We start from the raw sequence: 139,930 nt of genomic DNA, 5'->3' as shown, positions 1-139,930 counted from the left end.
ATAGATATCATAAAACATATAATGTAATGCCAGGTAACAGGAAGCGCCATGAAGGAGGAATAGAGCAGGTGAGTGACTAAAGAACGATGAGGGATGCTAACTCCCAGGAACGTAGGTAGGAGCCCAGGTAAGTGAGGGAAAGGCTTTTATCTGGGAAAAGGCAGAGGGTGGGTTGCACGGGGCTGCGAAGGGGAGATTCTGGGTGCCCTGGAGGATGTGACGGAGAGCAATGCTGGGGAGAGAGTGAGTTCAGGGATGGAGATTGCTCCCGTTCTTACTGTGGGGGCAAAAAACAACTTCCCTCCCGCCTTCTACGTTCTTCTACTGAGCTAATAACCAAGTTAACATGAGATAGGTTAGCAGTAGAAAACTGTCCGTTTTTTATAAATCATTTTCAATAAAGCATCCGGCACACAAAGAGAACCAAATCCAACACATATTATGGATGTACCTACCAGCGTTGCTATAAGACTGAAGAGGCATCAGGCATCGGGCAGGTAAGGTTTATGCCATTTTGGACAAAGGAGAAGGGATGGGGCCTGGGACTTCATAGGGAACACAGGCAATTCACAGGGAGCAGAGAGAGTGCAAGTGTGAACGTGGGTAAACAAATTCTTGCTGGGCCATCCAGAAACAAGGGGCCCAGCGGGATGTCCAGCCCCCAGGCCTTGCTGCTTTCTCCCAGTCTGTCTGCAACGTGTCGTTCACATCAGGGTGCTGAGGGCATGCTCCCTTCCTTAAGCAGGTTGTTCTGGCTCAGTGGTCGGCAAACTGCGGCTCGCGACCCACATGTGGCTCTTTGGCCCCTTGAGTGTGGCTCTTCCACAAAATACCACGTGTGGGTGCGCATGTACAGTGCGATTGAAACTTCATGGCACATGCGCAGACGTCGGTTTTCGGCTCTCAAAAGAAATTTCAGTCATTGTACTGTTGATATCTGGCTCTGTTGATTAATGAGTTGCTGGCCACTGCTCTAGCTGAATTTATATGGGGGCAGGGGGTAAAGTTCCTTTCAGGGATACAACATAGTGATTCGATATTGCTATAACTTACAAGTGATTACTCCAGTAATCTGGTACCTGTCTGACACTATCTTTTTAAAAAACTATATATTTTATTGATTTTTTACATAGAGGAAGGGAGAGGGATAGAGAATTAGGAACATCAATGAGAGAGAAGCATTCATCAGCTGCCTCCAACACACTTCCTACTGGGGATGTGCCTGCAACCAAGGTACATGCCCTTGACCGGAATCGAACCCGGGACCCTTCAGTCCCCAGGCCGATGCTCTATCCACTGAGCCAAACCAGCCAGGGCCTTTTGTTTCTTAACGACAAGCTTAAAATCAATACCCCAGAGGCATTATTTTAGGGTGGCAAACGTTGGGCCCCTTCATTGCTATTGTGGCCCCTGTAGAAGGGAGAGTCGGTCCGTGGCTGAGAAGTCCTGCTCAGAATGCCAGCACATTAACATCCACTAACAAGTCCTGAGCCTGCTGGGCCAGGGATTTCACAGCCTGAGAGGCGGGTGTTCCTGGCACGACTGCCATTGTGCAGAGGAGGGGACTGGGGCAGTGAAGGGGGGAGGTATGTGGTTTGCCCAAGGACAGATAGGTAAAGTCACAGAGCAGGGACGCAAATCTGGGTTTGTCTGACTTCAGAATCCAGACTTTTCATCACGAATTGTGCGCTTGGAGCGGGGAAAGAGGCAGGACATAAAACAGTACGCAGAGGGTGGCAACAAATCAGAAGGGGCTGCTCTCCAGGGATGAATGATGCCCTCTTTCCACTGCGGGCCAGAGCCTGAGGGGGAACTTATTTACTCCCGGAAGGCGGCGGAGAACGCCCTTAGTATTTACAACCGCCACGCCTGGCACCCACACACTCCCTTCCCTTCCCTGTCCTGCGCTGAGCCCTCCTGACTGCTCTCTCCCCGGGGTGGGGGGTGGGGGGTGTTGGGACTCAGATCGCTTGCAGGAGAGCTGGGACCAGAACCGACACCTGCACACATGCACTGCGAGTCTCCAGGAGTCAGGCCGAGGAAAGCAGGAGGGTCGCAGCCCAAAAAGCCAAGGAAGGTCTGAAACCAGGGCAGCCAAGCGGGCCGGGCCACGACGCGACGACAGCATGAAGCAGTTCGCGAGTCTGCCCAGCAGAGGGCGACACCTCCCCAGAGCGCCGCAGCCCTGTCCGGAGGCCCTGGAAGCCCGAGGAGCGTGGGGTTCCCAGCCCTGTTCTGAAAGTCGGGGCGTGGGGCCGTGGTGGGGCGAGGGAGGGAGGGAGGGCGGGCCCGTGGTGTCGGCGTCCGGCGTGGTGTCTGTGCGGGCGGAGAGGGAGGCCAGAGCTGCAGGCGCTGGAGGTGCGGGCGCGGAGCCGGTGCCCGCGGGGGCGGCGGGGGCGCAGATGTCTGTGGGGCTTCCTGAAGCGGCGGGATCTGCTGCTGCGGAGAGGCGGTTACTCACTCGGGCTTCGCCACCTGCTTCCCTCCTGGCTCCCAATCACCGCCCAGCGTCCTCCTTTCCACCCCCAGCTACAGGCAGCGGCCCCGGGCTGGAGCTGCCTCTGCCGTCCGCCCTCAGGCTCCCACCGGGCGGGGGTGGGAGCGGGTGCCCAGCTGACTCCAGCACCATCCCTCTGACCCCCAAATCCTGGTCTGGACAGGAACCCCTGCTCAGCTCAGCCCCCTCTCCCCTCGACTCCCCCTAGAGCATCAGCTACAGCGCAAGTCCTGGATGGGATGCCTAGGTGTGTGCTGACCCCTGACTCCAGCCAAGGTGGGGGCGTGGCTGTGTCTGATGGGCTCTCCTTGTCCTTCAGGAGCTCCCAGTCTGTGGGGGTGATGGCCACCACCCATCCCAACACTTACACCGCAGCCCCAAGAGTGGTTCTGTGTCAGTGTGGGGCACCCATCCTCAGCTCCAGAGGACGGGGGTGACAAGGATACGGATGTCAGCCTCAGCAGGGCCCGAATTCTGGCAGTATTTGGAGTCCAGAGCTCTCTAGAATAATCTCCATTCCACATCCAGTCCACAAGTCCTTATTGAGCAACTGGGGTATTTTTATTTTACTTGTTTTTTTAATGTTTATTTGATTTTAGAGAGAGAGGAAGGCAGAGGGGAAGGGAAAGAGAGAAAAACATTGATTGGTTGCCTCCCACTCACATCCAGACCAGAGATCGAACCCATAACCCAGGTATGTGCCCTGACTGGGAATCGAACCTGCAACCTTACAGAGCACGGGACCACGTTCCAAATAACTGAACCACACTGGCCAGGCCTGGGGTGTTTCTTTTAAATACTAATGCTCCAACCCACCTCCAAACGCCCCAATCAATCTTAGGGGGGTGGGGGTGTGTTTATAGTTGGTAATCACACGTCTTGCAGTCATTAACCAGAGACCAGCTTCCCCACAATAGTAGGGTCGGAGCCAGGCCCTGATCGGAGTGAGGTTAGAGAGCGCTCTAAGTGGGCCGTTGGGGAGGTTGCTGAATGGGCCTGGCCAGCAGTGAGGGGAGCTGCTAAGTCGCTCTGTAGAGTAGCTGCAGGGAAAGCCAGGCCCGGAGGGGCAGGATTTGCATAATTTTCACTTTTGACATAGATTTGTTTGTTCTCTACTGAAAGTCTGAACTCCAAGAATAGAAAACTCACTGAGGTGTGGGGGGCGGGGTCTTCTGCTTACAGCAAACATGTTTGTCTTGCAGTTTTGCAAGCGTGCTTGCTTCCTCCCTTTCCCTGCGCCCCAGTCCACGAGACTTCAGACCCTATGGGGTCCCACAGGAGAAGGGTAAAATGAATGACGTTTGATCAGGGAAGTTCTTTTATATATATATATATTATTGATTTTTTACAGAGAGGGAGGGAGAGAGCTAGAAACGCCAATGAGAGAGAAACATTGATCAGCTGCCTCTTGCACACCCCCTACTGGGGATATGCCCACAACCAATGTACATGCCCCTGACCGGAATCGAACCCGGGACCTTTCAGTCTGCAGACCGACGCTCTACCACTGAGCCAAACCGGCTTCGGCTGATCAGGGAAGTTCTGAACTCAGTTCCTTCAGACGTAACTGCCTCAAGTAAGTGTTTGCCCACTCCATGCGGGGCACGGCCAGGTGTCAGAGTGGGATTCGGAGGAGGCTCCACTTTCGGAGGGTGGGGCAGGGCTAAGGAAGGCGGAGGAGGTGGGCTCTGGTAGAGAGCGCTGCCTTCCCAGTACCCTGCTGGTCGCCTGTCTGTGAGGTCCGAGCTGAGAGAGGTGCAGTGTTCTGGGGTCACCACCAGGGGTCAGGCCACCTGCTCTATTGACCGAGTCTGTCTCAGTTCCTGGCTATTTTACTCTATTGAGAAAGCCGCTGGGTCACCCGCTCCCTCAGAGCCCCGTGTCCCTTTCTCTCTCACTCCTCGTAGCCCATCATTCCCTCCTTCAGGTCATCCTGTCCCCCCGTCAGTGCAGGGCCAGGCAGCCTTCCAACGACACAGCCTGACGTTCCTCTTGACCCGTGAGGAGTCCCACAGCCTCTCAGTTCCCCAATCTCACCCGTGACAGACTGACTGGTGAGCAGAAAGGCCGTGTGCTGTCTCACCTCTTCTCCTCCTGCTGCTCTTCAGCTCAAGTCCCCAGTTCTGTCTATGGGTTCGCTCCTAACAGGTTTTCTTGGGTGGGTCAACAAGTCTCCTGGCCAAGCCCAAGCCCCGTGTGTGGCCCCGCCCAAGAGCTCACCCCAGCATAGCACCCACATCTGTGGAACCTCGATCCCTCTGGACCTGATCTCCTTTTGCTATCTGGCACGTCTCAGACCCTGCTCCTCCGGGTCCCACCTTTTATACACTCTCCATACTCCCACCCTCCCTCCCAAAATCGAATCCCACAGCTTTCAAGATTAAGCTCCTCTCAGTAGTTCTTTCCCACTTTGACCCTGTCCTCACACTCCCTCCCAGAAGCCTTCTTCCCAATGCAGGGTCTAGCGACAAACCGATGAGAGAGGATGCGGCTCTGCCAGGCACCGCTGTGCTGCCTTAACCTCTCTACGTCTGTTCCTTCGTCTGTCAAACGGGGCCCTGGGACGAGGCTCAGCCATGCTGTGCGGCTGAGTGGGGTGATGGCTGTGGAGGTGCTTGGTGCAGTGCTGGGTCCATAGCGGGTGCTGGGGAGATACTCCCCGGTCCCCCCCCCCGTCCCCCCCCCGTCCCCTCTGGCCTGCTGCTGGGACGCCTTGTCTCGGTGCACTGGCTGCCTCTGATCCCACCACTGCCCCGGGCAGGGGGGCAGCCACCGTGCTGAGGAGGTGGGGCCGGTGGGAGCTGTGTGGGGACCTCACACCAGAACTCCGTCTGCAGGGCTGTGACCTCACTCCACCAGGCCCAGGCCGGGGAGTGGTGTCCCCTCTCCTCCTCCTCCTCTCTGGCATTATTGGGGCTCCCTTTGGCTTTGGTGGGAAAGGGCTCCCCTAGAGTCCTCCGAGGTTTTGGGGGGACCAGAAGGAGGGTAGGAGGTGAAAGAGGGGAGGCAGGGCAGGGGGAATACCGACCACACGATATAAGAGTCCCTGCTCCTTTCCCACTCACACCCACCCCTCCACCCAACGCCATTCCTGGGTTAATTTTTAGCATCGCAGCTCACACATTAGTCACTCCCTGTCACCCACCTACACGGCAGGAGGCTGCTGTGCGGGTGCCGTCATCCCATCCACTGAGGGTTGGATCCAGCCCCGCCCGCCCTGGGTACCCTCTCCCCCTCCTCTGCGTGCACAGGGCTAGTCAGGAGCCCCTGTCAGCCTGGGCGAGGAGTCCCGACATCACTCCGGATAAGCTGCATGGGGAGGGGAAGAACCAGCTGGGAGGAGAGCGGCTGGGCATCTACTCTGGGAGCAGGAAGGTGGCAGCCGTGCCCAGGCAAACGGTCTCCCAGCAGCGCTGGGCCTGGAAACAAGGTGAGAGGCCCCTCCCGAGGCCTGAGGCCCAGGAGCCTCTTTGTCGGCACAGCAGAGCAGCTGTTCAAACAGGGAGCCTGGGGCAGCTCCATTTTCCTAACCAAATGCCCTCCCCCTCTTGGACCAGGGAGGGGAGGCCACCAGGTGCAGGGGCCTCGTCTGGAGCTGACACCCAGCCCCCGGGGATTGCGTGAAAGGCCCACAGATGTCCGTTACAGGTGGAGCGGGGAGGGCCCCTCCCCATTCCCAGGGCTGTGAGGTGGGAGGCAGTGGCCAGCTCTATAAGGGTTGGCCCTCAGGAGGCATTCCCACTGATCGACCATCTACTGTGAGAGGGCTGTGTTAGGCCTGGAGGGACAGGTAAAGGAGGCAGTTTCCCGCCTTCGGAAGGAAGTCAGTGAAATTACCAATCGGTAGTCCTGGCCGATGTGGCTGAGTAGGCTGAGCTTCGTCCTGTGCACCAAAGGCTCGCCGTTCAATTCCTGGTCAGACACACACCCAGGTTGTGGGTTCAATCCTCTGTTGGGGTGTGTGTATCTGAGGCAGCCAATCGATGTTTCTCTCTCCCCCTCACTCCCTCCCTCTCTAAAATCAATAAAAACATATTTTTAAAGAATTACCAATTGGTAGTAAATGCTATAAAGAAAATGGGGGAGGGGCCTCAAAATAAGAATAATGGGGACAGGTCAGGGAAGCCAGTCTGAGGAGGTGATGTTTAAGCGGAGCGCTGAGGAGGAATCAGCCTTGGAGAGAAGAGGACGCCAGGCAGAGAGAAGGGCATGGATTAAGGCCAGAGGCAGGAAAGAAGCTGGCACATTTGAGGAAGAGGACTAGAAAGAACAGGGGGCTTACATGTGACACGGAAGGAGAAACAACTTCAGTTTGGAGAGGCAGGCGGGGGCCAGATCCTGGAGGACTTCACAACGGCTCGAGCTGTGAGGTGGTTGGGCCTGTGGCTGCTGTCACCCCAGAGGGCGGGAGGCCTTTTGTACCGTGTCTGCCCAGAGGGATGTACGTGTTATGGACAACAGTTTAGGTCTCCTTTTATTCCAGGGGAAGCCATAACGAGTTTTAAGCCGAGAAGGGTTATGATCCGACTTCCTTTTTGGAAAGCTCTTCCCCCAACGGCTTGCTGTGTGAAGGATGGTCCAGGGATAAGGAAGTTAGGAGGAAGGCCGTCCGGAGCCAAGGGCAGTGGCACAGGAAGGAGGGCGGCCAGGCAGAACCCAAACCCTATAAAATCCAGGCCATTTCAGGTGGTGACGAGTAAGATGTTGGACTCCTTCTCGCCGAAGGCTGTAGTTCAGAGGGGCGGCAAGACCTCCGGGAGGCAGCGGCTGAGGGCTGAAGGGGCCAGCTCTGGCAGGGACAAGTGCAGAGGCCCCTAAGGGGAGGGGTCTGCCGTGTGCCCGTAAAACCAGCTGGCCAGGGCAGGGACCCAGAGGGGGACACAAGCCGGACGGGGATTCGAGCTAGAAATCTTGTTTTGGGGACACTGGAAACCCACGGAGGAGACCCCTGACGGGGCCGTCATAGGTTGGCTGGATGATGGCTAAGGTGTTCTGGGAAGTGGAGGTGCCCCGCACAGCCATCTACACAAGGACAGCTCAGGACTTTAGGGGGCGTGGCCGCCATCTGTTGTGGGTATTTGGGGAGGGAGACTCAAGATGCATTGAAACAAGAAGCTAAGTTCTGAAGAGGGCGTGGGCCTCCGGTTCAGGCCCAGACACGCTCGTTAGAAATCCCCCGACTACTTCCCTGGCTGCGGGCTCCGGGTAAACAAGGCATAAAACACAGCGTTTGTGCGTACACGTGTGTGCGCGCGCGCGCGTGCGTGTGCACGTGCGTACGGTGGAGTCAGAGCGTGCCTGAGCCCCCTCCCTCCGGCAGGCAGTCACCACGCCGACACAGATAAAAAACCGTACATTTTATACAGTTTGTGGTTCAGAAGCAACAATATGCAACACGGTGGAACCGCCAGTCCTGCCCTCACCCCACCCGGACATGCTCCTTCTGACCCCCCACCAAGGGGCAGAGACCCCAACTTGGTTACAGGCCCCTGGGCACTGCGGAGCCCTCCAGCTGAGGCCGGAGTGAGGGGGCCCTTCAGCTGGAACTGTGTGTGTGGAGAGGGGGGGGGGCCACAGGCCATAGCCTCTTCTCCCCAAGACCAGGGGCCGAGTAAAGCTGAGGGGAGGCTTCGTGGGCTGGGCCCCCATCAGGAGGAGCTTTCCGGGACACCCCACAAGGCACTGTGACCAGATGGAGGATGGCCCCCGAACCTCTCCCAGCCTGGAGCCCGGCTGGTTCTCCCTGTGCCAGCTCCCACGGTGGCTGGGGGGGAAGGGGGGCGGGCAGAAGGAGGAAAGGCATCTGGGTCGGGGTCCCCCGCTGGGCAAACAAGCCAGGCGCCCCGCTGAGCTGGCAGGGACCCTCTTCCGCTGCTCTGGGCTCCTGGGGTCCCCCATCTCCCTCGCCAGCGCCCCCTAGCTTTCCGCACGGGCAGGAACGAATAAATAAATAAATACCACCCCGCCCGCCCCCCCTACAGCTGGCTCTCCTCCTCCTCCAGGGAGCGGTTGAGTCCGGGGATGAACTTGAGCAGCCGCCGGCGGAAGCTGCGGTACTTGGCCTTGCGCAGGCCGGGCCCGCACAGCGCCTGCTCGCGGGCCTCAGTCCAGAGCGCGCCGGGCGCGCCGCCGCCGCCGCCGCCGCCGGGGCCCGGGCACCGCACGCTGGCGCTGCGGCTCAGCCCGGCCCGCAGCCCCGGGGCCGGCGCCTCGATGGGGCCGGGGCCCGGGCCCGGCGCGCGGGCGGGGGGCGGCGGCGGCGGCGGGGGCGGCGGGACGCCCTCGAAGAAGCACGTGTGGTAGACGGCGTCCTCGGGGTCGCCCCCAGCCGGCCGCGAGCCCCCGCGGGGGGCCCCGGGCGCGGCCAGCAGCGGTCCGAAGGGCAGGGAGCCGGGGAGCAGGCCGGCCCCGTACAGGCACGAGCGCACCGACTCCAACGTGTCGTAGATGCTGGGGTCCTTCACCACGAGGCCTGCTGGGGCCAAAGACGGGGGAGGGAGGGAGTCAGAGGGCACAGCTGGGGGGTCATAGGGGGATAGGGGGGGGGGGGGACACAGCAACTTCCTATTAACCATCTAAGTGGCCCTGGGCAAGTCCCAACGCCCAGTCCCACTTCCCTGCCTGTCAAATGAATGATGCACTCCCATCCTTATGGGGACCGCCTAGGTGTGGCACATGAGCCACGTGGGGGACTGTAAAACCTGCTCTCTGAGCCTTGGTGTTCCCATCTGTAACATGGAGAGACTTTCCAACACTGCCTTCAGAGGACTATTGAGAACAGAGTAGCCACCAGTCCAGGGCGGTTTTGTACCCAAAGTCGTAGCTCAACAGACCGCTCTTCACTTTGGAAGGAGCCCGCTCACCAGTTCTGGGGGGGCCACGTGGCTGAGGGCGTGAGGGTATCAGTAGGGGCACAGATTGCCCTTCACCGCGGCCCCAAGGTACTCACCGTGCACCAGCCGCTGCTCCTGCACCATCAGGGACCTGTATTCTCCCCACTTCTCATACAGGGTTTGCTGCAAGACACGCCCCCGCCTCCCGGTCAGGAGCCAGCCGGAGACCGGCCGGAGGTGGGTCCAGACTGAGGGATCAATCGCTTGGGGGGAGAGGGGGTTCACAGGGGAAACCTTACGGTGAAACGGAGGTTCGGATAACTGACCCCCTGAAGAAACGTGAGGCTGCAGGGGCGGGGCCGGGGAGAGGGCGGCGGGAGCCGGCCATTATCCGGGCTGCGTTACCTTCAGGTACTGCAGGCGAGCCTCCAGTTCCGCCTTCCGAATGGAAGTTCCATACAGAGTTTCCAGCCTGAGGGGGTTGGGGAACCGAAGGCTGAGTGAGTGCCCGCCCAGGATGCAGAAACACCAAGACAGGCTGAGCTCAGCTCAGGGCTCCCAGGGACCCTGGCGCCTGCACGCACCTGAGAATGTTGCCGGATGCCTTGATGATGTCCACGATCTCTCGGTGACGGATGCCTTCCACGTTCAGGCCGTTGACACTGGCGATGGTGTCCCCTGCCGGGCAGAGAGGGGGATCAGGTCAGCATCTGCTCAGTGCGAGGGAGGATCCCAGGCAGAAAGGGTAGGGGCAATGACCCCACAGAACCATCCTGAACTCCCCCTCCCACCACCCCATGGCTGTGGGAAGAACCTGTCCAGGCCCAGACCCCAGCCTAGGGGACAGCCCCTCTTCGACCCAGCCCCACACTCTACCCTCAGGAAGCTCTGACCCCAAGGGCCGAGCCCGCCCAGCAACTTCGGGCTGCCCCCGGAGAAGGTTGTTTCAGTCTAGCCCAAAGGCTGTCATGAGACCCAGACAGACAGGGAGGGGGCAGGGTGAGCAGCACCGAGCTGAGAACTAACACCGGCCCTGGGCAGGAGTGTGGCTCATCCCCTGTGCCACTGCATAGCCTCCTGACCCCGGGCAGGGCAAACCGCCCTGGGCATGACCCCAGCTGTGCCCACCTCGGGGATCTGGAAGGAGAGTGGGGTGAACCTGTTTTGCAAAGTTGCAATATACCACTTGGCCATGAGGGGCTGCTGGTGAGTGGGCAAGCAGGTGAGGGCTTCGGGAAGAAAATGGTAGCAGAATTGGGAGGGGCCCGTTCGTGCAGTTTCATGCTGCTCCTTCCTGGGACTTGGGACTCTAGACTTGGCCAATCCCCAGGGTCGTCTCCTGGAGGCATCATTTCCCTGTTAGAGGAAGTCACACAGGTACCCCAGAGCTGGGCCAGGTCAGGGGCAGGATAGGCCCTGACCCCTAAGATCAGGCAGATCGAAGGGAAGGCTGCTCCTTGCCCAGCTCCTGCAGCCGCTGGGTTGCCCAATTGCCAGGAGGAGGCAAAACATCATCAGGCAGCCCTGACCGGTTTGGCTCAGTGGATAGAGTGTCGGCCTGCAGACTGAAGGGTCCCAGGTTCGATTCTGGTCACGGGCATGTACCTGGGTTGCGGGCACATCCCCAGGAGGGGGTGTGCAGGAGGCAGCTGATCAATGTTTCTCTCTCATCAATGTTTCTAACTCTCTATCCCTCTCCCTTCCTCTCTGTAAAAAAAATCAATAAAATATATTTTAAAAAATCATCAGGCATTTACCCGGCCCTGGCTCCTCTCCAACTATAATGTGAGGGCATGTCATTGCCCCCATTTATTGAGGAGACTGCTAGATCACATGGTAAATGGCAAATGTGCCTGGACCAAAGCCTGGAATCTACCCATTCTTTCCGGCCTTCCTAAACCAGGGCAAGGGAGGGGAACTGTTTTAGAGAGAGTTCTTGCCCCCTCTGTTGGGAGTAAGGGTATACCCCTTCCCAGAGCCCTGCGTCTGAGCTCAGGCCCCACCTGGCGTGAGCCCAGCCAGCTGGGCAGGGCTCGCCTCATGAACCCGGCAGACAAAAGTCACCATCTCCACTCGCTGCTCCTCCCGGTGGTGAAGGCCGTAGGTCTGTAACAGACGAGGGGACCCCTTAGTCCTGGGTTGGGGCAGAGCCCCCACATTCCTCAGACTGGCCTCCCAACCCCTCACTTGCTCTGCACCCAGCGTCTCCCACCTGGATCTCAAAGCCGAAGGTCTGGTTTTCCTCCTTCTTCAGAGTCAGCACTTTCCTGCAGGAGACACAAGGGCCATCTCATCAAGGCTGTCAGCATTGAAAGGAGCTTGGCAGTCCCGCAGCGTGGCCTGCCACTGCCGCCGGAGCCGGCTCGGGAACAGCCCGTCAGAGCTCCCTGTCTCCAGGGACAGCTCATTCGCAGCACAGGTTGCTGGAATGTCCTCCCCGTGCCCAGCCGAAATCAGCTTCCTCCCGCCGCCCAGAGTCCATCCAGCCTCCGGTGGGGGGGGCACTGGGAAGGTCCAGCTCCCAGAGCTGGTGGAGGAGCTGGATCATTTCTTAGTCAGTTCCTCCTTCCTCTGAGCCCCAGAGTGGCACTTACTGAGTTAGCGAAGGCTCTAAATTCAGCCCCAGCCTGGAGCCTCCTCTGATCCACAGCCTTGGGAAGAGGGCTGGCCCTGCGCCCTGCCCCCGCCCTCCCCCTCCGCCCCCCCAGAGGCCAGTCACGAGGCTGAGCCCAGACCACAGCTGCTCCTCCCAGCTTCGGTGGGGCCGGCCCACCAGATGTGAGCGCTGGGGGGAGGGGAGCCTCAAGGCCGCCCCTTCCCGCACGCTCGGAGGGCCTGCCCACTGGACACAATGGTCTGGAGCGGCTCCAGGTCCTCGCCTGCTGGGGGAGCCTAGAGTTTCCTCTGCCCACTCCGCCCCCTTCCTTCCCTCCCCGCCAGAGGCAGAGTGAGAGCAGCTGCCAAAGGCCCCTTCGCGGCTCCTCGCCTAGGAGAGGCCCTGGAGACCCGGGTCCCCGGCTCGCAGCCTGACCCAGATACTACTCCCCAAGTGCTGAGTGGCAATTCCCAGCCGGAGCCCTCGGAGGGGTTCGGGAAGGGAGCAGGGCGGCTGAGGAGTCTGTGTTTATCCCAGGGCGCTCGGGTTTTCTGGAAGGGCTAGCAAACTTTTTCGGCAAAGGGTCAGGCAGTAAATAGTTTAGGCTTTCTTTTCGGAGTTCATTCAGCCTCTCATACACGGTTCTTTGTTTTTATTTTAACAACCTTTTAGACGTATAAAAACAGCTCTTCGCTCAGGCACCGAGCAGGCCCATCTGGCCAGCTGGTCCGTTTTAGAAGAAGCCAGGCCCAGACCGGGACCCGGCTGAGTGGGGCCCGGAGCAGCACTGAGGTCTGCGCTCCCTCAGACCCTTCCTGGCAGGGCTGCCACGGGATGGGGCGGGTTCTGGAAGCCGGGGCAGCGAGACTGAAGCAGCTGGACACAGCTCGGCTACGGTCTGGGCCCTCTGGATTGGCTGGGGCTGGGAGGGCTCAGGACCCTGGAAACTTCTCTTACCTTCCTCACCTCCCAGGTCCAGGCCTCCCGAGGGAGGGGACATTGGCAGGGACCAGAGGTGGGTTGAGGAGCATCTGATGACTCAAAAATAGGGACTCTTTCTGTGCCACCCCCTTCACACAGCCCACACCCACACCCACACCCACACCCACACCTGCCCCTTACTTCACAGGAGGGAGCCACGCTGAAAGGGTGGGAGAATGACTCCCCCGGGCTGGGCGAGATACTGTCAGGCTGCCCCCCACCTCCCCCAGGTGCCTCCCCGCTTTGAGCCAGGGCAGGGGCAGGGGTGGTGGTTACTCACCGCTGCTGCTCAGGACTCTGGCTGAGATTCTTCCAGCGGAATCCTGAACCCTGGGCAGGAAGATGTTAGAGTCAGGAAGGGGCAGGTGAGAAGAGGGCTGTCCCTGAGCAGATGCTGAGGGCATGGCTCTGGGAGGTTCCCCGGCCCCAGCACTCCCTGCAGGCTGGTCCCAGTTGCACATCTGCTTAACTACTTGCTAAGTCCACTATCAGCGTCACCCCTCGGCATCCTCCCCGTAGGGGGACTGCAGAGACACACAGTCCCGGGTTCCAGACACACGGACCTCTAGGCTCGCACTGGGGGTGGGTGTTGCACTCATCTCGGCAGAACAGTCTCCACCCCGGGGTGCGAGGGCCCGGGCCTCGCAGACGCCCGTCAGGGCGCTCCAGAGACCGCCCGCCAGGCAGGCCTCTCCTAATCTCTCAGCCGCAGACAGTGGCTTGGAGCGCTGGGCTCCGGGCCCAGGTCTGAGGGCGGGCAATCCCAGCCCAACTGCGGGGAGGCAGGGGCCAGAGGGGCCAGAGTATTTCAGGGACCTGGGCATTGGATGCTTTCTGGGACAAGAACAAACAAACAAACAAAATCCTTAGGCCTCCAACGTGTCCTTAAGTCTCATCATATTTAGGAGAGAGATTGGGAGTTCTTTTTGTTTGTTTATTTTTGGGGGGATGAAAGAGCAGAGGGTTCCTGACTCTTTAGGGCCCTTGAGAAACTAAAACAGTCCTTCCCTACCCCCTACCCCTTCTCTCCCCCTAAAGTATTGATCCTCGGAAGATAAGTCCCAGACCAGCCACTGTCCCATGAGCCCAAGGCGCCCTGGGCCTTCCTGGTTGGTGCCCTGGTTAGCTCTCCTCACCAGCCTCCCCAAGGCTCGGAAGATAAGGGGACTAAGGGGACCCTCTTTCTCCAGAGCCAGAGACTGACCTCAGGGGTGGGGACACTTCCCAAGGGGCCGGGGAGGAAGCACGGGGCAGCCCAGAGAGAGACCCCTTTGTCTTTCCACCCTATTTTCATAAAATGCAAATCCTCAACAAGCTGTTCATTGTGTGGGGGGAGCCGAGGGCCAGGGGAGGAGGAGGAGGAGGAGGGGGACCGAGCAAGGAAAGACCGCCAGCCCCCTCTCCTAACCTGGGTCTGTACCCCCACCCCGGCCCCCTGCTCAGAGCTCGGGCTTCCCTGGGGCCAGAGGAAGAGCCCGCGGAGGAGGGGAGACGCGGAGGGCAGGCGAGGCCCGCATCCTTCCTGCCCCGCGGGCGCCTGGGACCCCTCCCACCGCGTCCGGTCCGGCCGGTCCGGCCCGGCCAGGTCCCGGAGCCGTGACCTCGCCCCCCGCAGGGCGGCAGCCCCGGCCCAGGCGCCCAGAGCCCGCTCCGAGGGGGGAGCGCCCCGGACCGTCCTCTCCACCGGGACCCCAGCCCGGCCCCGCTCCCCTGCAGGAGCCCGCGAGGGGCCCTCGGGCTCCGGGAGGCAAGGCGCGGAGGTGCCGGCCAGCTGGATGAGGAGGAAAAGGGGGTGCAGGGGGGTCAGGAGGGAGAGCCCCGAGATGGGGCGGCGGCGAGGCGGGGGCCAGGGGCGGGCAGCTCCAGGGACGGGGCCGAGGGAACTCGGCTGGTCTGGCCCTGGCCGTGGGGGGTCGGGCTGGGGAGCATAGCGGCGGACTGGGGGGCCCTGGGCGGGATGCTGGGAGGGTCGCGGGGGGCACAGGTGGGGGTGCTGCGGGCTGGAGGTCCGGGTAAGGGACTCCGGGGCGGGGTAGCGGCCCGGAGGGTCCGTGAGGCCGGCGGGGAGGACGCACCTTCCGGCGGGGCAGGGTGCCCCCCGACACGGCGAGCGCGCGGTACAGCTCGGCGGGGTGGACGTCCTCCAGCGCCGCGTACAGCGCGTCCCCCGCGGGCCCGGCGCCGGCGGCGGCTGCGGGGGCGCCCGAGGCCGGGGGCCGCGCCGGGGCCCCTCCGGGGGCGGGCGCCCGGGCGGCGGGGCCGGGGGCGGCGGCCGCCTCCTCCTTCGGCGGCGGCTTCCGGAGCCGGCGGAGGGTCATCGCTGCGGCCGCGGCCGGCGCCCCTCGGAGGCGCTGGCTCCGCCGCAGGCGACGGGCTGCAGCTCGGGGTGCCGCCGGGCGGGCGGCGCCTCCCTTTATAGGCTCCGCGGGCGGGCCGGGCGGGGCGGGGCGGCCTCCCGGCGGCCAAGCCCCCAGCGCAGGCCCCGCCCCCGGGGGCGCCCGGAGCCCGGAGCCCGGAGCCCGGAGCCCGGAGCCCGGAGCCCGGAGCCCGGCGCGGCGCGCGGGGAAAGTCGGGGAGCGGAGCGCTCAGTGGGGGGACCTGGCCACGGACGGGGAGAAAAGGAGGGGGGGAAAGCCGGGCGTCCTGGGCGGCCCCGGGTCTCCGTGGCCCCTGGGGGAGGGGGGCTGGGGAGGGGTTCGCTGGAAGAGGTGAACCTCTGAGGGAGGATGCTCTGGGGACTCGGGGACCCCTGGCGGTGGAGGAGCGGGAAGGGGTCCGGTGAGGAGGGGTGCACCCAGGGGAGCTCCGGGAGACCTGGGAGCTGCGGAGGACGGTGGGCCAGCGGAGAGGCCCGGGGCTGTGCAGGGCTCACGGAGGGCGAGGCCAGGCTCCCCAGCGGAGGTCAGAGAGGCCTCCTCCGCCCCCCAAGTCAGGGGAAGGAAAGGGGTGGGAACCCTGGAGACGGTGGGCTTATCCCGGCCGGCCCCTCGGAGGGGAAGAAGTGGCCCCTCCTGGGGAAACCTGTCCTCAGCCCCTGACGTCAGAGCTCACCACCCCCTCCCCAGCACACTGAGGAGCTGACTCATGGGGAGGCGGTGTGCCTCCCTCCGCTGCTCCGGAGTTCAAGCTTGGGGTGTGCTCAGCCCCGCTCTGACCCAGGCTGAGGGCCCCAGGCCACAGAGAGGTGGGCGGCCCAGCTGAAGGCGCTGCCGTCAGAGGTGCCCGAATAAGAAGTGAGAGGAGGAAGGGGAAGGCCAGGTCTGGCGTCTGAGGAGCGGGGAACTCCCGCAGGGTGGTAACCCCCACAGGGGGCCCAGCACCACCTCAGCCACTGCACAGAGGCCAAGGCCGGGGAGCGCTGTCCCTGTGTCAGCCTTGATGCTAGCATTCACGCACACGGACCATGTGCTGTGCACCCTGCTCTGCATATGCTTTGCATACACAAATTAACTCACTTGGTTCTCATGACAACCCTGTGACACAGGTGTGATCACCCTCCCTTACACACAGGAAGCCCAGGCCCAGCTAGGCTCAGTAACTTGCTCTAGGCCAGTGGTCGGCAAACTGCGGCTCTCGAGCCACATGCGGCTTTTTGGCCCCTTGAGTTTTTAGCAAAGGCCAGCTTAGGAGTACTCTAATTAGGTTAATAACAACGTACCTACCTATATAGTTTAAGTTTAAAAAATGTGGCTCTCAAAAGAAATGTCAATCGTTGTACTGTTGATATTTGGCTCCGTTGACTAAGGAGTTTGCCGACCATTGCCCTAGGCTACTGAGTGGCAGAGCTGAGATTCAACCCCTGGCAGCCCGATTCCAGAGCCTGCAAGCCACCGCACTCATGCTGTCACCTTCAGCTCTTCCTTCTCCCCGCAGGGAAGCCCGGCTGCAGGCCAGGTCCTGGCGGGCACTGGGGTGACAAAGGCTCCGGGGCTTGCGGGGAGTGTGCCCACACAGGTGCGGTGTCGGACACCTGGCATGAGGCGTTCGGAGGGACAAGTGGCCACGTCCACCCGGGGCAGCCAGGACAGGCTGTCTCCCGTTCATCTCACTCAGGGGTCTGTCACACAGTCGCCTTGCTTCCTTGTCTCCTTGACTTTCTGTGTCTGTCTCTTCCCGGGCCCCAGGCCCCGGGCCCCGGGGCCCTGCCCTGCAGGTGGTGTGGGTGGGAGGGGGGTACTCTGCCCCTCGGTGACCACACAAGTCCAGATGGCAGCATGCCTGTTGGGTGGGGGGCAGGGGTGCAGGGGGGACTGCCAGGAGCCGAGCGCTAACTCCCAGGGTGCCTTCATCCTCCTCCTCCCACTTCTCCCCTTGGCACCACCAAGTGGCCATCGAAGGAGGGGCTGAGGGGGTGTCGGTGGGGAAACACGCGGCTCTATTGTGAAGCATTAGCACAGATGGACCCCTGGACCGTCTGCTGCCTGCTCCTGACAGACGGCATCTGCGCTGGGGGTGGGGTGAGGGTGGGAGGCGAGCGAAGGCGGCAGAGGCAATGGTTTCTATTCTCTGTATTCCTGTGCTTATCCCCGCAGAGACCTGCGAAAGGGCCGCCATCCTGCCTCTCCCGGAGGGGCGGCCTCATTCACTCACCGACACCTCCCTGCCGGGGGCTGGGGGCGTGGACACGTGGGCAGCGCAGCACCGAGGCGACAGCCCTGCGGAGACCGTCCTCCAGGCCGTGGCGGAGGCAGACCCCCCTCAGCATGCAGGCCCGTCTGCCTCCCTGCTCCAAGCAGAGGCCCCCCCTCCTGCCAGGCAGAGAGCCCCAGAGGGAGGGTGGGCATGGGGGATGCAGTTCTGTCAGGGTCATTGCACGATTCCCCAAACCCAGGAATTTCAGAGCTGGAAAGGGCCTTATGGTCCGAAGGGTTACCATGTGGAAAGCCCTGGTCTATCAGAGGAGGCAACCCGAGGCCAAGAGGGTGGCCGAACAGGTGCTTTCACCACGAGATCCCGGGCTCTTGACCCCGGGGCTGTTTTGTTCGTTGCTGGTAGCTCCCCTGAGAGCGCAGAGCCCTGACTGCTTGCTCCCACCTCCACCCTCCCCTCCCCAGCTTCTCCAGGGAAAAGGCGGTGATGATACCACACTGTGGGGTGGTGATGCCCTCTGGTGGTCACGAGTCTCCTGGTGGAAAACCTTCAAATCAGACCGCAGGGCTGGTTCCAGGACTCCACGGGGAACCCCAGCTGGTGGTGTGGGTCCCCCCAACTCTCCCACCCCAGGGCCTGTGTTCCCCGGAGGAGCCCCGCTCCACGTTAGCCACCGAGAGGAAGCTGCGTTGGACCTCAGCTGGCGCTGCCCCGCTGCAGGAGGAACTCACCGGGAAGACAGAGGGCTGGCGGGCGGCCTGGTGTGTAACCTCCGCCGACCGCACAGAGGCCCTGACCTCTGCCTTTGCCGAGCCTCCAGCACTGCCTCCGAGGCCGAGGTCCGGCATCTCCTCCTCATCCGGCTCCTGCAGCTCCTTGACGCTGGGGGGTGGGGAGGCGGGGGGAGCGTGCTGCACTCTGCAGCACCCCAAACCAGGGCCAGTCTCCCCTCTCCTCTCTCTGGGAAGCCCCTTGCAAAAGCCCCGTCACTCTGGCTCCTCGCACTCCACTGGTACTTCATTCCCAAGGGCAAGCCCCCTGCCTTTCAGGAGGAGCTCCCCGCCTCTGGCTTCCTTTTGCCCCAGCCGCCCGAGCTCCCAGCTCGCAGGACAGGGCTTGGCTTGTGCTGGGGGCACAGACAGCAGGGCCTCAGCTCCTGGACAAGGCCAAGGTAGGACTCCCTTCTCTTCGGCACAAGCCCTTGCCCGGACACTCAACAGCCCCCAAGAGGAAGTGGGAGAGCTGGATCTCACCCCAGAACCTCAGGCCCCTCTGGAGTCTCAGTGGCAGAGCTGGAGGGATGACTGTCTGCCCCCGGGGCTCCTCTCTGGGTGTTGCAGGGGGTTGGGGGGAGGGAGGGAAGGAGGCCTGGGACTCAGCTGGCTCTCCGGTCAGGAATGAGGGGCTGGGCCCCAGTTGCATGGCACTGAGGGAGGCATGGACAGCCGGTGGGCAGCTGACAGGGAAGGAGTGGTTGTGTTTCGGAATGACTCCTATTGCTCAGCAGTTCCCACAGGTTAGTGTGAGTGTGGTGCTGTGGCTCGGGGGACCCCAGCGGCAGGGGGATCCAGCCCAACCCAGACGTGATTCTAGGGGGTTTGCATGTTGGGGCGAGGCAGATAGGACCGTTTATTTCCTTGGATATGGGTGGCCTCTGAGTTTGGTCCCACCCAGAGGTCAGAGATTCTCTTGTGCTGGGATGGCAAGGTGTCTCCAGCCTGAACAAGTCAGACTGGTGGAAAAAAGGAGGGTCACTTTCCTGCTCTCCGTACAGCACCCTCCAGGACAGAGGTATGCATGGTTTACCTGCTTCAGTTAGGACAGAAAGCGGCAGCTCTTAGGGACCCAGGTTCCCCGGGTCTCCACCCTCTTGGCTAACACAGCTGCTCTGGTGGTTCATTCCCTCTCAGAGGGGGCGGGGGAGGGGGGGAGCAGCGGGCACCAGGCTAAGACTCTCCTGTTTACACTGCCCAGCACGCCTCTTTCTCTCACTGTTTGCTTTTGCTCACGCCCCAAACCCATGCATTCTACCAGTTGTCTCCCCCTTTCCTGCAGCTGATCCTGCTCCCACCACTGCAGTTGCTTCCTGGAGTCAGTGCTGTGATTGTCCCCAAACACCTACAGGGTCACATCCCGCCCTTGCGTAAAGCCTTGCTTTAACGTGCCCGTTCCCTGCATTGGGAACGACCGAGAGGCGTTATGGGACAACTCCACATAAGCATGCTGCTGAGAAAAATGTGGAGGCCACGTCCAGACTCAAGAGGGGGAAAAATGACTGATAGGTTAGCACCTTCGGGGTAGCTGCACGGGAAGTGATGGCATTGGTGGCCCCTGAATGAATGCTTTTTCAGCACATGACGGCTCCGTTGCAGCCCTGGCTCCCCTGCACCAGCCGTACTGACTTACGTGGTTCTTGGGACACACTCATTTTGACCAAAACTCCCTCCTCTCCTCAATCAGCAGGCCAATGTCTGCTCCAGAAAAGATGAGATGTCACCTCTTTTGACCCCAACTATAGGAATCTCTTCACAACCCACGTGGAAAGAGTTCCAATTCAGGGTTCGGGTTCTGGAGAAGGGCCGCACACAAATGAAGAGACTTGAGACTTTGAAGAAATTCAACTTGGCAATATGGGGGGCCAGGCAGTAGTCCAACTCTAGTGGGAGAACTACTCCTGCTCTGGCCCTGTCATCCCTTTTATTGAAGCTTTGGGGAAAACATCTTAGGCAACATCAACAGAAATTACATGTAGCCCTTAGGCAGGAAATAACAGAGACTTACATGGGACAAACAAGGTGGAGGCTGCTTCAGCTAACAATATCTCAACTAAAGGTTAGAGCAATTAAGGTTGTTGACCAGCCTTCCTGTCAAGATCTCTTTTTTAGTGAAACAGATGTTTTCCAGCACCCAACCTCTTGTTTGTCCTCAGTTCCCAGAGCATTCAGTGTCTGTCCTTATCACAGCCCTTATCTCAGTTCCTTGTAGTTACCAATTTACTAGTCTGTTCGGCCAGTGAGGAGCCCGGAGGGCAGTCCCGTGGTTCTCTAGGCCCGGCATCTGTGCTTCCATCACTCCGTAGTGGGACTTGCTTCATCATTCCCTCCCTACAGGTCCTCTCTCTCTGATGATTGTTCATTCTGCCTTCTGCTTTACACACTACAGTTGCTCGACAAATGCTTATTTAATAACAATCTACTTATTATTAATATTCATTAATTGTTCCTTAAACCTTCCTACCCCATGAGCCCTATCCTTGGCTTCCAAAGAGCATTCCCAGACAGATCCAGGGCTCTCTGTCATATTCCTTATGCCATCCTGTCTGACCATGGAGTGCCCATCAACTAACTCTCTGTTGGGTGTGCTGCCAGGTGCTTGGTCAAACACCAGCTTAGACATTGTTGTGAAGGCATGTTTGAGGTATGATTAACCTTTAAATCAGTAGAATTTCAGCAAAGCAGATTGCCTTGCAAATGTGGTTGGGCTTCATCACTCCGCTGAAAGCCTTAAAACACTGAGGCCCCTGAGGAAAAAGGAATTCTGCCTCCAGGCTGCCTTCGGACACAAGACTGCGCCGTCAATTCTTCCCTGGCTCTCTAGCGTGTTGGCCTCATTTCAGACTTGCCAGCCCCAAAACCATGAATCAATTCCTTTAAAAAATCTATCTATTCTGACTGGCTTGGCTCAGTGGATAGAGAGCCAGTCTACAGACTGAAGGGTCCCAGGTTTGATTCCAGTCAAGGGCATGTACTTTGGTAGTGGGCACATACCCAGTGGGATGTGTGCAGGAGGCAGCTGATCAATGTCTCTCTCTCAGTGATGCTTCTTAACTCTCTGTCCGCTCCCTTCCTCTCTGTGAAAAATGAATAAATTATATTTTAAAAAAATCTATCTATCCATCCATCTACCCACCCACCCACCCACTCACCCACCTTACTGGTTCTTTCTCTGGGGAACCCTAATACAGCATTCCTGGCTGGATCCAAAGTTTCCTCCCCTCCCACCACCTTCATTCTGCATCCCTCTATGATCCCAAGTGTCTCTTGAAGGCTTCTACTCTACTCCTTATTTTGTTTTGGTTGTTTTTAGCAATCATGTTTTCCAGACTGCGAAGATCACAAGACATGGCCTGGGGGTAAGGAGGAAGCAGGAATGTAAAATGTGTGTAACGGAAACCTAAGTGACACACCAGCCAAATGGATTCAGGTCTCCTGGACTGGGCCTTACAAAGGTGAAACCCTGTTAGTAACCTCCAAGGGCACATGAAAAGGTACCAGAATGGCTGGCATTCTGATTTCCAGAATGAAGTTGAACCTGCAATCCATAGCCTAGGCACATGTGTCAAACACAAGGCCCTCGGGCCAAATCCGTCCCGCCAGGCCTTGCAATGTGGCCCGCACCGCGCTGTCATCACTGCACTCCGCTGCATTTCCATCACAATGACAGTTTATAACTGTTCAGTAAACCATTCGGCCCGAGATTTAGGCTGGATTTTAGATTTTGGCCCCTTCTCTGATTGAGTTCGACACCCCTAGCCTAGGGAATTGGAGGTCCATGCCTGCAAGGTAACCGACTGTCTTTTCAACTGGGTTGAGATTAGCTACAAGCCACTTCCCCGTTCCTTCTGACACACAGGTAGGTCAAAGAGAGGCAGCGGCCCCAGTACGTACTTGGCCACTTCAGCAAGCTACCTGGGCTTCTGCTGTTTCCTTGTGCGTCAGAGAATTGTGGCTAGGGAGCATTTAATCAGCAGGTAACCTGGGAAATGGGGATAGATGCCAAACTTAAAAAGCCAACTTCGAAAAGTAAGTTACTAGACTTTCTCCAGCCCACAGTCTCAGATGGGAAAACAAGGAAAAAGTCTAGGAAAACCATCAGAATTTTTTTTAAAAATATATTTTATTGATTCTTTACAAAGAGGAAGGGAGAGAGATAGAGAGCTACAAATGTCGATGAGAGAGAAACCGCTGAGCCAAACCGGTTTCAGCAAACCATCAGAATTTTAAAATATCGACAGGCCAGAGCAACGGGCAGGTTCTAAAACTTATGGTAAAACTTAACAGGGTAAACACATGTGGTCCTGCACCTGAGTTCAACTTCCCTTATAAAGGACGGAGGAAGGAGGCTGGATTTTACTCAACCCGAGATAGGAGACGCAGCCATGGGATGTGACCTGCCGGTGTCAGGCACAGCCCGGGGCTCCCGTTCTGGTCTGTGCTGCCAGCTGATGCCGAGGTGAAATGTTACGTGCTCTTCCTGGCCGGGGCTCCAGAGGCTCAGCGAAGAGCCGCAGGCCTGGGGAGGAACCGAGGACCACGGAGGCTGGACAAAGGCTAAAGGGCTGCAGTCCGACATCCTAAACCCAAGGTCTTTTCCAGCCCATGAGCTGTGCTTATTGGATTTACTGGCCATCTTCTTGAGTACTCTAACCCCCGATTCCTAATCTATAAAGAGAGGACAATGATGCCCACCTCACACGCTTTTAGGATTAAAGCAATCAAACACATAAAGCAAATTTGGGCGCATTGCTCAGCACACGTAAGTGTCTGCTGATATTAACTGAAGAAACCCGAAGCTTTGCCAGATTCGTGGTGACATGACAGCTGCCTTCACGTATTACAAGGGCCTTATAAGGAAGAGAGAAAGCACTCTGAAGTGCTTGCGGATGGAAGTCACACGGAGGTTGCCCGGTTCTACGTGAGGAAGGACGCTCTCCACAGCAGACATGCAAGGTATGATCCTGAGTGTCACAGCGGGAGGTTCGAAATCACGTGGCCCACAACCACGTGGCGGGGTGCTGTGCCCAATGGGTGGTAGGCGCGGGTACCTCTAGGGTCCCACCTAAACGTGGAATTCTGATTCTCGGACTTTTATCCCAGGTTCCCTCAGCCTGGAGACATCCACAGCCACCCACACCCTGAGAATGCCAGAGGAACCACTGGAGACTCACGTCCAAAGCCCCAAATGCACATCCACACTCCACGTGAGGAGAAGCAAACGAGGAGAGCTTGTAGGCTGTTTTCACGACGACGACGTGGTTTACAACTAAGCAGGATCAAGACCCTCTTTTGTCTAAAAAGGAAAATGATACAAGACTAAACTATAGACAAAGCCCAGGAGAAGGTGTTCAGTGTCCCATCCCTCATGTGCCAGGCCTTCCCCTCCACGGAACAGAGGACAGTCTCAGGAGCCCCGACAGGGCTGGCCCAGCTCCTCTGTGACCCGCTACCTGGCCCAGTGGGAGCAACTCAGATGGAAAAACGGATGGCACCAGGCCCTAGCCCGTTTGGCTCAATGGATGGAGCTTTAGCCTTCAGACAGAAGGTCCCAGGTTCGATTCCAGCCAAAGGCTGGGTTGCAGGCTCGATCACCAGTGGGGGGCATGTGGGAGGCAGCCGGTTAATGATTCTCTCATCATGTTTCTCTCTTCCCCTCTGAAATCAATAAGGATTTACTTTTGAAAAAATACAGATGGCACCAGAACAGCTCTGTGAATAAAACTTTAATAATGTACAGCAGAAATTGGACAGGCTCATTCTTATATTAAAACAAAAGATTTCCTATATTACAACCTATTTACATTTGCATACTGAAGAGGTAAAGTGTCTAAGTGGCTATTTTACAGTCCTTTCTAATAAAATGTACAAAAACAAACAGAAGTACCGAGAATGCCGTTCGGGGGCCTTGATGGCAACGGAAGAACGGGCTTGGTCTTGGTCTGAGTCCAGAATCCAGAGGTGCAGGTGGCCCCAAGGGTCAGGGTGAGCCCAGGGGGCCAAACACCACGGCTTCAGGCTGTAGTTTCTCCCAACTCTCTAGACTCCTAACGCTTACGGCTAAGAGTGGCAAGGGTGAGGACGGGAGCTTCCCCAAAAAACTACCCAGCCTTCCCCGGGGGGAGGAGCTGGATGCCCATGCGGGGAGGACGAAGGGCCACCGAGGGAGCAGGCGAGTGGCGTGGGAGTCCCTGGGCTGAGGAGTGTTGGCAGATCCCAGAGGCGGGTTGTGACGGGCACAGGAGTCTATTCCCGTTATCACTCAGAGCCCGCCAGGTTCTGCAGGGCAGAGGGGCGAGGGGCCAGCAGAGGTGAGGAAAGAAAGTCCTCTGATGACACAATTGGTATTCAAGGGAAATTAGTCAATAGCCAGTAAATTGGCCCAAACGGGGGAAATCTCCTTTAACACAAGGAAAGAGGCAACACGTCAGGAAAATAAATAGAAGGGCCAGGGGCGTCGGGAGACGAGGCAGGGAGAGGGCGCCCCCTCCTCCACAAGCTTTGGCAGAGAATCGCTGGGCCGGAGGCAGGGCGGCTGTGACACTGGATCCACACGCCTCCCGGGGCAGGCAGGATCAGGAGGAACGCCGTGACCGGGCTCGGGTGCCCACCACCCGTCTCTCTGGCGTGGGAGGCATCCTGGCTCCTCAGCGGTCTTCTTCTGGGAGAGCAATCGTTCCAGAACCAACGACTGCACCAAACTTCTGGCCTCAAAACAGGCCCCCACTAACGGAGCAGGTCCTTCCTCAGCGCTCACAGCCATATTCCCAGCACCGAGCGCAGTGCCTGGCACCAAGAGGCCCCGACACGAGCAGAGCAAATGCCTGGAGGAGAAGGTGCAGCCGGCTGGACAATGCACAAAAGGCAGGGCCCTGGCCCCAAACCACTCGTGGGACTGGGGTGGGGTGGGCAGAGCAAGAGAGACGAGCCCCCAGGGCAGGCGGGACTCTCCTGGGGAGCGGGGACAGGCTCAGGACAAGGACAGACATTCCAGTGTGATTGAGCTATGTGCACTTGAGCTTTTTCTTTTTTTTTTTTGTGGTTGATTTTGTAGGGATTTCTTTAAAAACAAATAAATTGAGAGGTAATCATCACATAGAGATGGTTTTTCTTTTATAAAAACTTAATATTAAAAAAAGTTAAAATCTAGACCCTCCCAATAAAATAATTAAAAAAAAAACAAAACAAACAAAAATCCCACTCCAGTTAAAAGTATGGCTTCAAAGTTATTATATACCTAAGATATGGTGACCAAACCACCACCCACAACCGTGCTTCTAGACGTCGTTAAATACTACATTCAGGTTAAATATGATTCGGCTCAGGCTGCTCCCTTTAGCAGGGCCCCTGACGTGGGTACAACCTCCTACCTTCCCTCCACCATCATCAGATAATCCAGTAAAAGACCCATGCAGATGCCTCCCCCCCACGCCCTCCCCACTCCTTGTCCCCTCCCCCTCCCCCCCAAACCCACCACCACCAAAAATATACACGGCTGTTTCCAGACTCCGGGACGGGAAAGACAGATGTGACATTCTAATCCGAGCCCAAGCTCTGGGCTCCAACGCCTCGAGCCTTCCTCGATGTGCCGAGGACCGTGCCCTGGGCTGGCTCGTTTCCCACGGTGGCAGCTGCCCACACGCCCAGACTCACACCAAGATGCTTTCCCTGTCCACTCGCCCCTCCCGCACACTAGGACCCACAAGCCTCGCCTGCCACGGACAACTGGGCCAGCTTTGGCTCTGGTCTGAAACGGAGAGCAGTGCTCACCCGGGCGGGCAGAGGGCCTGTGGGAAAGGAGGAACCGTGGCTCAGAGCTCTGGGGCCGGGGCCGGGGCCAGGAGGAGACCTCTGGGCAGGGCACCAGAAAACGAGACGCTGCTCACTACTCAACAGAGGCACCAGCACGAAGACGGTATGACGAACACACCCCTGACCTGCACATGCACAGAAAGCTCAAGCAGGGAAGTACACACCTAGACACACACATGTACGTACGTGTACACACACACACACACACACACACACACACACACACGGTGGCACGGACCAGGCACCACAGGAGACACGCCTCAGCACATGCACACCTGGCTGGACAGGCAGGAGCGGGTTCTGTCCCCGCGGGCAGCCCTGCCGATGTCCGTGGAGGGTGAGCACGGGGCCAGCACTGCCTGCCAGCGGGCTGCGCTGCAGCTCCGGCCGCCTCGGCGCTGGGCTGTGCCTGGAGGAAAATCTCAGTGCTGCGCAGCACTCAGCTTCACCTGGCCCTCCAGGTGCCGTCGCCCCTCCTGGATATACCCAGGAGCACCGGGTTGGGCGGGGCTTCCCCTACAACCAGTTTGAGTTGTGGCACTGAGTTCTCACACAATTCGCTCAGAGTCTCCATGCCACGAGGAGGTAAGTATAAAAGGAATCTGTGTCTCAAACCCAACGTGGGAGTGAGCAGGTCTCCCGGGCTCGTCCCTCTTTCGGGCCAGGCTTCTGGCCAGAGGGCTGGGCAGAAACGAGAGGTAGGCCTCCGTCGTACGCTCGACATGGCAGCTCCGTGCATCCTCGCTGCTCAGGTTGCAGGCAGTGAGGGAAGCCGGTTAGATCTTCACGTCTTCCTGCACGCTGAGCTGGGAGAGGGTCTTCTTAATGCGCAGAGCGGTCAGGCGGGCCGCGCCGTTGGCGTACCAGCACTCTCGCATCATCTTCCCCATCACTCGTAGCGCCTGCAGAGACCCAGAGGCATCAATGTGACCCTGCCCGGCGGGAGTTTTTCTGGTTCCCAGGCCCCTCACTTCTCAGGGACAGTCTGCCAGGACCTCCTCTCCCCTATGAACTCAGGGAAACACTTTGCAAGCTTCCCTGTCCCCATGGCTCGCCCTTCCTCAGGGGACAGCTGTGCAGGCACACGGAGAAAGCGTCAGCAGAGAAGGAGCGCTCTGCAGCACAGCGAGCCGCTCCCCATCATCTGCGCAATCTGGAGAGAAACACCCACAACCACCTGTGGTCTGACAATCATTTCTATCAGGTTTGATAATCCTTTTTTATGATTACTGTTCTATTTTTATTTTAAAATTTTTTTTATTGGCTTTAGAGAGAGGAAAGAAGGGAGGGCAAGAGAGAAATTGATTTGTTGTTCCACTTATTTATGCATTCACTGGTTGCATTTTAAAATCTTCTTTGAATAATTTTTATTGAGAGGAACGGAGAGGGAGAGAGAAAGATAGAAACATCCAAATGATGAGAGAGAATCATTGATTGGCTGCCCCACCCTGGGGATTGAACCCGAAACTCAGGCATATACCCTGACCAGGAATTGAACTCCTGGTTAATAGGTTGATGCTCACCCACTGAACAACCCGGTCAGGCTGGTTGCTTTTTTGTATGTGTTTTGACCAGAAATCAAACCCACAATTTTGGCATATCAGGACAATGCTCTACCTGGCCAGGGCTCATCTGCCACTTTTGTTTGTTTGTTTGTTTGTTTGTTTGTTAATCTTCACCCCAGTGATATTTTTTCCATTGGTTGTTTTTTTAGAGACAGTGGAAGGGAGGGGGAGAGACAGAGACAGAGAAAGCATCGATGTGAGAAGGACACATCAATTGGTTGCCTCCTCTACATGCTCTGACCAGGCCAAGGACCAGGGATCGAGTTTGCAACCAAGGTACACGCCCTTGACAACATCGAATCCCGAACCCTTCAGTCCACAGGCTGATGCTCTGTCCACTGAACCAAACCGGTCAGGGCCACTTGCTACTGTCTAAAAGAACAGTTAGTAAGGCCCCAATGGAAACTACCCCTGAAAGCAATCCTGTCAGGGGCAGAAATAGCTCCACTGTCGTCGCCAGGATGACCCAGGTGACCACTTAAAGTCCGGCCAGGAGGGACGTGGGAGGTCACCTGAGGACCACTACTGGTGACTGAGGGCTACGAAGTTCCTCGATTGCTGCTCTAGGCCACTGTTTTTCAAAATTCCTTTTAGCAGTGGAATTTTCAGACAGGAAGAAAAATTTCCCCCCCACTTTCCTGAGTAGAGTCCCAACATTACAAACTGGTGACTGAACGGAGGGTGGAGCAGGGCAGTAAAAGCAACTCTTCCAACCTCACACTCATCCTCTGAAGTAAACCCAACCAGGGGTTCCAAGGAACATTTGGAAAATGTTGCTGTATTATGCAATGAGAGGACACCACCTAAAATGTGAACTCCTGGTAATTTTTTTGTCAATGCAGAAGCGCCCTCTAGTGGGTATATTCCTAAAAAGCAGAGCTGCCTGCCAGTAGTTGAGCAGCCAGCCACCTATGAACCAGGAGGTCAGGGCCCAGGCCTGGGTTACAGGCTCGATCCCCAGTGAGGTTGTGCAGAAGGCAGCCAATCTATGATTCTCTCTCATCATTGATGTTTTTCTCTCTCTCCCTCTCTCTTCCTCTCTGAAATAAAAATAAAATAAATAAAGCAGAGCTATGAGGAAAAAAGAGGCCCAAGTGCACTTAGCTAGGCAAACCTCCTCCTGAAGACTCTACGACCCAGAACTCCGTGTTTATTAGGAATCTGTATAATAAATTTGTCATTTCAATTCTTTCCACAAAATGCTTCCTCTTTAAAAAAAAAAATTATCGATTTCAGAGAGGAAGGGAGAAGAGAGAGAGAACATCACTGAGGAGAGAGAATCAGTCATCAGCTGCCTCCTGCACTCCCCATACTGGAGATCCAGCCTGTAACCCGGGCAGGTGCCTTGACCCGGAATCAAACCATGACCTCCTGGTTCACAGGCTGCTGTTCAACTGTTGAGCTACGCCAGTCAGGCACGTTGTTCCCTCTTCACTTCATCTGCCATTTCCCCCAAATTCCAATTCTCCACATCCTCCGCCCTTCCTCTGGATGGTTGGAAAGGCCACCTACCGCACAGACATGTACTCACTGAGTCACTTTCCAGTTAGACAGGTCTAACAGCGCCCACTAGGCTTTTGCTTCTGTCTCCTCTTGACCACCTATCTCACCTGTGTCCCCATGGCCAATTTCTTCTACTAGGCCAGTGGTCGGCAAACTGCGGCTCACGAGCCACATGCGGCTCTTTGGCCCCTTGAGTGTGGCTCCTTCCACAAAATAACATGTGCGGGCAACCACGTACAGTGTGATTGAAACTTCGTGGCCCATGCGCAGAAGTCGGTTTTCGGCTCTCAAAAGAAGTTTCAATCGTCCTGTTGATATTTGGCTCTGTTGACGAATGAGTTTGCCGACCACTGTACTAGGCTGTGGATTCCAAAGGGGACTTAGTATCTTATAGCACAGTGGTATATCGTAACAGACACACTCAGGGGCTGGACCCACTGTCAGGTAAGGTAGAAAAACCACGAGACGGAAAAGCAGCAGGAGGCGGGGGGGCTTCCTACCTCATAACTCTGCCACCAGTTGGGGATGTTGGGCCGCAGCTTCTGGTCGCACACGACCTTACGCATTTCCTCAATGGAAGGGTCAGAGGGCACTAAGTCATAATACGGCAGCTGGTATTCTTCATGGACTCCTGGAAGAAAAGGAAATGTCCACTGAGTTGCCGGCAGGAGGAGGAGATGACTCAGACTCCAATAAGAACAAGCACACTGTGGCCTGCACACACCACGTCCCACGGGTGGGAATGGGCTCCGAGGAGAGCTCGCTGGATCTAGGGATGGGACAGGAGGTACAGACGATTAGCCAGAAACATCTCTTTCATCCCAAAAAGCAAGAACACTATCAAAGACTACTGAGGTCAAGCTGACAGGCACCAACTTGAAAAGCTCCCAATTAGTAAAAGATGAGAACATTTATGCAACAGTAAGAATAATAACTTTAATGGAGACAAATATTTAAAATCCACCAATTCAAAAAAAAAAAAATTCTTCCAGTTCATACTTAAATGAAACAACAAAACCCTCAAAATCATGGTCACCTTTGTAAGATGATAGGTAACAAAACTTCTTATTTTGATAAATGGAAATCCAGTATTTTTCCTGGCTTTCCTATTCAAACTAGACACCTTGTTATGATCATCGATGGCTGTTAACATCACAGAAACAGAGTTACCAGCACCATATGCCTTGTAACTAAAGAACTTTTTTTGGGAAAAAATCTGATTGTAGTCATTAAATGTAACTATCACAGAAAAGTCACATGAACTCCATGAAGAGACAAACAGGAAAATTTATAGGACAAATGACTGGATTCTCCAATTAAAAAAACCATGGGGGAATAAATGGAGGTGAAACCTATCTATATATATAAAAGCCAAGTGACCGGAACAACAGAACGACTGAACAACCAGAAGGACCACCCACTATGACATGCACTGTGACAGCCAATTGACCTGATCAGGGCCCTGATCAGCACCCCAACCCCAATAGGGGGCGGGACTGGCCAGCCAACCTCCTGTGGCCCTTCCCCCTGGCCAGCCTGGCCCCCAATTGCCCCCGCATTGGGCAGGCTGGCCAGATCCCACCTGTGCACGAATTAGTGCACTGGGACTCTAGTAGATTATAAGAGACTTAAGCAATGCATCATTCAACAGCAACAAATAAACATTAACCCTAATTTTGAACAAACTGTTCAGGAGAAAATTGGGGAAATAGCAACACTGACTGATGTAAATGATATTAAGAATTAATGTTCATTTAAAAAAGTGTGATGAGTAATATTTTTGGAAATCAGAAATATTTTCCATAATAAAAATTTAATTTAAAAAATCCAATGTGTCCTAATCAGTTTGGCTCAGTGGATAGAATGTCAGCCTGTGAACTGAAGGATCCCAGGCTCAATCCCCAGTGGGGGGCATGCTGGAGGCAGCCAATCAATGATTCTCTCCCCTTATTGATTTCTATCTCTCTCCCCCCTTCCCTTCCTCTCTGAAATCAATAAAAATATATTTTAAAAAATACCATGTAACTTTCTCATGCCTTTTTCCAGAAAAAATTCTGCTATCTGGAGCTAACAGGAGACTTTTAAATAGAGTCCAGCCCGGCCAGTGTTGCTCAGTGGTTGAGCATCAACCTAAGAATCAGGAGATCAAGTTTGATTTCCAGTAAGGGCACATGCTCCAGCAGTGAGATTAGTCCCCAGGGTGGAGTGTGGAGGCAGCTGATCAATGATTCTTATCACTGATGGTTCTCTCTCTTCCTTTTCCCTTCCTCTATGAAATAAAAAACAAACAAACAAACAAAAAAACCCAATAGAGTTGACTTGGTAGTTATTTCAGGGGTAGTTAAGAGCTTGAGCTCTGACCTCAACTTACCACAGGGTGAATCCTAGTTTATCAGCCACATGATCTTAGACAAATTAGCTAATCTATGACTCATTTTCTTCATCTGCAAAATGGTGACAATATTAGTACCCACTCTACAGGTTTATAATAAAGATTAAACTAATTTATACATAGAAGGGGTAAATATTAGCATTATTTTTATTATACACTTAGCTCCAATTTCTGGATGATATGAGAAAGAACAAGTTCAGTTACTCAGTTTAAGATCTGTGTGACCAGATTTTCTTAATCTGTTTTCTATATAAGGATCAAAATTTTAGAAGTACAATTCTATGAATATCTGGGTGCCTTCTCCATAATTTGGATCTTACCAAAAATATTATAGACAGAAAAAAACTAACACAGAAAGGGGTCTAGCTGAAAGACTCACCAGTTCTTTTTAATTCATTTCATTTCATTCCCGACTGGAATTTCTTAGAGATAGGTGGCTGAGGGCAGGGGTCTAGTGGTTCTTGAACTTGAGGGCAGCATACTTAAAAGTCATTGTAAAATACTGACATACTAAGCTGATGACAAAAATGTTCTCAGCTAAACCTGACACTACCCTTTACTTGATTCTGACATGAGTGAGCAGTAGCAAATTCCAAAGATTTAAGAAAAAGTACAAGAGAAAAACTCATTTTGAGAGAACTCTACACACTGGTAAGCTTTGTCCTACAAATTGAGAAATTACCACTATTAATGTCAGTGAAACCCATGTTCCCCAGGAGCGCAGCCTAAGAGCCGGTGTGCTGGCATACGCCTCCTGTACAAAGAAGACCCTGCAGTAGTCTCACGCTATTCCTGCCGGGGACTTTCGCAAGCTCCAGGACCAGTAAGAACAATCTGTTTAAAATTTTTAAAAAGCCAAACAGGCCTCCAGAATGTTTACCACAATGTAAAACACCATTTTGGGAGCTGTTCCAAAAAGTAAACAAACCCTCAGCACAGCTACCTCCAAGGTTCCCTCATATTTGATGAGAACGCTGTGATTGATAGCGTCTGTCACTAGGCATCTGACAGGTTGTAAAAAGAAAGGAGGCAGTAGAACACCAACATCCTCCGGTGATCAGCATCCTAGACTGGAGGCAGGAGCAAGAAAAGGCAGAAGAGAAAAGTACCTCCAGAATTGCATCTTCGAGCAATCTCCCAATACACAAGCCCGAGGGCATAGATGTCAGCACATTTAAAGGAGTCAAAGTGCTTCATGTTAATGGTTTCATCAAGCACTTCAGGGGCCATGTATCTGCAACAGCAAAGGAAACAGGATCATGCACAGAAGAGATGACTTCTCTCCTTCAATCGAAGCACTGACTCAAGGCCTCAGAATGTGGGCATCACCCAAAAAAGCCCCTTGGGGATGAGGAACTGATCAATGTTTTTATTGGAAACCCCCATGTTTTGGATTCAAATATAAATTCTTCAGCATAGTTTTGGGAAACAGCATAGGCTACTCTTACTCGTACCTCTGCTTTTTAACATCAAGATTTATTTTTAGCATGTTTCAATTTCTTGGCAGAGGTATTTGTACTGTGGGTCACAGGGATATATATATATATATATATATATATATAGATATAGATATAGATATAGATATAGATATAGATATAGATATATAGATATATAGATATATAGATATATATAGATATATATATAGTTGCTACTGGGGTCTTGGACTTAATTAAATGTAGCCACAGTGACGGATTGCGCTTAAATTTCATTCTTTACTTCTTTATCTTATCTTACCTGGTTTTAGATAATGTGAAAATTATTCTAGATAGTCATCGAAGTCCCTCTCAGCTAATTAATACTACTTCTCTCTCTCTCTCTCTCTCTCTCTCTCACACACACACACACACACACACACACACGTGCGCGCGCGTGTAAATGAGGGGTCACCTCAGGCCTCACATTTGGATCCTGGGTCATTCATTCATTCAGGTCAAAGGGGAGGGAAAAGCAACAAAACAACTTAGTCAAGTTCCCTGAGATTCAACCGGTCAGCAGACCCTCTCTGGCTTTCTCCTGCACAACGAGGAAGGGCACACATGGACCACTCAGGACGGGCAGAGGGCAAAGGCAGAGGCCCAGGGCCTTCCTACCGTTTGGTGCCCACCCTCTGGTTCGGGGCGATGTCGATGGTGTCAGTGACGGCGTCGTGGCGCACGGCCAGCCCCAGGTCTGCGATGGCACACATGCCGTTTTTCTTCACAAGGATGTTCTTCGACTTTAAGTCTCGATGAGCAATCCCAGGCTTCCCTGGCAGAGGAAAAACAGGGACCTTTACAGAAAGGCAGTAAAAATGTCACAAGCAAGCGTCTACACAGCCAGACTGAATGTTAGGAAGGTCGCCTGAGTTTGAGTCCTGGCTTTGACTCCCACTAACCCAGTAACCCTGGGAAAGGGACTTAAGCCAACCGTAAGGACTAACCCAGGACTGACTGCATGGACATGTTTCGAGGAGAAATGCATTAACGTAGGTGAGTGCTGAGTGCAGACGGGCATGCGTGATAGATGCTATTACTATGACGACTGCTCCTGCCCGCCCTCCCTGAGCCAACATGTGCCGGCGCTCGAAGTGCAGAGAACTCGAAGAAAAGCGGCTGTGTGGCTAGGTCTCCGGTCAGACAAAATCCCCCGCCCATTAGTAAGGACTGCTGACACCTGGCAGCGGCTAAGAACGGGACCAAACCTTAACGGCTGGCTTTCTGTTGTGGCCAGCAAGTGCTGTTGCCCTGGTCAGCGAGGCATCAGGGAACACACTCTGCCACCGTGACAAAATCCAGGATTTCCTAAAGCGCTGACATTACAGCCAACAACAGGGATGCCTCCAGAAAAAGCTTCCTAGTCTAGGGAAGCCCAGGGTCTAATCCACATGTGTCAAACACAAGGCCCGCGGGCCAAATCCGTCCCACCAGGCCTTGCAATGTGGCCCGAACCGCGCTGTCATCACTGCACTCCGCTGCGTTTCCATCACAATGACAGTTTATGACTGTTCAGTAAACCATTCGGCCCGCGATTTAGGCTGGATTTTAGATTTTGGCCCCTTCTCTGATTGAGTTCGACACCCCTAGTCTAATCCACCAAGCAGTCTTTCAGCCCCAACAATGAATGTGTGAAATTACTAAACTGATGCTCCCGTCACAGAGTCTGTTGAACCCTCTGAGTTCCTGTGCACTGTGGACTTCTGAGGTGATTCCTCAGCGAACACTAGCTCACCCACCAACACTGTGCCAGGCCAAGAAATGGCCAGTTCCTGCCCTTTCCCACGAGAGCCTCCGGGGGAGTGCTGGAGGCAGGCGGGCAGAAGCCTGGAGATCCTCTTGTGCGCGCTCAAGTCAAGCCCAAAGCCCCCTCCTTTATTTTATTTTTTTAAAAAATATATTTTATTGATTTTTCACAGAGAGGAAGAGAGAGGGATAGAGAGTTAGAAACATCGATGAGAGAGAATCATCGACCAGCTGCCTCTTGCACCCCCCTACTGAGGATGTGCCCGCAACCAAGGTACATGCCCTTGACCAGAATCGAACCCAGGACCTTTCAGTTCGCAGGCCGATGCTCTATCCACTGAGCCAAACAGGTGCCGGCCAAAGCCCCCTCCTTTAGATTAGACGACAGTACCTGGGGTCCAGCCCCAGCTTTCTCAGTAAAAAGGTGACCGGGGACCAGATCAGGATGGTACAAGCTTTTTAAAAAATATATATATTTTATTGATTTTTCACAGAGAGGAAGAGAGAGGGACAGAGAGTTAGAAACATCGATGAGAGAGAATCATCGATCAGCTGCCTCCTGCTCAGCCCCCACTGGGGATGTGCCCGAAACCAAGGCACATGCCCTTGACCGGAATCAAACCTGGGACCCTTCAGTCCGCAGGCCGACACTTTATCCACTGAGCCAAACCAGTCCCGGCTGGTACAAGCTTTTATTTATTTTTTTTATTTATTTATTTTTTTAAATATATTTTATTGATTTTGTACAGAGAGGAAGGGAGAGAGATAGAGAGATAGAAACATCGATGAGAGAGAGTCATCGATTAGCTGCCTCTTGCACACCCCCTACTGGGGATATGCCCGCAGCCAAGGTACATGCCCTTGACCGGAATCGAACCCGGGTCCCTTCAGTCCGCAGGCCGACACTTTATCCACTGAGCCAAACCGGTCCCGGCTGGTACAAGCTTTTAAAGTCAACTCAGCATCACTGCCCCTCGGCGGGGTGCACTCACCTTGGGTGCCCACGATCTCCATGTGCAGGTGCGCCAGCCCACTGGCAGCAGACAAGGCCAGCTTGATCATCCCCTCGATCGTCACCGTGTACCGGTTAAGATAATCGAACAGGGAGCCGTGCTCATGGTAGTCCGAGACGAGCCACAGCTGTGTCCAGGTGCCATTATCTGCAGAGAACCACAGAAGAGTTCCACAACCAGGTAAGGTAAGAAGCACAGCCGCAGAGGTTACAGCAGGAACGGAAGATGTGTGGGACATGGGCTCCATTGCTCCCAACTCCCACCTCTCGCCTCCACACCTCCGAGGCCCTCTCTGCACCCTTCATCTGCGGGTGTCTACCAGTTTCGGGCTCAGGGAGGCCGGGAGAACAGCATTTCTTTCTCAGACCTGCTCCCTTACTTCTCGTAGGAGGCTGTCGGGTTCTGGAAAGCATGCCACTGTAACCCCAAATTTGAAGCGCGAGGCCTCCAGAAGAGGAAGCCTGTGCTCAGAGAGAGTAACGCTGCTTTGACCCTGAGGAGATCGCTCATCTGCGTTAGCAACCACGACCGGCTGGCCCACCAGCGCCCAGAGGGCGGCCTCGCAGGTCCTCTCCGCGGCAAGACCCTTTTTCAGAAACGGAACTTATTGTGGTAACATGTGTTAGTAAAATTATATAGGTTCCAGTGTGCAATTCTGTAACACATCACCTGGAATATCGCATTGTGCGCTCAAGTCTCCTTAAATCACCAGTTACCTCCCCTCCTCCATAACCTCCTCTACCTTCCCCCACCCCAGTCTCCAAGACCCTGGGCCCAGCCCCAGCACCTGTCTCATTTGTAGCATTTCTTCCCCTAAATCCATTGCTCTTTCCAGGTTATGAGCTCTGAGTAGGAAAGGGCTCCTTTGTGCATTATTGTATCTCAGGCCAAACAACTTTTCAGGGCATGACGAGCACAGAGGCCCAAGTACTCCAGAGGTCACCTCGCCCTCAGAAGGGCAATGGAAGGTGCAGAGCACACTCTTACACATTGTGGGGGTGGGGATGTGCAGGGGAGAGGAGGGGGAGAAAAAGTAAAACCAAAAGCTGTCAATCTAATTGGGTTATGCTGTAGTTGAAAAGTGAAAATTGGATTGAGATCTTCTAAATTCCAGGCCAGTGCTAGTTCCAGGACCCTACGCTGCACTACATATCGTGTTAAAAGGCAAGTCAGGCTGAAACCGGTTTGGCTCAGTAAATAGACCATCGGGTCTGTGGACTGAGGGGTCTCAGGTTCGATTCTGGGCAAGGGCATGTACATTTGTCCCGGGCACATTCCCGGTGGGGTGTGCAGGAGGCAGTTGGTCGATGATTCTCTCTCATCATTGATGTTTTCAGCTTTCTACCCATGTCCCTTCCTCTCTCTAAAAAAAAATCAATAAAATAGGCAAGTCAGAGGAGTCCCATTTTCCTTTCCTCTGGTCCAATGTGGCTTCGACAGCCAGGCCAGGCCCGATTCACACAGCTGCCAGATCCATCAGCACTAGTTTTAGCTTCTCCGAACAGGGGTCCACTCAACACACCCTTACACGCCAACCAGCCCCCAAGACTTGAGGACCCTGCCAGTAAGTCAAAAGGAAAGACATCTTTTGATCCTTTAAAATATATGTAAGATTTAAATTTTATTCTAAGGCGATGTTGTTTCATTCAGAAGGAGTAAAAAATTCTCTCCCGCTTTTTCCCTTGTGTATGAAACCAAGACTCTTAGCTGAGATCACTACCCACTCCCACAGCAATGTGAGGCATGACGGCCTGCTGCTGTCTGAGGAAGGAAACATAAACACTAGCATCTTCCGCAGGCTGTGTAGACACTAACTTCTAAAAATCGCTGTGCCCTGGAACAAACTGTGTCACAACGGCCAGGAGATTCCCAAACGGTCAAGCCCACGGCCTCATGGTCTTTGACTCCAAGTGGACGGACTACCGCCCCGTGTGTCTGCCGTCCCCTCTTCCCAGGGCTGTGAGGGTGGAGACTGGGTCTTGTTCTTAGGTGCGATGATCCAAGCAGCTGGCAGAGGTCCTGCCCATCGTTGTCAATAGATGTTGTTGAATCAATGAATGAAATTTCAGTTACCGCCCACTATCTCATAAAAAAAAAAAAAATACACTCCTTTCAAAAAGGCCCTCACATCTGGCCTCCGTGACCTCACCACGTCTTCTGCTGTAACAGCCATCCCAAGTTACCTGCCGGTTCCCAAACACACTTCACCCTGCTCACCTGTCTGGAGTGAGCCTTCCACCGGTCCTGCTTTCTGACCAGCTCCTGCACCTTCACCTCCATCTAGCTCAGGTGTACTTGGGCCTCTGTGCACTTCTCACCCCGACTGTGCTCACTACAACAGTGTTACCTGATCACATCCTATAATAAACCATTATTTTATCCCTTTGTAGTGAATGAGCTCCTCAAAAATGACAATGTGCCTGGTCACCCAAGAGAGACTCAAAAACAAAAGCAAACAGGAGCGAGGAGGAGGAGGAGGAAATAAGGGGCCTCAGAAATAAGTGGGCCCAAAGCTGAGTCTGAAAGGCACGAGGTAGCACTCTGGGGGCAGGCAGGTCACTGCTTTGCTGCAAAACTGTGCCTGCTGCTGGGGTGTCACAGAATGTGGACGACGTGCTTTCCTGGGGCCATCCCTTCCTGGCAGGAGCTGAGGCCACAGTTCTTCCCGCCAGTTTTATCCAAGTTAAACTGCCTGGGGCCCCTCAGGGACTACCCTCAGGGGAGTGAGGGGAGGTCTGAGAGTGTCTTGGAAGGGAAGTGAGCAGGAGGGGCAAGAGCTTTATCCCGTTTACCTGTTAAACACTGCTTACTTTCTTGCTAAGTAACCTGGGCTTCTACATGAGATTTTTGTAGAGAAAAGTTTGAAAATTATTATCCTACTAGAAGCCTGGTACACAAAATTCGTGCACGGGGCAGGGGGGCCCCTCAGACCAGCCTGCACCTTCTCCAATCCGGGACCCCTCAGGGGATGTCCGACTGCTGGTTTAGGCCCAATCCTGGGTATCAGGCCTAAACTGGCAGTCGGGCATCCCTCTCACAATCTGGGACCACTGGCTCCTAACTATTCACCTGCCTGTCTGCCTGATCATCCCTAACCACCTCTGCCTACCAGCCTGATCGCCCCTAACTGCCCACCCCCCTTCTGTCCCCCCTGCTGACCTGGTCGCCCCACGACGGTGTCCTGGACAATTTGCACAGTCCTCTATTAGTAGTATAGATTTAGATTCTCTATGGATAGTAATTATGAAGGCAAACAGCCGTGCTGGCCAGTCACCCCTCTGACTGGTGCCATGGTTGGCTTTAGGACACGCTGTCTCGACACCCAGCCCTTTCTTTACCTTTATTGTCAGCAGCAATAAATCCGAGGATGTTCTCGTGACGCAGCATGACTGTCTGGTATATCTCCGCTTCCCGGAACCAAGACCGTTCTTCACGAGAAGAGAAGATCTTCACAGCCACGTCGCCCCCTCTCCAGCGGCCGCGCCACACCTCTCCGAACCGGCCCTTGCCAATGATCTCCTGTAGGACGATGGTCCTGGCCACTGTGCGCTGGACGAAGAGCGGTAACCCTGAGGACAAAGGGTGGAAGGAAGCACGCTGTCACTCTGCTGGGCTCTGTAACGCCGCTCACACTGCCCCACCGGAGAGGTCCTCATCACTGTGCCCCAGGCCACACCGTGCCCTGTCCATGGAGAGCTGTGGCTGCCCCTGCACCACATTCAGGTAACCCACCAGAAGACTAAGCCAGGCAGCGCCTGAGAGTGAACTCAGAAAGGCAAATGCAAAGGATCAGCTGTTCCTAAGCATTTATTCTCTCAGTGAGCAGATTAAAATCAGGGTGACAGATTTTAATATAAACATCTGACCAGATTTGTCAGCTCTGTAACCAGCCACCTGTGGGCCAATCCATCCACATCCACCTTATGCAGATGAACAGGAAAAAGGACAGAAAAGATGCAAGTGAGGCCTTGAGCACTGGGAGCACCTTCTGGCTGCTCTGCTCACTTGCCACTAGAGGGCAGTGCTGCGTGGCCCATGAAATCCAAATTGTGGTCAGGGCATATAAGGATCTAGAGATCAAAGTTCTGCTCACAGGTGGAGCTCCAGATGCAGAATGGGAGACTACCCATGCTTATTCTAAGATTAATTTTATTGTCTTTCTAGAACTCATTTATTGCCTCATTTGACTCATTCAATGTCTCCCTATCTAACCAATCCACCCCTACCATCATGACTAACTCTTAACTCTCTCATTTACTCTCCCTGACCAAATAAAAAAATGTTATTAATCCCTAACTCTTGTAGGTATAAGTGACCATTTTACTGTATGCTTTAGGCACTATGTTAAGGGCTTAACATAAATTATCTTATTTCCTCACAAATACCTCTAAGGTGGGCATTTTTATTATCCCCATTTTACAGATGAGAAAACTGAGGCCCAAATGCATATAAGTGGCAATACAGGAATTAAAACCTAGGACTGTCTGACTCTAAAGTTCATGCTTTTAACTATATGCAGTATAGAGACAGCAAAATGTTTCTCAAATTAGACCCCTACTCCCATCTTCTCTGTGCCAGTCCTAGTTCAGGCCCTTCTTTAAAACACTTCCAACTGGTCTTTCTGCCTCCCATCTCACCCTGCTCCTGCCCTGCAACCCACACACAGCCTCACCAAACCCTGCCCTCTCACAGGAGGTTGGCAAACGAACGAATTGATCCTTCACTACACTGCCAGAACACCTTCCACAGGAAACGGTTCAGCAGATGCCTCTGATCTTGCCAGAAAGAGCACAGCACCGAAGGTCCTTCCCTCCTGGTCAGCCTGTCCCTTCCCACCCCCAGCGTGGCCACACCACGCCGAACTCTCTGTCATTCTCCAAACACCCGGTGAAGGTTCATGCCTTTTTGTCCTTTTGCTCAAGACATTTTCTTTGGCCTGGAATGTTCCCTGTCCTCTCATTTCCCTTAAAACGTCAAATTCAGTGTTCAAGACCCCTTTGCATGCACCCCCTCTGGAGGACCTTTCCCAGCCATCTCCATCTCTTATTCAGCTTTGGCTCAGCTTTCCTTCTTATCGTGATTCATCCTGTATCATACATGTTCCATATGTATTTGTTCATGTGAACTGACAGTCACGTAAGAGCAAGGACTTATTCGCTTTAAATCCACAGATTAAGACTCCAACACCGTGGAAGCGCTGCATGTTCCGAATTAAGAATGGACTAAACCATCCAGAGAGAAATGGTTACCAATCACTCCACTCCAGCTGACTACCACCACACACCTTCCAGAGCCTCAGCTGGACTCTGAAAACCGAGCTACCTCCTCTGACGGCAAATCACGTCACAGGCAGTCAAGGAAGTTCTAACCACTGCCCTTCCTCCTCATCAAAGAACAGGCCATCTATTTTCTCTCTTCCTAAATGTATACAGCTTTTAATACATCCATCATTTTGGCACACTCTACTGCAGAGCTTAATAAAGGCAAAACCACTAAAATTCAAGAGATGTCAATGTATTCCTTGTGTTCAAGGAGAAATGTCTGGCTATGACTGACGGTATAATTTCCCTATAGAACAGTCTTGTCACATGGCAAAAATAAAAATAAAAATACACCACATAAACACAAGTTCTCACAAATATGATTCTGTATGTTTTAGTTACAATGGCAACAATGATTTTTGTGATTTATTTTTTTACAAGAACAGAATACCATCATCACTAAAATAATTGTTTATCTTCATACTAATCTCTAATAGCTAGCTGAGCTATATACCCTGAGACCCGACCAATCCAATTCCCTTTTGCCAATCCTGGTCTGAGGACAAGGCCCAGTGTTTGGTTCGATTCCCTCATCTAAGGAAGACTCGGTGACCAACAGGCAGGACGAGAAACGGAGCTGACACCGGCTGGAAGCCCAAGCTGCTTTTATTTACCGCATGAAAACCCCTGGGCAACCGGGACAAGTCAATGATTCACCAAACCCAGCGCTCAGCTTCACTCAGTGTCCTTAAACTCCCCTTGTGGCTGCTCAGAGATCAATGATTAGCTGCCACCACCTCCCAGGAACACGGCACACTCCTGTTTCTCAAAAGGGGCCCTTAAATCGAGCAGCCGGCCGCTCAGGCGGAACCAGGTGAATTTTAATAGATGTATGGTTACAGAGCTTGGAGAGAGGCAGCGTTTCTGGAAGAGAGAGTTCTGCACTTGACCTTTGGAATCCTAGGGAACGAAAGGTTTTCTGTGACCCCCTTATCTCATTACATGTCAGACTCCACAAGAAGGGGAAGTATGAAACCAAAAGACTCGGTGCTGCTAGAAACAAGCGTGAGGCCCGGCTCTCCTCATGCGCGCTCTCTCCTGCCGGGAAGCGGTGCCGAAGGCCAACCACACACACAAGGCCGGAAGAGCCGGTACCTGAGCCAGACCCCGACGTGGAGAGATCGTAGACGAGATCTTGGAGCGTCTTGTCTTTGGACAGGCACATCTCACACGAGGGATCTTCCATGTCCAGCCTCTGGCGGTTGTGATAGACACGCTGATGATAGTTAATGACGAGGAAAACGATGATGATGATGAGAAACAGGAGGAACACGGGGCCGGCAATGATGCCGACCAGCTCCACGGGGCCCCACATGGAAGGGTGCTCAGGCGGCTCCTTGAGGTGCCCTGAGGGGAAAGAACAAAGAGTAAAAACAAGGGAGGGCACTGGCCTCCTTTATCCCACCTCCTCTGAGTGGATGCCCTTTCCCTCCCCACACGCCCAGGCATGCCTGACCTCTCCAGTCTCACTGGGGTGTCTGTCTGCTCTCAAATGCAAACTCTCTAGTGCCCTTTGCAGCAGTCAAATCCATAACCCACTTTGTCATTTATGGTACTTTTCCCAGGCAGATGCCAAGCTCTGCTCCTGCCTCCTCGGTGATGCCTGCTAAACCGCAGGCCTGCAGGGGGGTGAGATCTAACACTTCCCAGCCTTGATCACTGCCTGCTTTGCCCCACTGTAGCCCCTCTTTCCATTATTGCCTTTACCCCACCTCAAAAGCTCCCTTCCTGAGGCTCTGGGATTGTTTCCTTCGGAATCAGCCCCGTACCCTTCTCCCCTCCCCCACACCCTCCTCCCCTCGCCCGTCCTTGCCTGGTTCTCCCACTTGGCCTCCATCCAAAATGCAGCTTTCACCTCTGGGACCAATTTGGCAATAATCTGTCTCCCTCATCCTCTAATCTACAAACCTGATGTGGGAGCAATCCCATCCCTTGTCACCTTAGGGAACTTCAAAAAGTTTACCTATCACCAAACCAAGGGACTGGGAAGCACAGAGAAGGATGAAATGACAGGGTGCCCTCTCCCCAAGATGAGCCCACAGGCCCGCAGGGCGTCCGCTCACCGCTGGGCACCCTCAGGTCGATCTTGTTGCAGAAGTCGGTGTAGCAGCAGTGGGTGTTGCGCAGGTCCTCGGAGCTCAGGCAGTAGAAGGGCTTCCCGGCGGGGACCAGCTCCTCTTTGGGGATGCAGGTGCGCACATGGTGCTCCATCCCGTCCAGGTTGAAGATGGAAACCATGCAGGCCCCATCCGTTTCACACGTGTAGTTGGCCTGTAGGCAGTTGGTGCATGTACACAGCAGAGCTGCAGGAAATTTGGGAGTAGACATTGGCATCACAGATTAGATCTTATCCGAGGTCCTTTCACAGACTTAGAATAGCATTCCTTAGCATCCTTAATGTTCCAAAGTAAGGAGCTTTTATAGAGATTGGGTCAGAAAGATGGTATCGTCAATGGAGACACAACCTTTCACCTGTTTATTCAGCTCACAAACAAGACTTTCTAGGCCCCACCACTTTCCTCTCGGTGCTCTATTTTATGCCTCTGAGACACAGGGAGACTGCCTTTTGAACTTTGCCTTAGACTTAATACAGATAATTTTGTGACCGGGAAAGACCTTTTTCTTTAAATTTAGACACCTAGTCTCCTGAATGCAGTCAGTATGCATGCTCTCATATAATCTTTTGCTGCAATGCTCTTTTTCCTGGCCAATTCTTACAAATCCTTTAAAATTCAGCTCAAACATCACTTTCTTTGAAAAGCTTCCCCTGCCGTCGTGGCTGGGTGGCATCATCCTGTGCACCAAAGGCTAAGGGTTCATCCCGGTCAGGGTGCTGCAGGAGGCAACTGATAGATGTTTCTCACATTGATGTCTCTCTCTCTCTCTCTCTCTCTCTCTCTCTCTCTCACACACACACACACACACACACACATCAATAAACATATCCTTAGGTGAGGATTTAAAAAAAAAGAAAAGCTTCCCCTGACTGTTTAGCATCCTCTTCCTTTAGTCCAAGTCAAGCACCTCTCTCACGAGGGGCAGAAACAATGTCAAAAGAAGATAATATCAGTGGCTACCTCATAAAATTATAGCGAAGGTTAAATGAGCTAATGCACAAAAAGCACTCGATGTGTTTTACCCATTCTGAAAGGTCTCAGGATATCACTTTAAAGAGTAATATATAAACCCCCCCCCAAAAAAAAAGAAAAAATTAGGTAGTGTATGCCATTATCTCTGGGCCTAGAGAGTTTAGCTGGATGTGTAGTATACAATAAGTGTAGACTATTGACAGGAAATTACTGTAAGTGAGTTTGTGCCTCTGAAAGCCAGTTCAGCAGCCCTGGAGTCTGAACTCCTTAATTTATCTGTCAGGAATAGCTCAGACAGCAGCAGTTGGTTCTGCCCAGCACTGTCGCCCAGGAGCCTAACCGAGCTCTGACCCCTTGGGAGGGGCAGGAGTGTGGCTTTAGTCACTACAATGCTTAGGCTGGGACTCACAGTGCTGAACCGAGCACCGGCCCATCAGGGGATGGAGGTGGCAGGCCCCCAGATCCCGGCTAGACACTAGGTGGATACTACCTGGACACAGACTGGGCCCCTAGAGAAGAGACACATATGACCAGTCCCATGAAAACCTAGCCTGTTGTAACTCACCCCGTTAGGCTGTCAACAGTTTATCTTTGTCTCTTTCTCCAATGCAATGGGAGGCACCTCTTGGCTTTCAAATCCAAAGACAGATTCTAAATATCTCAGAGTCACACCCCTCCTTTCTCAGGCTCCATCCCTTGCCGTCCCGGCCAAGGAAACAAGGGAGACAGCACTGACAGGTAAACAGCAGCACGGCCTGTGGTTATTTTCTTCACAGCATCTGATCAGATCGCTTTCTGCTGGGAGGAATTCCAGGACATGTAGCTGCCTGCTGAGGCTTGGGCCCGTGCTACGTTCTGAAAGGCAGGAAGTTTAAAGCAGGTACTCTTCGGGCTACATTCCAAATCTAGAAGGAATTTTAAAAGGAAGTGCCTCCAAAACTTCAATTCCAACCCTTCTAGACACAAGAAAGACTAAGAACCTTCTCCATTTTCCCTCCCAAATACCTTTATTTGCTCCCTCTTTTATTCCTCTTGTTAACAAAATTACTTCTGTGACCTTCCGAATGCTCAATTCAAATCTCTTTTACTCAGGCTGCCGTCCTGTTACTTCAGGGAAGCCAACAGTCACTCCTTTTGTCAGTGGGGACATTCAAGCACAAAAGGGGTTCCCTGTGGAGTGAACTCCCCTCAATGCATGCGCCAGGCCATCCAGCGAAGAGAACAGCATTGGGTCTATTTTGGGAAGCGAGAAGGGAAAGCGAACAACTCCAAGAGGGCTATTCTGAGCTCCCTGGGACACACAGGCCAGACCCGCAGCCGCCTTTTGAAAAAAGCTCACTTCAGAGTCGTCGATTGGGAGCCAGGAGTCTCTGATTCCAGATACTTATCCTCCTTTCATTGGTTCCTGGCCCCTTTCGAGGGCGGTGACTCATCCTGGAGAGGAGCACACCCACACGTGGCTCATTATTTTTGGGAAGTACTTAACCAATCTTGGTGTAAGACAGGAAAGAACAAAAGTGGTGAAATCTATGCTAGACTGGACGAAGACCGGAATTGGGAGCAGGGCCTTTTGGGTTTGCGATAAGGAATTGAGCAAGTCCCTGAATCTTTCTGGGCCTTGGCTGCCCAACCAAAAAATGCCATTTATCTTACAGAAATGGTATAAAGATTAGCCAAACACCCGTTGAGTGCTGTGGGTACTCTGAGAAAGCTCCTCTCTGCACCCATCTGTGTAGTCTATGTGTTTTACAATGAGTGACAAGTCTGAAAAAGATCTATTTCTAATGTAACCACCACTACTGCCCGCACCCCTGGAAAGGTTTCCGTTCTTATCGCTGGAGCTGCGCAGGGCATCACAGCAGGAAGCGGGTCAGAAAGACCTGGCTCAAATACCAGCTCTGATATTAATCACATGACCTTGAGCAAGTGAGGAACCCTCATGCACCCTGGATTCCTAATCTGTAAAGTGGAACTGTTAGTAATTATGTCACAGGCTAGGTAAGAATTCAATGAAATTAAAAAGTGCTTACCAAAGAGATGCTCAATAAATTTTAATCCTAACTCTCAATGTAAAACTCAAACACACTTAACATTTGTCTCTTTATCCGTTCATTGGGGAGTGGCAAGTTAAAGCAAGACCACAGCACCAAGTGCTGCTGGAGCCTCAGCTCTGCCAGTGAGTGAGTCGCGTGGCATTGGGCAAGTCACTTAACCTCTCTGAACCTCATTTTCCTCGTGATTAACCAGAAAGAAGAGGCGGGACTAGGTGACCTCTAAACCCTCCAGCTGGAATGAGAATCCAGTTTATTTCTAAATTCCACATTGTTTGCCTCACTGATCCAACACTGGGAAGTTCTGCTTTAAGTTTTATATACCTTATCCTGAACTTTAAAGGCAGACATTCTGTAAATATTCATTTTTCACTAAAACAAAGTGATAATAAAATTACACAAACATCTGAATTTACTATAAATCACAAACCTAATTTCAATGTTTTTGAAAAGCTAAATCTGGATTGAGGATAACAGCCTTTATAATGTTTCATATTGACTCATCAAGTTAAATCAGTCTACACACGTGAATATAAACAACACATATCTAACAGTAACGTAGTTGAAATAACACAATTAGGAAAACCAATCACAGAGGAGTAACAAAATCATTCTACACACAAACAAGTTAACAAGGGGTAGGAACAAAATTCCCACTAGCACAGAATTTTGTTATGAACAAGCTAGTCAAACCTGAACTAAAAAGGCAAAACCGCTTTGGCAGGATTTGAACATAAGGTTCCAAAGTATGGTGAGAAGGTGGTTTGTGGTAAGAAATGAATGCAGATTTGATTGTGAGCGAGGCTGTGTTTTGAGGAAGGCTGATGAAGGCTGACAAGCCCCCGCCTGGGCAGATTGGGCCTGGCTTCGGGCTGTGGAGGCACTAACACAGCCAGGCCCAAGACAGACTCACCACAGGCAGGACCCCGGTTCGGTGCCCTCTGTGAACACTGGGAGTTCCTCAGAACCACTCACCCAGTATCAGGCCTGAGACCATATCACCAGGGGACACAGTGTAGGTGGTGGCACAAACCTCAAAAGGTAAGAGGCATACAGAAAAACAGGCACGTCTGTCCTGGGAGATAAAGGTTTGTGAATATTCTAACATGTTTTAAAGCTACAGTGTTTATGATTTGTAGCTTATGTTAAGTGCATCTTGGAGATAAGTTACATCAAATTAGTTCCTGGGTGGCGTGCTGTCCTGTTTAACAAGCACAGTACCATTGCCACTTCAGACTTCACCAGACAACCCCCTCCTCCTAGCGCATCCGAAATTCGGTGCCCAAGTCAGCCTGTGCTGCCCTTACTCTTCATTGTTTTACAAGTTGGTCAGAAAGTCCCCTCAGCCTTCGTTTTTCCATCAGACAGGCCAAACTACCGGAATACCCTATCACACGCCAGGATCATTTTAATTATTCTTACAAGGACCTTATCCAAATCCCCTACATCTTCCTTAGGATCGAACAAAGACCACAAGTCTACACAACTCTGTGATACTGAATAGCCAAAGTGATCTTGAAAAATTAAAAAATAAAGGAGGACTCACACTTCCTGATTTCAAAACTTACCCCAGGCGTAAGTATGGGTATATAAATCAATGAAATAGACTTGTGAGAACCAAACCTATGTTTCTAAGATCATCGGATTTTTGAGAGGAATGTCTACAACCTTCAGGGGGGAAGACTAGTCTTCAACAAATGGTGCTGGACAACTGGATAGCCACATACAAAAAAGAAAAAAATAGAACCCTTACCTTCCACCATAGACAAAAACTAACTCAAAAAAACAAATTTAAAAATCTATATATAAGAGTGAAACCTATATTTTACAACTTAAAAAAGAAAACAGGGGCAAATCTTCTTGATTTTGTATTTGGTAATGGTCTCTTAAATATCACACCAAAAGCACGAGCAACAAAACAAAAATAGATAATTAGCCTTCATAAAAATTAAAAACTTCTGTGCACCAAAGGAGAACAAATATTAAGAGGGTGAAAAGAAATCACATAACTAATAATGTTCTAGTAAATAGAATATATAAAGAACTCAATAACAAAAAGACAATTTTAAAGAAATGGGCAAAGGACCTGAACAGACATTTCTTCAAAGAAAATACACAAATGGTCAACAAGTTCACGAAAAGATGTTCAACAAGATCTCAAACGCAAGTGAATTTCAAATTCAAATGCAAATAAAAACCACAATTAGGTATCACTTCATACCAAAAGGAAATAAAAAAGGAAAACAGCAAGTGTTGGTGAGAGAACCTGAAACCTCAGACATTGCTGTGGAAAACAGTGCAATGATTCCTCGATAAGTTAAACATTGAGCTACCATATAGCGCAGTAATTCTACTCCTAGCTATAGTATATTCAAAAGATTAAAACAAGTGTTCACACAAAAATTTGTACACAAATGTTCGTAACAGCACTATTCACAATAATCAAAAGGTAGGAACAATCCAAATACCCATCAAATAATGAATGGGTGAACAAAATATGGCATATTCATACAATAGAGTATTATTCAGCTCTAAAAATAAGTTACTGACATATACTACAATATGAATAAACTTTTAAAAACCATTATGTTAAGTGAAAAAAGTAGCACATTATATGATTCCATTTATATTAAATATCCAGAAAACCAATTAATCTCCCCTCCCACTCCTTTGACAACCCAGGACCCTTTAGTCCACAGGCCGACGCTCTAGCTCCTGAGCTAAACTGGCTAGGGCTACAGTAATTATTGATCTAGACAACAGCCAATGTGTTTATGAAAATCCTTCGTTTGAAAATGGAGATATTGCCCAGCCAGCGTGGCTCAGTGGTTAAGTGTTGACCTATGAAGCAGGAGGTTCACAGTTTAATTCCTGGTCAGGGCACATGCCAAGGTTTCAGGCTTGATCCCCAGTAGAGAGCATGCAGGAGGCAGCTGATCAGTGATTCTCTCTCATCATTGATGTTTCTATGTCTCTCTCCCTCTCCCTTCTTCTCTGAAATACACACACACACACACCCACCCCCACCCACACCCACACACACACACACACTTAAAATGGAGGTATCACCTGCCTGGTGTGGCTCAGCTGAATGGAGCATCATTCCATACACCAAAGGTGGCAGGTTTGATTCCCAGTCAGGACACATACTATGTTGCAGATTCAATCCCTGGTCTGGGTGTGCGGGGTAGCATGCGGGAGACAACCCGCTGATATTTCTTTCTCTCCCCATCCCCCTTTCTTTCCTCTCTGTAAAGTCAATCAAAAAAAATTTTTAATGTTTTTTTTTTTTTTTTTAAATAAAGTGGTGTTTGGCAGTAAACTGTCACAAAACAGAGGTAGGCTTTCCTGGAAAGGGGAAGTATAGGGGGGAATAATGGGGTGCTGCCATTATACCAGCAGCCAAAGCTCTAACTAACCGAAGTAGAAAAATCTTGCAGGAAAGTGATCAGATGTTATTGGTAAAAAAAAAAAAAAAAAAAAAAAAGACCCAAGTTACACCTTTACCTTTCACAAGGTGATTGTAAAACAAAACCTCTCAAGTTCCCAAGAGCCATAATAAAGTCAAATTTCATATGTGTAGTGGTGGTACCTAAACACACACATACACACACAAAATGTACTGGGAAAAGCACTTATGAAAAAAATGTAACTGACTTCATAAAGGAAGCTATTTGTATGAGGAGGGGAGAAAACCACACACACAGATTTAACAATAAAACACTTGATAAACTTGGTATTTAATTCCAATCTGGGGAAAGGTCTCGGAATGGAGTTTGCGTGAGAGAAACGTGTTTGAAAAGCCAGCCTCACACTATATCTATTCTACAAACTGCCTGTCTGACATTCTACTGGGAGAGCTGTTTAAACAAGTTCACCCCTAAGCCTCAGGTCTAGAGAATGAAAGCTTTGTTCTCGTTCAAAAGAGATGTTTGATGTTTATGCTAAAGAGACCTGTCAATGCAACTTAATTTATGGCCGACTGTAAATACCTGAACATCCAGCAAGCACCCACCTGCTGTTTGGGAGAAGGTCAAGGTGAAACCAGAGTGAGTGACATCATCACGATGGAGCCTGTCCAATGTCCGACTCGGCCGCCGTATTTAAACTATCGACTACTGACTTGGTAATTCTCCTTTACTAACAGTTTACAATGAACATGCAAAACATTGTTTTCTTTCTTTGTTGTGTCTAAGTAGACATATCTGTGGCTCATTAGGGCAGGGAGGATATTTATGGTGATATTTTGTATTTGTTTCCTGATCTATTTATGATGCTATGGATGAGTGGAAAGGAGATGGTGTACATGAGCAGAAAAAGGATAGGAATGGTTGTTTCAGGCATCTGGGACAATGAAAGAGAAGAAAAAATTCAGCCAGGGCTGAGAATAAAACTAATGAGGTTGAAATCAAGTTAGTTTGGCTGGAATAAAATAGGTGGTAGAATAAATGGGAGATGAAAGAGGTGAGGTGGGAAGAGAGATTATGACATTCCAAGCAACTCACAAAATGACTGAAATATTTTTTTAAAACATATATTATATTGATTTTTCACAGAGAGAAAGAGAGAGGGATAGAGAGTTAGAAACATCGATGAGAGACATCGATCAGCTGCCCACTGGGGATGTGCCCGCAACCAAGATACATGCCCTTGCCCGGAATCAAAGCCGGGACCTTTCAGTCCACAGGCTGACGCTCTATCCACTGAGCCAAACCGGTCCCGGCATGTCTGTAATATTTTTGAGTAACTGGGATAAAAACTGCATATACAGGAGATGATAAAATTATAGGTCAGAATTGGAATTATTTACCTAGGATTTTGCTGAGAGGACAGAAATAAGGAAATTTATTATGTACTTAAAGTATGCAAGGCTCTGTGACAGGACAAAGCCATGTAGAGAAGAATAAGCCAGTTTCTAGCATCAATTTTGGGGGGCTAGAGGGTGGGAGAATAGGAGGAGCAGACACTAAACACCTCCATACTACCAACAAGTACCAAAGAGAAAAGCAGAGAGGATCAGATCATTGACCGGGGAAAGACAGGACAAGGAAGGCCCACATTGCAGGCTGCTGGATTTGGCTAAAAGAAGGCCAAGGCCAAGAAAAGCACAAGGCATGTCCACAGTGAATGGGCAGCTGAGACAATACCAAGGTTCCAGCCACAGATGGGACAGTAAGACTAGGCCAGACTGGACAGATTTGAGATGCCAGGCATTGATCCTGGAGGCCACATAAAAACAGTGAAACCATCAGACACCGCAGAAGGTGTATTTTCCCAAGTTAAATTCAGCACGGGGATGGAGGAAAACTGGGAGATTGGAGGCAGAGCCTGGTTAGACAAGCACTCGAGTAGGCATCACACTATATCGTACAGCATTTAGGACACATGCTTTGGAGTCAGACGGACCTCGCTCGGCCCATGGCCTACCCTCTGTAAGCCCCCGTTGTTTCCTAGGTAAAATGGGGACTAGATGCCTCCGTTCAGCACCTGAGTGTGCAGTAAGCATCCAGTCACTCAGAAGCTTTTATTACTCCTGTCACCCAGTCGATAAGGGTATGAACTCTTCGTAATTCTGTGGCTGTTCCAACCAGCAGACAAAAAGTCATCTGTGTATAAACTTCTAAAGGGCAAAGACGACTCCTCAGTATCCCTCTCATTCAGCTTGGTCTGGATGTTAGAAACGAACGCCGATCAAATCTGATTCACAAGGTAGTACTTACTACCTTGTGAAATGTAATACACAAACATGTACCAAGATAATAAATGAAGATCTGGGGCAAGGTGGGTTCACCACAAATACTTACTTAAAAATAAATACAATAAGTGATAAGTGATAATTCAAGAATAAACTGTGTTTCATGTACTCACAACTGTAAACCTACTTTTGCCCCTACTTTTGTGTGTGTGTGTGTGTGTGTGTGTGCACATCACAATCATCTGAAAAACATTATAACCAAAGCACCCAAACCTTCCTCTCTCCTCCAAATACTCACAAATAGCTAGGAAAAGGCAACAGGCAGCAGATGAAAGCCACATGGTCAAAGCACTTTTCACGTGCAAGGTCGAGCGATGGCGTGGCCAAGTAGCAGGTCTCAAGTATCTTTCAAGTTCATTGGTTGTTGGCAAGCCCCACTGCCTGTGCACAAGGGCTGAGATCTCCACTTCCCCCCAGATGCTGACAGCCAGGGACCACTCTCAGCTCCTAGAGTCTGGCCTACGGTTCCTGGCCCCCGTGGCACCGGGGGCAGTTCATATACAGATGTTCATTTTCTTTCAAGCCACTGGAGTACCTCTTCCTTCCTCTTTTGCAATCAGCTGAGAAAATCCTCTGCTTTCAAAGGACTAGCTAGCTTGATTAGGTTCTGTCTACCATAACAGTGTCCCTATACGAAGATCAACTTATCTGGGACCTTAATTACATCTACAAACTCCCTTCACAGTGGTACCTGTTTGGCTGAGTAACTGGAAGAGGTGTGTGTATACCAAAGGCTGGGAGTTTTGGGGGGTGGGAGGTAAAGGGTGGGCTGTAGCAATATTTTATTTCTTTATTGACTATCTCATCTGCCAGGAAGGTAAGCTTCATGAAGAAAGGCATTTTTGTCTCCTTTCGTTTACTGTAAACAAATAGGGTTTGGAATATGGAAGGTGCTCAATAAACATGTGTTAAAAGAATCTTTAGACACCACAGTTCTCTCTCTCCCTCTCTCTCTGTGTATATGTGTGTGTGTGTTTAATTTATTTATAAGCTGAAAACGGGACAATGAAACCATTTAGCAGGAGTACTTGAATGTATAATTTTCTCTCATCAATTATTTGAACAGTTTTACAGTTGATCCTTATCAAGCATAGATTCAGTATTTGTGAATCAGCCTAATTGCTAAAATTTACTTGTAACCCCCAAACCAGTCCTCTCACAGTCATTTGTGGACATGCACTGAGGGGTGAAAATCTGAACACCCAACGCACACGTCCCAGCGGAGGTGGACAGGCCGCGCTCTGCCTGCTTCAGCTCTTACACGGCAAGTATGCGTCCTTTTCATGGTCTACTTAGTCAGTGCTTTTCGCCCTTCTGTGGTTTGGTAGGCGATTTCAGTTTAAAATGGCCTTCAAGAGTAGTGCTGAAATGCTAAGAACATGATGTGCCTTACGGAGAAAATACATATGTTAGAAAAGCTTTGTCCAGGCATGTGTTATAAGCTACTGGCCTTAAGTTCAATGTTTAATAATCAACAATATATGTCAAACAAGATGTCTTAAACAGAAATAGGAAGGCAAGGTGGTGCACGGATTGAGGTGATGCTGTGATCAGCGGCTCACAGGACCCTAACCCTCTGTGTCCCCTGGAGCACTGGTTCCGTATTGATAACTCAGTGCCCCAGTGACTTTGCAGAACATCACGACCACAAATAACGAGGTGAGTGCAGCACGCCATTCCACAGAGCCAGGTGGATGCGAGGGCAGCTCCCAGCACCCTCTCACCCAGCATCCTGGTTACTGTCTTCACAGACTCACAACTGGTCACTGCGTTTACCTCTTCATTTTCGGTCTAAGCCACTGCAGTTGTAAATTCCATGACAATCAGGGATTTATGGATCTCTGTCCATCTTGTTCTCTATTATTTTCTCACGCCAAGAACCATTCCAGGCACATACCCATTTGAATAAATAAAGAATTCTCCTGTATGTAATTGTGTAAATATGAGGGTTGATTGATACTGTAAAGGGAGAAGTAGTTACTTTTATTATGCTAAATTTAATATATTCAGCAAGACAAATGCAGGCTTAAGACTAAGTGAAGAGAGAGAGAAAAGGACTGTGTGTGTGTGTGTAGGGAGGGAAGGAGGGAGAGGAAGAGGGAGAGGGAGAGGAGGAAGGGGGAGGTGGAAGGGGATGGGGAGGAAGAGAGAAGAACCCCTAAGCTGCCAGAAGTAGCACCGTCTGAAACCCAGACAGCAGGTGAGATTACCTGGGATGGAAACTTCACAACTCAATTCTGGCAACTCTACAGAGTAAGGGACAGAGAGATACGAGTACACTCTGCAATGAGTACCTTTCTCCATGACAGAGAAGCCGGAGGCAGGGGAACACACCAGGCCCGAGATGGAGCCTCCGGAGCCCAAGCTCAGGTTAAACCACCTGAGCCCAAGCTCAGGTGAGAGAGAAACTGAGGTGAGCAAAACCAGGAGCAGGCATTTGAACCTGGCCAGGAAGCAGTCTCACTTACATGCAGAGTGAGAGCATGCAAGTTAGACTGTGGGCACTGTCAGGTCCGAGCGGCCGATTCCTTAAAAGGTTCCGGCAGCCCCGGTCGGTCCCGGAACGGACGGGCTCCGGTGCCCGCAGCGCTCCGGCAGCAGCAGGGCTGGCGAGAACGAGACTCCAGGGTTTTCATTGTATAAATACAGAGAGGGAAAATGAGAAAAGACCCCCTGACACCAGCCCCTGCTACACCAGACAAACAACACAAGAATTCAAGACAAAGAGGCGGGATTCCAGAATTAATGTTCACTGCTGCTCTGAGCAAAATCTGAACAGTAAACAATAAGGATTTCAAAGTTAAAACAAAAGAGCCACTTCAGTATTCGGATTTAACCTTCAAAAAGAAAGCCCCACAGCACCGTGAGCTGACAATCCCATTCCACCTCGACACCCTGTGCTCCCGAGTTATTATGAGAACAGACTGCAGCGCAATTCAACTCATATTCCAGAATGCAACAAGCGCTTCCTGCCACAGGACCTGCTGGAAGCGGCGGCGCGTCTCCTTGCCTCGCCTTCTGATTCATATTTTGGTAGCAAGGTTACAATTAGCTCACCAGTGGCGAGTAAACCTATTTATAACACAGCAGTCCACCTGAGAGACACAATCAACCAGAAAGGCTTCTGGGGGGAAATGAAGTGCCGCTTCTCCCGCACTGATTGCAGGCCGCCAAGGTCCTTCAGGATGAAGCCTAACCTTCCCTGATCACAGGCACCGTGCCGGCCACCTCAGCCTCCATGTTCTTATGTAACATTTACATCGTGCCATAAACATACCCAGGGTTGCGTAAGAATCAAAACGTTGCCAAACCAATAAAGCCTAAAGCAGGTCACTCCCTCCGGACTGTTTTCGATTAGCACAGGTATGCTGCCGGGTCTGCGATGGAAGGGCCTGTCAAAAGTCAGAAATGAACTGAGGAAACCTGACTCATCTACAAAAATGCACAGATACGAAGAGATTAACCACCCTGTGACGCGGTGGCTATGTTATTCTGACCCATAAGATAGAAAGTAACGCAACTTTGCTTGTTCACTGAAGTCAGAAACTGTGTCTAAAAATACCTCCCAGCCAACTGGCTATCAGTCAGTCGGTCCCACAAACGTCCCAATGAGAGTGGCACAGACCGTTTCCTTCCTTTGCCGAGGGGGAACCGAGGCAGGCACCGTCAGGCCACGGGACTTGGTCAAGGACAACCTGAAAGGGAACGAAGGTGTGGGGCGGGAAACTCTGGTCTAACCTTTAACCAGAGGAGCCATTTTACTGTGTTTCACTCACATCGGTTCCAGGAGCTTTTAACAAAATAACCAGAGATTCCCTTCCTCTCTACAAGAGTTCACTCCCACCTGTACTTCAAAACCACGTCCACGGGACAGTGACAAGACTTGGCCCGAACTGAGATTTTCAGTCTGTTCAAAGAAATTCAAAATGTTCCTATCAGAAGCTCAAATGTTGCCATTATTGCTTCTGTCTTAAGAAATGAGTGTGTTCTCTTACTAACTACTGTATGTAATTTTACATTTTTACATGCTAAAGTGAAAATCCCGGAGAGGGCTTAAAACTGGTGCACCTATCGGATGGATGCTGTTTATAACCCCGAAGCCCTTCGCCTGATCACTGGCCTTTTCCTCAGGCGAAGTTAATTCACTGGTTAAAAGAACCACCTCTCCCTTGTGTCCCCATGTCCTGCCCAGGCAGCAGGCAGCAGGCAGCAGGCAGCAGGCAGCAGGCAGCAGGCAGCAGGCAGCAGGCAGCAGGGCTGGCTCCCCGGCTCCCGGCCCACCTCGGGAAGCGCACAGAGGAAGTGCAGGGGAGGAAAGCAATCAACCTCTTGTTATCATCAGCCTCTCTTTTCCCAGAACTGACGTTTTACTTCAGGCCTTTTGCAACAGTGGTCTCCGCAGCATGCACTATTGGCAACTAGCTGTGTCCCGGAAAAAACTGGAGTGTCTGGCCAAGAAGTTTAAAGGCCTTGGAGAATGTTTGCTGGACACACAACCCAATTTCCAATTCACCAAAAAAAGAAACTAATTCCCTATTTTGACCACCCATCTCACCCCAACAAACATCCAATTTAGGAAGGTTACACACACACACACACACACACACACACACACAAAATGAACTCTGCCCCATTCAGAACCAGTTGGATTATCAATTAAATATTCTTAACTAAGCTCACAACAAGCCGACAGACACGACAAGTTAACAGGGAAACGGCAGTTAAAAATCTTGCATATAGCAGGGGCTGGATAAAAATTCCTATGGAAGGAATTTAAAGATTTATTCACACACATATCAGATGACAAACACGAAGGCCAAGTCTCCTTATTTACTACCCCAGGAGAGAAATAACATGATGTTACACTTCCCAAAAACATGGCCCACAAGAAGGCCCAGAAAACATTCTCCACGAAAGCCATGATCTTAAATGTCAGGCCGTGCTCACACACCTTCCCCGGGCTGATCAGAACGACTGCGGCGTATCACCGTGCGAGGCGCATGGACACCCAGGAGCACGCGAGGTGCCTGCCAGGAGTATCAGCCCTGAACAAAGACCCCTCCGCACGGGCTGCCCCACTGGGCACAGCGTCAGAGCTGGAGATAATGAACTTGTCTCTGACACTCCAAAGTGGGGTGAGGTCCTTCCTGGATTGTCTGGTGCCTGAACCCACCTGAGAATCATTATGTGGAGAGGAGAGGAGAGGAGAGCCACAGAACACACACTTGATCTCACACTGCTGACAGGCTAGGCGCTGCTGAGAAGTCAAAGCAGCAGGCTTCGAACACCAGAGCCTAGACAACCCGACCGCCTCTCCCAGATCCATCTGTGGGTCAATAATCGCTTCGATACAACTGCCAAATATAACCTTCATCTGCTCCCCCAATGCCAAAACACATCGGAGACAACTCTCTTTACATGAAATATTTTAGGGTTTCATCTGCTCTTCTCAGCCCCACAGAGCCTCATAAATAACACACCCAGTGAAGGGTGCCACAGAGCGGCACCCACCTCTGCAGCTGGAAGGGTGGGGGTTGGCAGGTGAGGGACGTGTGAGGGTGCGGGAAAGTGAGGGGGGAGGGTGAGTTCAGAGAGGTCGTATTGGAAGGTACATAAGTACTGACCAAGGGCCAGGGGTGGGATCTTTTTAAAATAATCTGGAGGGTTTGGAGGTGGGTTCTAGGATTTCCCCGGAAAGGCATCCACGAAGGGAGCAAACTTGAATGGGCCCCCTGGGGTGGGGTGGGGGGGGAGGCGAGGTGGAAAGCAAACACACCTAGATGAAGATTAACCATCCTGGAACCTGGTGTCCTAGGGTGAGAGGGACTCCAACGGCAAACTCCCAACCGGTGGAGGGGCCTGTGGGCCCCACTTCCTCCAACGCGCTCCCACGGGGCACGTGTATGGGAGGCGGGGGGATGGCCCCACTGAGCTCCAGGGGCTGCGCGACGGGAAAATGGGACTCCCCGGCAGGAGCAGGGGGGAGGGAGGAGAGGGAGGCGGAGAGGCGCCCCCAGTGCAGGATCGGGAGGAGAGGTTAGAGACCCCGTCCCCTCCCCTGGGAGGTGCGCGAGGGCTCTCCGCCTCCGGGTGCCTGGGGAAGCACAGACCCTGCCGCCGCAGCCCCACAGTCTTGGCGGGAGAAACGGCATCCTCCCCAGGAGCACCCGGAGAGAGGACACGAAGACCCCCAGCCCTGGACAAGCGGAGGGGCAAAAGCAGGATCTCCCCATTTTTTTTTTTTTAAAGAAGCCTGCCCTCCCTTTCTGAAATATCGGGGTGCTTGGAGCACCACCCCCGGGGAGAGCTAGCTCCCCGAATCCAGCTCCGCCTGGAAGAGGGCTCGAGTCCTCAGAGGCCCCCCCACCGGCGTGAGCTCGGTCGAGGCTGGGCGGCCGAGCCTCGGGGGTCGGGGGGAGACACCGGGGTCATCCCGACTCCTCCGCGCCCCCCGCCCGCCCGGCCATATTGTGCGCGTGGGGAAGGGGCGCGATGGCACCCGGGCGCCGCGTCGCGAGGCCTCGCCCTCGCCCGGCCCTCCCCATCGCGGCCCCCGCCCCCCGCCGCCGGACTCACCCTGGGCTCCCCGGGGCCCGGGTCCGCTGCCGCCGGCGAGCAGGAGGACGACGAGGGGGAAGAATGGGGAGGCTCCGGCCGACTCCGCCATAGTAACCGCCGCCGCCGCCGCCGCAGCCCAGCAGCGCCCAGCGCGCGCGCCCCCGGCGCCTCCCTCCTCCTCCCGCGGCCCCGCTCCCGCCGCCCGCCCCTCCGCCCGCCCGGCGCCGGCACGTGCGCTCCCGGCGGAGCCGGCCCCGCGCCGCCGCGCGCGCACCCGAAGGGCGGGGCCGGGCGCGCGCGGGCGCCCGCCTTAAAGGGGAGTGTCCCCGTTAAAGGGGCGGGCGGGGTGCGCCCCTCGGCGCCCCTCGCCGGCGGGGAGAGTGCGACTGGGAGTTAAAGGGGAGTGTCCCCGATAAAGGGGCGGGTGAGTCCCTCGCCGGCGGGGGAGAGCGCGGCTGGGAGGAGGCCGAGGGGAGCGCGCGGCTTCCGCCCGCCCCTGCACCTCACCCGGTGCGGCTCTCTTATCAGCACCGGCCTCCTCCCCGCATCGGAGGTCCCGCGCGTCCCCCGCGTTCTCTGGTTCCCTTAGTCCCGCTGCCCCGCCTCACGTCCCAGCAGGGTCTTCGCCCCCGTCTTCAGCCCTGGGGGTGCCCAGCAACCTGTGTGATCGGTGATGGGGTGCCCCTTCTCAGAACATTCTGAGGCTCTTTGAGGATAGTCCTCAATTTCGGGAAGGGTGCTGGAGAGGCACCCACATTCTGCTCCGGCCTAGGTAGAATCTTCTGGGTAAACAATTTGGCATTCTGTATATAATGCCTCAAAATGCTCATGTGTCTTCAGGAAATAATACAGAATAAATGCGTATGAAAAGTTTTAACTGTTGCATGTTTATCATTGTAAAAGGCTAGTCACTAGGCAATTATAAAAGACAAAAAAAATTTTTTTTGTGGCCCATCCATAGGATGGAGCATTATTTAGTCATTAAAGGTATAGTTTAAAAAAGTGAGAAAATGTTAAGTGAATGATAATGATACATGAGATAATATTAAATTAAAAAGCAAAAGACGAAGATGTGCCCTGTGCTGTGGCTCAGTTGGTTGAAGTGTGGTCCCATATACCAAAAGGGTTGAGGGTTCAATTCCAATCAGAGCACATACCTAGGTTTCGGGTTCCATCCCTGGTCAGGATCAGGACCCTTAAGAAGGCAACCCATTCCTGTCTCTCCCCCTTCTCTCAAATCAATGGAAATACAGGATGTCCCCCCAAATGATACATGCTTTGAGTGATTATAAAGTCAGTGTTTATTAACATACAGTTCATTTTCAAAATTGATTATCAGTTATAAAAGTATATATTTTAGGGACCCCTTATATATCCTAGGGTGAGGATTTAAAAAGCACACACACACACACACACACACACAAATAAATAAAATAAAAAGCACACAAAGCTGTTTACAGTATTGCTCTAATTTTATTATAATATACCATATTTCTGCATAAAAAAGGACTGGGAGGATATTATCAGTAGTCATTGCCAGAATAATTTTTTACTTTTTCTTTAAACATTTCGGTGTTTCCTAAACATTTTACAAATAAACAAGTGTTACTTTCAAATACAGAGAAAATGCCTATAAAAGATAAAATCACCTCTATCTGAAAAGAGTTTACTTTCTTTGGCTTAAGAAAGAACTTGAGATTGTAAAAAAGCCAGAATTATGGATCTGAATTCTCCTTTTCTTACCAACGGACAACTTGGGCAAGTTTTTTAACCTAAGTCCAGTTTTATCATTTAGGATCGAGGGTTGGAGTGACCAAAGGGTAAAAGGAGGAGTTTCTCAAATGAAGTCCTCACTTTGTAAGTTATCACCAACCTGACGAAGCCTCATCCTCACCAGAAAAAGCCCCCACAAGACTGTAGACACATTCCCCCCACACGCACATTCCCCCCACATGCACACGTGCAAAGTCATGCAGGGGCACTGTCCACAAATGGGTCAGTGTAGCTAGATGAGTAAACACCTTATTTTTATACTGCCCTCCCTCACCTTTCTACTTCTCTACCACCACCAAACCCCCCCCCTCTCCCCGACCCTTCCCCCCCACCCACCCTAGGCACCTCCCTCCTCCAGCCCATTAAACTGGTCTCCCAGACTCTGTGGCACCCCCACCCTGGGCTCCCAGCTGTGGTGGGCACAGCACTGTGACTGCGTTAGCTTCCTGGAGCTGCTGTAACACCACACACTCGATAGCTTAAAATAACAGAAATGTATTCTCTCCCAGGTCTGGAGGCTGGAAACCTGAAACCGGGGTGTCAGCAGGGCTGTGTTCTCCCTGAAGGCTCCGGGGAAGAACCAGGCCTGGTCTCTTCTCCTTTCGGCGGGCTCCCAGAATCCTTGGTGTTCTTCCCCGGTCCTTGGCTTGTGGAAGCATGGCTTCTGTCTCTGCCTTCGTCTTCACATGGTCGTCTTCCCCCTGTGTGTGTGTATCTCTGTCCAAATGTCTCTCTTCTTATGAAGACACCAGTAACTGAATGAGGGCCCAGCCTAACCCAGCAGGAGCTGACGTAATTATAACTTGATCACATATGCAAATATCCTACGTCCCAGTAAGTTCAGTTCACAGGTGCTGGCTGGGTAGGAATTTTAGGGGCCGCTATTCCATACAGTATGTTGGCCCACCCCTGTGGTTGGGAAGGGAATGCGAGCCCTCTCGGGCACGTCTCTGAGGCCCAGGGCTTGAAGGGACTGTTCTTTCCTACATCTCGCTAGCTGCTGCCACTATGGCCACAAGACCAAGAGTCCCAGAGGGCCCGGGGGCAGCTCTGCTCCTGCACTGCAAGGCCAGCCACACACCTGAATAGACCGCCCAGGCACCCGGACCACTGGGTCCCCAGATCAAACGCCACCTCACTCAGCCACTTGCTAACATTGGACATTAGCAAGACATGTTACCTCCCTAAACCCCGATTCACTTGTTTGTAAAATGGAGCTGACAGCCAAAACCGGTTTGGCTCAGTGGATAGAGCGTCCGCCTGCGGACTGAAGGGTCCAGGGTTCGATTCCGGTAGGGGGCATGTACCTTGGTTGCGGGCACATCCCCAGTGGGGAGTGTGCAGGAGGCGGCTGATCGATGTTTCTCTCTCATCGATTTTTCTAGCTCTCTCTCTCCCTTCCTCTCTGTAAAAGGTCAATAAAATATATTTTTAAAAATGGAGCTGATAATAGTTCTACCTCCTAGAGGAGTTGTGAGGACGGCGGGAGGCATAGCATAGCACCTAGCGTGGTCTCTGATGCACAGGGAGTGATAGAAGGAGAATAGCTGTTCTTTTTATTTTATTTTATTTTATTGATTTTTTACAGAGAGGAGAAGAGAGGGATAGAGAGCTAGAAACGTCGAGAGAGAAACATTGACCAGCTGCCTCTTGCACACCCCCTTACTGGGGATGTGCCTGCAACCAATGTACATGCCCTTGACCAGAATGGAACCTGGGACCTTTCAGTCCACAGACCAATGCTCTACCGCTGAGCCAAACCGGTTTCGGCAAGAATGGCTGTTCTTACAGTGATGCTTCGACCTTTACTGTAATCCTGGGAAGTGGCTGAGGCATGCCAGGGTGTGTTCGGTTTATGGGCGAGGCAGCTGAGACCGAAGCGAGGTGAGTGAGTGACGTGCCCAGGCTCACGTATAATTAAGTGTCGACGCCACAGCCTGCTGGTCCTGTCCTTCTCCAGCATTGAAGCATCTCGTGCTTTTTTCAGGGCCTGATCTGCAAGAGCCAGCTGAGGGTAGGAGATGAGGCTTGATGGGGTGGGGGAGGGAGGTTAGTAACATCCTTCCCACCCCATTCCTGAGTTTGAGGCAGCTGCTCACGTCAGAGATTTCCTGGGCCAGTGGTGGGCAAACTCATTCGTCAACAGAGCCAAATATCAACAGGACAAGGATTGAAATTTCTTTTGAGAGCCGAAAACCGACATCTGCTCGTGGGCCGAGAAGTTTCAATTGCACTGTACGTGCGCGCCTGCACATGGTATTTTGTGGAAGAGCCACACTCAAGGGGCCAAAGAGCCGCATGTGGCTCGCGAGCCGCAGTTTGCCGACCACGGTCCTAGGTGATGCATTGACCCTGCCTTTTAGGTCCCGAGCTGCATGGGACAGACCGTGCCCCCTGCTGCAGCCTGGCTCGCTTCCCACCCCTGAAGGCCTCAGCAGAGTGTCCATTTCTCTATGCCTCGTTACCTTCAGGATGGGACCCAAATCACAGTCTATGAACGCCTCGCCAGCCCGCTCTGCTCTGTCCCTTCGTCAGAGATTCCCCGGAGCCGCCAGGATTCCCCTTTCCAGGAAAAAGTCCTCCTCCCCAGCTCCACTGACGAGATCCCCTGGTGCTACAGCTGCCTTCTTGCTTGCAGCAAATCCAGACGCCCCACCTCTTGGGGAATTCAGCACAGTTTGCCTTGGTGTGCAAATAGCAGTGGTATTAACCCCAGGAAGGCAATAGCCCATCTTCAGTCACCCATGCTACAAACACTTATCAAACACATTGTGTCCAAGGCACAACATATACACGTAGATAAGTCCTTGCCCTCATGGAACTTACAATCTAATAAAACATGCATTTTAAAAAGCAACGGAGTGCTGTCCTGGCTGTGACGGCTCCGTTGGTTGGAACATCGCCCAGTAAGTGGGGTTTGGTGGTCCGGTTCCCAGCCAGGGCACACACCTGGGTTGCAGGTTCGTCCCCAGCTGGGGCACGTACAAGAGGTGACCAATCAATGCTTTTCTCCCACATCGATGTTTGATGTTTCTCCTCTCTCTTTCTCTTTCTCTTTCTCTTCCTCTCTCTAAAAACCAAGAAACATATCCTCTGGGGAGGATTGAGAACCATGTGTTACAGCATACACCGGTAAGGGTTCACAGAGGGCAGTTAGGAGGGCGTGATGGTTCAACCTCACGGGGACAAGGTGGGGAGGCAGGAAGGGTGTCAGGAACAGGCCATGCTACCACTGACTCTCGGAAGATAAAAGGATGTTTCCTAGATAGACAGGCTCGTATGGGGCAAGGGAAGGCGGGAGGTTGCTCCTGGCACAGGGAGCAGTATGAGCAAGTCACTGCAGTGAAATTGCCTGGCATTTAAGGGAACTGTGAGCAGCATGGCAGCACCCTGGGGAGTGCAGAGCAAAGGAGGATGGCGGGGGAGCTGAAAGGTAGTGTTGGAAAGACAGACAGACATAGATATATACTATTCTCCAAGACACTGGAAGGGTTCTAAGCAATGTATGTGCGTTTTAGAAAAACTACTTTGCTGATCCAAATGAACTGGAACTTGGTGCAGATGGTTGGAGAAAGGAAACCAGAGGCAATTTCAGTGGCCTAGACAAGACAGGAGGAGGACCTGACCGGAGGCAGCAGCAACTGGAATGGGAAAGAGAAATAGATTCGAGAGGTTTGAAAGAGAGAGAAGCTGCAGGAATGATTTGGATATGGGAAGTGAGGAGGAAAGGAAGATGGCCCCAAACGACTCCAGGGTCATCTGACTTGCCGGGCTGCTTGGTGGCTCCCTTCAGCAGATGAGCAAGGGCAGGTTGGGAGGAAGATGTTGGGCACTGAGGCCTCCTGAAGGTACCTGGAGCCATGGAGATATGGATTTGGAAGTCAGTAGCGTATAATACCTACTCAAACAACTGGTGGGGGCGGGGGAGGCCGTGAGAGAATCCTGGAAGAACATCAATACTATAAGAAAGAAGTAGACAGAGAAGGAACGATCAGAGGAATAGAAGAGAACCTGGAAAGAATAGAAACCAAGGCGGGAGCGGGGCTCAAATGATCAGCGGTGTCTAATGTTAAGAAGGGTTCCAGGGAGATAAGGAACAAAGCGGGTCTAGGATTTGATACCGTGAAGCCCATTGGTCATGCCTCCCTGAGCAGGTTCCCTGGAAGATGGTGTGGAGGCTACAAGTGAATGGGAGGTGAAGGCTTAAAAAGACTGAAGGCCATCTATTCTTTAAAGGAAGTGGCTGTGATGCGAAGGGGAAATATGTTTTTTCTTCAGAATATAAACCACAATCTTCCTGCTGAAGAAACACCTCAGAATGCTTGGTAAATAATCTAGAAAGCAAAGAACACTCACATCAAAACTAAGGAACAGAGATAGGAGATCAGAACACTAAAGCTGGCTTTCCCCTTGAGGATGTTTGTATACTATCAATAGATGAACTTGCACTTTGATCTTCGTTTGTTTGTGTGTGCTTCCCCCCCCCCTTTTTGTTGTTGTTAAATATACTTTTATTGATTTCAGAGAGGAACAGAGGGAGAGAGAGCTAGAAAGATCAATGAAGAGAGAAAATCATGGATCAGCTGCCTCCTGCACACCCCACACTGAGGATCAAGCTCACACCCTGGGCATGTGCCCTTGACCAGAATCGAACCCAGGACCCTTCAGTCTGCAGGCCAACGCTCTATCCAGTGAACCAAACCAGCCAGGGCTGAACCTTGGTTTTCTAAGGCGAGCTGGATACAGGACACAAAACCTCGGTCTGCCCAAAGCGGGCAGGCTGATAAGTGACTACCCGCACAAAGCTGTGGCTCACAAAGGGTGATGATACCTTCGTTTGACCAATGAACTAGGAACACTCTTCCAGAAGACTGGGAGGGAAATGGCCTCTGAGTGAGAATAAGGGTGGGGGGGATCTTTATTGAGGATTCATAACCCCAAGTTGGCCTTCATGATTTAATTTTATTCCACAGTCACCTTACCTGGGTGGTTTGAAAAACTACACACTGTTTAGATTCAAGTGATCCTGGGCTGGTGGCACTCCTGGACATGGAAGGAGGAAGAGCGAATCGTCTTCAAAGGAACCCATTGTCAACTCAGACCATGAGGAATCCTCACAGGCAAAACCCCAAGAAATGTAAACTGCATCATTAAATCCAAACAAACAAACAAACAAACAAACAAATAAATAACAACCAATTTAGAATTGCATGCCCATGGTAAGTACCCTTTAAACATTAGAGCTTAATTGAAAGGTATAAGTTGTGTATGAACCCATGTGTATGTTGTCAATGGTCAGATACTGACTAATAGAAGGGAAACACCCAGGGTGAGAGAAGGAAGGAAATAGAATGAGATAAAAATAATCCAAAAAGGAGGCAAGAAAGGAAAGGGAAAGGATAATCTTGAAGTGGAATAAATAGAAAACACAAAATAAGATAGTAAAAATAAATTCAAAGATATCCATGATTATAATAAACATAAATAGACTCAGTAATCCAATTTAAAAATACAGGTTTCTAAACTAGACAAAGAGAAAGAGAGAAAGGGGGATTTCCAGGACACAAGATCACAGAAGTGCTTCCTTTGTTTTGTTGCTTTCGTAAGAAGGAGAGACTGCAACGCAGATCGTTATCAAGGAGCCAAGAGTTGCTCAAAGATACAGGAAGAAGGAGTGAGTGATGACTCCAGAAGCCAGGGGTGATGAAGGCACAGGATCAAGACCCAGAGGCACAGGTAGCAGCTTTGGCCTGGAGGAGACTATTACCCTCCTGGAGGCGAGAGGAAAGAGGTTTGAACAGAGAAGGTTTTAGGCATGAGAGGGCCACTTGGATGTTTTAATTCATGGCCACTTGTTGTGTGACAATATGGTCAGGAGGCAGGGTGGTATGTATGGGGGGTGTACTCTAAGAGAGTGGCGAGAATCTGTAGAAGCCACTGTGGAACATGGAGTGGTGTCCAGAGACTTAGAAAAACAGGAAGTGATTGCCAAGACGGCATTAGGCTAGGGTTGCAGAACAGAGAGTAAAGGTCATACCATGCCTCTTTCTTTGATCTTACAATTTCCTCTGGAAATAGTCAGCAACCCAGGGCGGGACCAGAGAAGGAGCTATTTGAAGGCTGATGGGATAGGAGGTGAGGTGTGGGGGCTGGTGGGAGAGCAGAAGGGCCAGGGAGTTGAAGGAAGCAGAGGGAGGGCCGCTTAGGCAATGGAAGGAACTTGAACTTGATGTGCCTGGTGGCTGAGGATGGGACGCTGGTTAGAGGGACTGCTACAGACCCGAGAAGCCCAAAGGCCCTGGTCAGCATCAGGGATTCGATGTGGTCAACAGCGTGCAGTCTGTGCTCAGTGGTCTCTTGGGATGGTGATGAGCTGTTCCATCTTAAAGAAAACCCTCCCTCAGCTTTTCTCGTTGTTCCCTTTCTGCTCCAGAGGCCATTGCATGAGTTCAGAGGCAAGCCTTCTTTCTTTTCTTTAACCCTCACACTGATCTTGTTCTACCCCAGTGCCTCCTTGGTAAACAGGTCTGTGCCCTCAGCCCTGATGACTCATACTTCAGTTTCTCTCCGACATGCCCAGTGGCCAAGCAGGATGGCTCTCCTGGTTATTCCCTCTTGTTGTGGACCTGTGAGCTTTTGCCTATCTGCTCTCACCTCCTCCATGTCCTCAGGGAAGCCACAGTCCAGAGTCTCATCCCACACATTTCTGGTGCTGCTGCTGCGACCCCTGCCCTCCCTCCTGGCCACGGCTCCCTGCAGTGACCAGGCACACCTCGCAGAACTGTGTTCCGAGAAGGTCCCTTTCATGTTGTCATCTAGCTTCTTGAAAACACACAGGCTCTCTATGGACCCATCGCACCCAGCCAAATGAATGCATCCTGAATCTGGAGCAGATCTTCTAAAGCATTTTGTTGGATCCCATTGTTTTACAGACAGAGAAACTGACGTTCAGAGAAAATAGTGACTTGTACGGGAAGATCCAAACCTGGCGATCAAGACCTCTACATGAAGCTCTCCGCTCCTCCTGTCTGACAGACAGACAGCCCGTCTTCCTGCACAGCGCTAGCCACAGCCCTGAGGCACGATGGTGAAGGTCAGAGTGAACGGATTCGGCCTTATTGGGCGCCTGGTCACAAGGGCTGCTTTTCACTCTGAAAAAGTGGAATTTGTTGCCATCAGTGACCCTTTCCTTGACCATAACTACATGGTCCACATGTTCCAGTAGGATTCTACTCGGGGCAACTTTAAAGGTGCCGTCGAGGCTGAGACTGGGAAGCCTGTGACCAACGGAAAGTCCATCTCCATCTTCCAGGAGCGAGATCTCGCCAACGTCAAAGGGGGTGATGCTGGCGCTGAGTATGTCTTGGGATCCACTGGTGCCTTCACTGCCTTGGAGAAGGCTGGGTCTCCCTCAGAGAGCGGATCCAAGAGGATCATCATCTCTGTGCTTCTGCCCATGTCCCCATGTTTGTGGTGGGTGTGAGCCATGGCAAGTGTGACAACTCCCTCAAGATTGTCACCAACTGCTTGGCATCCCTGGCCAAGGTCATCCACAGTCCATGCCTCACTGCCACCCAGAAGATCGTGGGTGGCCCCTCTGGGAAGCTGTGGCGCGATGGCCAAGGGGCTGCCCAGAATATCATCATCCTTGCTTCTACTGGTGCTGCTAAGGCTGTGGGCAAGGTCATTCTGAGCTGAATGGGAAGCTCACTGGCATGGGCTTTCATGTCCCCATGCTCAATGTGTCGGGTTTGGATCTGACCTACCGCCTGGAGAAAGCTGACCAACCCAATGACATCAAAAAGGTAATGAAGCCAAAACCAGTTTAGCTCAGTGGATAGAGCATCAGTCTGCGGACTGAAGGGTCCCAGGTTCGATTCCGGTCAAGGGCATGTTCCTTGGTTGTGGGCACATCCCCGGTTTGGGGTGTGCAAGAGGCAGCTGATCGATGATTCTCTCTCATCGATGTTTCTGGCTTTCTATCCCTCTCCTTTCCTCTCTGTAAAAAAATCAATAAAATACATATTTTTTTTTTTTAAAAGGTAATGAAGCAGGTGTCAGAGGGCTCCCTCAAGGACATCCTGGGTCAACCTTAGGACTGGGTTGTCTCCTGCAACTTTTTTTTAAAAAAATATATTTTATTGATTTTTTACAGAGATAGAGAGCTAGAAACATCGACGAGAGAGAAACATTGACCAGTTGCCTCTTGCACACACCCTACCTGGGATGTGCCCGTAACCAAAGTACATGCCCTTGACCGGAATCAAACCCGGGACCTTTCAGTCCGCAGACCGACGCTCTACCACTGAGCCAAACCGGTTTCGGCTCTCCTGCAACTTTAACATTGAAACCCACTCCTCCACCTTCAATGCTGGGTCTGGCATTGCCCTCAGTGACCACTTTGTCAAGCTCATTTCCTGGTGACAATGAGTTTGTTTACAGCAACAGGGTAGTGAACCTTCCAAGGAGTAAGAGGCCCCTGACCACCAGCCACAGTGAGAGGAAAAGAGGCCTCAGCTGCTGCGAAGTCCTTGCCCACAATCAAACCCCCACCACACTGAGAGTCTCCTGACCCCACAGGTTCCTCCCCAAACCCCTGGCAAAGGAGAGGGGCTTAGGAAGCCCTACATTGTCATGCACCACTACCAATCAAGTTCACCGTAATCCCCCCCCCCAAAAAAAAAAGACCTCTGCATGATATCCACCCAGAAATATTTCCTCCTACACATAAAAAAAGTGTGCAGAGACTGACCACTTACTCTCCTAAGAGCTTTGTGTAGGTTACTTATTAACTCTTCACAGCAAGCCCATAAGAGAGGTAATACTGTTCACTCATGTGGAGGTGAGGAACTGAGACATAGAGAGATTTTAGAAAACATGGCCAAGGTCACCAGCTAATTCTAGCCCTGACAGCTCCCCTTTTATCCTGGCTTTCTCTCTCTCTCTCTCTCTCTCTCTCTCTCTCTCTCTCTCTCTCTCTCTCTCCTCACACACACACACACACACACACACACCCTCGTTCATAGTCTTCCTGTGCCCGGAGAGTCCTTGCTCCCTCTGTCCTATCTGACAGACAAGAGTGTATGACTCTCACCTGCCCACACCCCTTCTCCTAGGTGAGGGCACAGTCTGCCCTCTGGCCACACATGATTGCACCAGGGTTGGGCATCTGAACCAAGGGAACACAATAAAATGCACTGGCTGAGCTAATCGGCTGCTCTTTCGTGAACATGTGAACTAACGAGGCATAGAAACCCAGTTACTTCGATGGTGGTGGGTGCCACAGAGGAGTGCCCGGAAGCCATGTGGGGCCATGTGGTAGCAGGATGAGCCGGGAGAAGAGAGGGGGCAGCGGCAGGGAGAAGGTGGGGGAGATTACCCAGGTATGCCTGCTGGTAGGCGGATGTACACATATGCCCTTCGGCCTCGCCCACTGTAGCAGTCAAATTGTCCTCAGCACATACCCAGCCCCCTGCCTTTTCCGACCCCATGAGATTTGGCCTGTTTTCCACAGTGCATTTCCTTCAGATTTCCATGCATCTTTCCAGGAAATCCTCTTTTCACTTCCACTGGTGTGAGTGTGTTTGTCTCGTACAGAGATTAAGAGCCGTGGCTGGAACACCAGCTCAAGGAACACTTCCCTGCCTTCAGAAGGAGCTCAGGTCCGATTCCTCCCGGAGCCACCCCCGTTTCCCCCAACCCTCCATCGTTTGGGTATGTTCACCTCTCCTTCCCCAGACAGATCATAATCCCCACCACTTCCATTTCCCTCGTGACCAGGAAATACTTACTGAATGATAGAATCTTCTAACTTCAGGGCACCCATTTCTAAGTTTGCTATTTGAAGTTGGACCATATTGCTACCATCTTATGTTCTAGCAGATCCACGGGTCCATCCATCATTTCTTTACCCTGGAACCTGTATTGATGTCTGTGTGCCTGGCACTGGGAATGGTTCAAATGAAGTCCTTCGTTCTTGCCCTCTGGGAGTTTCCCCTGCCTGTTCCTCCATCCCCTTCCGCACACCAAGCGCCCACCCCGACCTCACACCCACACTGCTCTCTGCTCAGGAGGATGCCCTGCAGTTCTCTCTCCCCTCCCCGCTCTCCCTCCTTTGTGATCCTTCTGTGGTACAGGAACTGACACGAGCGTCTGAGTGTGTGCGCCTTCATGCTATTTTAAGACCCCAGCACTTTGCAGAAACCTGGTGGAGAACACTGCCAAACCCGAGGGGGCGGGGGCTGAGCAACCGGAGCCTGGGGCTGACGGGGTGTCTGGGAGCCAGGTTATCGGAGCCAGCTACAGGGCTGGCTGGGACCTGCGCTGTTAACTGCGGCTTGCCTGACCCAGTCTGGCCCGATCCTGCCTCTACCTTCTCCTTGTGGGGCCCAGCCCTCGTTTCCCCCGTGGGTTGCTTGGGAGTTTGCATACCAAGCAGCATGTAAAATTATTGTGTTTCTGAAAACACACACACACACACACACACACACACACACGCAGAGAAGCCTTGAAATTCTTCTTGGCACAGGTCCAGGGATTTATTTATGACATTCCCAGGGGGTGGGAGAGACAGAAGTCTGGACTTTGCAGACTGAGTGGTGTGCCGTCATCTTATCAACATAACCACCGGCTCTGGTGTGCACTTACTAAAGACCCACCGCATGCCTGAGCCAGGCTGGGGGGCGGGGGGAGGGCACAGGTGCTCAGTGCTCACACAGCAGGATGTCCTCCCTCCCCCCACTCCCCACCAGAGGAATATCAACACGGTATAGACATGCTTTTACCACCGATCCCCCCTGGGCTCACTCTCCCACCAGCCCCCATTCCTCACTTTCTGGCTCTCCTTCTCCTTGTGTCTGCAGCCTCTGCCCCCTGCCCACTCCACTTTGGGGGCCAGGCTGCCCTGCCCATGGATGTCCAGTCCTCTAAAGAAAAGCTCATAGCCGAAACTGGTTTGGCTCAGTGGATAGAGCATCGGCCTGTGGACTGAAAGGTCCCAGGTTCGATTCCGGTCAAGGGCATGTACCTTGGTTGAGGGCACATCCCCAGTGGGGGGTGTGCAGGAGGCAGCTGGTTGATGTTCTTCTCTCATCGATGTTTCTGGCTCTCTATCCCTCTCCCTTCCTCTCTGTAAAAAATCAATAAAATATATTTTAAAAAAATAAAATAAAGAAAACTCATGGCTGGCTTCTGCACATGTGAGGAAATCTGGTTGCAGTGTGCTAACTCTTCTCTGATCCTTTGCAGCCGGACATTGAACAGACACAGGGTTCACGCTGAGGCGTGGCGGGGTCTGAGGCTGGGGGAGAAAGCTGGGGTGTCCGAGCCTCTTAGGACCATTTCAAGTCCTAAAGACGGACTGTGGGCCTTTCAGAGGGAACTGCGTGGAGACAGAGAGTCAGGCCTATGGAGCTGGGGAGCGGACCTTAACGCTGCCCCATCAGGTCTCCTTCCCTTCTCTAGCCCCCCGTCTGAGAGGGAACCTGGCAGGACAGGAGGCTGCTGTTGCCGCCCTGGTCTCTGCAGAGGTGGGACGAGGTGGGTCTAAAGGCCCCTGGTCTCTGCAGAGGTGGGAAGCGGTGGTCTAAAGGTGTCCGCACTTCCCCATGGAGACCCTGGCTCTGAAGGGGAAGGCATGCAATCAACATCTGTGCCGTGATGGATCTTCAGCAAATGTGATTTTCCTTCAAGACCTAGAGGTAACCTCTCCATTGGAAGCATAGAATGGTCTGTTGGTGATGAGACAGACAGACAGATAGTTAGAAGGCCACTGCGTTTACCTCGGGCATCATAGGACTCTTAAACATCAAAGGCCACCATCCAGAAAATAACCAGATCAGGGGACAGGGAATCAAACATGTGAAGTAAAACAGAGGCACTGGAAGAACAACAGGCCGGTGCCCTTTAGGGATGGCAGACACTTCCCTACCTTACGCAGCCTAGGCTCCACGCTCGGAAATGTAGGCTCCTCACTCTTTTTTTAGGAAAGAAATCCCCAAAGTTCCAGTGACCTCACAGGCCTCTGGAAGTCTCTCCCTCCTTGGGAAGCGGGGCCTAGTCTCGCAGAATGAGTGAGGTGGGGAGACGTGCCTTCTAGCTGCCTTTCCTGGGGGGCACGCAGGTGTGGGCAGGCTCAGCTGCCTGGGCAGCCGGTGGTGAGGCGGGGCCGTGCCTGGCGGGGAGAGGACAGCCTGGGCCGGGGCCTGTGCGGGAGTGTGTGCGGATGTGCAGAGAAAGGGTGGGCACAGAAACATGCCCCTTCCCCCACAAACCCCTACAGCTATCCTGGGCAATCCTGACCTGCCTGCCCATGTGAGCGCAGAACAGCCCAGATCCACTTAGTGGAAAAAAGACCCTGAGCTTCAGTCCCAGCTCTGTTACCTATGAGCCGTGTGACTCGGGGCCCATCACTCACCCACTCTGACCTTTGAGCTCCTCATCAGCAATGTGAGGGAAATCATTTTCATCTTGCCAAATGTGGGGGACGGCAGAATGAGACCATCCTTTACCAATTGTGGACGGCTGTGGACAGGAGGAGAGTTGTGACTTCCTAGAGGCCCCGAATGCAGGCTGCCAGTCTTGAACCTCACCATACCGGTCCCCTAACTGGTAAGGCCAGGATAATAATGGTCCTTCCTCACAGGTTTGCTGTGAGGATCAAACAAGTCAATCCAAACACCGCACATTTAATGGTGTCTGGTCACAACAGGCACTCAAAACGGGCCTGGTGCTGCTCTCCAGATTGCCCGGCTCGGAGCCTGCCCTCACACCTCTGCTGTCTTCTGTCTCAGGACCAGCCCCACTATATGGAGCCTGTCCCAGCTTGCCCTGCTTGTGGCTTCTGGCCAGTTTTTTTTTTTTTTTTTTTTTTTTTTTTACAATTAAAAAAAAAAATCTGGTTTTCCCCCTAAGCTGGTCCTTCCCAGGCGTGCTGTTGCCATGGGAACCTCCAGGGGCTGCCTGGATTTGGCAGAGAAAGGGGTTGTGTATTAAATAAAACCAAGGAACCCCAACAGTGGGCCAGCCACCATGCTAACCCCCAGGACAGATGCAGACAGTGGTGGCCACAGAGAGGAATTTATGGGGGTCACTCCCCACCCTGCTGCAGCCGGCCAGATGGGTGAAATCCCATGATGCAACACTCTCCACCAGCAGGGCGCCATCATCTTTGCAGGAATGGAGCTTGGTACTGAACACCATTGCTTCCTTGTGGGGCTAAACCAAAGGATTCTCAGGCAGGGCACATGCCCAGGTTGCAGGCTCCATAGAATAAAGATTTAGATTTGATTTTTTTGAATAAAGATTTAGAATTGATTTTTTTACTACTCTTTCTCTTTGAGACAAAATCCATGACTCCATCCTATATAATAAAGAGGTAATATGCAAATTGACCCTAACGCCCTCACAAGATGGCTGCCACAAGATGGCTGCCCCCACATTGTCACAAGATGGCCAGCAGTGGAGGGCAGTTGGGGGGACCAGGCCTGCAGGGGATGGCAGTTGGGGGCGATTGGGCTGGCAGGCAGAAGCAGGTTAGGGGCAATCAGGCAGGCAAGTGGTTAGGAGCCAGCAGTCCTGGATTGTGAGAGGGATGTCCGACTGCCAGCAGTGGGACATCCAGTTGGACATCCTCTGAGGGGGTCCCAGCTTGAAGAGGGTGCAGGTTGGGCTAAGGAACAACCCCCCTCCAGTGCACAAATTTCATGTACTGGGCCTCTAGTAGTAGCATAATTAGCCTTACTTAGATGGGGAAACTGAGGCTTCAGAACACCTAAGTGACTTGCTGAAGACTTTAGTCAGTAAAATGTGGAATCAGCACCTAGAACCCAAGTCTTGTGGTGTTTGTCATTACACCAAAATGCAAGGGGAGCTTGCCTTGGAGGGTGCTTGGAGGGAGGGGAGAGGGCACAGAGCTAGTCCCCATAACCCAGTGCAAACCTTTTCTCTCTCCTCCAGGAGGTGACTCTGAGAAGACAAAAAAACAACAACACTCTTCTCTCCTCTACCACTGAAGTTTCACTCTTGAAAATGGAGACAGCCTTTAAAACAAAACAAAACAAAACAAAACAAAAACAAAAACAAAACCACAATATAGCAAGAGCCTTAAAGCATTTCTAAACTTGGGCCTCATAATTTCACTCCTAGAAGTGATCCCAAGCATATCCATATACTTCCTGACCCTACAATTCTATTGTAGGAATTCATCTTAAAGAAATACTGTAATCAAACATAGGCATCAAGATTCAACTCAGGAATGTCATCACAGTTTCAGCTGAAGTAGCAAAATATTGGCAACAAATGAATTTTCAAAAATAGAAAATTATTCATGCAAAGTACATCTATATAAAGGATTGTAGAAAAGTTTTTAGTGACAAAACTATGTCGATGATATAGTTAAAGTGTGGGAAAAGCAGGTTATAAAATATGTATAGTATAATTTAATATTTATTATTAAGTTATGCAAAACAAGAGCTGGAAGAATATTTAGCAAAATGTTTGCAAGAGTTACGTCTGGGTGGTAAAATTACAAGTATTTTTCCCCTTTAAACTTTTTTTTAAATTCATTTTTAGAGAGAGAGGAAGAGAAAGGAAGAGAGAGAGAAACACAGATCGGCTGCCTCCTGCACGCTCCCTCCTGGGGATGGAGCCTGCAACCTGGGCATGTGCCCTGCCTGAGAATCAAACCGGCAACCTCTCGGTGCATAGGGCAGTGCCCAACCAACTGAGCTACACCAGCCAGAGCCTCTTTATTATTTACATCATCAACATTTTCAAAATGACTATATGCTACTATTATAATTAAATCAATATAAACTAGTTTAAAAGAATCTTACCCACAAAGCACTATTTATTTTCCAGAAATAAAAACCAGAATATATATGCCTAATAAATTATATAATATACTGTATTAAATATTATGCAATCATTACAATGATTATGATTATGAAGTCTGTGTAGAAATATTAAAATGTTTATGAAACGTTAAGTGAAAAATACCAGAAACAAAATGGAATGTGCACCATGATTTTAAGTATGTGAAGTATGTATGCAAAAGGAAATGTTTGCCTCAGTTTGGTAGGGTAAGATTATGTGTAATTTCTTTCAAAATTACTGAAATATGATTGGCTTTTCAATTTAAAAAAATACTCATGGAATGATCGCAATGCTAAGCCTTGGGACCTATTTTGGAAACTATTCTAGAGAAATTAATGCAGAGGTCTGACATCCCTTAATCAGTTCTTACCTCATTCATCCACTGAATGTGTTAGTAAACATAGGATTGTTATTATTTATTGAATCCCTACCACGTGTGTACATACCTCATTTCTAACTTGCACACTAACTCTGTAAGATAAGTAAAGCGCTTAGGACTTTGTTCCTTCCAATAATCCAGTCTAGCTATTTGAGAAAATACTTTTTTATCATGTTGACTTTAAGGATCCAGGGGTTTCTACCAGGCTCGGGGCAGCTGGCCTCAGTCAGTCACTGGGAGCCGGATATCCAACAAACAAGACTCTTGCCCTGTGTCTCTGGTCTCTGGGCCTTCGCTTCATTGTGCATCTGCTTTCATCTCCTTTGATGCCGACCAGCTTTCTCTGCTTCTCATCCTCACAGGAGCATACGTCTCCTGGCAGCCTGGGGTCTCCGCTCCGTCCAGCACAGCAAAGACGCCCATGTGACTCTCTCTGGATCCCAACTCCTCATTCAGGAGGTAGGACTGAGGGTCCGGAGGAGATCAGGTGTTCACTTCTGACCCAGTGATCTGTCAGGAGTGGGTCATGTTTGTAAAAACATGGCTGCCAGGAACCATCCCTGTTCACAAACAGGGAATAAAGGACAATTCCCAGGAGAAGGACCTGAGAGTGGATAGGTAGAGACGGGTGAGGTAGTTGAAAAGGAAAAGCAATAGATGCCAGACGCAGCAGGTATTATTATTTCTCTTTCTCTGGCTGAGGGAAGACGCTGAGGCTCAGAGAGGTTAGTCAACAGGCTTAAGGTCAGACCTTCAGCTCGAAAACAACGGAGTTGGAATTCAAGCCCAGCCTGCTTCTCTAGGAATCCACTCTGTCACACCGCCGCACACATTTACTCAGAATCCGGTCAGTCAGACGAAGAGTGCTCTGGACAGAGGGACAGTCCGCACAAAGGCCTGCAGACAAACATGGACTGTGGGTGTAAGGAGCTGGAAGGAAGACATGCAGTGTGGTTGGAGCACAAAGAGGAAGGAGGGCCGTGGAAAGAGATGTGAGCAGTTATGGGCCTGGTCAGGTCAGGCAGTAAGGGCCTATTGATAAGGAGTTTGGAATTTCAGCTGAGGACAGGGGCACTCAGGGGAGAGCGTTGTGGAATATTGATTTGTATCTTAGAGGAACTTCTCCAGCTTCAGGGTGAAGGCTGACCTGGAGAGGCGAGGAGGATGCAGGAGACTAGGAGGAGGTCCCACTAACCTACGTGAGAGATGCTGGTAGCTGGGTAGGGATGGAGAGAGGTGATCAAGTTGGAGAGATAATTTGGAGACAGAATAGACAAGACTTTGTGTTTGACTGATTGATTGATGTGGAGGGTTGTGGGGGAGAGATAAATCATGAACAAATCTCATATGATTGCTTGAATAGTAATATTCTCTGAACATCAGCGATGCCGCAGGTTTGAGGTGACAGGTAACAAGCTCTCTTTTGGGTGTGGTGAATGTGGGGCGCCTGAAGACACCTAAGGAGCCTTCCAGAAGCAGGTGGGTCTTGAGTCTGAGCTCAAGAGAGAATTGAGGGCCATAACTGGTTTGGAACAGTGGATAGAGTTTCAGCCTGCTGACCAAGGGTCACAGGTTCGATTCCGGTCAAGGGCATGTGCCTTGGTTGCAGGCACATTCCCAGTATGTGCAGGAGACAGCTGATTGATGTTTCTCTCTCATTGATGTTTCTAACTCTCTATCCCTCTCCCTTCCTCTCTATAAAAAAAAAATCAATAAAATATATTTAAAAAAAGAAAAAAAGAGGGAGGTGTGGGCAGGAGACAGGGATGTGGAGGTCATCAGTGAGCATTACAGCCAAGGGGTGAAGAGCTCACCCAGGAGGCATGTGCAGGTGGAGAAGGGGGCCTGGGACAGAACTGGGAACACCAGTGTTTCAGGAGAAGCCTACCAGAAGTGTGAGAAGGAGGTCTGGGAGAGGTCGGAGGGAGACCGCAGTGAACGTCAGGAAAGCCGTGGAGGGAGTGACCTGCAGTCAAATGTCGCCCAAAGGTCACCTGAGGACTGGGCTCCTTCCTTAACAAGAAGGCCAGTGGTAACCTCCAAGGGATCCGTTTCCATGGCATCGCCAGAAACAGTGGCTGAGAGTGAGTGGGAGGCAAGGAAACAGAGACTTCCCCAATAAATGTGACCATGAGGGGGAAGGGGAGAGATTAAGGTGGTTGGAAGGGGAGTGGAGCTTTTGTTTGCAGCAAGTTCATGCCCTGGTGGGAAGGACATGCTAGAGAAGGGCGAGCTGAGGTTCATTCAGAAGAGAGAAGGGTCATTAAGACCCAAGAACCTGAAAGGGGGGCCTGAGGGGGAGAGATGGGGGTGCCGGTGAGTTTATGGGTATGGTTTGACATAAGCATTTGAGACTATCCAGGGGGTTCCATTTTCTAGATGAAGCGAAAGGCAAAATCAATGGAGATATGAGAGTCACAACTCTCTCCTATAGACAACTGTGATAAACCTGTTTTTAACCTCAATATTATGCAATCAAATTCTGAAATACTAGTGTACATCTGGAAGAATTGTGGAAAGACCATTTTGAATTAGTGAATACTGTTTGTTTGTTTTTAAAAAAGAAGGGAAAAAAAGTAATTTTATTTATTTCAGGTACATACAGTAACATAAAATATTACCTAGTGGTTGAGGAAGAATCATTTGTAATTAGCATAAAAATTGTTTGGAATGTAAATTAGTGTTTCAGAAGTACTTGACTATGCTTCAAAACAGTACTTTCGTATTTTAAGAATCCCCTTGTGGGGTGAAAACCACATTATAGTTATTTTCAGGCCTTGTGAAGTCTGCTTAAATGTAGCTAAAAACATTTTCTTTTCTGAAAAAGATACCGGCTACATCAGAAAACAGTTTCTGGCAAAGGTAAGATTGTGCAACTGTGCACTGCACAGGCACTTTCCAAAGGCCATTTCCACCAGAGAGCAGATCTGATTGCTGGAGATTGTTACTAAGGGAACAGTGGGGCGTGAATATAAATTTCATTTCACAAAAGACCTAAGTAAAGTATTGATCCAAAGGGAGCAGCCAGAGAGTGCAGGACAAGGAGCCTTTTTCTAATTGAAAACGCACACGTGTGATACACACAATCGGATGCAACCAGCGGCTTTCACCTTGCTCTGCAAACCTCTCCTTTTTCGCTGCCGCCCAGATGAGAAGACCAGGGAGATCAGACAGCCAGGAGCTGGGGAGAGGTACTGCCTTTCTCTCCTCTCACCAGGCGGAGGAACAGAGTGGCAGTATTGACACCAAGCTGGCCTGTAGCTCTGCACAAGGGACGCTGTGAACGTTATCAACGAGGACAGCATATTATTAGTATTAGTATTACTTTTTAAAAATATATCTATTTTATTGATTTTTTTTTTTTTTTACAGAGACGAAGGGAGAGGGAGAGAGAGCTAGAAACATCGATGAGAGAGAAACATTGACCAGCTGCCTCCTGCACACCCCCTACTGGGGATGTGTCCACAACCAAGGTATATGCCCTTGACCAGAATCAAACCTGGGACCCTTCAGTCCGATGCTCCATCCATGAGCCAAACGGGTTTCGGCTATTATTAGTATTAGTATTACTTTTAAAATATGTTTTTATTGATTTCAGAAATGAAGGGAGAGGGAGAGAGAGATTTCTATCAGTGATGAGAATCATTGATTGGCTGCCTCCTGCATACTCCACAGCAGGGATGGAGCCTGCAACCCAGGCATGGGCCCTGACTGGGAATCAAACTGTGACCTCCTGGTTCATAGTTCAACGCTTAACCACTGAGTCACGCTGATTGGGCAGTATTCATATTATTAGTATTATTAATATTATTTATTGAATAGCAATTCTGGCCCAACACGTGATGGGTTCCTCATGACCACCTATGTCGTACCCCCACTTCGGGATGAGGAAGCTGAGGAGAATGTGCTGTCTCAGGATCGTGAGCGGGTGCCTGGCTGAGTCAGGACTCAAACTCTGCAGTGCTTGGTCCTGTTTTCTCTTCCCCCTGCAGGGGCCACAGGTTAATCACATGGTAGCATGTTATCACCACTGGCCTGTGCAAGCAGGCAAGGCCCTTCTCAGATTATTTGTTACCTCTTTCTCCAATCCCCTTTCCGATCTCCCATTCACCCCACAGTCACTCTGGTGTGCTTGCTTGTGTCCTTTAACACATGCCAATCCTGATGAAGAGTGTGGTGTTGTTTGGGATATGTATGCATTCTGTTATCAGTGTGTGTGTGGGGGGGGGGTAAGAACACGGGACATAGGCCTGCCCTCAGCCTAGTTTGCAGCAACAATACAGTATTTTAACTCTAGGTTCTATGCTGCACACTAGAGCTAGAACTTGCTCATCTTGTAGAGCTGAAACTTTGTACCGTTTGACAACTAGTAATACCACTCCATTTCCACCTCCCACCAGCCCTGGCAACCACCATTCTATTTCCTGTTTCTATGATTTGACCAGTATCATATAGATACTAGTGTTACTGGTAACATGCATAATTGGTTCTTCTGTATTTGACTCATTTCGCTTAGCTTGATGTCCCCCAGGCTCATCTATGTTGTCACACATTTCTTTTGTTTTAAATATTAAAATTAATTAAAGGCTGAACGCTATACCACTGTATGTCTATACCACATTTTCTTTATCCTTTGTCTGCTGATGGGCATTTAGTTTGCTTCCATATCCTGGCGACTGAACCATGGTGCAATGAACCTCAGAGTGCAGAGATTTCTTTGGGATCCTGATTTCAGTTCCTTTGGCTATACACCCAGCAGTGAGGTTGCTGGATCATATTGTGGTTCTATTATGCGTTCTAAATTTACATAAAAGGGATTGTGCTATAAGCATCACTCCCTTTTTGCCAATCAATTCTATGTTTTGAAGCTCTCTTCTTGTTGCTGTATGGATAGCCATGTTGCTGGAGGGCTCGCTGCTTCTGGATGATACAGCATTCTGAAATATTTGTCCGCACATTGTATCATCCATTCCTCCAGGGGTGGGCTCCAAGGCTGTCTCCGGCTCGCTGCTCTCACAGGCAGCACTGTGCTGGACTTTCTCCTGCTCGTCCCCTGTGGATTTGAGAACTTCTCTGAGGTATGAACTCAGATATGGTTTCACGAGGTCAATTCACATAGGCTTATCCACTTTCACTAAGTCATGCTAAAAAGGCTGTATCATTTTTGCCCAGCCAGTGTGACTCCGTGGCTGAGCGTCAACCTATAACCAGGAGGTCACAGTTCAACTCCCAGACAAGGCATGTGCCTAGGTTGCCGGCCTGATCCCCAGTGCGGGGCATGCAGGAGGCAGCTGATGGATGATGTTGTTATCTCATGCCCTTGACCAGGAATTGAACCTGAGACCCTTTGGTATGCAGGCTAATTCTCTACCCATTGAGCACACCAGCCAGGAGCTGTTTGGCCTTTTACATTTTGGTCCTTTGGACTCCACATTTGGAGTCCATTCTTATATATGATGTGACGTAGAGACCCACATTCATTTTTTCTCAAAACAGTGATCCCAGTGTTCTCAATACTATCTAACCAACCTGGACTTAAAAACAAAACAAAACAAAAAAACACAAAACAGCCAAAACAGCCAAAACAGGTTTGGCTCAGTGGATAGAGCATTGGCCTGCAGACTGAAGGGTCCCAGGTTCGATTCCAGTCAGGGGCATGTACATTGGTTGTGGGCACATCCCCGGTAGGGGGTGTGCAGGAGCTGGTCGATGTTTCTCTCTCATCAGTGTTTCTAGCTCTCTATCCTTCTCCCTTCCTCTCTGTAAAAAATCAATAAAGTATATTTTTAAAAAACAAACCCAATATTTAAACTGCTTTATTGGGATATAACTAATATGCTATATAACTCACTCATTTAAAGTGACTTTTTGTATATTCAGAGTTGTACAACCATTATCACAATTAATTTAGAACATTTTTCTCAGTCCCCTCCCCCAAAAAACCACTGTGCCCTTTAACCATTATCGTCACTAATTTTTAAAAAATATATTTTATTGATAGTTTTACAGAGAGGAAGGGAGAGAGATAGATAGCTAGAAACGTGGATAAGAGAGTAACATCGACCAGCTGCCTCTTGCACACCCCCTACTGGGGATGTGCCCGCAACCAATGTACATGCTCTTGACCTGAATCGAACCCGGGACCTTTCAGTCCAAAGACCGACGCTCTACCACTGAGCCAAACCAGTTTGGGCTCGTCACTAATTTTTGATGCCACCTTAATCCCATTTCAGTTTTCAGGTGAACACAGACCTAAGATCTTTATTATGTTCCACCTATCCACTTGTTTTTGTCCATTTGTCTGGTATTATTCTACTTCTATTACTATCGCTTGTCTTATGTCTTATTACCTGCTAGGGCAACCCTTCACTCTTTCACTTCTTCAAAATGGGCTTGGCCAAATTCACATATCCTTGGACCTCAGAACTCCACTTTTTAAAAAGTTACCCTACAGATACAGTTGAACTAAGCAACATGATGTGCATACAAGTTTAGTCATTGCAGCATTGTTTCTAATAGCTAAGAATGGAAAACTTCCAAAAATAGGGGACTGGTTCAGTTATGGTACACTCAAGTGGTCGAATACTATGTTGTTGTTTAAAAGAAAGAACTGCTGACATGGAAAGATCTCAAAGATACAATATTAAGTGAAAAAATGTAAGGTGTAGAATAGTGTATGGAATAGGCTACTTAAAAGTATTCTATATTCAAATTCACTTATATACACACAAGGACAGTGTGAGGAGACAAAAGCATAAGGAACTAAGACTAATGGTTTTTGGGGGGCTAGGGAACCTGGGCAGATGGGCTACAAGGATGGGAGGAAGATGTTTCACTGTCTGCCTTTGAGTCATTTATTTTTGAATCATGTGAGTGTATAACCTACTCAAAAAGTAACCTAAAATAAGGAAAAATTAGCTTAGCTTCTCATGAACTTATATTCTCTATGTAAAATTTAGAATAAATTTATTGAATTACTAAAAAAAAACACCAAAAACCTCGACTGGAACCTTGACTAGGCCGAAACCTTTTGCTCTTCACCACTCTGCTCCTTCCATCAGGTGTCAGCAGTGCAATGGCAGAGTGAGGGCCTGAAGCCAGGAGAAAGCCCAGGCAGGTGGCAATCAGGACTGAGAATAGTTCAGAGTTCGTGTGCTGACCGGTTTGGCTCAGTGGATAGAGCGTCAGCCCATGCACTGAAGGGTCCCGGGTTCGATTCCAGGCAAGGGCATCCACCTTGCTTGCGGGCTCGATCCCCAGTAGGGGCGGGCATGAGGCAGCTGATTGGTGTTTCTCTTTCATTGATGTTTCTAATTCTCTATCTCTCTATCCCTCTCCCTTTCTCTCTGTAAAAAATGAATAAAAATCCTATATAATAAAAGCCAAATATGCTAAGTGTTCAGCTGTTTGACCAGTCACTATGATGTACACTGACCACCAGGGGCCAAACGCTCCAACCAGTAGGTTCGCTTGCTGCTGGGGTCCAGCTAATGGGGACTGAGCAAAATGAGCAGGACTCACCCTGGAACCCTCCTGCGATCCCTCCCCAGCCCAATCAATCATACACCAGTGGGGTCCCTCGGCCTGGCCTGTGCCCTCTCACAGCATGGGACCCCTCGGGGGATGTCCGCAGTTCAGGCAGAGGAACCACACCGGTGCATGAATCCTGGTGCCCGGCCTCTAGTATATATATAAAAAAGGAAATTTCTCGGACTTGCAATGGCCACATTTAGAACCACCTATTCCACTTCTTTCTGTGTGCATAACTGTTTTATCCAGGAAGTAGTTTGGGGGAAGAGGATAAAAGGAGCCTCAAATATAAGCCTCAGAACCTCTCCGTGAGCAATGATGGCTGTACCTGAAGCGCAAGGGTCAGGCAAAGCCTCATGGCGCACCCGGTGGCAGGTTGTGGGAACTGCAGGCTGAGCGCCGGAGAAGCGCCTGTGGAGCTGAGCTTACCAGCCCAAACCCAAGAAGGAATGCAGGACATGCTTTCAGACTTGTTTGTTTTGCTTATTTTTCTAAACATCAGTTTAGTTCTTGTCCTGAAGGATCATAGACTCAAATTAGTAGAGTCTAAATTAATGAGATTTTCCAGTAATGAGCCTGAGACTGAAATTATGGAAAATTCGCTAATTAGAGACTGCCACCACCTAACCACAACTTGGATCCAGGGCTCTGGGGGAGAGAGAGGGGAGAAGGAAGGTCGTAGACGAAACCTGTGCCTGATCCTTCCTTCCTCTCGCCACAGCCCTTTCCCCTGGTGGCCTCGTAGCACCCAGTGCTTCCTGCCTCTGAGCGCCTGCCTCCCCTCCCCCCACCTGGGCCCGACTTCTGAGGACTGTGCGAGGCTAAATTCCTGGAAACTCCAAAGCAGGGCCCAAGAGGAGGTGGGGGGGCGTGTTTTATCCTGGGTTCTGGGAAGCCGTGGGGGAGGGGGGCTGGGCGAAGGAAGAGGGTAGAAAAGGCAGACAAAATGCCCATTCTGCCCAAGGCCGTCAGTTTCCTTTCTTCATCTCTTTATCAGTGTTTGTGACTGAGCTCCTTATCAACAGGAAACGCCTGCCTAAGGGGACGAGGCAGGTCCAGGGGGACTGGACGCCAGGGGCCGGGAATTCTGGGTAATGCATTGCCGGTGTCCAGTGGCCTTCTGCTTCCCAGGACCCAGTGTGGCTCCCAGGCTTTTTGCCGAGGCACCTGGTGAATCATTAGGAAGACGGCACAGCAGACAGGCCCCAAGGCTGAAGGGTCTGCAGGGAGCCCTGGGTGGGGCGCCAGGCCTGGCCCTCTTTGGCCAAGGGCAGGCCATCACCCAGCTCACGCTATGCAATGAGAACTGCCCTTGCCCCTGAAACCCACCAAACCCCCTGTTCTAGCGGAGAGGCCAAGTGCCGTGACAAGTTCACAGCCGACTTAGTGATAGTCACCCACTGGCCCGTCTAGGGTGTGTGCCTCAGCCCTCAGAGGACGGTGCCCGACTGGGCGTCCAGGCCTGGGACAACCAGGTGCCTGGCACAGACTTCTGAATGACGGAGAGCAGGGGGCTCTAGCATTGGTTGACCTCCTACTGTGTGCCAGGTGCTTTATAAACACTGATCATTGGATTAGGGTACTGGTCTCCCAGACGGGGGCAAGAGGTCAGATTTCCCATGAGACTAAAATCAAATCTTAGTGCTGAAAATAAATGCCCACGAGGGATGTCTGGGCCAAGCAAAGCCTTGTGGGTGGCCGCGAGGAACAGGTTTATCCAGACGGCCGTGTACGGGAACCGGCTGTTCTCCTAGCAGGAGCGGTGGGAAGGGTTTGTGTAGGACAGAGGATGGGCCACCTTGCGGGCGGGTGTCTCGTCGGCCTCTGCCTATCCGTTGCCCTGAGCAGCCACATTCTGCCTTTGGTGGTGGCGGTAATAAAGGAAATTCCAGTGTGCCTCTTGCCCTGTCCCCCTGTCTCCTGGACTACCCCCCCCTCCCCCGCCATCCTGCCCTACCGCTTGCTCCTGCCGCGGGGGATCTAGGTCAGTGAGAGTGGGTGGGTGAGAAAGAACAGAGGAGAGATTCATCCAGACGTGACACCCTGCAGGGCAGCAGCGACAAAACACTTGAACCTGAAAACTGCCTGAAAATAGACTGTGTCTACGGCATTATGCAAATCATATGCAAAGTCAAGAAGCCCTGTGTCTCTATTTCTAGCAAACTGAATGTGGCCCTGATGCAAGCAGCTCGTTCCAAGCGTCGCCCACCCGGCGTGACGCCTGTGCAGCTAGCATCGTCCCCACTCGGGAGACTGGATGCAGGACGTGCACCCTCCATGCCACTCCCAGGGCTGGGTCTTTCAGGCATGAGGCCTTTGCTGCTCTGATAATCTTTCTTCTTTTTTAAAAAAATATATTTTATTGATTTTTTTTTACAGAGAGGAAGGGAAAGGGATGAGAGAGACACCGATTCAGCTGCCTCCTACACACCTCCCACTGGGAATGTGCCCGCAACCAATGTACATGCCCTTGACCGGAATCGAACCCAGGACCCTTCAGTCCGCAGGCCGATGCTCCATCCCCTGAGCCAAGCCGGTGAGGGCTCTTGGTCTGATAATCTTGCTGCAAGTAAGGATATGTGGGAAGCAGGTCATTCTTGTGAAGGCTGCGGAAGAAAGTGACGAGGCGGGTAGAAAGAACTGACCTTGAGGGCCTGGGTACTGCGAGGGGGCGGGGGAGTACCTCAACGTCAAAGCTCATGCTCCAGGGACCACCTTCACCCCACCTGGGCATGTTATAGACACTCATCACCCCTTAGGGGGGGCCGACCCAGGTGACCCTCTCCCTCCTCGTAGAGGTGAAGAAATCGGAACCTGGACTCCCAAGCAAACAGGGCAAAACTGCAAAGAAATGAACGGTTTTCTTTCTCTCAAAGCAGACAGGCTCCCGAGGCTCCCCTCATTCGGGGCTCCGACAGGTGCCTCCCAAGAACTCTTCTGCCCGGGGAAGCCAGGAGCCGGCGCTGCTTTCCCAGACGCCAGCAGGCTGCTCTTAGCTCCTTTTCTGCCGTTTTCCTCCGGCCTTTCCTCCCACTCTCCAGCCCGGGTGTGTGTGTGTGGGGGGGGGGGGGCGGGTAGGGATCAGGGGGTGGCAGGCACGGGGTGCCGGGAGGGGTGGGATGCCAGGAATACCCTCCCTTCCCCGGAGCCGGGCTGAGAGGTGCCCTGGGACGGAGGGTGGCACTGGAGGCTGTTTGGACTCCACCTACACATGCTCCAGGCAGGAGGCCCACTGGTGTGTGTGTGTGTGTGTGTGTGTGTGTGTGTGTGTGTGTGTGTGTGCGCGCGCGCGCGCGCGCGCGCGCGCAGGGAGTAGGGGAGGACCTCCGTGGTGAAAGGAATTGGGGTCCCCTTTCTGTATATCCCAGGCAAGGTGGAGACCCCATTGGAAGAAGGAATTGAAAACAAACTTCAGGCAGGCAGGTCCACTCCGCCTCTGAGTGAGGACAGGAGGTGCGGTTTTCAGGGGACAGTACCTGCAGAGCAGGCGCCCGGGGAGCGCACCCGCCGGCGCCGGGGCGGGGTGAGGGGATCCCCGGGAAAAGCCCGCTGGTGGCGCGCAAGGGCCGGAGGGCGGCGCCGCTGGGCAGCCCTGAGGCCAGCAGAGGGCGCTGTGGCGGCGCCGCCAGCAGCTGGACCCAGCAGCTCAGGGTCTGCACGGAAATCTGGGGCCCTGCACAGGGGGGGTGGGGGTGGGGGGCGGGGGGTGTGTGTGTGCAGGGGGTGCAGGGAGTGTCTGAGCGAATGATGAGCTGTCAGTTAAGGGCTGAGTCCCTGCGTGATACCCTGCGTCCTTCTCCTCCCCCCCCCCCGCCCCCCCAGGTCCCCTCCGAGGCGGACCGCTGCAGAAGCACTGGCCTGGGAAGATTCGGCTGGAGCTCAGGATTCAACCACGGCTTTATTGGCGACCTACTGGGTGCCAAGCCCCAGTTAAGTGCTCCCACAAGCAATATCTCCGGGGTAAGAGAGTCCTTTTGACCTGGCCCGCCTTCCTGCCCTCAGGCCCAAGCATCACATCGACAGCTCGCCAGCGCCCCCTCCCCTGCCTGGCCGCCTTTTCTAACCCTCCCCCTGTCACTCCCCTCCTGCCTCCATCCTCCTCTCAGGGATCTTCTAGTCCTTGAGGAGCTGCTGCCTTCAGCTTTTGGCTGTGGAGTCTCGGAAGGAGCCTGTTGGCCCCCCAAAATTCCTTCAGGGGAGCGCTGATTCCCGGGCTGGGTGGGTTCCAGTGACGAGGAGGCGTGAAGCAAGCTGCCCCGTGACGATCTGGGAAGCCAGCAGGTCCATGGAGCTTTCTGTTTTCACTCAGTTTCACTTCCTGGTTCTCCCCCAGGACCTTGCACAACGCTGGGAGCAGGCCTGGGAACGCGCCCTGGGTGATAGTGGCAGGCACTGGCCTGGAAGGTCGCTCTGGGTCATGTACAGCAGGAGGCTGTTTTCTTCCCCTCCTGTAGGAACTGAGGGCTTCTCTCCCCCTGCCCCAAGGGCTGAGGGCTGTGAGCTCAGGTCTCCCCAAGTTTGGGGCTGTCCTTGCCCCATGAGCCCCACCTCCACCCCTACAGCCCCCCAGACCACCCACCTGCCTGGGGTAACCCCCTCTGTGCATAGACGCACACCTTTGACCTCCAGGCGCCAAAGTGTCCCTGTGTTTCTCTACAACCACCAGATTCTTTCTAGGCATACGCTTTCTGGGGCGTGGCCCAGGGTGTGGGCCTGGGCCGAGGGCAGTGGGGAGCAGGACCCTGGGAGCTAGAGGCTTCCTGGCTGGAGTCAGGTTTCTCCTGAGCCTTGGAGGCCCTGCCGGAAGCCAGGCTCACCCCTCTCAGCTCTGGGTAGAGAAGGCAAAGCCACGGAGGGGGCTGAGGCTGGCTTGTCTGCCAAAAGGCCAGGGGCTGTCTGAGCCCAAGGATGGGCATGGGTAGGAACCGGAGCCTGGGGAATTAGACGAGGAGGCATGTTAGACACTTCTGGCCTCAGATAAGCTTATGTGCAAAGCCCATCATGGGACAAATAGCCAGGGGCTGGGCATCGTAGAAGGCACTAGGAACTGAGTTTGCACAGGATGGCACTGCGAAGAAAATTAGAGCTGAAACACCTCAGAGGACATCAGGACCACCTCTTTCCATATGCACCTGAAGAAACAGGTGCAAGCATCCAGGACCGGAGCCCTTCCCAGCCGTGTCCTCTCAGTTATTCTGAAAGTCCTGGGCCTTCCCCATCTGACCCGCCACTTCTCCAATGGCCTATGACCCTGCCACACCCACAGCAGGGCTCCTTGGTTTTAATGCCCCATAAGTCAGTTGGATGGGGATAGAGGAGGGGCCCAGACTAGGCCCCAGGTCTCTCAGGCAGCTGGTAGGCAGCTAGCAGGGGGTCTTGTCCAGGAGACAGAGGCCCAAGGCATCATGGAGCTGAGATACAAACTCATGGGTCCTGGGTGTCTGGGGCTTGGCCAGAGGCGAGGGCCTGGCAGGGTAGGGTGTCTGCTGAAGGCAGACGGGGCCCTGTGCCACGTGGCAGCTCTGGTAGGTCAGTGGGGTTGACCGAGGGCAGGGGGTAAAGTGCAGGCCCAGGCTCTTGGCCCAAGAGACTGGGATTCCCTGGCGTGGCCGCCCTGGTACTGGGGCCTCCTTCGCTGTGTCCTGGGTGGCAGGGAGGGCGCCCAGGGCATGGTGGTGGGGACAGAGCCAGGCGTCAGGGAGCCTGCTGCTCTGAGTGGGCCAGACAGCGGGAGATCGGGTTTCAGCCCAGCTGTATTTTGGGCCGGATGGGCTGGGGGCAGAGCCGGGCAGGCACAGCTGCCCCCAGAGGGGCACCCCCTCTCCAGCACACACACACACACACTACCTCCATCCAGACAGACCACCATTCACTGCTCCCCTCGCCCCTAAACACACACACACACACACACACACACACACACACACACACACACTCAGCAGGCTGAGGGGAGCCAGGTGTCTGCTGGTGGCTAGTCGATCACTTTGGGCTTCTCGAAGCTGTTGCTGAGTTTCTGCAGTGTCTTCTTGATGCGCAGCGCAGTGAGGCGAGCCGAGGGGTTGGGATACCAGCACTCCCGGATCATCTGGACCACCCCCGAGAGGACCTGGGAGGGAGGGGAAGGCCGGGAGAGAAGCAGAGACATGTGTCAGGGAAGATGGGAAGGAGGAGGCCAGGAGAGTGGCCCAGGCATTGGGGAGACACAAGCAGGAGACAAAGGACGAGAAGAGGGGCAATGAGAGTGTTGAGAAGGAGGCAGGAGGAAAGACAGGAGCCGTAAGGGTTGGGGGCGAGGTGGGGGGGAGGATGGAGGGATCCAGGCAGGGACGAAAAGAGTAAAATGAAAAACAGAAGAGGAAGAATGGGATGAGGATGGAGAAAGGCAGGCAGGACAGAGATGTAACTCAGATCTTCAGGGGCACCCAGTCCCCCTTGGGGAGCGGGGTCTGTAGAGTGCCTTCCCCCCCTCCACCGCCACTGGGACCCAAAGAAGGGGGGTATGTAAGTCTCGGGGCTCCCGCACCCCAATCAGACCCCAGTGCTGAGGGCTGTGTCTTCCAGCTCCCATGAATCCTGGCTGGTGTACCCTGGAAGAACAGGCGGTGAGCACTGCCCCCAACATGCAGGTGTCCAGGGAGGAACCCATCCCAGGAAGCTCAGATTTAACCTCCTCAAGCTGGTTCTTAAGGGGGATTGCATGTGTGTGTACATCTGAGTGCACGTGTGGCTTTTTGTGGATCTGTGTGCTGTGTAAAAATGTCCATGTGTCTATGTATACATACATGTATGTGTGTGTGTACATTTGTTTATTCTTTTAATAAACATTAATTGAGCACCGATGGTGGGCCAGGCACTATCCTAGGTATTGGAGATATAAGGGTTACAAAGGAGACATGCTCTTTGTCTTCACAGGGTCAGCATTCTGGCACATACGTGCACATGTGTGTATGTATCTGTGAGTGTATATTTAAGTAGAAGCATGTGTGTGCCTATATATGTTTATATACATGTGAGTATGTGTATTACAAACGCATGTGAAGTATTTTGAGCAAAGATAAAAAACAAACAAACAACAAAAACTGTATAGTAAGAAATGCAGCTGAGAACCTCTGGTTTTCCCAGCAAGGTGAAGGGTTCTGAAAATCCCAGAATAGCTGGAGTCCCTGTGGGGGCCCACAGGGCGGAGATATGGGAGGGTGTGGCCAGGGAGGACCCTGGAATCTGCACGCTAGAATCTATCCGGGGGAAGCCGAGGCCTCAGACACAGGTTCCTGGGCTCAGACATTCCAGCTGTGAGCCACCACCCCATGCCATCTCAGCGCCACAGGGGCCTCACCGGGTCTGCAGCCAGCCTGTTGTGGATGGTGGGGGTCTGCTGGTCCACACACACCACCTTCTTCATGTCCTCAAAGCTGGGGTCATTGGGCACCACGTCATAGAAGGGTGGCTTATAGTCCTCCACAATGCCTGGGAAGCGGGGAGAGGGGAGACAGAGCAGTCACTCGAGACCCCAAGAAGGCCAATACTACCTAGAGAGCCTTGCCCACCTTCTGTCCAGGGGCCAAGATACCAGTTGTCTGACCATGGTACCCTTTAGAGGGACACTATAATATCCTATCTAATAAGGAGGGAATATGCTAATTGACTGCCCCTACCTCAAAGATGGCAGCACCCATAGCCAATAAGGAGGGAACATGCTAATTGACGGCCTCACCCTCAAAGATGGCGGCGCCCACAGCCACAAGATGGCGGCGCCCAGTCCCCTCAGTCCCCCAGCCACCCAGGGCTGGCCTGAGGTGCAGGCAAGCCTCGAATGGTGGCTGCCCAGCTGCCCAGGGCCCATCAAGGATCAGGTAGGCAGGGTCGGCCAAGGCTTGAGCTGCCGGCAGTGGCAGCAGCAGAGGTTTGATGGGGCATCATCTTCCCTTGATTGCCCGGTTGCCTCCTGCCCCTGAGGGCTCCTGGACTACCAGAGGGGGCAGACTGAGCTGAAGGGATCCCCCCACCACCACCACTCCAGTGCATGAATTTTCATGCACCGGGCCTCTAGTTATAAATATATTTATAAATAATAATTACTACTGCCATTTATTTTGCACTTACCACGTGCCAGGCATTGAGCTATAAATACTTTATATGCACTATCCTGTCTTTACAGTGATCATATGTGGTGGTACTATTATGACCTGTGTGTTACAGATGAAGAAACTGATGCTCAGAGAAGTTGAGGCCAAGGTTACACAGCAAGTAATGGCCGAGCCAAGACTTAACTGATCTCATTGGATCCCTAGGCCAGATCTTGTTCCAGCCTTTCCATTGCTGCTTCCTACCCAGGCCCGGGCACCGCCCCCAGGTCCCAGTGATCACAGGTGCCCATAATTCCAATGTTTACTGTCCTGACTGCATTGCACTAAATCCTCACAAAAACACAAGGAAGGAAGCAATGTTATGTGAGCCCCCCTCTATAAGCAATGAGATTAAGGCCACAGTGGTCTTAATTAAGGAAATTAAGGAGCTTACCTAAATTAAGGTGAGCAGACGTCCTGCTTTTGGCGGGACAGTCCCGATTTTTAACAATTTGTCCCGCGTCCCGCGGCGTTTTAAAACAGTTTTTAAAAATCGGGACGTCTGCTCACCTTGACCTAAATTCATAGGCAATAAGTGAGAGTTAGGATTTAAGCCCAGAAAATCCAACCTGAGGCCATGCTCTTGACCTCCATGCTACACTGAAGGGAGGGTGGCTGGCTGGCTGTTGGGTGAGGATGTGGATGCAGGAGAAGGAGGAGAAAACGTCTCTCTGAAAAGAAAGAAATTTCTACCCACGTCCAAATAACACCCAGCCCTCTCAGGGACGGCACCCCCCCGGCCAGCAGCACCTCCTTATACCGAGTGCGCGGTCCTTAGCAGGGGCTTTCTGAAAACCGTGCCTGCGGCCCTGCAGACGGCCCGGGCGGAGAGGCCAGGCCCGGGGACAGTGCCCCCCGCCCCACCCGGCTCCCCGGCCGGCGGGGGACCAGGGCCGCACGGCCCTGAGGGAGAGCCTGCGCCAGCTGTCCTCCCCGTGGCCGGCTTCCAGGCCAGCCCCCAGCGGCTCGCGCCCTAATCAGTGCTGCGCAGAGGCCCGAGCGTGTCTAATGGGCCTTTAATCAGTGCCGGGGCTGACACCAGATTACAGTGTTTATAGTGCGCCGCGGGTCTGTGTGGGGCCGACAGGGCTTCCCTCCGCCCAGGAGCCTGCAGCCAGCCTGCCCTCGGCCCTCGGCCCTGGCCGGCCCAGCCTTCCTTTCCCGCCGCCTCAGCGCCCCCGACCCTGACACCGGCCCCCAGAGTGGACACGAAAAGCTCAGGCCTGAAGGGGCAGGACCCTGAGCCCCTGAGCCTCCCAGAGGGACTGGTTAAACCTCAGCCTCCACCCATCGATGACTGCTGAGAGCACACGAAGCAGGGCCTGGAGCTGGCCCCGCACAGGTGCTCAGGGAATGAGAATGTCCCTCCCCCCAAGGATCAGAGCTCCAGTCATATCCGAGGTTGTCTCCAAACAGCCAGGATATGACTGGAGCTCTGTGGGCAGCCTCCGCAAAGACGGGCAAGCCTCTCCGGCCAGGCCAGACGCCACCCCTCACCCATGCCCCCCGGAAGGCACTGGCCCCGGGGCTGCCCATGGCATGGGGCTGGCAGGGATGAGGTCCCTCTGCCTGCTCCAGCTCACTCTAAGTCCGAGTCCCCTGTGGCGCCCTCAGGAACAGGAGGAAGCAATAAGCAGGCAGTGCAGAAGCTATTGGATCCCGCATGCTTTGTGGTCAAGGAAACCAAGGACCAGGGAGGATTAGGTGGCACAGTGGTAAACAACCCTGGCCCTAGAGTCAGTGCCTGCTTTCAGACCCTGGCGCTGCGTCTAACCAGCTGTAATTCTGGGCCTCAGTCCCCTCATCTGTAAAATGGGGATGATACTGTGTCAGGGATTCATTACGACAGCAGTAATTGCTACTAATATTTACTGCGCTCCAGAATATTTTGTTTGGATGATCTCAACCATCGGAAACTATTTTTATTCTCACTTCACAAATGAGGAAACGGCACAGAGAGGATGAGGGACATGCCCATGGTCAGTGGCAAAATCAGGAACCAAACGTAGGCAGCCTGACTCCCAGCCCACGCGGCTCAACGACGGAAGCGATCCCAGCTTTCTGCCGACAGAGGACGATCGAAGAAGACAGTACATGTGTATCGCATGGCATCTGGCTCATATTTAAGCTCGGTAAATGTTAGCTGCTATTAATATTCCTGTTATTATCACTTCCCCAAGATTTCACAGCCAGAACCACAGACTCTGATGAACCTTGAAAGGTTGCTCAGCTGAACCACCTGGCAAGGAGCAACGAACGGAGCACAGGCCGTGTGGCCACCCGCCCCTCAGGCCACAGGCGCCAGCCACACCAGGAAGTGCCCACCTCCTGCCCGTCCACCCACCTGCCCCCCCCCAGCAGGATGGGCCCTCACCGTTGACGATGGTCCGGCGGGTGATCTCCCACAGCACCAGGCCGAAGGCCCAGATGTCCGTCCACTTGTAGGACTCGAAGCAGTCGGTGCGGATCTGCTCGTCCAGCACCTCAGGGGCCATGTACCGCTTGGTGCCCACACGTGGGTTGTTGCCGATGTCCAGGTAGTCGCTGCCCTGCGAGTGCATCACAGCCAGGCCTGTGGGCACCGGGGCTGTCACTGCTGCTGCCCTCCCACACCCCGGCCACAGGCAGGGCGGCCCCACCCCAGAGGCTGCGGTAGGCGGGGTTGCAGGCAGGTGGAGACCTGCTCTGGGGCGAACTGGGAGCACACTGGCTCCCTCCCTCTCCGGGTGCCCAAGGAGCCGGCGGGATGGGAGTGGGCAAGGCAGGCATTCTCATGCCCATTTCACAGAGCGGGACCCCATGGCCCCATGAGCAACAGCGATGCAGTCAGTGAAGCTGGAGGGTAACCCAGGTTCCTGGCTCCCTGCTCCTTTCCCCCAGCTCCCGGAGGAGCCCGGGGAGGAGGGGTGGTGGTGGAAGGAGTTGACAAGCTTAAAAAGAGTGTTAGGCAGCCGAAACAGGTTTGGCTCAGTGGACAGAGCATCGGTCTGCGGACTGAAAGGTCCCAGATTCGATTCCAGTCAAGGGCGTGTACATTGGTTGCGGGCACATCCCCGGTGGGGGGGGGGGTGCAGGAGGCAGCTGGTCGATGTTTCTCTCCCATCGATGTTTCTAGCTCTCTATCCCTTTCCCTTCCTCTCTGTGGAAAATCAATAAAAAATATATTTAAAAAAAAAGAGAGAGAGAGAGGCAGACGGCAGGGTTCTTGCAGAGGGGAAATGAGACAGCAAACATCTCTGTAAGTTTCCACGCGCCAATCAGAATCGCCAGGGCGTGCACACAGACAGACTCCTGGGCGGAGGTGGAGCCCCGTGGACGGGGACAGAGCCGCCCACGAAGGGGCAGCCCCTTCCCTGCCCGCCCCGCCCCTAGGAAAAGCCCACTCACTGCAGCCGGCCGCTCACCCAGGTCCGCGATGCAGCACTGCAGGTTGCTCTTGACCAGCACGTTGCGGCTCTTGAGGTCGCGGTGGGCGATGGCCGGCTTGCCCTGCGTGCCGAAGATCTCCACGTGCAGGTGCGCCAGGCCGCAGGCCGCCGACACGGCCAGCCTGAGCGCCAGGCGCGGCTCCAGCGTCTGCCGCTGCAGGAAGTCGTAGAGGGAGCCGTGCTCGTGGTAGTGCGTGATGAGCCACAGCTGCGTGCTCGAGTTGCGGGAGGTCATGTCCGAGGCTATGAAGCCTGTGGGCAGAGGGTCGGGGGCTCAGCCACGGGCTTAGCGACGAGGGAGCCTGGACCGGCCAGGGTCAGGGCTGGAGGCGCAGGGCGGGCGAGCCAGGGCGAGCCGGGGCTGGGGTGCAGGCTGCTCGGGCTTAGGGCGGAGAGGAAGCCGGAGTCAGAGGGTGGTGGGGGCTGAGGCCTGGCTGGGAGTCCTTCAGGGGTGGGTGTCCAGAGGCTGGGGATTCCGGCCTTGAGTGCAGGGGATGAAAGCCGGGGCCTGGCCTCCTTCCCGTACCCCCACCCCTCCCTCCCACTTCCCCACCCCTCCCTCCCACCCTCCCCATCCCCCACCCCCACCCCTCCCTCCCACTCCCCCACCCCTCCCTCCCACCCTCCCCATCCCCCACCCCCACCCCTCCCTCCCACTCCCCCACTCCTCCCTCCCACCCTCCCCATCCCCCACCCCCACCCCTCCCTCCCACTTCCCCACGCCTCCCTCCCACCCTCCCCATCCCCCACCCCCCCCCCTCCCTCCCACTCCCCCACCCCTCCCTCCCACCCTCCCCATCCCCCACCCCCACCCGCCCCTCCCACCTCCCCCACCTACCCCACCCCACCCAGCTTGCCTAGGATGTTGTCGTGTCTGAGCAGCACTGTGTTGTAGATCTCAGTCTCCCGGAACCAGGACTGCTCGTCCCTCGAGGAGAATATCTTGACCGCCACACTCTCACCATGCCACAGGCCTCGCCACACTTCGCCATAGCGGCCCTTTCCTGATCCAGGGGCAGGGGGTGGAGGGGGGCGGAGGGGAGAGGAGGTCACACAAGCCCCTGGGCACAGCAGTCCCCAACTGCACGGACCCGACTGCAGAACCTCTGACCTGATGCTTAACTTAACGCAGACCCACACCCCTGTCACAGGGCACCCCGCCTGCCTCTCGCTCCCCACTGGCGTCTGCAGAAGGATCTAGCCCCGACCGGCCTCCACCCGCCCTGTGCCCAGCACAATTCCCATTCTGGGCCAGACCTGGCCCCGTCCGTGACTCCAGAGGCCCAGAGCTCTCTCGCCCCTCCCTCGAAGCTCACGGGAGCCCTGGGTCCCCACCCCCCAGGCGCACCCACCGCTCACCCACACACTCCACCAGGGCCACCTGCCGGGCCACCGTCCTCTGCACCAGGAAGGGGAGCCCCGAGCCGCTGCCTGTGGTGCAGTCACTGTCCAGGAAGTCCTGAAGGCACCAAGAGGCCCCTGAGAGCTGTCCTTCCGCCGGCCCCCTCCGCCCTCCCCGCCCGGCCCCTGCGCCTGTGGCCTGTGCGCCTCGCTCACCCAGCTCCCCGCCCACTGGCATCTGGGTGTCTGTGACGGTGCCTTTCTCGGCTCTCTGTCACTCACTCCGCATCCCTCTGATCCTGTGGCTCCTGCTTATTCCTCCCCCCCCCCACTCCCCCCTCAACCCTGTGTCCCATGTTCCCCACGCTCATACCCCCAACATGCTGTCCCCCTGCTCGGATGCCTTCAGGATGAGCCTGGAATCGCCCAGCTCGCTGTGCAGGTGCTGATGCTTCTTCTGCAGCCGCCGGATATGCCACAGGCCCAGGGCACACGAGACCACCAGGACCAGGAAGCCCAGCGCAGGGCCCAGGATCAGAGGCAGCTGGCTCTCTACTGGCGGCTGCTCCGGGGTGGGGAGGGCTGCCAGAGAGAGGACACTGAGGCCCGGCTGCCACGGGACATCCCCTCCCGCCCTGGCCGCTGCCCTTAGGTCCCGGTCCCGCCTCGCCGCCCGCCCCGCAGCCGGGAGAGGAAAGCGAGGTGAGAGGGCGGGTCGGAGAGGCGCGGTGGGCGGTGCGGAGGCAGCACACAGACATACCCTCCAGCTCCAGGGACACGTTGTGGTTGCACAGGGAGCTGTAGCAGCAGTAGTGGTTGAGGACATCCGTGGCGCGGGCCCAGCAGAGCTCGGGATGCATGTTCCCGCAGCCCCGGTGCTCCTGGAGGTGCCTGCCCTCCTCCCGCACCAGCACGACGGTGCACCAGGTTCCCCGGCAGGTAGGCCCCTGGCATCCCGGGCCCTTACACGTGCAGGTCAGCAGCGGCCCCCGAGAGGCCCTCACAGGGTCGCCTGGGAGACCCAGCAGAAGCTCAGTCACCCCCAGCCCAGTTCCCCAGGCTGAGCCCAGCACCCGCTGCTCTCTCCCTCTCTGACCTCTCCGACAAACCCCTTGAGGCCTTGGTCCCTGAGTTCCACCCTCAGCTTCTCCTTCCCTCCAGGGGGCAGCTGAGGCTGTGAGAAGCCGGCCTCCATCCCTTCCCTGACCCCAAGGCCTCTTCCCCAGTTCCAGGCCCAGCCCCGGCCCCCGGCCCCAGCCCTGAGGACGCTTCCAGGCCCTCTCTGCCCACAGCCCCCCCGCTCTGTACCCCCTAGAGAGAGCATAAGGGGGCTGGGGTAGCCTGTCCCCTGCCCTCCAGCCGAGCTCCAAAGTCCCTTCACCCCAGCTCTTCAAACAGCCCCAGCAGGAGCTCAGCCCCTTCTCCATCCAGGCCCCTGCTCCCCCCAGGACTCACCCTGGGTCAGGTTCAGAGCCACCAGCAGCATCAGAAGGCATCTCCTGGGGAGGTCCAGGCTCATGGTCCTGGGGAGAGGACCAGGAGAGGGGGTGCAGCGAGATCTGTGAAATGTGATCCCCTCGGTGTTTTCAGCCACTGACCGTGGGTCCCTCCCACCCAGAGGAAATCACTGGGAGTGTTTTGGGGGGGCAGGCAGGCCTCCTCCCGACTCCACTGCGCCCGGCTTTGGGGTGGGGCCTGCAGGGGAAGTCCTGGTTCACTTCCCCATGGAAACCATCCTGTTCGGGGTAAAGGGTGGGGAGCCACGTTTAAGTGACTGAGAGCTTCGGGGAGACTCCCAGCCCCGCAACCCTGCTGCTGAGCTGCAGCTGGAGGGCACAGAGGGCTCGGGGCTGGGGCAAAGGACCGTCTCTTCAGCAGCATCCCCTTCTATCCTCGGCCTCTTGCCCATCCCCTTCTAGCCTCCCCCCGCCTGCCCACCCATTTCCCAGCGCCCCCTCCCGCCCCAGCCCTGGCTGCCTCAAACATAAACAGGCTCCTGTCTTCACTTCCTGCCATTCAGGGTCCCGCCAAGCTGGGAACAGGAATCAAGATTGTTTAGATTGGGGTCTGGATAGAACAGGCAGGAGTCACGCACAGCATGGAGTGCAGGACACACTCCCAGGGCGGGCAGGAGCAGCACAGGGCCCGGAGCAGCCCCCTGCACTGGACACCCCTGTGACCGAGTCCCAGGGGACACCGAGGGCCTCACAAAGCCCAGCTCTAGCTTAGAGGTGACAGGATTAAGGCTCAGGCAGGGGAAGAGACCTGACCAGGTCCAGACAGGATTCAGTGGTGGTACCAGGAGCACACCCAGCTGTCCAGACTCTGTCCAGGGCTCTTTCCTCTCTGTCTCCCAGTCGGGTGGCAGCCCATGTCCGAGCCCTCAGGGCTGTAGCCACCGCACGCAGCTCCCACAGTGCCGGCTCACGAGGCGAAAGGAGCCTCCTGCAGCCAGCGTGTCAGAGGCCCTCCCTGCGCCATCCCTGGCCCCCCTCTCTTTCCTTGCTGTCCTGGGAAAAGAGGGGGGCAGGGCCAGTGCCACGGGGAGGGAAGTGAAACCCACTTAGACACTGAATGCTTGACCTTCCGTGGCTAAGGGTGACCTTTCCCAGAAGTTGGATGGAGAGTGTCGAGGGGAGTATCGTATTTTTCGGACCATAAGACGCACTTTTTCCCCCCCAGAAGTGGGGGGAAAAAGTCCCTGCGTCTTATGGTCCAAATATAGCCTACACATATACTTTAAAAAAAAAGTTTTTTTACTTGCCCGGCTCTGTGTGGTCTCTGTGTGCTTGCCCGGCTCTAAAATGGTTCTAAATGCTGCTGTTTACTTTACAGGGTTGATTACATGTGTTTATGACTGTGATGTTGGGTTTTAATGCACATAAAATATTTTAGGACACTATTTGTTTCAGAATCTTTTTTTCTTCATTTCCCTTCTCTAAAAACTGGTGCGTCTTATGGTCCGGAGCGTCTTATGGTCCGAAAAATACGGTAATTCTGGCCTGTGACCCTCCCCAAGCCTGGTCCCACACCGACTAGTGCTTTGCAGCTGCCTCCTTCTTCATGTCTCAAAGGCTTACAACAAGCAGATCAGGGCCAGGGCTGCAGCAAGAAGGACTGAGGTCAGACAGTAAGAAGCACTTCCTGAACGGGGGCAATTAAGCAGGGTTTTGCCTGTGGACTGGGTCCCCAGATACGACTCGAGGGGCGGGAGTGTCTTCTGACCGGGTGAGGCTGACTGTGGCCACAGAAGCACAGAAGCCCCGGCCTAAGAATGGTGCCAGATGAAGATGGAGATGCTGAGGCTCGGGGGCAGGATGGCGGGGGTTGAGGGCGCTTTGTGTGCCTCTGCCGGTGGCAGCTCTGCCTTCCTGCCTGGGCTTCCTCTGCCCCAGAGGCCCGGAGCTGGGGAAGGAAATGGAGCCCTGGGCCACCGCAGCTGTGTCCCCAGCCTCCGCTGACCTCCTGCCTCTGGCCCCTCCTGGCAGGCACTGCGGTGGGACTGGAGCCCCAGACAGGCTGAATGTGTCCACTGGGGTATGCAGGCAGGAAGCCATCCTGGCAGTAGCCTTTGCTTGCCCAGAAAGCAGCGGAGGAAAGGGTATGGGCAGGAAGGAAAAGGTGGAAAACAATGAGGATAAATCTGGCATCCTCCTAGGAGCCTTTACCCGCACTCCACTTCCCTGACCATGCCCCAGGGCACCCGCTCTCTCCCTCTCTCTTCAGTAGGCATCAGACTCCCCTGAAGGGCTTGATTAGCAATGGACACTCTTCGGTCTCCCCCCACTCCAGAATCTGATTTGGTCAGTCTGGGATCAGCAAGAAACATGCTTTTTTTTTTTTTTTTTTTTTTTTTTTTAAATCCTCACCTGAGGATATGTTCTTATTTATTAGAGAGAGAGAGAGAGAGAGAGAGAGAGAGAGAGAGAGAGAGAGAGAGAGAGAGAGAGAGGAACATTGATCGGCTGCCTATCACATGCGTCCCAGCCACATATGCAACCTAGGTATGAGCCCTGACAGGAAATCAAACTCACAACCTTTTTGGTGTACGGGATGATGCTCCAATCAACTGAGCCACCCCATCAGGGCAAGAAACATGCACCTTAAAAAAGTTCCCAGGGCCCTGCCCTAACCGATCTGGCTCAGTGGACAGAGTATCGGCCTGCAGACTGATGGGTCCCAGGTTCGGTTCCGGTCAAGGGCAAGCGCCTCGGTTGTGGGCACATCCGCAGTATGTGCAGGAGGCAGCTGATCATGTTTCTCTCTCATCCATGTTTCTAACTCTCCCTCTCCCTTCCTCTTTGTAAAAATCAATAAAATATATATTTTTAAAAAGTCCCCTGGGTAATTCGAATCAGCGGGTACCATAATGTCCTACAGCACATGCAACGCAGTCTCCATGCTTTCATTTCATAGGGCCTGCTGGTGAGCGGGCGTGGGGTGCAGAGGACAGGACTCTCACTCCCATCCGGGGACCTCCCCCTTTACGGGAGAAGAAGGACACACCAGGCTAAACATGGAAGTCAAGGTCTTGGAAACACTGTGGAGGGAGGGAGGGTCCCAGCGTTGCTCCCGACAGCGGATCCACCTCAAGCCTCCCAGGCCCAGGCGGGGCACAGGGAGACCCGGCTCTGGCCTCATCCGGGAATGCGGGGGAGTAGCATTGTGGCTGTCCAGTGTCTAACTGTGCCCAGTGTCAGGGTAAGTACGGGAGGGTGCTGACCAGTCCAAACGCAGAGCTGACTCCGTGTGATCCTTCCTGCAGCGGGACTCTAGCACAAGTGGGCGCCTTTCACTTCTAAGCAAAACGCCTTTCACTTCCAAGCAAAACGGCACAAAAGACCTCCTGCTGCAGAAGCATCCCTGTAATTGGCCAGAAATCACAACTCCTAAACTCATATCAAACATTAACTTACACTGTGAAGTCTTTAGTAAAAAGAGTTAACCTTTTCTGAGTATGACTTTTGTGCTGCGTACTGAACTTTAACGGTTGACCTCGTTTAATCCACACAACAACCCAAAGGGGAAACTGAGGCTCGGGGATGTTAAATTTGTTGCCTTGATTTTTAAAAAAATATATTTTATTGATTTTTTTTTTTACAGAGAGGAAAGGAGAGGGATAGAGAGTTAGAAACATCAATGAGAGAGAATCATCGATCAGCTGCCTGTTGCACACCTCCCATTGGGGATGTGCCCGAAACCCAGGTACATGCTCTTGACTGGATCCAAACCCGGGACTCTTCAGTCCGCAGGCCGACGCTCTATCCACTGAGCCAAACCAGTTTCTGCTGTTGCTTTGACTGACATAAATAACTGATCATAAATCCTTCCTTGGTCACTCTATTCCTCCAGGTGTTTGGTGCTGGGTGAGCCCCACCAAGGAGGAAAAAGAGTGAGTGGGTCTCACTAACATGAACAGATTGCCCACTGCTGTCCTCAGCTGGTGCCCGGTGTGGGTGTGCTTAGATGTGGAGACAGAAGCCCTGTTAGCTGTAGGCGTAGTCACCGGTGGGAGAGCCAGAACAGGGGGTGCTGGGAAGGGGGTTGTCAGTCTCTGCTCCCCATCACCCCTAAGGGGCTGATGAAACCTGCTCCGACCAGCAACAGCGGCTCAGCAAGCAAGGAAGCGTCTCCCTCCGCAGGTCTGGCCTCCCTCCGCCGGACTGAGCGGCCCCCACCAGGCTGCCCCTCACCAGACACAAAGCACTTTCTCTGCATCACATCCTGAACCTTCAACAGCGATCTAGCACCACACCTGTGCAGAGGAGCACAGAGGTCAGGATCTGGCTCCGGCTCATGCAAACTTGAAATCAAATCCCGTCTCTGCCACACAGGGCTATGAGATTTGGAACAAGCTACTTAAACTTTTGGAGGTTTGGGCTTCCCTGCGTGAAATGAGAAGAATAGGTCTCAGGTAGTAAAATCAGTTAGCAGAGTACTACGTGGCACATAGTAGGCCCTTAACCCGTGTTAGCGAAGCCCACCGTCCACTCACACCCTCCCTGTGCCTTCGGACACGCGGTTGCTGTCTGAACCTGCGCTTCCTCTGCGGGGTGGGCAGGATGCCCCTCTGCTGCATGTGGCGAGGGTTTCAGAGGAAATACAAGTCTGCACAGTCAGTACTCAATAGATGGCAGTTACCTTTAACCTAAGGTGACCAGATCGTCCAGGTGTTGGCGGGACAGTCCTGATTTTCTAACAATTTTTCCCCGCATCCTTCCTGCAGAGTTTTAAAAAAGTCCCGATTTTTTGAAAGATTGGAAACATTGGACAGATTCTTTCCAAAAATTGGGACTTTTTTTTAAAACGCCGAGGGACGCGGAAAAATTGTTAGAAATCAGGACTGTCCCGCCAACACCTGGACGGCCTGGTCACCTTACTTTAACCGCCCAGTGAGATGGAGGGGCAGGCACCAGGACAAACGGGGCAGGGAGGGGTTAGAGAGGACAGACCTGATGCCGCCAGACGCTGCCCATAACCACAGAGGGGTGAGAGCTGCGGTCCACCTTGGCCCTCACCTCGAAGAAGAAAGTGGGTGGTGGTGGGGGGTGGGGGGTTGGTTTTCAACAACACTGTCCTCCAGGGTGGATGGAAACCTGGGACTGCGCGGGAGGGAGGCCAGGGCAGCGGGACCTTACCGCCAGGGTTAGAGGTGAGGCGTGGGGGCTGCAGCTACAGCGCCAGGTCCCCAGCAGGAGCTGCCGGGACTGGGCTGCTCAGACCTCTGACGGGGACCCTCTCCCCCAGGCCGGCGGGGACTGTGACCGTCCTCCGTCCTCCGTCCTCCTGGGTGAGGCAGCGGGAGTGCGCCTGAGGGGTTAGGGGTCCCGTGCCCCCAGGAGCTGGGCTGACCCTGCGGCGACCTCCCCAAGGGGCTGTGCCCGAAGGAGGGCCGCCCCCCAATCCCGGCCCCGCCCGCGGACGGCTTCTCACCTGTGGCCCCGGGCGGCGGGCGCTGGGGTGCGGGTGCGGGTGCGGGAGCGGCGGCCCCGGGAGCCCCGGGCGGCGGGCGGCCGGGGTCTGGGCGCGGGGGGCCCGGAGGGCGCGCTCGGCGCTGCTGGCTGGCGGCTCCCGCCGGGACTGGGAAAGGGGCCGGAGCAGAAATGTTTCTTATTGCAGCGTCTTCCTGCTTGGCCGCGGCCCCACCACTCCCTCCTCATAAACCGCTTCCGATGGCCCGGCCCGCCGACCGGCCGCCCGCCCGCCCTCCCCCGCGCGGCCCCCAGCCCCGGGGCAGCCCGCGGCCCCCGGCCCCCCAGTCCCAGGGCCTCCGCCGCCCCCGCCGAGCCTCCCACATCCGCCGCCCCGAGGGGCGGGCCTTGGACGCGGCTGCTGGGGTCGCCGGGTCCGGCCCGGAGCCAAAGGGGCTGGAGCTCCGTGGGAGGCACCGTGGGTGCGGGGTGGGCTGGGGTGGGGGCGCCGCCCGGCCCCTCGGAGCCGCGAGGGGTGACCAGGCTTCTTGGGGTGGAAGGGATCACGGTGCGAAGGACGGAGATAAGGTACCTGTCCTTCCCCACCTCCCGCCCCGTCCCAGGGCAGAGCGTGGGCGCTCGGGGTGCAAGGTCTGGGCACCACTCCCCCGCCCCTGAGCAGTCCTGGCTGGTCCCAAAACTTCCTCCTCCTCCTCCCTCTGTCCCCTTCGCCCCTCCGCCCCCCCCAAATCCCTTCTCCTCTTCCCTCTGTCCCCCTCGCCCCGCCATCCCCCCAAATCCCTCCTCCTCCTCCCTCTGTCCCCCTCGCCCCGCCGTCCCCTCCTGTCTTCCGCAGCTCTGCTGGGCGCGGGGACAGCGTGAGCCCCTCCAGCTGGCGGAGCAGCCCGCAGGGAAGGCGCCTCCGGCCTCCGCTGGCCTCCGGGCTGGAGGGGGAGGCTCCCTGGGCGGCAGCCCCCCACCCACCGAAGGGGGCGTTAGCAGGACCAGAGCCTCCGCTGGACAGGGCTGGACCAGGGGGACCAGGCTTTGCAGGGAGCGGAATGGCTCCTCCCCGGGGAGACACACACTCACCCTGAAAGCTGGTGTGTTCCGAGCCTCCGGTCCCCCACCGAGAGGCTGAGGTCCAGGACTCCAACTAGTTACAGAAGCCCAGACACTGGCTAGTCACACGGCCCCATGCCTCAGCCCCCATCCACTCAGTGGCCATCACAAGCAGCCTCAGAGGATTGGCTGAGTCGCACACAGGGCAGGCCTTCCGTGGAAGTATTTAGTTACATGAATAAATGAAAAGGCCGAGGAGGCTGGTCGCAGCCAAGGAGAAAGCCATGGGGTCTCTGTGCTGGTGGGAATGCAGACTGGGGCAGCCACTATGGAAAGCAGTATGGAGTCTCCTCAAAAAATTCAAACTCAAACTGACCCAGTGATCCCACTTCTAGGAATACTTCCTAAGAATACGGAAACACCAATAAGAAAGAATATATCTACCCTTATGTTCAAAGGAGCACCATTTACAATAGCTAAGATCTGGAAACAGCCCAAGTGCCCAGTAGATAAGTGGATTTTAAAAGCCGTGGTATGTTTACATGGTGGAATACTATGCAGCTGTAGAAAAGAAGGATCTTGCCCTAACCTGTTTGGCTCAGGAAATAGAGCATTGGCCTGTGGACTCAAGGGTGCCAGGTTCGATTCCGGTCAAGGGCATGTACCTTGGCTGCAGGCACATCCTCAGTAGTGGGTGTGCAGGAGGCAGCTGATCGATGTTTCTCTCTCATCTGATATTTCTAACTCTATCTCTCTCCCTTCCTCTCTGTAAAAAAAAAAATCAATAAAACATATTTTTTTAAAAAGAAGAAGAAGGATCTTTTACCCTTTGAGACAACATGGAGGGACCGGAGAGTATCATGCTAAGTGAAGTAAGCCAGTCAGAGAAAGACAAGTATCACATGATCTCACTTATATGTGGAATCTAATGAACAAAATAAACCGCCAAACAAAGTAGGTCCAGAGGCCTGAAAGCATGGCACAAATTAATGGATCTCAGAGGGAAGGGGGTGGGAGTTTGGGCAGAAAATAACCAAAGAATTTATATGCATACTAGAGGCCCAATGCATGAAATTCGTGAAGGGGAGGGTACCCTCAGCCCGGCCTGCTCTCTCTTGGAATCCAGGACCCCTCAGGGCATGTCCGGCAGTCAGACATCCTTCTCACAATCAGGGACCCCTTGCTCCTAACTGCTCGCCTACTCCCTCCTTACTCCTTGGGGTGCTGCTCCTTAGCATTCCCCTGAGGTGGGAGAGGCTCTGGCCACCACCACGGCACTCGCCAGCAGTGAGCCCAGCTTCTGGCTGAGCACCCTCCAGCTGTGGGAGTGCACTGACCACCAGGGGACAGCTCCTGCATTGAGCATATGCCCCCTGGTGGTCAGTGAGTGTCATAGTGACTGGTCATTCTGGTTTCCCGCCTAAAGGGTCGCTGGGCTTTTATTACATAGACTAGAGGCCTGGTGCACAAAAATTTATGCACTGTGTTTGTGTGTGGGGGGAATGTCCCTCAGCCCAGCTTGCACTCTCTTGCAGTCATGGAGCCCTCAAGGGATGTCCACCTGATGAGTCCTCTGCAGGAGGTGACCGGATGGGCTGATCAGGGGCTGGCACTGGCCGGCAAGTGGCTGGCTCTGCCCCCCACCCCCACCCCTCTAATCACCCCTCCATTGCCGGCGCCAGCAACATGTGCAAGCAGGGCCGGTGCCTTCAGCTGGTGTGAGCAGCAGCTGCTGCCCCAATCGTCCCTCAGGAGCAGGGGGAGATGGAGACACCGTCAGGAGCGATCAGGGCTGGCAGCTGCCACTCTCACCCGATGTTGGCGCTGAGCAATCAGGACCAGCGCTCAGCAGCAGATGCGAGCGGAGCCATTGTTGGCAGCGGGTTTGAGAGGCAGCTGCTGGCCCCGATCACCCTTCAGAAGCAGGGGGAGGTGGAGAAGCTCTGAGAGGCGATCGAGGCCAGCAGCCACCACTTGTACCCGCTGATGGTGCCAAGCAATTGGGCCAGTGCCGGGTACTGGCAGCGGGTGCAAGCGGCAGCAGTGGGTGCATGCGCCTGGCAGGAGAATTTTCAGTAACCTCCAGAGGCTCACCCTGATGACAGTGACTGGCACCCTGCCTTGGTCTGGCACCCTTGCCACCTGCTCCACCCGCCCCCCCAGCCAACTCTCACCAGGCGCCCCCTGGTATTCAGCGCACATCATAGCGACGAGTTGTTTGGTTGTTCCACTGTTCAGTCTATTTGCATTTTAGGGTTTTGTGTATATAGATATGTGTCATCCATGGACACAGACAACAGTGTGGTGAAGGCCTGTGGTGGGGTGGGAACTGGGTGGAGGAGGGCAATGGGGGGCATCTGTAATACTTTCAAAAATAAAGATTTAAAACAAGAGCAGCCCTCTAAGGCGTCTTGCTCTAAGATGGAGATTTGTAAATGGGGCAAGGCACCCCACCCTCTGACAAAAATAGAGGCTGGGGGAGACAATAGCTAAAAGCACCCATTGTTGACTGACTTCACTTCCTTTGCTGCAAGCCTCCCCGCCCCCCTCCTCCCCAGCTGCTTCATAACAGGAGCCTGTGAATTCTAGAACACCCGAATTTCAGTGTCAGGACAGACCCGTGTCCCGGAGCCAATAGGAAGTACTATAGGATTACAGTGTCTGCTCTTTCAGATTATAGGGGCCACTTGGCACGCTATTAGCTGGAGACGTGAGAGTGTGGCCGTCTCTCTTACCCATTCTCTCCCCTGCCCTGCAGTGGCTTCTGACCAACCTCTCCCAGCCCCAGCTGGGATCTCTGTCCTGGGACGTGGAAGTCGGCCTTTCCCAAGGGAAACATTCTTTCTGAGACACACCCTGAGAACAGAAACATCCCCTCGGACCAGCGCGGAGAGCCGCCAGTGTGAGTCAGTGGGGGTGGGGGACTTATCTGGAAAGGGTTCATGAAATGGATAAAAGTGGAGCGATTTTGGAGGAGGGAGATGGGGCTGGGCGGGGGATGGGCTGTTCCTCGGAGCTGGAGTCTACACTCCCCACCCCCCTGCCCCCAGGCCCGGAGTCCGCTGGCCCCTGACTCTGCTCTCAGGGGAGCTTCTTGTGAAACTCCTGGCTTCCCATCAGGCAGAGAGGCCGGGGCAGGCCCCGAGGAGGAGGGACGGCGCTGGAGACTCAGCCCAGTGAGGAAAGGGAAAAGGAATTGCAGACTGTGTCCAAGTCTACAAGAATTAATTACGCAGAGGGACCAGCTGTTCCCCATAATCGGCGAGGACAGAACAAGAGGAAACAGGCCTACAGGACTGAGATTTAAATTTAGATACTCGGAAGGATTTCCCAGCACAGCCCTGCCCCTGGGTAGGGCGTGTGGGTGAGACCTCAGCGGGTTCTCACCTGCGGAAGACAGGTGCCCAAGAGCTGGCTTGAAGGCAGAGGAATGAACAGCTTGCTTTTTCAGGGCCAGCGGTGAGTGCTGAGTTTAAGTATCGCTTTTGCCACTAGGGCGAGGCCAACGCCACGGCTTCCCCCCTCTGTCCATGCAGGGCGCCACATTCCACTGAATGCTCTGCTGCTGCCATCTTGAAGTTTTTTTTTGTTTTTTTTTTAATATGTTTTATTAATTTTTTACAGAGAAGATGGGAGAGGGACAGAGAGCTACAAACAGCAGTGAGAGAGAAACATCGACCAGCTGCCTCTTGCATACCCCCTACCAGGGATGTGCCCATAACCAAGGTACATGCCCCTCACCAGAATCGAACCTGGGACCTTTGAGTCCACAGGCCAACGCTCTATCCACTGAGCCAAACCGGTTTCGGCCCATCTTGAAATTCTTAAGAATGTTGGAACAAAGGGCTCAGCATTTTCATTTTGTGCGGGGCCCCACGAATTATGTAGTTGATTTCTGCACGAGGAAGAGTAGGAAGAAAAGGCAAGAGAGGAAACTAGCAGAGGGTGAGCTGGGCTTGGCTTCCCTTAAACTGCAGAGTAGGAGACGTAGATCAGACAACCTAGGGATATTCCCGATGTGAGAGACACGAACACAGGGTCCCAAAGGAGGAAGCACTGCGTCTCCTCAAGGGGAGCAAGGGAGGCAGGTACCTGTGACGTCCACGTTCCACCTCTTCCACACCGAGGGGAGAACCCAGCTCTGTGGCCGGACGCAGCTCTGCCTGGAGGAGGACTTGACCCCCCGTCTCCTGCAGCTCAGGGCAGGAGGCGCCACAGTGCCCAGGGTTCCAGGCCCGGGTCAACCTCTCTGGGCCTCGGATTCTTCCTCCGAACGCCGAGGCATTTGCACTGGAAAGCTGCAAAGATCCTTCCCAGCCTTGTATGGTCTCCTTCGACTCTAAGATTGGGGGAACTCCCCGGTCTCCAGGCCCTGTCACCTCAGCTCCCTTTGGCTGGCGCCAAGGTGTGGGGAGGTGTGGGCAGCCCGGCACCTTAGGAAGAGGCTGGGAGATAAGGGGCCCGATGGCGTGAGCCACCAAGTCACCTGCCTGCTCATGTCCGGCTCCTCCGGGGTGTCCTGCCGGTTTGTCCGCCCCTGGCCCAGCCCGAGGCCCTGGGATGACTCACGTCAGGATGGAGCCGTTTGAGGAAGGGCTGGCATGTCGGGGCCGGAGTCGGAGGTTAGCCGGTACCGCACAATGCCTCAGGGCGGGGTGGCTTGCAGCCGGGGCTCCAGGATGGCCTCCTCCCTGAAGGCCCAGAGGCCTCTGGAATGTCCCTCCCCACAGGCCGCCTCGAGGCTCTGGCCCTGCCCTGCCCCCCTGGTCCGGTGAGGAGGGCGAGGAGGGGGAGTGGGGAGGGCCACCGTGGAGCTGGAGGCGCTGAGTGTGGACATCAGCTCCTCGACCTGAGAGAAAGGGCTGGCGATCCCGCCTCTGCCAATCCTCAGAATAAAACCAAACGTCCGGGAGGGTCCTCTCCCAGCTGAAACGCCCAACGGGTGTTTGTGCTCGGTTTGTTTTGAGGGAGGGAGGCCCGGCTGTGCGACAGGAGAAAGAGCACGAAGCCAGAGTCAGGAGACCGGAGGTTTGGCTGTGGGATGGGGCCTCTATTTCCTTACCTGCTCAGACATGGGTGCTGGGTGGCGCCTCCCCTCCTAAAAGCTGCCACCATGGGCTGTGGGGTATGAAGCAGCCGTTCTGAAAACAATATGCAGGGCATTCCCGATAAACACAGGGTAAACATAAACAAGGACGTGAAACGCTGTGGCCGAGTTTGTCACGAGAGGCAGCGAGCAGTGCCCGCCATCAGACCCGTGTGCCGGGGCCGGCCCCCTCTCCAGGGCTCAGCTACTCATTTCCCTCCAGGACCTAAGTGATGTGTACCACGCCATCTCCAGATGTTGTTCAGCTTTGTTGAAGTACAATCGATAAATAAAATTGCAAGGTATTTAAAGTATACATCGCAATGGCTTGGTGTACGTATATATTGTTTGTTTTTTTATATTATTTTATTGATTTTTTACAGAGAGGAAGGGAGAGGGATAGAGAGCTAAAAACATTGATGAGAGATCAGCTGCCCCTTGCACACCCCCTACTGGGGATGTGCCCACAACCAAGGGACATGCCCTTGAGCGGAATCGAACCCGGGACCCTCCAGTCTGCAGGCCGACGCTCTATCCACTGAGCCAAACCGGTTAGGGCACGTATACATTGTTGTTGTTAATCCTCACCTGAGGATTTTTCCCATAGTTTTTCAGAGAGATTGAAAGGAAGGGAAGGAGGGAGGGAGGAAAGGGGGGGAAGGGAGAGAGAGAGAGAAAGAGAGATAGATAGAGAGAGAAACATTCATAGGAGAGAGACACAACTAGGGCTGGGGAGCGAACCTGCAACCCAGGTATGTGCCCTTGATCAGGAATTGAACCCGAGACCCTTGGGTGCTTGGGCTGTTCCTCTGACCACTGAACCACACCAGCCAGGGCCTGTGTGTGTGTGTGTGTGTGTGTGTGTGTGTGTGAACATTTAAGTACGGCTCTCTAAGCTAGTTTCAGTTATACAATACAGTGAGTCACCATGTTTTACATTAGATTCTGAGATCTTATTCATCTTGTAGCTGAAAGTTTGTACCCTTTTAACATTCCCTAGTTCCTTCATTCATCCACCCCCAGCTCCTGGCAACCACTTTTTTGTTTGCTTGTTTGTTTGTTTTGTTTTGTTTTGCTAATCCTAACCCGAGGATATTTTTCCATTGATTTTTAGAGGGCGTGGAAGGGACGGGAGAGGAGAGAGAGAGAGAGAGAGAGAGAGAGAGAGAGAGAGAGAGAGAGAGAGGGAGGGAGAGAGAGAGAGAAGCATCCACAGAGACACATCCATTGGCTGCCTTCTTCACGCCCCCCCGCCCCCCCCCCCCCCCCAGCCCAGGGCAGGGGATTCAACCTGCCACCGAAGTACACGCCGCCCCCTGGAATCGAACCTGGGACCCTTCCGTCCTTGGGCCAACGCTCAATCCACGGAGCCAAACCATCTAGGGGTGGCAACCATTTTTTAAACTCTGTTTCTATGAATATGACTTTTTTTTTTTTTAATATATACTCCATATATAAGGGATACCACGTAATATTTGCCTTTCTGCTATTTATAGATATTAAAATTTCACAATTTAGGTCATTTAGTTTCTCTTCCTCCTAATTACTTATCGTTATGACAATGCCCCTTTAGTTCCTGTTCTATCGGGGTCACATGGTACCCCTTGACCCTTCCCTAAGTAAGCACCTTGCCCCCCCTCCCCGGGAGCTGCAGTTTTGTGCAAAAAAAGGAACGCGTGCCAATTAGCCAAGGCACGAAATCCCCACTCGGGGTGGGGTGCCTGCAGGGCCTGATGAGCATCTTGGATGGCACCGGAGTTCCTAGAGGCGCCCAGACTCTTGTCCTCTACAGAGAAGCAGGCCCTGAGTTTGCTGGGGTGAGGGTGCCCGAGTTGGCAGGCAAGGGTGTGGGGGTCTGGCAGGCTCTGGGCTGGGAAGACCATTGCCATTGCCGCTTGGGGATAGGGTCTGAGGGGCTGCGGGGACTACCGTATTTTTCGGACCATAAGACGCTCCGGACCATAAGACGCACCAGTTTTTAGAGCAGGGAAATGGAGAAAAAAAGATTCTGAAACAAATAGTGTCCTAAAATATTTTATGTGCATTAAAACCCAACATCACAGTCATAAACACATGTAATCAACCCTGTAAAGTAAACAGCAGCATTTAGAACCATTTTAGAGCCGGGCAAGCACACAGAGACCACACAGAGCCGGGCAAGTAAAAAAACTTTTTTTTTAAAGTATATGTGTAGGCTATATTTGGACCATAAGACGCAGGGACTTTTTCCCCCCACTTCTGGGGGGGAAAAAGTGCGTCTTATGGTCCGAAAAATACGGTATTCCCCATGGACTATTTGGGCACGGAGGAGGTTCCCCGGGCGGGAGGCAGGCTCTGGCCTGGGCTGGGAGGCAGAGCCTTTGATGGAGGGGCAGCTGGCTGGGCGAGGCCAGAGGCCAGCGGGACTTCCTCTCGCTCCGGGCTCTCGAGGGGTGGGACCAGATTGCTGGAGCTGGACACAGGAATCGGCCTTTGTTTCCAGCTGGAGGGGAAATGCCACAGTCCTGCCCCCTTCCCGCCCCTCCAGCATCCGTGCCCAGGCTCTGCCCTTCCCAGCGCCGGAGGGCCGGGCACTGAGGGCCCACAGCAACCTCTTATCTCCAGGAGCCCCCAGCCACTGGCCTCTGCTCCTCATTCCCCAAAGGCAAATCACTCCCCGGAAGCAGGAGAGAGGTCAGAGTTAGTATCAAGGCTGGGCCGGAGTAAATAGCCACAAAGCAGTTTAGGTTTCAACCTGCTCACCTTTCCCCTCTTCCTCCGAGGGACCTGGCTTTTCAGTTACAGAAGGTGCCCAGGCCTACAGGGAGCCCTGGAAAAAAATAAATAAAAATAATTTTTTTAAAATAACTAAATAAAGGGAGCCCTGGAGGGCAGGCGTGGCCCTCCCTCAGCCCCTAACCCCTGCTGCACATGGTCAGACAGTCACACAGGCGAGGTGGGCAGTGGATGGCCAGGGGAATGCAAAGTGTTGGAGAGCAGAGGGGACAGAAGGCCGGGCCGGGCCAGGAGCCCCAGGCAGCGTGTGTGAGTGTGTGTGTGTGTGTGTGTGTGTGTGTGTGAGTGTGTGTGTGTGTGTGTGTGTGTGTGTGTGTTGGGGGGGGGGCGACCCTGTCTTTATGTTTTTCTTTTCTTTTCTTTTTTAAAAAAATATATTTTATTGAGTTTTTACAGAGAGGAAGAGAGAGGGATAGAAAGCTGGAAACATCGATTAGCTGCCTCTTGCACGCCCCCTACTGGGGATGTACCCACACCAAGGTATTATACATGCCCTTGACTGAAATCGAATCTGGGACCTTTCAGTCCACAGGCCGACGCTCTATCCACTGAGCCAAACCGGTTTTGGCTTTACGATTTTCTTGCTCAGTGAGCCTATGTGCTGTGGACCTGTGTGATGGCTCATGTGTGCTGTGTGTGTGACCTCTGGGGTGTGACTGTGCGTTCACGGGCCCATAGGCGTGTGTGTACTTCTGTGTCGCGAGCCTGATGGCCCCAGTGGGGCACCGGCTGACCGTGTGTCCACAGGTGACACTGCCTGTGTGACGGTGGTCCACGTTTCACGGTCCACCCAACCCCAAGCCTTACCCTCCAGCCCTCCCTTCAGGTTTAGTATCTTCCCTAACCATGAGAAGGCGTGATTCCCTCTGAGGAAGGGAGAGCATGAACCCTGGCCAGATGGGTTCTCAGTGTAGCTGGCTGACATCGGATAGGCGAAGGGTCCTGAGAGATCGGGGTGAGGGAGGGACTGGTGGGAGGGAGGGCTGGCGTGATGGATGGTGTGGTGGAAGATCTGTGGATGTGTTCAACCATTTGGAACATAGGACTGTGGGAGAAGAGGGAATCCCCTCTAGATGCCCCCCTTGGGGGAAAGGGGGCCACATGCCAATGATTCCCCACCCGTCCTCTGCCCTCCCTTGCCTTCTCTTGACCCGGCAGGGATTTCCGGGGGAAACTGAGACCTGACCCCCCTTGGGCCAGAGCAGCCCTCAGAGGAGGAAGGCGACGAGCAGCCTGGACCTTGGCGGGGCCTGAATTCAGTTCTTTTCTGTGCACACTGACCGAGCCTGCACGGCTGGGCACTGAGCCAGGGGTTAGGAGACAGACGGGGTTTCTGCCCGCGCAGGAGCGAGGGGAGGGTTCCCCAGGAGTCCCCGCGGCCTGGCTAACAGCCCAGGATGTGTCAGGACAGCCAACCCTGCGGTCCCTTCTGGGGAGCCCCCGTCTCCAGGTGGGGGTGGACACAGGCTCACCCGGGAGCGAGGTGGTGGCCCTCAGGGCTGCAGCGAGGGGTTGGGGGCGCAGGACCTGGCCTGGAAGGCTGGCCAGGGTAAGTATGTGTTTTTGTTTCAGCCCTTCTCCCCCCCCCCCCCCCCCCATAGTATCCTAGAATCACCGGGGAGGCCGTGGGGTTCCAAGGACACGTCGCTGGCCCCCTCAGTCAGCTGCCCCGTGGCACATCCTCGCCCTGCCTCTCAGCACAGGAACAAAAGCCCTGCTCGCTAGGCGCCCGGCCAGGCGCCGCTCAGTGCTTCGCATACCTCTCCATGGCAGGTCGCACAAAACCCTGGGAATTATTTATTACAACCATCTGATGCTACACACGAGGCTGGAAGAGGTCCTTGGTGGCAGGGATGGTAAGAGGCAGGACCAGGATTCAAACCCAGGTCTGTGGGCTGTAGCAGGCAGCATCGCGGGGGCCTGTGTTCTGCACAGCGGGAGCCTCCTCCCAGCTCCCTGGCCTTTTCGGACAAGAGCTCAGTTGGGAAGCCGCAGGGGCTGGGCTGGGGGTGGGAGAGCTGGGTGGTTAGTAGAGAGGCTGACCTCAGGGGCGGGGGGACATGGGCAGAGCAGCCAGCAGCCCTTTCCTCTCCCGTAGCCTGCAAAGCTGTTAGGAGCTGTGAGAGGATGAGGGAGGAACGGCTTAGCCGAGAGGTGGAAGTGCGGAACTGCAGGCCTGGGGTGCCGGCTGCCGTGGAGATGGCTGGGGGCGGAGGGTGGGTATTCTCCAAGGCGGAGAGGAAAATGTCCCCCTGAGACCCAGTCCTTACTGCCAGGTCAGCCTCCCAGCCAAAGTCCATGCCTGCCACGCCCGCCAGGAGAGAGAGCCCCAGGAGGCTAGCTCTGGCCCTGCAGATGCTGTGGCCATCCCTGTGAGACGTTGGACGTGGGAGGGAGAGGCTCTGAGGACCAGGGAGCGGGCTGTGGGCAGAGGCCGTGTGCTGCGGGGGCATCGGCCTTAGAGTCTCACAGACTTGAACTCCAAGGGCAACTTAGCCACTTACCAGTTGGTGACCTTAAGCAAGTCCCTTAACCTTCACCTACCAACTGCGGTGAGGATTAAATAGAATAATGATGATTTAACCAGGCCAGAGGCAGCGCAGGGTGCTTCATTATTTCTTTTTGTTCTCACATCAGCCCTGGTAATGTTGTTATTGTTCCAGCCCACATAGGAGCCTCGAGGTTCAGAAAGGATAAATAACGTGCCCAAGGTCATATGCCACCTTCTAGACTAGGGGTGTCGAACTCAATCAGAGAAGGGGCCAAAATCTAAAATCCAGCCTAAATCGCGGGCCGAATGGTTTACTGAACAGTCATAAACTGTCATTGTGATGGAAACGCAGCGGAGTGCAGTGATGACAGCGCGGTGCGGGCCACATTGCAAGGCCTGGCGGTACGGATTTGGCCCGCGGGCCTTGTGTTTGACACATGTGTTCTAGACAGAGGTGTGTAACCACCAAGCTGCCCAAGCCCGGAGGTGGAGTTTCTCTCCGTCTGTGCCAGGGCTGGCTCCAGATGCCCTGGCTTCGGCAGTGGGTGGGAGGGGAGAACTCTGGCTCCACCCTGGAGGCCCAGAAGCACTCAGTCAAACCCAGTACCCGAGGCCCTTCCATAGCACCTCAACTCCCGGTAGCGCTTTACATGTTACAGAGCCTGTTTACCCATATTATCGAATGGATTGTTTCAATAGCCCTGTTTCCACCCATTTAACAAAGGAGTGGTCAGGAGAAATTTGTGAGCCTGCTTAGGGATCACACAGGTGGGAAATGGCAAAGCTAACCTTGAGCCCATGCCAGTCCCCCCTGGCTGTGTTCAGAACCCTCTGGAGAGAGACCACACACTATCCTTTTCACCTCAATGTGTGTGTGTGTGCGTGTGTGTGTGTGTGTGTGTGTGTTCTCCAATTCAAAGAGCAGCCTTTTTTTAATTTTTCATTTTTCATATCTTGGTAACACATGATTAAAAATTCAAAACATTCTGTGCAGAAGAATTGCAAATAAGTCCATCATGTACGCAGACAGCCCATCGCCAAGAAGATGGAGCACAACTCCCCACTCCCTAAGTGAGGGCTTCAGACCGTGACTTCCCGAAGAGCACAGCATGGGAAGCAGGGACGAACAGTCTCTTCCCTAAACGGTGTGGGCAGATGGGACAGGTGCATGCAGAAACATGCAACTAGACCACCAACTTACACCCTACACAACAATAAACGCAAAATGGATAATGGACTTGAATGTAAGTCTCAAAACCGTAAAAACTCTAGAGGAAAACATAGGTAGTAAGATCTCAGACATCTCACAGAGCAATATTTTTGCCAATGTGTCTGAGAGCAAGGGAAACAAAAAGAAAAATAAACAATGAGACGATGTCAAACTAAAAAGCTTCTGCATAGCAAATGAAACCATCAGCGAAACAAAAAGAGAACCCACCCTTTGGGAGAACAGATTCACCAATGATTTCTCTGATAAGGAGTTAATTTAAAAAATATATAAAGAACTTATACAACTCAACACCAGGAAGACAAACAGTCCAATTAAAAATGGGGAAAGGACCTGAATAGGCACTTTTCCAAAGAAGACATACAGATGGCCAATAGACATGAAAAAATGCTCAAGGTCACTAATCGTCGGAGAGATGCAAATTTAAACTACAGTGAGGTATCACCTGTCAATGACTACCGTCATCAAATCAACAAACAAGTGCTGGTGAGGATGTGGAGAAAAAGGAAGCCAGTGCACTATCGGGAGGAATATAGACTGATACAACCACTGTGGAAAACAACATGGAATTTCCTCCAATCAGAAAGAATATATGCAGCCCTATGTTCACAGCAGCACTGTTTATAGTAGCCAAGATGTGGAAACAGCCCAAGTGCCCATCAGTAGATGAGTGGATAGAAAAGCTGTGGTCCATCTACACAATGGAATACGTGGTTGTAAAAAAGAAGGAACTCTTGCCTGGCCAGCATGGCTCAGTGGTGGATTCCCAGTCAGGGCACATGGCCGGGTTGTGGGCTTGATCCCCAGTGTGGGGCATGCAAGAGGCAACCAATCAATGATTATCTCTCATTATTGATGTTTCTACCTTTTCCTCTTCCTTCCTCTCTGAAATCAATATTTTTTTATTTTTTTTTTAAAGAAGGAACTCACCCTAGCCAGTTTGGCTCAGTGGATAGAGCATTGGCCTGGGAACTGAAAGGTCCCAGGTTCAATTCCCATCCAGGGCACATACCTAGGTTGTGGGCTCGATCCCCATAGGGGACTTACAGCAGGCAGCCAATTCATGATTCTCTCTCATCCTGGATGTTTCTATCTCTTTCTCCCTCTTCCTTCCTCTCTAAAATCAATAAAAATATATTTTTGAAAAAATTAAAAAAGAAGGAACTCTTACCCTTTGTGACAGCATAGATGGACCTGGAGATTATTATGCTAAGCGAAATAAGCCAGTCAGAGAAAGACAAATACCATATGATCTCACTAATATGTGGAATCTAATGAACAAAATAAGCCAATGAGCAAAATAGAATCAGAGGCATAGATACATGGAACAGACTGATAAATGTCAGAGAGGAGGGATGGAGGGGACTGGATAAAAGGAAGTGAAGGGATTAGCTAAAGAACATGTTTGCACAGCCCATGGACACAGACAATACCAGTAGTGCAGTGAGGGCCTAGGGGTGGGGAAAGGGCAGAGTGGAAGTGGGCAAAGGGGAGGGGAATTGGGGGGCATCTGCAATAGTATCGACAATAAAATTTTTTTTAAAAAAAGAAAGAAAGCAGGGAAGAAAGAGAAACATGACAAACACTACCCAGCCACGTGATCAAGGTCAATTCCACCATGATAAGCCATGTTCATAGTATGTACCCTGGATATGGTGTGATGAGAATGGCCCATCACCTTTGTGATCTTTCTCCCAAAAATCCATGACCCCACTCTAATCATGAGAAAAACATCACCCAAATCCCAGCCGAGGGTCATTCTACAAAATTCCTGATCAGTATCAAGGTCATCAGAAACAAGGAAAGTCTGGGGACCGCTCACAGTCTCCAGGAACCTACAGAGACGTGGCAACCACACGTACAGTGGTATCCCGGACGAACTTCTGGACAGAGAAAGGACACTAAGTAAACACGAAGGAAATATAAATGCAGTATGGATTTTATTAATAATAATGTATTAATATCGGCTCAAATTGTACCAAATGTACTGTACTCATGCTACTCATAGAGGAAACTGGATTGGGGAATATGGGAACTTTCTTCTATTAATTAAAACTGTTCTAAAAAAAAATGAGGTTTTTTTTTTTGTGTGTGTGTTTTTTTAAGAGTCAAAAGGTTAGAAAAGATAGTCAATGAAAAGTCTCCCTTCCACCCTGATCAGCTGTTCATCTTTTCCCCAAGGAGATCCCCTGGTTCTTTCCAGAGAGGGCCCAGTGAGACCGCGGGGGCTAGTGTTAGGAGACAGCCTCCTAACTAGCTCTCTCCCTTGACCTCTGTCTGCCATTTTCCAGCTGTGTGACCCCCGGTAACTCCTGACCCTCTCTGTCCTGTGTCCTCCAAGATAAACTCCTCAAAGGATTATTGGGACTGTTAAATGTACATAGTAAGCACCTTATATTGGTTGCTTTTATTATTACAAATACACATGCAAATATATTTATGCAACCAATATGTTAAGAGCCCTAGCCAGTTTGGCTCAGTGGCAAGAGTGTTGGCCTGTGGACCAAAGGGTTCTGGGTTCGATTCCGGTCAAGGGCACATACCTTGGTCGCAGGCTTCTCCCCAGCTCAGACCCTGGTCAGGGCTGGTGCAGGAGGCAACTAATTGATGTGTTTCTCTCACATTGATGTTTGTCTGTCTTTCCCTTTTTCTTCCACTCTCCCTAAAAATCCATGGGAAAAAATATTCTGGGGCAAAGTTTAACAAAAAGCAAAACAAAACAAAACAAATTCAGCCCTGGCTGATGTTTCTCAGTGATTAGAACGTTGGCTCATGCACCGAAGGGTCTCGGGTTTGATTCCGGGTCAGAGGCAGGTCCTGGTTTGCATGTACGCAGGTCAGCGTTCGTGTGGGAGGCAACCAAACCATGTGTCTCTCACAGCGATGTTTCTCCCTCTCTCCCTTCTTCCTCCCTTCCTGAAAACATAGAGTGAGTACCATATTTTATTTAACTAGTTAATGAGTGAACCATGGATGGGTCAAAGGAAGAAATAAAAACCATTATTGACAGTCAGTGGAAAAAAAGAATGCTGGAATAAGATTGCAAAGTTGATACATCGGGAAAAAAAATATCCTCGGGTAAAAATTAACAACCAAAAAAAAAAAAAAAAGAAAACAAAATTCAAACCTTGTAAATAAGACACACACAAAATTACGTACCCAATGCCCCTTCAGAGATATGTTAGACCATTGGCTAATAACCCCACCTATGGGTCATCTAGGGGAAGTCTCTTGGTTTGACATACAAGTTCCTATTGATGGGGGCCCAGGCTCTGTAAAGTGAAGAGGGTAAACCTGTAAAAGATTGAAAAATAGCAAATCATTTTCATCTGGTTGAGGAAAAAAACAGTTATGATTTTATTGCAAGGCGAGAATTAACTTTTTTGTATCATTAACTAGTTAAATAAATCTTGGTACTCACTTTATGCTTATACTAGTCACGTGTAGCTCCATGCAGGCTTGACAAACAGCAGCATGCCATAGGCACTGTTCTACCCCTTGGCTATTTCTCACCCAAACATCTGGAAGACCGTTTCCTATCGAGCATGAAGAGCTGCCTTGCTCCTGTTTATGACTGCACAGGACACATCGTATGGGGGTACAGTAATGACACCCACATCCTTTAGCCTGTCCCCTGTAGACACGTAGGCTGACTCCACTCTTATTGCTGCACAGTGTTGTGTGAAGGACCTCGTCATCGGATGGCAGGCAGAAGGGGCTCTACAGAGCAGGGAGCCCCTGGGAGGGGCTGATTCCCTGCCCCCGTCCGGCCTAGCTCTTTTTCCCCTGGCTCTGTGCCTCCTTCTCCTGCATCCTCCTCTGCACCCTGAGCTCCCGGTACCGCCAGACCGGAAGGGCCAGGCTGCGATGCCCTGCAGGCCTGGGCTCCGGCTCACGCTGGCTGGGCGGTGAGGGCACCTTGGAGAGGAGGATCTTGGGGACTTGGGGCCTGGGGCTGGGACCGGCCCTGGGCTGTAGCCACTGAGGGCACACACTCAGCACACCGGGAGGCCTCTGGTCAGGGATGAGGACCCGGGGGCCAGGGACCACCTGTGGAGGCTGGGGGCCTGGGGGCGGGGGAGGAGCCGTGCCCAGCAGCTCTGGCACAGACTTGCTTAGGGTTCCCAGTGCAGGCGGGCGGTCCGGGCACAGAGGGTGGCAGGCGGTGGTGAGGAAGGGACTTGCCAGGCTGGTCGTGAGGGTCACAAGGTGGTCCAGGACACCCCCCTCCTGCGGAGACTGGGCGAAGGGGAGGCTCCAGGTGGCCCGAAGCCTCTCCAGGAGAGAGGGGGCGCCCTGGGCCTGGGCCTGGGCCACGAGCAGGGGCAGGGCCGGCCACTCTGGCCGGTAATGCCGGCTGAGCTGCTCCGCCCGGGGCCGCTGCCGCAGCCGCCGGATCCTGCGCACCGTGTCGAAGCTGCCGGTCAGCAGCGCCCACTCCAGGGCTGTCCTGCCCCGCACAGGGTCCACGGCTGTCAGGTCAGCACCTGGGAGGGCACGGAGTGGTGTGGGCTGGGACGGGGATGGGTGATGTGCAGAAGGGCACATGCCCTAGCAGCAGGACTGACTTGGGTTCAATTCCCACTCATCTTGCTACAGCTGGAATCTGGGGGTGGCTACAGCCCAGAGACGGGACCAGTCCCAGACCCCAAGCTCTGTTCGAGACGGTGAAGAAAACCGACGTGCAGAGAAGGGGAAAGACTTCAGAGGGACGTGTTGGGGGTCTCCAAACCAGAACAGAATAGGGGTCCTGAACAAGGGACTGACCAGAGGGGTGGTGTGCAGGTGGCGGGAGGGGGGGAGTGGGAGGGAAGGGTCCTGCTGGTCCTTCTTTGCATCACCGAACCCCGTTAATCCTGGGGGTAGCAAATACTCTGAGTCAAAGGTGGGGGTGCAGAGCTCCCTCCCTTCACCCCGAAACCCAATCTGACGGAGGGGAAGGGAATGCTGCAGGCTGGGGTCCCCCGGCGTTACCACCAGAGGACAGCTCCCCTGGGGGAATAATGAGAGTCCACGGCCCCTCAGTGTGGGCTTCGCTCCAGAACCCCATGCAGCCAGTCTCTGTGCCTCCCTGTGATCCTGGAGCCCGCTGCTCAGAGCTCCATCGCGGAGACGGCCTGCGCCTTCTCTTACTGGCGAGGCCCAGAGGGAGGCCACTCAGCTGGAGGCAGAGCCGGGGGAGGAGGTGAGGGCTGCCTCCGGGTACCAGCCTACTGTGTTTTAGTTCTCCGGTTGGTCTAACTGTCCTCTCCTCTTCTTTCCTGGGACTTCCATTAACTATGTAAACAGCTATCCATAGCTGGACTCCACTGTGAGAAGCCCGACCCCCCCCCTCATCCAGGAAGCCAGCCTAGATCGATCCTGGTCCCCGCTCTCTCCGCTGCTCGGCAGCTATGACGGCTGACTCGGTGTCTGCAGGGTGCCTGGGGAGGGGCAGGAGGCCCCGGATCCCGTCCGCGCAGGCCACGCACCTGCCATGAGGAGGGCAGCCACGCAGTCCGCGCGGTCCCGCAGCGCGGCCTTCATCAGCGCCGTCAGCCCCCGCTGGTCCCGGCGCTCCAGGTCCAGGCCCGCGTAGTAGCCGAGCAGGAGGCTCACCAGGGGCGCGTGGCCTGCAGAGCGGGAGGCAGATGTGGGACCCGGGAAAGGGGTGGTGAAGCCCCCCCCCCCTCTCCACCCGGCACCGCGGAGCCGGGCTGGGAGCAGGCCCTGCGGGCTGGAGGCGGGGCTGGCAGGGGGGTCAGGGCCTCCCACCTGCCTGAGCGGCCAGCATGAGGGCCGTGTCGCCTTCTTTGTCCTGATGGTTCACGTCCAGGAACGGACAGCGGCTGAGCAGGGCCACGACGCTCCCGAAGCTGCGGGAGCATGCCACCATGAGGCCTGTCTGGGGGAGAGGCGCTCAGCCTGTGCTTCCCCAGGCGCTCCTGGCGCCTGGGCCCGCTGAGCCACACTGTCCCAGCGACGCCCTGCCTGTGAGGCCGCCCTCCCCGCTGAGCCACACTGTCCCAGAGACCCCTGCCTGTGAGGCCGCCCTCCCCGCTGAGCCACACTGTCCCAGCGATGCCCTGCCTGTGAGGCCGCCCTCCCCGCTGAGCCACACTGCCTAGGAGGCACTGGGGAGGCTCACCCTCCCGTTGCCGTCCGCCTGGGCGGCCTCCTCCGGGGACACCCCGGCCTCCAGCGCAGCCTGCAGCTGGGCAGGGTCGTTGCGTACGCAGGCCCAGTACAGGGCGCCCAGCCTGCGGGCCTCACTGTCCGGGCAGGTCGGTGCCGCAGACATGCCCGGTGCCCCCTCCGGCCTGGGGGCAGAAGCCAGTCCCCCCTCTGAGCGCAGCTGACACCTGTAACACAGAATGGAGGGGAGCAGGGAGGGGCTCGCCAGCTGCAAATCTCCCAAGGCTTGCCTGGGGAGGGCCTTATCCCACTGGGTATCCCGTCCCATCCAACCTCTGAGGGAGGACGGGGGAGGGGGGGAAGGGGGAGGACAGGGAGGACAGGTGGGGGCGGGGAGGACAGGTGGGGGCGGGGAGGGCAGGGAGGACAGGGGGGCAGGGAGGACAGGTGGGGGCTGGGAGGACAGGTGGGGGAGGGGAGGACAGGTGGGGGCGGGGAGGGCAGGGAGGACAGGGGGGGCGGGGAGGACAGGTGGGGGCGGGGAGGGCAGGGAGGACAGGGGGGGCGGGGAGGGCAGGGAGGACAGGGGGGCAGGGAGGACAGGTGGGGGCTGGGAGGACAGGTGGGGGAGGGGAGGACAGGTGGGGGCGGGGAGGGCAGGGAGGACAGGTGGGGGCGGGGAGGACAGGTGGGGGCGGGGAGGGCAGGGAGGACAGGGGGGGCGGGGAGGGCAGGGAGGACAGGGGGGGCGGGGAGGACAGGTGGGGGAGGGGAGGACAGGTGGGGGAGGGGAGGACAGGTGGGGGCGGGGAGGGCAGGGAGGACAGGGGAGGCGGGGAGGACAGGTGGGGGCGGGGAGGACAGGGGGGGGCGGGGAGGACAGGTGGAGGCAGGGAGCACACATGGAGGAGGGGAGGACAGGTGGAGGCGGGGAGGACAGTCCCTGCTGGGCTCTCAGCATCCCCCGAGCTCCTGGGAGCACTCACCAGTCTCGGGAGCTCGGAGTGGACCCTCTCTCCCCAGGAAGCACGCAGGTGACAGATGGCTGCACTTAAGCTGGATCAGGCGGGTAAGTAAGGATGGGGCCCAGAGGGGCGGGTCTCTCCTCCCAGGGACAAGCCCCGCCCCCAGTCCTGCCCCGGGTGGGCGGGGCCACCTCGGCGGCTCCTCCCCGCGGGGCGGCTCTGAGAGGAGGACCCTCCTTCCTCCAAAGGCCTCACCTCCACCTCCAGGGAGACCGGCTGCAGGACACAGACCTGGAAGATGAAAGAAAGTCCCTGTCCCTGCTGCAGAGTGTGACTGATGAGGTCGTGGCTGACCCTGGGGAGGGCGGGCAGGGCTCCCGGAGTCACCTGGACCGATCTGTTTAAGTTCTGGGAAGTTAATACGTAAAGAATTGCCTAATTAGGACCACAGACATTATGACATATTAAGTTTAATGGAATAGTTTTAGTGGGGTAAATTAAGTATGAAATATTTAAGTTGTATTAATAGTAAGATACATTAATTTAATTATTCAAATTAAGTTACTTATAATTATGCATTCGTTTAATAATAAGTTATTCGTCAAAGTAATATTGACATTAAAGGTAATGGTTTGGTTTGGTGAGACCTCAGGTGTAGACACGTGAGCCAATCCTACCTATTCCTCTGTTCATACCACTCCCAGCAGTATGTAGTTTATTTCTTTTTTATTTTTATTTTATTGATTTTTTTACAGAGAGGAAGAGAGAGGGATAGAGAGTTAGAAACATCGATGAGAGAGATTCATCGATCAGCTTCCTCTTGCACTGGGGATGTGCCCGCAACCAAGGTACATGCCCTTGATCGGAATCGAACCTGGGACCTTTCAGTCCCCAGGCCGATGCTCTATCCACTGAGCCAAACCGGTTTTGGCAGTTTATTTCTTTTATTCCTGGTTTCCATAGCTCATTCCCCTGCTACTTTTCTTTACCAATTGGCACATATATCTTTGAAACTGTACATTTCATTGAGAAATGTGGTGTTGATTGTGCATGTTTTAACTCACACCTTAAGAGTTATGTGGCATTGGCATTGGCTTTTACTCAAGGCTGTGCTTTCAAGACCTGTTGCCCTCTGTGCTGTGTTTCAGGAAGGAGTAACCCAAAGCTGACCTCACGGTGTGGTGGCTGCCCTGGACTGGTGCTCCACACGAATCAAAACTCCTTTCGGTGTTTCTCCTGAGCTGGAAAGCCAAACCACTTCCCAGATTCCCTGGAGCGAGGAATCCGTGATTTAGGTTCTGCTCTTGTGCAAGGCATAAATTTAGAACAGCGCTGAATAGCTTGGGACATCCGTTTTGCTGTCACACATCACCACAGATGCTCTGGCGCTCTGGTGAGCCGCTTCCTGATTCGTCAGCTTCCTGCCATGGTGAGTGCTGTTTTCCTGATCACACACGGACAGGTCATGTGCCTCTCAAGGCTGGACGCTGCTCCTGGACCTAGAGCCTGCTTCTCCATCCTTCTCTGCTTAAACGAGCCAGGTCTACTTCTGATGTCTGCAGCTGAGCCCTACCTGAGACAAGTGACGTGAACAAATAGAGGTTTATTCTTCACACAAGATAAAAATTCGTGGGTCAGAGGCTTTTGGTGTTGATGTAACTTGATGTCAGGGTCTCGTCTGGGAATCTCTTGACTTTTCCTCTCGTGGTCACAAAAGGGCTACTGTACCTCTTCCAATCCCGGTAAGATGTGGTGAATTCTATGCAGTGAGATGCGGTGAGTTCTGTGCAGCATTTGGGAGAAATCTACAAGATTGTGTGTTAGTCATCGCTGATTAAGTACGCAATCCCTATTTATAACCTCCCTTCTCGTCAGTCACCTTTTAGTTACGTGTGAGCATGTCACACAGTTTTGGCCAATGAAATGCAAGCAGCTGGGCGAAGCTTCTGGAAACACCTTGCTGTCCTAATAAAAGAGCCGGGGCCTACCTTTTCCCCCCTTTCTCCCCGCGCCCCCCACCCCCAGCTTCTTCCTTCTGCATTGAATTCCATATGTGCACCCACACATTTTACTTATCTACCTTTTCGTGAAGCACACCTAGGTTGCCTCCAACTTCCTGCCCCTACTAGCAGTGCGCAGTGACCATCCTTGTGCATGTCTAGTCGTGGGCCTGCAGGAGAGCCTCTCTGAGGTTGCTGGGTCATCAGGCCCAGACCTGTTGTTGACCAGGTACTGCCAGGTTGCTCTCTAGTGTGCACTCCCTGCTGGTATGTCCACACCAGCTCTGAGTGCATAAACGTCTCCCTACATCCCAGTCAACACTTGTAATGATTGGGCCATCTCATTTTTGTCCATCTGATGGCACAGAACTATAAAGTGGTACTGGGTTTTTCTGGGTTTTTCTGGTTATCCACTCGATGGGCATTCTCCACATACCTGGTAGCCATTCTTATTTCCCCTCCTATGAATTGCCTGTTCATAGCCTATGTTTCATGTTCTATTGGATTTTCCTGTTTTTAAATTTTTATTTTTCAGAAATTCCTTTTAATATTCTAGATAATAATCCCATTACCAGGTTTAAATGTGGCAACAGTGCTATCAACCATTCTGTTAGCTTTACCTGGGATGAACTTCGTTGGAAGAAATCCTGAATTTTTGATGTGGTTAAATTCATCAAAATCCCTCCTTATACTTTATACTTTTTGGATCTTGTTTGAAAAGAGTTTTCTACTCCAAGGTCACAAAGATCTCATTTCTTTTATTAATTTTATAGTTGTATTTTACTCTTTAGTCTTCAATCCGTCTAGAATTTACTTTCATACATGGTGTGAGCAAGGGATATGTTATGGGCTGAATTGTGTCCCCCCAAATTCATACAGTGAAACCCTAACCCCCCAATGTGACTGTATTTGGAGATAGGGCCTTGATTAAGATACTTAAAATTAAGTGAGGTCAGATGGTGGGGCCCTAATGCCATAGGACTGCTGCCATTGTAAGAAAAGGAAGAAACACCAGAGGGCGCCCTCACTCCCCCCAGCATGTGAACATAGTGGAAAGACCATGTCAAGGCGTGATAAGAAGCAGCCATATACACGCCAAGAGGAGTCCTCATCAGAAACCAACCCTCTGGCACCTTGACCTTGGTCTTCTAGCCTGAGAATTGTGATAAAATACATTTCTGTTGTTTAAGTCACCCCGTATGTGGTATTTTGTTATGGCAACAAGACTGAATTTCAGATATAGATGATATAGATATAGATATAGATATAGATATAGAGATACAGAGATACAGAGATACAGATATACAGATATACAGATATACAGATATATAGATATATAGATATATAGATATATAGATATAGATAAATTTCAGAGAGGAAGGAAGAGGGAGAGATATAAACATCAATGATGAGAATCATCGATCAACTGCCTTCCGCATGCTCCTCACTGGGGATCGAGCCCACAACCTGGGCATGTGCCCTTGACTGAAATGGAACATGGGACCCCCACCCCCAAGTCCACAGGTCCAGGAACTATCCACTGAGCCAAACCTGCCAGGGCAAAACTCAATTTCTTTTTAAAAAAATAAATCTTTGCCGAAACCGGTTTGGCTCAGTGGATAGAGCGTTGGTCTGCGGACTGAAAGATCCTGGGTTTGATTCTGGTCAAGGGCATGTACATTGGTTGCGGGCACATCCTAGGTGGGGAGTATGCAGGGGGCAGCTGGTCAATGTACCTCTCTCGTCGATGTTTCTAGCTCTCTATCCCTCTCCCTTCCTCTCTGTGAGAAATCAATAAAATATATTTTTAAAAACATAAATAAAAAATAAATAAATCCTTACTGTTGAAAGTATTATATATGCTTCCCCCATTAACCCCCCTCCAGCCCAGCCCACCCCCACTGCAGGCCTTCAACACACTATTGTCTGTGTCCATGGGTTATGCACGTATGCACACAACGTCTTTGGCTGATTACCTCCCTCCCACTCACCCTCCCCCACCTTCCCTCCGAGATTCCTCACTCTGTTCCATTTTTCCATGTCTCTGGATTCACTCCGTTCATCAGTTTATTTTTTTAATTTACTAGTAGATTCCACATATGAGTGCGATCATGTGATACTTGTCTTTCTCTGACTGACTTACTTCACTTAGCATGATACTCTTCAGGTCTCTTCATGCTGTCTCAAAGGGTAAGAGATTCTTCTTTTTTACTGCTGCATAGTATTCCATGGAGTAAATGTACCACAACTTTTTTACCCACCATTTACTCATTGGCACTTAGGCTGTTTCCAGATCTTAGCTATGGTAAATTGTGCATACAGTCTTTCTGACTGGTGTTTTGGGGGTTCTTAAGATATATTTCTAGAAGTAGGATCACTGGTCAAATGGCAGTTCCATATTTAATTTTTTTAAATATATTTTTATTGATTTTTTACAGAGAGGAAAGGAGAGAGATAGAGAGCTAGAAACGTCAATGAGAGAGAAACATCGACCAGCTGCCTCTTGCACACCCCCTACCGGGGATGTGCCCAAAACCAATGCACATGCCCTTGACCGGAATCGAACCTGGAACTTTCAGTCCGCAGACTGACGCTCTACCACTGAGCCAAACCAGTTTCAGCCCATATTTAATTTTTTGAGGAAACTCCATACTGTTTTCCATAAAGGCTACACCAGTCTGCATTCCCACCAGCAATGCACTAGGGTTCCCTTTCTCTACACCCTTGCCAGCCCTTGTCATTGGTTGATTTGTTGATGGGAGCAATGTGAGGTGATACCTCAGTGTCATTATAATTTGCATCTCTCTGATGACCTGTGGCTTTGAGCATTTTTTCCCCCAAATGTCGCTCAGCCCTCTGTATGAAGAGTGGCTTTCTTTAAATCTGTCGTCCACTTTACTAATTCTCTCTTTGGTTATATCTAACCTGCTGTTCAATCTGCCCATTTAATTATCTTAAAGTTCTATGATTTACAACGTTGTGAAAAGAACTGACTTTGTTGTAATAGGCTGAATAATAGCTCCCCAGCAATGTCCATATCCTAATCACCGGAATCTGTCAATAAGTTACATTACCTGGCAAAAAGACTCTACAGATAAAATGAAGTTAAGTAGATTATCTTGGATTATATGGATGGGCTGAGTCTTGCTGATAGTCTTTTTTCCTTTTGTATTTAATGGGGTTTGGGGTGTTTTTGTTTATTTTACTGTGACCTATTTATTTTCTCTGATTTTATTTTTTATACTTTTAATTTTTACAGAGAGCATGACTGTGCTTCTGCCAAGCACCTAGAGGTACCACCAGACCTGAACCAACCACTTTAACCTCAATTCCTGACTTGGAGAGTTTGGGATTACCCAAGTTAATATAAATTTGGGCTGCAGATCAGCTCAAGGATCAGCTAGTGGTTACAGCTCAGAGATGGGGCTTTTTCATCTGCTTATCTCAGAGGCAGCTCTCCTTAAAGGTTTCTGGAGTGACAGTGGGGCAGACTTCTTTCAGATTCAATCATACCTGAAGGGCATGCCCTTTGGTATCACAGCTTTTTAGAGAAATATATTAAATTCCTCACCTTGGTTCTGTCAAAGATAAAGACTGCAGAAATTGAAGCTCAAGTTTGCCTGGTTCAACAAATGTCCTCAGACACAGTAGATGTTTTGTTCTACTTCCTGAATTCCCGCCTTCCCTCATCAGGGGTGGGGAATGTCTGGCCCTCAAAATCACTTCGTCTGGCCCTGTCAAGGCATTTACGGGTGAGTTAATTAAATGTTTGATGAAATACAGCAGGCTAATTTTTAAGCTGATAATTTTGTAGTGCCCACGAATGATGTTATAAATATCCAAATGACAGAAAAAAAAGTTTCCCCACTCCTGGCTTAGATTATAACCTGATAAAGTCTTGCCATCTAGCCATCTCTTCAATGCTTTTAAAAATAATCTGCATTTGTATTTTAACTACCAATCAGAAAGATCCGTCCAGAGTCCAGCCAGTCATATTATAAGAAATAGAATTTTCTCTAGTCCTAATTAAATTAAAAATTCAATGAGAAAATGGACAAAAGACATGCCAATTAACTCACAGAGGAAATACAAATGGCCAATAACTATAAGAAAAGATGCATAATGTCACAGGTAAGCAGGAAAAGACAAATTAAAGGAACAATGACCCTGCCGGTATGGCTCAGAGGTTGAGGGTCGACCCATAAGTCAGAAGGTCACAGTTCTATTCTCGGTCAGGGCACATGCCCAGGTTGTAGGCTAGATCCCTGGTGGGGACATGCAGAAGGCAGCTGATCTATGATTCTTTCTCATCATTGAAGTTTCTATCTCTCTCTCTCCCTCCCTTCCTCTCTCTGAAATCAATAAAAAAAAATTTTTTCAAACAATAATGAACCCCTAGCCAAGTAACTCAGTGGGTTAGAGCATCATCTTGATACCTCAAGGTTTAAGGTTTAATCAAGAACATACAAGAATCAACCAATGAATGCATGAATTGGTATAACAACAAATGAATGTTTCTCTCTCTCTCTCTCTCTCTCAACTCAATAAATTAAAAAAAAAAACAAGAATGAAATATTACCTTTGGCCCATCAGATTAGCAAAAATTAAACATTAATAATATTAAGTGCTTGCAATGTTGGGGGGATATACATTAATGAAATATTTTTGGAAAGCATTTTGGCAGTTTCTACCAAAATAACAAATGTATATACACCTTGACCCAGAAATTCTGTTTTTAGAAATCTTTCCCAAAATAGTACTTGCATATGTGAGTAAGGTTATACTGTATAGTCAAAACTGGTTTGGCTCAGTGGATAGAGTGTTTCAGTCCCAGGTTCAATTCTGGTCAAGGGCATATGCCTTGATTGCGGGCACACCCCCAGTGGCAGGTGTGCAGGAGGCAGCTGATTGATGTTTCTAGTTCTCTATCCCTCTCCCTTCCTCTCTGTAAAAAATCAATAAAATGTATTTTTTTAAAGAAAGATATACTGTATATACTTTGCAGCATTGTTGGCAATACAAAGAAAAAATTTAGAAAGAAATCAAATGTTCATCCATAGAGAAGTGCTTGAAACATATGAGCATGCCTATTATCATTTGAATTCTAAAAATTAGTTTCCTATGGACTGCTCTGAAAAAGTCTGAGACACGTTAATTGAGGAGCAAAGGAGCTCAATTAGTGTGTGAGGGGTGACACGGTGTGCTTGGCTGCTTACATGTACATAAGTACATAGAAAGGGCTGGAACGGTTCTCAGTGTTGGCAGCACAGCGTAATCTCTTACATGGGGACTTTGTAAAAATAGTGATACCTGAATTCTCTCCAGAGATTTGAGGTAATTAGCCTAGTCCCTAGGGCATGACTTGGGCAGTGGGAGTTTTCAAATCTCCCCCTGTGGTTCTGATGTGGAGCTCATTCAAACGAAAGGAAGGTGAACAGAAGGGAGGTGAAAGGAGACCTTCACATTTTGCTTTTCAAACTTGTATAATGTTTGAATCTTCCACCAAGATTATTACAACTTGATAGCAGAAGAAGAAGAAGAAGAAGAAGAAGAAGAAGAAGAAGAAGAAGAAGAAGAAGAAATAATAAAGGAATCAGAGAAATGTCCCTGACTGTTTTCCTTCTTTTCCTCCCCAACCTCTCCTATATTCAGTTCATCAACCCTCAGTGCTATTTCTGTACTTCATTTATTCATTCATTCATTCGTTTGTTCATTCATGAGGTAACTGTTCATTGAAACCTGCCTTGTGCCAGGCACATGTTTGTCTTTTGTACATTAGTTATCATTAATCTCGTTCTTGGCTGTTCCCCTCACCTTGGTCATCTCTGTCTCCTGCATGGAGCCCGGTTTCAGCCGCTCGGGAACCATGAGCTCCCTGACAGTTTCTCCTGTGGCTGAGAGCCCCTAGCACCATTCAGGAATGGCTGTAGAGAAAGGTGCAACTTCATCCTATGCTGAGAGCCCCAAAGACATCTAGCTAGTAAAAGGAGATTTCACACTTTGCTTTTCAAATTCCCTTCCCCCAGGCCTAATCCAGACCAGCCCCAGCCCCAGCCTCCGCCAGGGTCCTATTTCTGCAAGGCCACACTCAGCCAGCAGGTGGCAGCCTGGGACAGGAATTGGGAGCGCACCCCCACCTGACAGTTGATGCTGTAGCAGAAGGTCAGGGGCCAGATGAGGAGATGGGGTCTTGACAGGACAGATGCTCAAGAGGAGGGTTGTGGGGGTCGCGTTTTTGGCCCAAATCATGAAGTGTAGAGGAGTTACTTCTATACATCAGCTTGAGCCCACCTGACTAGTTACCTAGGTTTGTGAGGTTTGTTTTACCTTCCACCAGTAGAGATGGCTGTTCCCAGGTCCCCTGTGCAGGCCTCTGTCCTCAGGAGCACTCTCTGCTGGTCCTTCCTACCCCTGTCCAGTTCCCCAGGCTGGGTCTTTTCTTTTTTCTTTTTCTTTTTTTTAACTATATTTTATTGAGTTTTTACAGAGAGGAAGAGAGAGGGATAGAGAGTTAGAAACATCGATGAGAGAGAATCATCGATCAGTTGCCTCTTGCACACCCTTCACTGGGGATGTGCCAGCAACCAAGGTGCATGGCCTTGACCGGAATCCATCCTGGGACCCTTCAGCCCACAGACTGACGCTCTATCCACTGAGCCAAACCGGTTTCAGCCAGGCTGGGTCTTGACCCTCCCTGTTTACATCTCTGCTGGTGGAGATGGCTGTGGTAGTGGGGGAGGGGGTTGCTGGTTAATGTGTAAAATAATGGATAACATCCTGGGGGATATGGGGCGCTTCAGCCGGCGCCTTCTGGAGTCTTTGTGTGGTGCCTGGAGGATTGACAGCGAAGGAATTGTACAGCTTTTGCTCCTTTGACCTCTTAGCTGCTGGGGGCTGACAGGAGTTCACCAGAACGGGCCTCTCGCCACTCCAATTTCTTTTCAACATTGCTCTCTTCACTGCCTTCTGTTTGCCCATCTTCTTTCTGTCTGTCTCGCTTTGCCTTTTCTCCATCTTTCCGACATTTGATCTTCCTCATCTCACTGTCAGGATCTTCCCACCTGTCTAACCCTCTGACGATGGCAGCACACGTTGTCTGGAGCACCGGCGTGGGTCTCCCTCTTGCTCTCTGTCATGTCTTCCCTCTGGCCATCGACTACTCCTTTAGGCAGGAGTCTTGCTTGTGGAACTCAACCAGCAGACAAGGGGGAGGTTTGGGAGAGTGCAGTGGCACACCCACAGAGAAAGCTCTCAGTAAACTTTTTTTTTTTTTTTTAAGTAAAACACCAAATTTTTAAAAAATATATATTTTATTGATTTTTTTACAGAGAGGAAAAGAGAGGGATAGAGTTAGAAACATTGATGATGAGAGATAATCATCGACCAGCTGCCTCTTGAACACCCCCTACTGGGGATGTGCCCGCAACCAAGGTATATGCCCTTGACCTGAATCGAACCTGGGACCTTTCAATCCACAAGCTGACGCTCCACCCACTGAGCCAAACCGGTTTCGGCTCAGCAAACTTTGAATCTGCTTTGGAGCACAGACCTGTCTCCTTTAGGAAACCAAAGGTCCTATCATCTCACCCTCTCCCTTTCTTCCCGGATACTTTTTCTCCCACCTCACAGGCCTGCTGGCAGGTGCAGCTGGGGCCAGCAGTCAGGGGGGAATTGGCTCACCTCAGCTTAAGACCAGACACCGGATGGGACCCAGAGGGGGGAGTGAAGAATGGAGGAGGTGGCCTCTGACCCCGGCCCTGGCCCCTTCTGGGGGTCCTGTGTGACCGGCCACAGGTCATGCCCCCTCCTCCCTAGCCATGATCTACATCACAAAACCCGCAGCTCGTAACTCAATGCCAGCCGGGGGAGTTGAGATTGATGTAGGGTCCCTCCGGCCAGCTTCCCCTCCCTGGACTATGGCCCCTCGGGAAGGGTTGGGGATGGGGGTCATGGGTGAAGTTCAGACAAGGGGTCCTGACCACCAGTCCCTCACACCTGTTGCAGAGCCTTCGGTGTGCACTCCTAGTTGACTTGTTGGGGGAGGGGCCCGGGCTCAGGAGGTCAAGGTCCCCCTGGCCGGCCTGTTTTCTCTGGCTCAGTCCAGGGCCATGCTCAGAGAGCTATGGACAGGGCCCCACCTAATTCCGGTGTTTAACTCAGGATTCAGGCCCAACGCATCCTACAAAGCAAAGAGAGCCTTGCCACCCAGAAGGGGCGGATAGGGAGGTCCTAAGAGCCCCTCTCCACCAGCCTCAGCTCCATTGAGCTGCTCGGAGCCTGGCCCCCAGCCCATCACCTTTCACCTGGGGCGTTTCCTGTCATTAGTTTGGCTCAGTGGATAGAGTGTCGGCTTGGGGACTGAAGGGTCTCGGGTTCGATTCTGGTCAAGGGCATGTACCTTGGTTGCAGGCATATCCCCAGTAGGGGGTGTGCAAGAGGCAGCTGATCGGTGACTCTCTCTCATCGATGTTTCTAGCTCTCTATCTCTCTCCCTTCCTATCTGTACAAAATCAATAAAATATACTTAAAAAAAAAACCAAAAAACAAAAAAACACTTCCCCCCAGTAAAACGTTTGCAATGTTCTCGTCCATCACTCATACGAAATACATCTACCCAGGACACATGAGCATACATATAACATACATATACATATACAGAAACAGAAAGCAAAGTTTTACAAAACTTTGTGATGCCCCGTGATGTTTTCTACTCTATTCTATCTTGATATAAGAAAAACAAGGTCTCTGAGATGATTTTACAAACAACAAAGGGCCTGGCACCTGCTGCTCATTAGGAACCGCTGACATGTTTACACCTTCCCAAGCTGTAAAGCTCGTTTTACAAACACAGACACCCGTGTTCTCTTCCTAAGAGCCAGTGGGAAGGAGAGGCCAGCTTTCTCATCGGCCCCGTTTGCAGATGAGGAGGAGACAGACTGGGAGAGGGAACGAGCCCGCCTGAGCGTGTCCCGCCAGTGGTGGCAGAGAGCGGACTCCGAGGCCGAGGCCGAGGCCCGGTGTGCGGCCCGGTGTCCTGCAGCATCTCTCCCTCCCCCCTCCCCCCCTCCCCCCCTCCCCATTAACATCATCATCTCTCCAGTGTGAAGGCCATCCCCTTCCACGGGGAAGGTGGAGGGAGAGAGCAGCTGAGTGGTTTTGCTTTCCACGTCATCTGTTAACACGGCACCATCTGCCCCTTCTACTCTCAGCCCCACTGTCTCCCCAGAGGCCGGGAGGGGGAGGAGGCGGTTTCCCGGAGCCCGGACCTCCGGGCCCTCCTCACCCAGGGACTCAGAATGCCGACAGAAAGCGCGTTTTTCTGCCCAGAGCCAACAGCAGCAGGCTACAGCGGACGTGGGAGGAAGGACAGCGAGAGAGAAACAATGGGATTCACCCCTCACTCACTCTCAGGGTCTGGTCTTCATGCCCCCACACACGCTCCGCCTCGGAGGCTGGGAGCTGTGTGGGCAGGAGGCCCAGCCCACCCGGGCGGGCGGAGGTAGTGAAGTCCATCTCACAGGGAGCCGGCAGATTTATGGGGCTCGGGTGTGGCCGGCTGTTACTCAGCCTCTGACTTTTTAATTCCCCTCTCCTCACCCGCCCGCCTCCTTCCCTAGCAGGCCTTTGTGCAGGACAATGAGGAATCTATAAATTCCAGGGGACAGGCGTGTGGGGGAGGGGAGCACCAGCCCCGAGGGCCTGCAGGGAGCCCGGGGTTGGCCTCCACAGACAGACGGCCCATCTCCTCTGATGCACACCGCAGCCCAGGGAGAAAGGCGGGCCAGGTCTTCTCGCTGCCCTTGTCAGAGGAAGAAACTGAGGCACAGAGCAGAGGATGTCTCTAGCTCCTGCTTCCCTCACTCCGTCTTTCACTCATGTACTTATTCTCCCGCCCTTACTCATTCCCTGGTCACTCAGACATTCACTACAAACACATGTAGTCTCTCACCAAACATGCACTGAGTACTAACTGTGCAGGCCAAGTACAGAAGAGGCCACAGGTGGTACAACCTGCCCCCCCCAGGGGGGGGCACAGAACAGTGGCTGTAACTCAGGAGGGCCCCATCTTCCCAGGGCGGTAACCGCACCCTTTCCTGGTCCCTTCCTCCAGCAAGCACTTTCATGAGCATTTTTAAATCCAGTCCTGGCAACGGCTCCAGGAGCTCCTGTATGTAAGCCTCCCCTGGCACTTTGCTGAGGTGGCTCCAAGGAGGTGAGTGGTGGCCACGATCACCTCCCTGGTGGGTGGCAGAACGCCGGGACCCAGGCAGGCCCTTGCCTCCGCACAACATCTGCAGCCTGAGTGCCCGGGGACCCCGAGTGGCCTAAACTCCCTCTTCTGCTAGGTCTTACCCCTTGCCCAGACTAGCCCTATGCCGCCAGCCCCCCCCCCCCCGCCACACACACATACACACACTCCTCCATCTTGTCCTATTGCTCTGTTCCACCTTCCTGCATAGTTACTAAAGGCTCCTCACTCACCTCTGGGCACCCACTCCACCCATCTATCTGCTGTATGACCATAACCAATGGATTCAATCCTTAGGGTGCACCGGGTGTGTTTGCTGAATGATCACACATTCTTGCGTGTGTCCTGGTGAGTCTCTGCTTGGAAACGGAGGATATTAGTATTTACTTCATGGTGCAAGTTAAAATGAGTGAAGCGGCCCTGCCGGGTGACCCAGTTGGTTGGAGCATCGTCTGGTACGCCAGAAGGTAGCAGGTTCGATTCCTGGTCAGGGCATATACCTAGGTTTCAGGTTCATCTCTAGTCAGGGTGCATATAGGAGGCAATTGATCAATTTCTCTCTCTCTCTCTCTCTCTCTCTCTCTCTCTCTCTCTCTCTCTTTCTCAGTGAAAACATAACCTGGGGTGAGAATATTAAAAAAAAGAAGAAGAAGGAAGGAAGAAAGAAAGAAAGAAAGACAGACAGACAGACAGACATTATTTAAGCCATGGAAGCACTCAGAATAATCCTTGGCACATAGCACGGCAGATACTCAGGAAGCACTGGCTCTGAGGTGATTGCCATTGAAAACCACAGACTTGCCCGTGTCTGTAAAACATGTGGGCTCAGAGGATAGAGCGTCAGCCTGCAGACTGAAGGGTCCCAGGTTCGATTCCAATCAAGTGCATGTACCTTGGTTGTGGGCACATCCCCAGTAGGGGGTGTGCAGGAGGCAGCAGATGGATGTTTCTAACTCTCTCTTCCTCTCTATAAAAAAAAATCAATAAAATATATGTTTAAAAAAAAAACATGTGGGTGAACACAGGTTAGCATAGGGGTTAGCGGCCAGCCCATCTCTGGGAGTAGCCCCTGAGGGTGACCTGTGCCCGGTGGGCTCCCCAGGCCTCCTGTGTCCCTTAAATGTGGGAGCGTGTGGAGCACCTGCAGGTTTGTGCCAGGCATTGTGCTGGCAGAGACAGGCCCGGCCCCCAGACTCATGAAGCAGCTGGCATTCTGGGCAGTGAGACAGACCATAAGCCAAGTGAGTAAGGAAGATGATTACAGAAAGTGGTTCGTCCTGTGGAAGAAATAGAGAAGGTTAATCGGCCGAGCCGTGTGGGCTGCTTCAGTGGTATGGTCAGGGTTAAAAGGAAGGATCTGGGCAGAGTGTTCCAGGCAAAGGGAGCGGCCAGCGGTGGGGAAAGGCTTGTCAAGTTCAAGAGACAGCCAGGCAGCCAGCATGCGCAGCAGCTGGGCAGAGGGGAGAAGGATGGAGGAGAGGCGGGAGAGGCAGGGCCTGTGTTAAGACTTTGGGGCTTTCTTCCCCGCGAAGCCCTAAGAGGCTGTTAAGCAGTGAGTGACATGCCCTGAGCTGTAGTTTTTTTGTTTTTTGTTTTTTTTTCTTATTTGCGTTTTTGAAGGTCACCTGGTAGATGTGCGGTTTGACCCATGAGGAGCCAGGAGAGCAGACAGGGGCCTCTGCAGTTGTGCAAGACGGTGATGGGGGCTTGGACACTGGGTGGGTGGGGGAGGGGCTAACCCAAGATATATCTTAAGAGGCAGAAGGGACAAGTTTTGCTAATGAACTGGACAACATGGGGGAGAGGATGGGAGAGAAATTCAGGAAGAAAGAAAGGGCCACGGAAGCTCGATTGGTCCAGCTGTCCCGGCCATGGGCCCGAGTCCCCCTGCCTCTCGGACCTGCCCAGCCCACAAAGGCCCCTCCGGCCACTGGGGGCCTCTGCGGCCAGCAGCTGCACCGGGCAGTGCGGGGTGCTCCCGGGCCTCTGTGGGAAAGGCAGCTTTGCCTTCCTTCCTTCCTTCGGAGCAGAGCGAGCCAGCACCTGCCCAGGCCCAAGGCTTGGATTTCAGAAGCTACTCACCCCCTCGGCCCGGCCCCCGTTTGATAGCAACCGGTGCCACCGCCCGGCTCCGGGTCCCGGACCACGGGCCCGGCCCGAATCCGCGGAGCCGGGAGACCCGCGGGGAGCCGGGCTCGTTGGGGCACGGGCCTCGGAGAACTCGGGGAGCGGAGGCGGAGCGGGATGGGGCGCGGGCTCGGCCTTCCCAGAGGGAACCTCCCAGCCCGGCTCCCGGGGAAGGAAGCCCCCGCCCCGCGCCCCGCCCCGCCCCGTCCGCCCTCCGCCCGGGACGCCCGGAGCCGCTCTTCCGGCCGCGGGCTGCGGGGGTCCGGAGGGGGAGGGGGGAGGCCCCGGAGGGGGAGGGGGAGGCCCGGGAGGGGGAGGGGGAGGCCCCGGAGGGGGAGGGGGAGGGCCGGGAGGGGAGGGTCCGGGAGGACAGGGAGGGGGAGGGGAGGCCCCGGAGGGGGACGGGGAGGGCCGGGAGGGGAGGGTCCGGGAGGACAGGGAGGAGGTGAGCCCGGGAGGGGGAGGCCCGGGAGGAGGGGGAGGCCCGGCCGTAATTGCTGCCATCTGCTCCCTCCGCCTCCCTCCGCGGCCCGGGGCGGGCGCGCTGGCTCCCCTCTCCCCACCTCCGCACCTGGGGTGCCCCGGGGAGCCCCGGGGATGTCCCACCGACTCCCTTTGGGGCGGGGCCGGGTCTCCCCGCGGGAGTCCCTCTGCTCCAGACGGAGCCCGGGGTTCGGTCCTGCCCCCGCGGAGCCCGCATCTGAGAGGCCCCGGGCCGCCCTGCCGCGCTCGCTCCGGGACGTTGACTCATCGATCCGGACCAGGACGGATGTGACGGGGGCGGGGAGGGGGGGGAACCGAAGGTCGAGCCTGGAACCCGGGCCGGAGGCGGGTGACTGCGGGCAGAACTTGGCTTTCAGACCGCTGCTGCCGTCCCCCACCCCCTCCGCCCTCCGGGGCCGGAGCTGCTTCCGTCTGCAGATCGGACACCCCGGGAGGGGAGGTGCTCGCCGGCGGGGAGATCTGCGGCTCCGGGCCGCCTCCGGCCTTGGGAGACAGCACGGGCTGGGGGCTTGTGGAAGGTGCTGTGGCCGCCGGGAACCCCCGGAAGCAGGGCCTCCCCTGGGGAAAGGAGGGTGAGCTGGGACCCCAGGCGGCGGGCAGGTCATGGGGCAGCCTCGCTGGTTCCAAGGCTGTCTCCTGGGCTCTGCAACATGGCTTCAGGAGGCGGGGATGACAGCAGTGAGGTCCTTGGGGTGTTCACAGGGCAGAAGAGAGTACCCCACTGTCCTGGGCAGCCCCCCCCCCCCCAAACACATCTCCCTCTCCCTCCCCCTCCCCCTCCCCTCGCCTCCCTCTCCCCCTCCCCCTCCCCTCCCCCTCCCCTTCCCCCTCCCCCTCCCCCTCTCCCCCTCTCTCCCCCTCCCCCCAGAGGTCTAATCAATGCCCCTGCTACTGAAGCACAGGTGATCCTGAGATGAGGGTCCCAGATACACCAAGCCTGGCCCACCTACTCAGGTCAAGGTCCTCTAGTGACACAGGACTCCTTTCTGCCTAGGCCCCAGGACCTCACCATGTGGCACAGGATGCCTGCTCCCCCGCAGAGGCCAGCTCCCAGGGGCTGAGCTACAGTCCCCTAACCCAGTGGTGGGCAAACTCATTTGTCAACAGAGCCAAATATCAACAGTACAACGACTGACATTTCTTTTGAGAGCCCAATTTTTTAAACGTAAACTTCTTCTAAATGCCACTTCAAAAAGAGACTTGCCCAGGCCTTGGTATTTTGTGGAAAGAGCCACCCTCAAGGGGCCAAAGAGCTGAATGTGGCTCGCGGCAAGCCACAGTTTGCCTACCCCATTCCATCACCAATCTGATGGCCTAATCCCTCACACAGATGCAGCCTGGGAGGGCCTCTCCCTCAGGGAGGTGAGGCAGGGGAGAGCACCCGTGATGGTAGGGACCCTGGGACCGCCTGAGGAGTCAGGGCCAGTGGCTTCTGGGCTGAAGGAGTCAGGGCCAGTGGCTTCTGGGCTAGGTCTTAAGGGAGAAATACAAGTTTAGCAGGGGCGGAGGAGGAGAGGTGGTGTCCCAGGCAGAAGGAATGGCAAGTGCAAATCCTTGGGTGTGAGGAGATACCTGTGTCTGGGGGAGGCCGAGATGGTCAGTGTGCCTGGAGCGAGTGTCGGAGGGGAGGGCTCGTCTGGGACAAGAAGACACATGTGCGGAGGGAGGCTGAGGTGACACCTAGGCAGCCCGAGGAATTTGGACCTGGGTCTGTTGTGGCAAGTTGAAGTGGGGACAGACAGAGAGGGACAGACAGGAACAGACAGGGCTGGAAGGGGCGAAGCTGACTGGGAGTAAGATAAAAGGTCAGGGCCAGACCAGTGCTAGAAAGGCCGTTCACTCGCCTGGGCCTCGCGTCTGGGATCGGATAGGGCTTGGAGGGGACTGTGGTGCACGTGGAAGCCCGCAGACCCCTTCTGAAGGCGAGTGATCGCTCAGCCCTGACCAGTTACTGCCACGCAGGAATGCGAGCTCGGTGCTGTCTGATATTTTCAAAGAAAAATTAGAAATGTAGATTCTTAAAAAAAAAAAAAAAAAAAAAAAAAAAAATATATATATATATATATATATATATATATATATATATATATATATATAAATTGATTTTTTTTTTTTCTTACAGAGAGGAAGGGAGAGGGAGAGAGAGAAACATCCATGAGCTGCCTCCTCCACACTTCCTTATTGGGGATGTGCCCGCAACCAAGGTACATGCCCTTGACCAGAATCGAACCTGGGACCCTTCAGTCCGCAGGCCGACGCTCTATCCACTGAGCCAAACCGGTCAGGGCAGAAATGTAGATTCTTTACATGTTGCCTCCTGATTTTTAAATGCTGAAAACTAGTTTTTAAAACTTTAAATGGAGCCAAAGCTGGTTTGGCTCGGTGGATAGAGTGTCGGCCTGCGGACTGAAGGATCCCAG

The 139,930-nt window shown here is 53.0% G+C and overlaps 4 protein-coding genes and 1 pseudogene across 10 annotated transcripts; 1 reads left to right on the top strand and 4 right to left on the bottom strand.

Annotated features, from left to right (window-relative positions):
- Nucleotides 1–7,841: 7,841 nt before the first annotated feature.
- Nucleotides 7,842–15,306, bottom strand: TAMALIN (trafficking regulator and scaffold protein tamalin). 2 transcript variants are annotated; one of them, XM_036458340.2, is made up of 8 exons: nucleotides 14,983–15,306; nucleotides 13,188–13,237; nucleotides 11,543–11,597; nucleotides 11,334–11,436; nucleotides 9,915–10,008; nucleotides 9,736–9,802; nucleotides 9,447–9,513; nucleotides 7,842–8,969 (listed from the first exon to the last, which is right to left on the bottom strand). In XM_036458340.2, exons 1-8 carry the CDS (start codon nucleotides 15,223–15,225, stop codon nucleotides 8,473–8,475), a joined length of 1,176 nt encoding a protein of 391 aa, XP_036314233.1. In that variant the 5' UTR covers nucleotides 15,226–15,306; the 3' UTR covers nucleotides 7,842–8,472. The 2 variants fall into 2 exon arrangements, with proteins under 2 accessions (XP_036314233.1, XP_036314234.1); XM_036458341.2 differs by lacking the exon at nucleotides 14,983–15,306 and adding an exon at nucleotides 13,471–13,678.
- An 8,671-nt stretch (nucleotides 15,307–23,977) lies between these two features.
- On the bottom strand, nucleotides 23,978–58,739 carry ACVR1B (activin A receptor type 1B). The gene is made up of 9 exons (XM_036455046.2): nucleotides 58,566–58,739; nucleotides 43,158–43,397; nucleotides 42,190–42,441; nucleotides 39,112–39,342; nucleotides 35,753–35,920; nucleotides 33,633–33,789; nucleotides 32,652–32,776; nucleotides 29,651–29,781; nucleotides 23,978–26,984 (listed from the first exon to the last, which is right to left on the bottom strand). The coding sequence occupies exons 1-9, from the start codon at nucleotides 58,654–58,656 to the stop codon at nucleotides 26,859–26,861; spliced, it is 1,521 nt and encodes a 506-aa protein (XP_036310939.1). The 5' UTR covers nucleotides 58,657–58,739; the 3' UTR covers nucleotides 23,978–26,858.
- An 8,332-nt stretch (nucleotides 58,740–67,071) lies between these two features.
- On the top strand, nucleotides 67,072–68,833 carry LOC118728516 (annotated as a pseudogene).
- An 18,149-nt stretch (nucleotides 68,834–86,982) lies between these two features.
- ACVRL1 (activin A receptor like type 1) lies at nucleotides 86,983–108,079 on the bottom strand. 6 transcript variants are annotated; one of them, XR_006742840.1, is made up of 11 exons: nucleotides 102,932–102,947; nucleotides 97,454–97,557; nucleotides 96,759–97,010; nucleotides 96,372–96,580; nucleotides 96,017–96,116; nucleotides 95,515–95,661; nucleotides 94,634–94,909; nucleotides 93,604–93,801; nucleotides 90,440–90,570; nucleotides 89,025–89,209; nucleotides 86,983–88,990 (listed from the first exon to the last, which is right to left on the bottom strand). XR_006742840.1 is itself a non-coding variant. In XM_045588000.1 (10 exons), exons 2-10 carry the CDS (start codon nucleotides 97,515–97,517, stop codon nucleotides 89,075–89,077), a joined length of 1,512 nt encoding a protein of 503 aa, XP_045443956.1. In that variant the 5' UTR covers nucleotides 97,518–97,521; nucleotides 108,064–108,079; the 3' UTR covers nucleotides 86,983–89,074. The 6 variants fall into 6 exon arrangements, 5 of the variants coding, with proteins under 5 accessions (XP_045443956.1, XP_045443957.1, XP_045443955.1 ...); XM_045588000.1 differs by lacking the exon at nucleotides 102,932–102,947 and adding an exon at nucleotides 108,064–108,079 and having other exon boundaries at nucleotides 86,983–89,209; nucleotides 97,454–97,521; XM_045588001.1 differs by lacking the exon at nucleotides 102,932–102,947 and adding an exon at nucleotides 107,359–107,374 and having other exon boundaries at nucleotides 86,983–89,209; nucleotides 97,454–97,521.
- A 10,216-nt stretch (nucleotides 108,080–118,295) lies between these two features.
- ANKRD33 (ankyrin repeat domain 33) lies at nucleotides 118,296–121,445 on the bottom strand. The gene is made up of 4 exons (XM_045587770.1): nucleotides 121,306–121,445; nucleotides 120,957–121,163; nucleotides 120,319–120,407; nucleotides 118,296–120,102 (listed from the first exon to the last, which is right to left on the bottom strand). The coding sequence occupies exons 1-4, from the start codon at nucleotides 121,424–121,426 to the stop codon at nucleotides 119,323–119,325; spliced, it is 1,197 nt and encodes a 398-aa protein (XP_045443726.1). The 5' UTR covers nucleotides 121,427–121,445; the 3' UTR covers nucleotides 118,296–119,322.
- Nucleotides 121,446–139,930: the final 18,485 nt, after the last annotated feature.

The sequence above is a fragment of the Pipistrellus kuhlii genome, unplaced genomic scaffold (assembly GCF_014108245.1).
Source record: "Pipistrellus kuhlii isolate mPipKuh1 unplaced genomic scaffold, mPipKuh1.p scaffold_m20_p_3, whole genome shotgun sequence".
NCBI classification, from domain to species: Eukaryota; Metazoa; Chordata; class Mammalia; order Chiroptera; family Vespertilionidae; genus Pipistrellus; species Pipistrellus kuhlii.
The sequence above is the reverse complement of the archived record's forward strand: the minus strand, read 5'-3'. Positions and strand labels throughout refer to the sequence as shown.

What these genes read in the sequence shown, in the direction of transcription:
- ANKRD33 (XM_045587770.1), bottom strand. Translation starts at nt 121,426, where the DNA reads ATGGTGGCATGCTCCCGCAGCTTCGGGAGCGTCGTGGCCCTGCTCAGC. An exon ending in AGGCACCCTGCAGACACCGA is followed by an intron (nt 120,408 to 120,956) that starts GTCAGCCGTCAT and finishes TGCTACCCCCAG; the next exon opens with GATTAACGGGGTTCGGTGAT. An exon ending in ACCTGCACACCACCCCTCTG is followed by an intron (nt 120,103 to 120,318) that starts GTCAGTCCCTTG and finishes TCCTGCTGCTAG; the next exon opens with GGCATGTGCCCTTCTGCACA.
- ACVRL1 (XM_045588000.1), bottom strand. Translation starts at nt 97,517, where the DNA reads ATGAGCCTGGACCTCCCCAGGAGATGCCTTCTGATGCTGCTGGTGGCT. An exon ending in AGGGGGACAGCATGTTGGGG is followed by an intron (nt 96,117 to 96,371) that starts GTATGAGCGTGG and finishes TGGTGCCTTCAG; the next exon opens with GACTTCCTGGACAGTGACTG. An exon ending in CCGCCGGACCATCGTCAACG is followed by an intron (nt 90,571 to 93,603) that starts GTGAGGGCCCAT and finishes CCCGCTTCCCAG; the next exon opens with GCATTGTGGAGGACTATAAG.
- TAMALIN (XM_036458340.2), bottom strand. Translation starts at nt 15,225, where the DNA reads ATGACCCTCCGCCGGCTCCGGAAGCCGCCGCCGAAGGAGGAGGCGGCC. An exon ending in GCACCCTGCCCCGCCGGAAG is followed by an intron (nt 13,238 to 14,982) that starts GTGCGTCCTCCC and finishes CTTCCTGCCCAG; the next exon opens with GGTTCAGGATTCCGCTGGAA. An exon ending in CCTTCGGCTTTGAGATCCAG is followed by an intron (nt 11,437 to 11,542) that starts GTGGGAGACGCT and finishes CGTCTGTTACAG; the next exon opens with ACCTACGGCCTTCACCACCG.
- ACVR1B (XM_036455046.2), bottom strand. Translation starts at nt 58,656, where the DNA reads ATGGCGGAGTCGGCCGGAGCCTCCCCATTCTTCCCCCTCGTCGTCCTC. An exon ending in CGGGCCCCGGGGAGCCCAGG is followed by an intron (nt 43,398 to 58,565) that starts GTGAGTCCGGCG and finishes AATTTCCTGCAG; the next exon opens with CTCTGCTGTGTACATGCACC. An exon ending in TATTGCTGCTGACAATAAAG is followed by an intron (nt 35,921 to 39,111) that starts GTAAAGAAAGGG and finishes GGTTCTCTGCAG; the next exon opens with ATAATGGCACCTGGACACAG.